The sequence below is a fragment of the Carex rostrata genome, chromosome 28 (assembly GCF_964058835.1).
Source record: "Carex rostrata chromosome 28, lpCarRost1.2, whole genome shotgun sequence".
Lineage (NCBI taxonomy): Eukaryota > Viridiplantae > Streptophyta > Magnoliopsida > Poales > Cyperaceae > Carex > Carex rostrata.
The window spans coordinates 6,630,086-6,751,378 of record NC_135945.1 but is presented as its reverse complement, the minus strand read 5'-3'; the positions used below and the strand labels follow the sequence as shown (position 1 = coordinate 6,751,378).

Here is a 121,293-nt window from a genome sequence, read left to right as displayed (position 1 = left end):
TATCTATACCAAAGTCAAAAGTTCACACTGAAAAGTGCCAATTAGAACAATAAAATCAGCTTAAGATAATGGTACCTAGTTGAGAAGCAGGACCGGATCGACCATATCAACTAACAACATTGGTTATACCTCTTTCAATCCATCCCCCTTTATTGAGTCGGGGGATTTCCTCGGTGCCTGACAATTTCAAAAATTAATTTGAATCAAAATTTGGCATTACTTGAAACCTCCTAAGCCCTAATGAGATCCCACCTCTCAGCATTCCCTTTCTCAAGTGAAGCCTTCCGAGAAGCCTCCAGCTCTCTAACACAATCCCCCAGTATCTTGCATATCCTCCCACAAAACCCCTGGAAATAATATGTTTTCTTAAACACTACAAAGTTTATTTCAAGGTTCTGAAAATCAGAATAGGAAGCAGAATCGGCTTATGGATCATGAAATCAGAATTGGATGAGTTGGTCGGATTTGGCCGAGTCAACTCAAAAACTCGGATTTTTTCACAAAAAAACTTGTTTTGTATTAAAAATATAGGAAAAAAATTTGTAAAAAAATAATTAGTCCAAAAGTGGTTAAGACAAAAAAATTTTACTCATATAATCCACTAATATAATATAATAGAAATTTCAAAATCAAACAGATAGCCTGATGATCATTTTCAAATAGAATATTAATTAGAATATTATGTGCTTAATCGAAAAATAAAATATTACATACTTCATTAAAGACAACTTAAAATACATAATAAATTATATTTCCAAAGCCGGTACAAACCAATGATTCCGAATCCAGTATCAAATAGAAATTTTATTTGTCAAAGTGATAAATCATGATAAAAAGCACATCAAGTCTATTTAACAACTAGTCTGGACATGGTCCACGATGTATGAAGTTACATTCTCCAAACAAAACAATACACCATATTTACATCATGTCTATTATTGTTTCATAATGCCATGAACTCCTTTCTGAGTCGCTCTCTCTTCCTCATCAAATTATTTTGACTGACCATGGAAAAATACAAAATTGATTCGATTGTATCACTGAAACTGTTTTTGCTCTAGATGCAAGAGATCGAGTGAAAATTTCACCCCCCTCAACCTAATTTTATTGAATCAAATTTGGCGATGAATTTTCGAGCTAAAAAATGCTTGGCCGAGTAACTCGGTTAAAATTGGCTCCTTCATGGCCAGCTGGCACTACAAGACAGGTTCAGTACTGGTACAGTAAGAACATGGAGAACAATATTAATTAGAGAAAAAAAAAAAAAAAAATTCAACCAGGGTCTAAGGTTTATTTCAACAGGAGCGAGGAGTATAATACGGGAATGTAAGAAAGAAATAAAATAAAATGACAAGAAGAAGAAGAATTTAATTTGGAGAAAAGTTGAAGCAGTGCCGTACCATAGAGTGCGAGTTGTGCGACTGCGAATACTAGTGGGATAGCTCATGGCTGCGATGGCACGCCTCTCCGACAGAGGGAAGTGCTAGAGCCTTGTTAGAGAGAGAGAGAGAGAGAGAGAGAGAGGTGTGGCCTGTGGCGTACTGCTAGGGTGATCCATGCCAAACTGGGCCTTTTGGGCCTCCATCTCTTTATGTCTATTTTATTTGTTTTTGCGTGTTTAGGATTTAGGGTTTGGTACAGTAGTAGTAATAGTAGTACGGTATAGCCCCACTTCACCGGTCACCTCGAATCCACGTCACCCTATGTTGCAATTAATAAATCTAAACCGCTCTTTAGGCTGTCTGTCATGAATCTCAAAATAGACTGACTACCTTTGTTACAAACTCAACTCACAATAGGTTCGACCCGGCTGGAACTAAATCCAGACTGTTCATTTTCCTACAATAAACTCATATATTTAAGGGGATACAGATTATATATCTCACCTCCTCGCGATTTGTACCTCACAGAAGAAAATAACATGTCGATATATAAGAGGCATATTGATTCATTTTCTGATGAGATTTGTACCAGCAGATCGACTTCATTTTATATTAAGTTCATCTTCTTCTTTTTTTAATTAATTTGTCTTTATATATATTTGTTAGTGGTTTGCAACTCGGGCGGGTACGGGTACCCCAGGTATACCCGTCTTGGGTACGGGTCGGGTACAAGGGTATTCGGGTACGGGTATGGCGGGTATAATTTTCAAAACTCATACCCTATCCGTCCTATACCCTTACCCGTGTACCCTTGACGGGTAAGGCGGGTACCGGTATTTTTTTTTTTTTTTTTTTTTTGTTGGTTTTTTTTTTTTTTTTTTTTTTTGCTGCTTTTTTTTCTGGTTTTTTTGTTTTTGTTTTTTTGTTGGTTTTTTTCTGGTTTTTTTTGTTGGTTTGGGGAGAAAAAAAATCATATTTTTTTAATTTTGAAATGTGATTAACAGTGGTCGGGTATACGGGTACGGGTACTCGGGTAGTCGGGTACGGGTTTAGTCGGGTACAGGTAAACTCGGGTAGGGTATGATCGGGTATTGGTCCAAAATAACGGGTCCGGTCCAGTTTTTTCCCGTACCCGCGTACCCGACCCATACCCGAGCTCGGGCACGGGTACCCCGGGCGGCGGGTACGGACGGGTACGGGTGGGTATACCCGACTGGGGTAAAATCAATCCACTAATATTTGTCAATGAAATATAGTGGAAAAACGTCATCAATCTATTATATAATAAACTAGTATTTGAATAAGGGGCATATTGGTCTTTAACTCATATCACATAATTATAAATTAAATAGATAGTTTTTATTCTTAATTCTTTCTCAGTCTTAATCTTTTAGTAGACCTTAAGGTTCTAATCCTCAACCCCTTAATCCTCCCTGCCGAACAGCCCCGCAGCAAGATTGTGTCTTAATTACCAGGCACATTAAGTCAAGCTCAAGCTGTAATATTACCTTTTCCATGCTTGACTTTTGTCAAAGTAAATTCATGAACTTACAATATACTAATTAAGGGCCCACATGTTGTCATGAGGATTGAAATCTCTCCTATTATTTGACAAGTTAAATTTGTCCATCATAATGTTAAGAGTACTTAGGGCTGTCAAAAAAGCTCGCGGCTCGCTCGTTAACAGCTCGCTCGGTAGTGGACCGAGCTGTTAACGAGCCAGCTCGGCTCAGGTTCAGGTCAAAATAAATGAGTTGAGCCAGGGGTCAGCTCGGACCGGGTCAGCTCGGACCGGGCCAGCTCGGCTCGTTAAGCTATAGTGGATTTAGGATTTAGCCCCGTATAATTTTAAGTCCAGTCTCATTTTCAAAGGCGCAATTATGCAAAATTGATGTATTTTTGGTCTGAGAAGAAAGGATATGGGCTTCAGTTACTTGAAGATGTGCCTGCTGAATGATTTCTTAAATTTTTTGAATGAGCTTTCTTATTTTTATATTTTTGAATTTGTATAATAGCTGCCCAATAAAGCCTAGCGAGCCAGCTCATCAGCTCGGGCTGGCTTGTCACGAGCGAGCCAGGGATTTTGGGCTCGGATGACCTAGGTCCAGCTCGTTCAGTCCAAGCTCAGGCCGAAATAAACGAGCTGAGCTAAGGCCCAGCTCCTTTACACATCTAAGACTACTGTATTTCTACTCTCCTATCATGCATATCATTTTTTTTTTTTTTGAAAGAGAAACATGAGGGTCAAACCCTCAAATTTCATATATAATAATAAACAGTGGTATGATGAAAAAGTCCTTACACAAATTATTTACAAAACACCTCAAAGAAAGGAAAGTAAAAATAAAAGAAGATCAACATGAAAATCAGAATAAAAGAAAATAAAAAAAATTATTGTAACTGCCACAGTATCAATTTACTTCTCAGGAAATCAAAGTCTAACCTCTTGCACTATTTCCCAAGATAATTGAGTTGAACTTTTGCTCACTCCTTGAAATATTCTTCTACATCTTTTCTTTCATATAGAGAACACCATGGCCAATGATGTTCTTCTTATCTTTCTAATATTTTATGTATTACCTAAAAGTGACTTTTAAATTGGAATCAATAACTCAGAATTCAAGCATTTTTATTTTTTTTCATTAACTCGTAAAGAAATATATTAATTTTTCTTACAGCCGCAGAAAAATTCGGCAGAAAAAATATTGATCCGGGTTATTTGTAGTTGTCATTCTAATAAATTAAATTATATAGTATTCCATCTAATTTTAAAGAAATATATAAAATATTTCTATTTAAATAAAAAAATATGAAAAATGTAAAAAAGAAAGTTGAAACCGCAATTTTTTTTTTCCGGTTTGGAATTTCAAAACTACATTTTTTTTTGCGGAAATTCAATCAGAAACCGCAAAAAAAAAAAATTGTTGTTTGAGTAGATTTTCAAATAACTCAAAAAGTTAAATAGTTTTTGAAATTTGATATTTTTTTTTTGGATATTAATAAAAATTTTGGGAGAGCGAACCTCTGTAGTGGAGGTGGGAAATAAATCTACTGTGATTCCACTTTGGAATCACAGGCTCCCTGCAATTTCAGATCTCATCCTTAATATTTTAGAATGCGAATCTCAACAATAATTGTTTCCTCTGCACGGATCTCGAAACAGCTGAACAGTTGAATGTGGAATCGCAGGATCTGTGATTCTTTAGAATCGCAGCAGATTTATTTCCTACGGAGGTGAGTTACTTGATAGGAGGAGGTTTATCCTACGGCCTTTGTAAACACAAAAAAAAAGACAAATGAAGTTAGTAAGATTTGAAGCCCATGGGCCTTGAATGTATGGGGAGAAACTGTATAGTTCCTACAAGCCCATTACGAATTTTTCTCCAATAGGATCTTCCCTGGAGGACGCTTCTGTTCTCTCGTCTCCGGCTCTCCGCCTCCGCTGCCTTGGAACTTGGGGGTTGGGGCAGGAGCGAGGTGGAGATCGTAACCACCACACTCACCTCTGCAAATTTCGCACTCTCCGCTACAACGAATTCTCTCTCTATCAAGTAACTCACAAATCACAATGCGACAAAATAAAAGAGATTGGTGACTAGGATTATCGAGCTAGAGGCATCTCTGGAGGCTTCATTGGAGAAGGGGCTGCATCTCTGAGAGTTGTGCTGCATCTGGGCTCAGGCAGTATAGATTTAAGGTACTTCAAAGTTCCTTTTTCTTTTTTGAAGAACAGACTAAATTTGTTTTCATTTCTGGATATGCAATTGCTGAGCATTGAGAAATGCTGAATGCAACAGAGCAGAGATGAATCTAATCAAGTGTGTTTTAAGGTCTTAATTGGAACAGTTCAGTTCTGCTACTCAACTAAGTTTTGTTGCTCCAATCGGGATTTTTTGTGTAAATTTTCTTTATGATTTCTTACTTTAGGGCACATTCTTTTTTTGAAAAAAGAGCCATTTGTTGCTATGTTAGTAATTTGACATACTTATAGTAAACTTATGCAATTTTTGCAATTAGATAATCTGCAAAATTCAGTGAAAGAAGTTCCCAAAAATGTGATGATAAACCAAAATTGAGCTGTTCAATTAAACTCAACTTAACCCAATTCAACCTCATCACTACCCTCATATGTGCAATTAAGCAAGCTTTGGTGCTTTGCCCAGCTAGGATTTCAGAACCGTTCCATGTCAACTTCAATCTTCAAGTTCTTATTTCATTTTATTTCAGGACAATCAACTGCTTCATTACTCTTTCAAAGAGTTTTAGTCTTTTAGAGGCGTCAAAGTGGTTCTAACCCAGATATAAGGTCAGTTCGTCAGAGCATGCAAGCTCACCTCACAGTGACGATAAAATTGATGAAGAAACAAAGGATGCTCTGATTTTTAAACCAACCAGGTATGTTTTTTTGGCATCAAGAGACGAGTAGATAGAACAAGTAGCTGTTGTGCATTATTTTTTTTTTCTTTTATTTGTACTTCCATCAGTTGCTTGACATATTATCAGCTCCAAAGTGCGAATCATACACTTGTCACTGACAATTTATATCCATTTCGGTGTCAGCATTTGTATCTACAAACATTGTAGAATCACAATATTTTGTTAGGGCTGAATACAAAGGGATCTCTGCCGCAATTCAGTTATTGTCCCGTAATCTCTCTTCCACTTGAAGAATGGCATGCAAATTGGTCATGGGGCATCTCATTATGTTGCTATACCTCTAATCAAGAAACTAGACTCTGTATTAGTCTGCTTTATTGACCAGTAACAGTCACCTTTGCACAGTTGGATGGTGTTGGGATGTGCTTTGCTTGTTTATGCTGCCATTGCATTTTGGGACACTGAGGCAAAACATTTTTCATCATGACAATGAGGGGGGGATTATAGGGGGAAAGCAAATGACTAGTAAACTTTGTGACTTCTTTGATTCTCTGAGTTTAAAGAGAAAAGTTGAACAACTGTATATAGATTCTATATGCTGACTAAAGAGAAGTTTACATCTGAAAATCTCAGTTCACATATATATTACATTAGAACATATTAGCTAACTAGCTACCGGATTACTTCTGCTATCCTCATTTCATGTCGACTATCACCAACTACAAAAGAAAATGCTTGAATCTTCTGTTAATTAACATAGCTGCTTGTGCTCTGTTGACACAACCTGTAAAAATGAACTATATTACAGATTCAGATGATGATATCATGTTGGCATTCATTGTTGAAGTGTTGGTGTCACTTTCAGCAGGTGATATAGCAACAGCATCACCGACTTGGTCTTCCTCTTGGTTCATGGTGGGTAAGGCTTCAATATCAATTTTCTCGTCAGTGCTTGTTTCAGGGCTCATTATGTTAATCTTCATTTGCCTGTTTTTACAGAATGACATGGTTGCATATATTAGTAGACATATTGTGGAAACAACTCCTGTGATGAGAAAAAGCCCCCAGAAGCTGAGAAAGTTCAGGCTGTTTGACTCCACGGTGATGCTGCCACTATTCTGGCAGTTTGCATCTCCTATCCATTTCTTCTCAATGCGCAGTATGTCATCTCCACCCGTTATGTTGAGGATTGCGCTTGAAATGTCGGCAACTAGTGGAGAACCCTTGGTGAAAGCCTGTCCATCAATTGGAGACCGGAAAGGTAAATATGGTATCCATACTTACTATGAGGATTAACAAACAAATTGAACATGGATGGTATTCAACTCTTGACTTTAGTTCTTCCCTATTGGTACTTAAAGATTATGGTGTTGAAGAATACCGACTCTTGGTTTTTATCTATTGAGCCACAATGCGATGCTTATTAAATATCAAGGATTCTTTCTTTGATTTACTACAGGTTGTTGTCATCTTTGGATAACTTTTTTCTTGTGTAAGCATGTTCGTGCAATTAGTTTATAGCATACGAAAATACATAATTAACATTAAACTTACAAATCCAAAGCCTGCTGTCTTGTAAATTGGTCCAACCATGGTATATGACTTGCAATTTTTTGCAAGGAATAACTTGATGTAGGGTATTTCGTGTACTATTGCTGCGACTCCACCATTTGCGCTTCCTTTCTCAAGTGCCTCACTATATTCCTCAAGGTGATAACCTTTCATCTTTGTTCTGTCAAAGCCGAGCTCCTGAAGCAAGCCTTCCACAAAAGAACCTACTCCATATCCAACATAGTCGCCGTTATTTTTGAGATCATAGATGTCGGTTACTGTTGGTTGAAGCTGTTGTACAGTTAACATCGAAGAGAGACTTGCAGTGTAGCTTGAGGTCAATATAAGCAGAACAAAGATGGACACAATAGCAACTATCTTTGATAGGATACTCTCCAGCTTCTCTTCTACATTTATTTGCAAATATGTCAGATTGTGACTAACTTTGTCAACTTGGAACATGATAGCCATTTGTATAAAAAATAAATTTGTTTTCTAAGAAAATGCCAATTTTGATATGTAGACAATTTTCTGATAAGAGAACTTACGATATGCGAACAAGGATAATTGCACTATAGTTCCGACATGCCCTGATATAGATCTCTTGAGGGGGGCCCTGATTTTTGGCTCCAATATCAGTATGGTGATGCCGGCATAGATGAGAAATGCAAAGCTCCCCAGCCATAGATCATAAGTCAATGGCTGTAAGAAAATAAATGTGTTTTTATTTTCAGTTTGCCTGACTCGCACAATCATTGCTACTCCTGAGTCAGTGTATGGCATTGAGAAGTCCGCATAGCGTGTACGGTTGTGCCTTATTGTAATGTCCCCTATAACTACGTCATATTTCTGCATGATGAAGCAATTTCTTTATTCAAAGGTATTTGGTGGTTTCAAGTATTGATCATAGACCTAAAAGTTGGAAAAATTCAAAATAAAAGCCAACTTTTATTATTGCAAGCATTTGTATAACTGAGTCTAAAGTATCGGTTAACAGGACACAGACATACATCATTGCTAGATTAAAAATGATTGGCTAATTGTAATCATCAGTATGTGCTTAAAAAGGTAGTGCCTCAAATAATATCAAGAAGTACAGTAGAATCTTAACAGTATCAAGAACAAATTTAACTTTTCAAATGAATTTACTCTTATACAATGAAGATTAACTAAACTACAAAGATGAGAAGTGTATTAGTTATAAAAACCCAACAACCATATTTAGCTAAATTAGTGGCAGTTGTTGCTAGATTGCTTAATCATATTATTTTTTACAAAAAGTAGACATGTACCCGAAGATGAACTTGATAGACAAATTCATCGTAGGTGATTGAGCTTTTCGCAGACACCCCTCCAAAATGTTCATATTCGAATGGGACTGCATAATGCAATTGCTTTACTGCTGCTTCAAACACATCAACTGAGTATCCGCTTGCTCTTGTTGTATTTGTTTCAGGGTCTATCTCCACCTTCATGAACTCAGGATATGAACCTACTGTTACTCCAACGCGTAATTTTGTACCACTGATTGGAATTTCCCAACCCTTCGGCACAACAATTGTTTCCCCAGGCCAAATGACAGGATTTAGATCTGCTGCTGATGTTGAATTATAGCTCTTGTTATTGCTTTCATCTACTTCCCTTGATAATCCTTGTTCTTCTCTCCAATATCCAACTTCTCTTATCCCCCTTCCAACAATGTTGATTATTTCAAACGAAGAATACTGCAACTGTCCATTTATTAATTTAAAGTTGCCACTCAGACCTTGAAACTTGATGTCGGTGATTGCCTTAAGAAATTGTGGTCCATTGGAAAAGACATGCTGCGATGGAGGAACTGTCAAGTTATCAGTTTTGGTATTTTGAATCCCTACTTCTTCTACCGTCATTGCTAGTGCATAGATGGTATCATACGCCCATAATGCATAGATGCTAGGTTCATTAGACATTTCATGGGGATTGTCTTCATGGAATCTCCTTTTCAATCTGATTGTGAAGTAATTCAACTCGTCAGTCTTGGGTATATATGGCCGTACACCTAGAGCCCCCTTCATTGCACTAGCAACACTTTCATTTAAGGAATAGACCATGTTTGTCACTCCATCTGTCATAATCCATACATACCCTTCACCCATCATCCCTACTTCTTTAGCCATCAAAAATAGGTTAGAGCCCAAGGAAGATGACATGTGTACAACAAAAACCCTAGTTTGCATGGTCTGTAATTTATAGAGTTCTTGCTTGATTTGGTCATATGTTGACAAATTTGATATTAAACTGCGGTAAGGGATACGCACATTGATCTCTTCAAGGGCATTTGCAAGGAAGGGTAGAATGCCCCATCCAAATTCAGTATCTTCATAGATTGTAACTACCTCTCGCCATCCATAGGCTTTGATGAGAGAGGTAATAGTTTTTATTTGAGCCGTATCATTTATGGTTGTCCTAATAAAGTAGGGCAGTTGCATGAAAGCAAGAGTGGGGCTGGTAGCTGAGAATGAAATTACTGGCACCTGACTGGTGTTTCCGATTTCAGAGACAATGGCAGCTTGTGAGGACTTCTGAGGTCCAATGATGACTTCAGTCTTATTGTTTTGTAGCAAGTCTAGTGCTGCAAGAAGGTTGAAGTTTTTAGACCCGAATTTAAGGGGAAGGGGGTTTAAAAAAAATAAAAGAAAAGAGATCTATTGTACGTTTGTTAATTAAGAAAGAGTAAAAAATTTACAGTGGAATTTGGTTCAAGGGAATTACAAACCCGAAGACCATAATTACAATTTCATGTCGGCAATTAATTGTTTGATGACTATATTTTTTAACTATGAATAATTGACATTGAAATAAAAGTTTACTTTGCACAATCAATAAATACATTACTACAGTTTAATAATTTGATCAGTCACCTGCTAATGTAGCCTTGACATTTTCCTGGTTGGAATCTCTGGTATAGAGCACAAGTCTGGTACTATAATTTGAATGTAGTGTGTAGAAATCTTCCACAGCCATTGCAATGCTTGTTCGAGCCATTTTGCCCAGAAGGGTATCCAAATCGAGTATAACACCGACTGGGATATTTCTGTTTGTATTTTGAGCTGTAGCAACGGAACCTATGATAACAAAGAGGAGAAACATAAATGTATCTGGTTTTCCCATTTTTGTGGAGAGTACAACCTTCTCTTTTATGTTCTCTTTTTATAGGCTGCACATATATCATGACTTAATGAGTTTACTTTGACAAATCAAGGAAGGAAAAAATGACAACATGAGTTTAATTGTTAGGGTCAAGGGCATCCCTTTCAACCCTTTGAAGATGGAGCTTCACAAATGAATATGCCCATCTCCCATGTAAGTATTTTCTTGTTCTGCCTTTGCTTTCTATTTAACTCCTTTTTAATTCTTTAAAAAATAGTCAAATGGTGAAGATGTAGCTGTTGAGCCAGCTGGTTTCCTACTACATCAGACCCTAATGATTATTTTATCAAAAGAATTAAAAAGACAAAATAAAAGTTGTAGTAATTAGGAGAAACCCACCAGGGGTGGTAGAGTTGAGCTAGCTAGCTTCCTCTTCTATTTCCTTAAAAATAAATGGGTCATTCTACATAAAGTTAATTTGAGGTGTGGGTGTTATGGTATTAAGTTGTCGTAATATCCATAAATTCAAGGGACTTATATGTAAAATCATGAAGAAAAGAGCTTGAGTGATGGCAGTAGGTATATGTATACATAGGTATCTTATGCAAAATTTTACTCATTTCAGTTCTGACAAGTGCACTCATATATATATATATATATATATATATATATATATATATATATATTTAAATGTTGATAGCTTGCTTCTTTGGTTTTTGATCTTCTTATTTCTTTGTTTAGTTCAATAACCAGTGATCAAAATCACTTCAGACTAGGTTCTGACAAATAGCAGACCTCAAATTGAGTTGCAATCATCTCTAACCAACCCCCTGTATCTGTACCAACACCAAACACAGTCAAAACTTGAAACAATGCATGCTGATACGGTGAAACAGTCAAGATTGACCATCTGTTAGTAAATCAATTATACAAAAAATTCTAAAATGAATTTAGCAAAACTGCTTCAATAACATGTCTCTATATATGTGGTATACACAGGGTGTTCCTTTTCCTATGCAACCAAATTGGGGACATACTTTTCAAGTACTCTTGAATCAAGCTCCCCTTGGAAATAATGCAATTGCAAGGGAGGATGAATGGTGGGGCAATCTACCTTCAACCTGAACTAGACCTTCTAGTGTCGGAAAGTGCATACTTTTGTGAATTACAAGTTCTAACGTATCAGCAAACTAGATGGTAACTTAATATGTTAATTTTTGTTAATTCATAGTGGGTATATTAGGAATGTGTAGGTACACAATACAGTACCTCATTAATCAACAATGTGCATGTGTTGATTATGCTATGTTAAGGCTTGATGCTTATTAAATGCTTTATGATTAATTTCTTAATGTGTTTTCTATTTGTAAGATGTGTTTTTGTTTATCAGTTTCAATGGGAAGTGGGTACTGGTTGGAAAGGGAGGATTGTCCAATGAGGGTTTTCTAGTATAAATCCATCCAGGTTATTATTTCCATTGATATATCCATAGAAGAAAGCACCTACATATTCAAATAATAGCGCCAAAAACTGATTAGGTGGGGCCCACTTTCATTGCCGGCCATGGAAATATTGGGGTGGGTCCCATATAATATGCCTTTAGAAATACTTACGGGCCCTAGGGGTGTCACCCTTGTAAATGAAATAGGTGGGACCTATGTTCCAAGCCCTTGGAAATAATCGGGTGGGTCCCTCATTTGATTGTCATGGAAAAACTAAGGTGGGCCCCACGTATGCTCTCCTAGAAATAACATAGACGGTGACCAAGTTTGAACGTTTTTCCAAGTGTCCTTTTTCCAAGAGCATGCCCATGGAAAAAACTAGAAATGAGTGTTTTCAATGGTGCTCTTGGAAATATTTGTTATTTCTAACGAAGGTATTAGCGACGGGAGTATTTTCAAGCGTGGCACTTGGAAAAAGTTATTTTATGGCTTTTTCCAAGAATAAGTTCATGGAAAAAGTCATATTTCTGCTCTTCCTGTGAATTCTAGTATTGATTATAAGCTGCAATGAAATCTATGGCATTAAATGACTTGGGAATAAGTCGTCAAGTTGCATATATATATATTTTCAAGTGGGCTACGGTGAGTTGTGAAGTAAAGCGACTATTTTACTTCACGCTCATATTTTGTGATTTTAAAGTTCAAAACGTCGATCCGAACCGTTCATCTTGTTCTTCATATTGAAATGTGCTTGGAGACCAAATTTTATATTTTTTGGATGTTTTTTACTATTTATTAAGCAATTTTGAAAGTCACTGATCTGATGGTCCAGAAAATTTTACTGTTTTTTACTGTTCACAGCAAAACAGCAATTTTCAAAAATGCTTAATAAATAGTAAAAAAATTTCAAAAAATTTAAAATTTGGTCTCCAAGCACATTTCAATATGGATTAAACATCTAACGGTTCGGATCGGTCATTTGGACTTTCAAAATAAAAATACGGCGTGAAGTAGAAACACGTTTTACTTCGCAACTCACCGTAGCCCACCTCTATATATTTATATATATATATATATCTTCCCGATAATTGTTAGGTCGAAAATGACTTGAAATGACTCCTAAATCTTGGTCAAACCGTGTGTCATTTGAACCACTCTAGACAATTAATGTAGAATTCAAACTAAAAATGTGACCAAAGAATACTAATTAAAAGTTGCCAATAGAAATTTCTAAATACCAAAACAAGCAGAATCTGAACACAAGACTTACCATCGGTTCATCAAATGATTTAATTTAGTCCACGTATTAAATTTTAAAGAAAATTAGGTTCTAATTTAAAATAATTTAATTTTACTATTTTCCGGATTTTGTGAAGATGGTAAAAAAATAACAAATATAATAATTGTTTGCATATACAAAAAAAAGTAATTTTAAAAAATCTAAAAGTTAGCAAAAAAAATACTAGATATAGTTAAACTTCGTTTTCCATATTTGTGTGCATTTATGATTAAAAAAATTTAGTGTCAAATCTTTTAGTTATAGGAGTTGAGTTATATATGCCGTTTCATGAAGTAAATACCCTCTTGTACTTTATGTCCCTATCTTCATTTCAAAGTTTAAATATTTGATCTGAATTATTCATTGTGATCTTCATATAAAAATATATTTAAAAAAATCAAAATTTACATTGTTTTAGGATATTTTTACTTTTTTTTCAATAGGTTGAAAAACCCTGTGTTTTAGTGGTCCACAAACTTTTATATTAATGGATATTCTACCTATCGAAAAAAATAGTATCTTTTTTAAAAAAAATGTAAAATTTGGCCTCCAAGGAAATTTCCATATGAAGATTACAGTTATTAATTTTTATATGAAAATCACAGTGAGCTGGTCAGATTTATTATTTATACTTTGAGAACAGAGATATATACATGCCTGAAGTAAGAAGACATTAAAATGTGATTTATAGTACTCCACAAACATTGCAAAATTGTCTGTGCTATATTTTTCAAAATCCGACCATTAAAATGTGATTTATACTACGATGCATATGAAAAATAATGGGATTTTGATGCAAATTTTTATTGTCCATCCCATGATATAACATTTACAACGGTTTACATTTAACAGTATATGATGGAATATCAAATCTATACTCAGTAAAAGTGGTTGAGAATCAATCCTCCACAACACTCGTCTACTATGAAAGGAGAGAGCCCAGCGAAAACCTAGAACTAGCCGCCACCCTCCCCTCCCTCCTTCTCCCAAACTCACACTTCTTATTCGTTCGTCATTTTCACTATTTGTAGATCTCATCTCCGATGCATCATGTCCTCCTTTCTCTTTCGCTCGACTCTATTTTTTCGAGTGGAGAAGATTGAGAGAGAGGAGGGAACCAAGCAGAGTCGATCGGAGTCGAGAGCGCGGTATCATCAGAGTTCGGAGCGTAGAGTCCTTATCTTGATCGGAGTGTGACGGTGAGTAGATCTGGTTGTCGGAATGCGATGGCGGTCGGAAGAGCAGATCCAGTCGTGGGACAAGATGAAGATTAAGGTACTAGAGCAATTATGAGTGTATATATGTAAGATTAGAAGAGTAGATCTAAGAATTTAGAGGGTTATTAAGGACTATTAGAGTAATTTAGAGGATTTCGTGAGAATAAATAAATAAATTTAGGAATTAGAGTCGCTTGACTCGTTGTAAATACATTTTTTATTAATCGAATTGTTAGTAGGCATTAAACCCGCTAACCTTCCAAAAAAAAAAAACACTCGTCTACTATATATTATATCAACTGTTGTTTGATTTGCATCAAGATTTGTACATAGATGATTTCAATAGAATGGTACTAAAATTGCATGACATTTGATACACAAACAATTCACAAATCCAATAAATACTATTTATTTATTTTTTTTATAAAATTATCTTGAAATATATTGTTAAAATGATCAAATATCCATTATTAATGAATTCCAACCCATACATTAACAGTGGTAATACAAAATACATGAAAACAATATAGGGATCACTAAAAAATTACCTATATTATTATAGTAAAAGAAAAATATGATACAAAGAGAGAAAATCTGGAAGCCACAAACGAATCTATGGAAGCATTAAAAGACTTGATAAATAGTCAAGTAACTAGGTTGAAAAAGACTTGAAATTAATACTCCAAAATCTTGGCCAAACAATGTGGCATTTGAACGATTCTAAATTCAAATTAAAAGTCTGTCCAGTAAATTACTAATTAAAAGTTCAAAATAATAATTGGTAGATATTTTTGCAACCCATTAGTGCTCCATATTTTTGGTAGTGACATGTCGGGGGTTGGTGGTTGATATTTTATCAATAATTTAAAATGAGTTTGAATAGTATAACATCAGTGTCATTTCAGTCTATATTACACTAACTCTAAAACTTATCAAATCAACTTCGAACGACTAATCCAAATTGTTCAAACCGATTTACATTATGAGTGATGCGTTTACATACAAATTTGTTATATTTTCGAATTATTTTAGTATCAAATCAAGCGGTAAAAATAATGAAAAATTAATGTATTAAAATTAACTTAAAAACTCACACATTTGACCGCTTGACTTAATACTAAATAAATTCAAAAAGTTATAAATTTTGCATGTAAACACACAACTAATGAAGTAGATTGGTTTGAACGGTTTGGATTCACCGTTTGAAGTCGGTTTGATAGGTTTTAGAGTTAGTGTTATATAGATTGAAATGACATTGATGTTATACTCGACAAACTCATTTAAAATTTAGAGAATTTTCTTGGATGGATTTGGTCCGTTCATTGTAAACGTACTGTTCAATCTAAAATTGTGGATTTCTCAAAAGAATTGAAGAAGTGGAAGATATCAAGTCAAAGGGAAAGAATAGTCACTGCATTTCATCTGAACATTTATTTTTTAAACAGCGTTGAAAATTTGGACAGACTTCTTACATATTCTGCAATGAATTTTTTCCATGAAATTGAGAATTTTTAGATATGGAAATGAGGATATTAATTTGTTTATTTTCAAGTAAAAAATTATTATAAACAAATTTATATTAAAGGTGTTTGGCAAGCATTTGAGATTTTTTTTTGGAATGTTGAATTCTTTAATTTCTTTTTTTACAATTATTGGATTGTGTCGATTAGAACTTTTTGGACTGTTTAATTCTGTTGTGTAATTAATTTTAGCCTTGTAATTTATCAATTCTTATATTCTTCCATTTTATGCATGACATATTAAATTCATCACAAACTGTATTTATTTATTTATTTAAAATTTTACTAGCATAGAAATATACGGAGAGAGATGACATTAATAGCTGGAGGCCCAAAAGTCCCTTTTTAGCATAGATCGGCCCACCAATACGCCACCTCTCTCTCAAGCAAGGCAACGTCGCCTCTCTCAGTCGGAGACGCACGCCATCCGCTAGTTGAGATTTATTAACTCAAAGACTCTTTTTTTAATTAATGCAAAGGATATGCACAAATTTTAATGTGATGTGTATGGATTTATATTCAAATTTGAGTCTCATGAGTGTTTTATGCTTTTAACAAAGGATAAATTAAATTTAAAATGAATTTTAATATAAAAAACAATAAAATGAGTATATTTGTGAGTTTTTGAAATTTAGAGGGAAAATACATTAATTTAATTTAAAGTTTAGAACCGGAAATAGGTATTTTTGAATTTTTTTGAGAGATATTGGCGAAATTCCTCTACTAATTAATTAAAGACAAGACCCATGGGGTCTATGGGGACCACATGTCATCTGATTCTATTTATGTCCTCTCCTTCTCACCCAGCGAATTCGGATCACCCTATAGGTACCGGACTCGAGGCAGATTAGAAACGGACAATCAAAGATCGTTGTTTTAACTTCACACGAATCTCAATGCAAAAATAATACTGTCCCCCTGTGCTATCCGCGAATAGGCGCCGTTTGAGTTAATCTGAACCGTGGGTTTTAATTTGCTCGAGTCAGGTACCTGAGAAGGATTCAGATTCCTCCACCGATTCGTCACTGTACTCTCTTTTACTTTTTCTTTCTGATTTCCTTGACTTGTCATCACGGTGCCTGCTCTCTCTAATCACCCCTTTTTCCGTGCACACCCACGCAACCCTGGCGACCTCCACGAAACCCTGCAGTGAGCACCTCTAACTCTGGCAACCACCTCAGCCCCGACAGCAACTAGCGGTGACGCCACTTGACCCTTAGTCTGAGCTGCTGATGGCACTGAATCAGCGGTGCCACAACACGATGCCACAGTGCCGGACTCTGACTTGGGCCACCACCTCTATCTCTATGTCACTGCGCTGGAACGCTCTCACGCCACGCAAACTGCCTGCAATTGGAGCTGAGACTGAGAAGAACTTGTCAAGGTTTATCTCCCTTCCTCTATTCTGTTCTTTCCAATTTTGCATCCACAACCCTCTTCCTTTTCTGGCACCAGATTGTACAGTGTTGCACTGTTAAGCTGATGCTTAATCACCAAAAAGAACAAGAAACCAGTAATTCTTCAAATCAAAACAATTAAGGAAAGTTATTCAAGTATGCTACCATACTACTCTACTTATAACAACAATTGGCAAAGCTTAATTTGCACTTGACAACTATATTGATTATTGAGGGTACAAGCCCAAAGTAGTGTACCTTGAAATACAATAATGATTTGTTTTAGAGATCTGAAAGGCGTTATAGGCTATAAATATCATTGCTACTATTGATGTTTCATAATAATTGAACAATACCCCATTTCTTGGCTGTAGAACCCTAACCAGAGTTGACCACCGCTTTTTTGTGACATTGGTACCAGCCGGTACCATGTCAATTCTGCCTTCTAGTATTAAACTGTTTACAATAAGTAATATTGGTAGTGCATTCCCTTATTTTTGGTAGAAGTTAAGTTCTTTATGCACTTTCATTGTTCTTGAACTGTCATTACACCCCTTTAAGGCTCGTACCAGCACCTCCCTTTGTTTGCTGCTACAGGTTTCCATGCCTGCAGCGCTGATTTGAGAGTTCCATTTCAATAGTATTCTGTACCAGTAAATCTGTCCTAAACTTAAATTGTTTATAAATTTTGATTGACAAATAATTTTTGAGTGATTTCTTCACTAAATTGCAGCATTTGCAATGTACTTTTAAATATGAAATCATGAATTAAATATTTTGATATATTAAACAAACTCTGTTGGATCAAGGTTTTTTATCAAAACTGATTGATAGATTCACAGAACATATAGAATAAAGTACGCAAACCAAAATTTATTGAATAGCATACATACACACATAGGACTTGGATACTGGTATATGAAAAATATTTCGTAACAGAAAAATACGAAGGATCCAGACCTGAAGGGATCTTCGGGAGCAGCAGATTATCAGGAACTCTCTCCTTTCCTTGCTAATGCTATCAGGTGCAGGTTTCTGTGGCCTTGTTATATCTATTCCTAATTCACTTCAACATATTCGAATTAACTATTGCATTGACTTGGCACACTGGGTTTGGTCAATAATTGTGTTGGTTTTATTTGTATTATAATTGAGGTTATTTGCATGTGTCTTAAACTTGCATTTAGATTAACCACATCCTTGTTGCATATCTGATTCTGCATTATTTGAATGGCTTCATCATCATCATATGCATGAATCACAATGAACTATAATCAAATTCTGTTATTCTTCACTGATCTGTCATATTGAAATGGTTTTTTGTGTGTTTGTCTGTTGGTCATTACTTCTCAGGAATTAACAATATTGTGCCCTATTGGGAAAACTTGTGGTCATTCATTGGCAAACTTGCAGATAATTACAAATATTATGTATGTATGAATGACAACAACTTGTTTGGGACTAAAGGCTTGGTTGTTGTTGTTGTATGAATATGAACCAGAACGATTAGAATGGAATAAGCCTAAAAAGACAATAGGTGTAGATTTTTTGTGAACCATCTGTGTAGAAAAAGGGGGACTACCTGTCAGTATTACTTGACTTAATGCACCAATTTCTTGTTGACAGACTTGCGGCCATTTGTTTGCAAACTTGCGGACAACTTTAAATATAATATATATGGTTTTGAGTTCTCAGGTATTGGCAAATAATGGTAGGCTATCGGTCTGTGTGTTACCAAACTTAATAATATGAGTTTAAGCCAATTTGATAAACATTTGAATATTATATTTAAGTATTTACATTTGAATATTATAAAATACCGGAAACTGTTTATTACATACCTGAATAGGATAAATTCTCGATATGAATACAAACTGAAATTACATTACCCATATTTGTACTTGCATTATCTCGTAGCAGTATGCAAATCAATTGGTATTTGTTCTAGGTGGATTTTACAGGTTTGCAGACTGAAACTGAATACTGTACCAAGAGCTTCAGTTTAAGCTCTCACCAGTCTCTCTTGGATGGGCTCTACATACCGAAGTATCGAACTAATGAAATGTTTTTGGAATAAAGAATTTAGCAATACTCCAGTATGATTAGTATATATTTTGTTTGTTTATTACTGATTCCGATGCGGTGAAATTTAATAGTCTTGCATGTCTTAGTGGAGAAATATACGCAGCAGACAGTTTCACCCCAGATTTAGGATGTGACAAATAGTTATTCTTATTATTATTATTACTAACATTTTAAATTTTTATAATCGTAATTTATATTATTTTATTATTATTTGCATTACTAAATTATGAATATCGTTATTATTAACAATATTATTGTTATTATTATTATCATTAATTTTATCGTAATCATCATCATCGTCATCAACATTGAAATCGTCATGATTATTGTTATTGTTGCTGTTATCACTCAAATATGTTGTGTAAACATCACAAAACCATTTAACAAGCAATGAGAGTGGAAGGCGAGGAGGGAGGGAGGGACACCAGTGTTCATTAGTGTATGTTGAATGATATGGAAGCAATTAAATGGGTTTTCAATTCAGATACACTACCACTACATTCACTGATTCAAATACTGTTTTAAGAAGTTTGATTTAGAGGCCCTGCTTGTAGTGCTGATATTTGATTTATTGTCTTTGCTGTACTTCCATGTAAGACTGCCACTATTTATTTTAATAATCCTTTTGTCAGCCCCTGCCTAGTTCTAAAAAAAAGTGAGAGAGAAGAGAGTATAAATTATACATATTATAATCCAAGGAAAGTAACCTGTAATTACCATCCTAATGAATTAGTTTAGTCGTCTGGGAAAATTGATTGCACAGACCTGAGGAGCTTTCCATGCACTTACCCATTTATTAATTAGTGTGGTCCAACATAGATTTTTAATTTAACAAATTTTGCTCCAAATATGTTTATTGGAGAGTCAACGACTTTATGAAGGTTCGAACGAGCAGGACGCGTTTTGGATCAATCAATCTTTCCCATTCATCCCAATAATTTTGAATTGATTTTAATTTAAAATCATCTCCATCCTTCATTTGAATGGGCCAACAACAATGAGATATTTTTCTTTAATGATGAGATGATGACTATCCCAACATAAAAGGAGGAAAATCTGTGCCTTAATTACTAGCTAGGCACATTAAGTCAAGCTCAATCTTCGAATACATTTCCTTGTTTGACTTTGTCATAGTAAACTCATGAAGTTATAATATATGTGCAGCTTATAAATAGAAACGACATACAGAGAAGAGTGTACTATGCATAAAAAATGGACACACCAAATGCACTAATGTTTCTCCTCCACGTTATCTTATTTTCAGTTATTACAGCTCAAAATTCAAACAAACAGATGCCAGTCGGGGTTATACTCGATCTGGACACCCTTGCTGGAAAAGTGGCTCGGACCAGCATTACAATGGCTTTGGAAGATTTCTATACACTACATTCGAATTATAGTACCAGACTTGTGCTCTATACCAAAGAATCCAACAAGGACAATATCAAGGCTGCATTAGCAGGTGACTGATCAACTTATACAACTGTACAGTTATTTTTAATTATTGTGCGTAGTAAACTTATATTTCGATATAAAACATTCATAGTTTAGAAAAATAGTCATCAAACAATTGGTCATTCTGGTTAAAAAAGTCGATGTTCATTCATAGTTTAATAGGCTAAATAATTGTACAAAATAAAAACCTTCTTAAAATCCATTAGCCCATTTCTCGGCATGCTTCTGTTGCCGCAGTCCAATTTTTTCTTTGTACATTGTTTTCCCATTCTAATTCTAATATAACTAGATAAACTGTAATTAAAAAATCAATTTGTTTGCCCACAATATATACAATTATAAATAAAGGTTGATTTATATATTGAAACACCACTTCAGGTCTGACAAAATATAATGCATGTAGAGAAGCAGAGACAATGAAACTAATGGAGGAATCCAATTTATTTCCTGGTGTATCGATTATATGTAACCACAGAAAGAGTTACAGCATATAATTTAAATAATTTACTTTAAAGACACATCTGTTTGAGTTTCAACTGGTTTGTTTTCACTACTAGAATTCTAACTTATTGCATGCCTTGAAAAATAGCTTGTTGCAAGGCGATACCCTTGCAACAAGCCCGAAAACACTTGTTGCATGCGTTTACCCTTGCAACTATGCCCTTGTAACAGCTTCCCTCACAACTGCTAAGTAGTTGCAAGGACTCCCTTGCAATAGACTTGTTGCAAGCCTATACCCTTGCAACAAGGACGCATGCAACTACTTTCAGAGTTGACCCCGTTTTTAGTATTTGCAAGGGGAGGCAGCATGGGTCCCACCTGACTATATGCAAGGCTAACAATCGTGGGTCCTACTAGACTATATGCAAGGCTAACACCCGTGGGTCCCACCTGACTATATGCAAGGCAAGAGAATATGAGTCCCACTTGACTATTAGCATAGGAAGATTATTAGCTTATTGCATGGGTGATTATTGACATGTTTTGAATGCAGTTCATACTATTTGCATGGACATACCAACGTATATAATAACAGAAAATAGCTGGAAATTAGCATGCCCCAATTCTGCAATCCTCTCTCTGTGTACCAATCTGGTACCAACCCAGTAATTTTTTACAATTCCTAGTTTCTCATTCATCAACATTCACATAAAACACATCGAAACATAAATATAAATCAACTAATAATCATTGACCAACATAGTATAGTCATCTTACATTGAACCAAAAATATAAAAAGAAGTAAAACAACATCATTGATTATAAAAGAGTTAGCTTCTAAATATACCCAAAATGTGCCCACCTATCAAGCATTAACAAAATAAACTCACCCCCCCTATGAGTTAACAAAATATACCCACCATATAACCAAAATACTTTACCCTAAATATCGACAACCCTACTAGACATCCCTGGTTCATGTCGAAGTTGGATTTGCCCACCAATTAAACATTGCAGCATCATTACTTGCAATTTTTTGTCTGTCTTGAGAAGTCAGTAGTGCTTGGAATGACACTTCTGGATTTAGTTGTTGGTTATGTAAACCAAATTGTGATGTTATAGCATATTCTTTTATAAAAATTAATTATGTTGTACACAATGTTCTTTGAGCTAGTTTTGGTACATTTAAGGAGTATATATAGAAGGGTCCCTTGTCAGTTCAATTTTGATACCAGTGGCAGTACTAATTTATGCTACATGTGTTGTGTTTAAATGTCTACGAGTAATAATTTAAGTGAAAAGCACATTAACATACAAATACACATAAATATGCACTTGTCTTGAAGACGTAGATTTGGATATAAGGGCTCCACCATTATAATAACTACGAATTTATCCTAGTTTCATAAAATGAAAATGCACTTGCCTTGAAGAACTGCATCATCCAAGACATGAAATTGCACTTGCTTGTGGTCCCACTTTGAAAATAGGTATATTATTCGGATCCTATCATATTCCTACAAAATAGAAAATACTTTTAGCAATTTTTATATAGTATAAAAATAACAACTATTATTTTTTTAGAGATTTTTTTAATGTTACTACCCCTCTTAAAATGAAAGTAGGGAGAATGAGTCTGACTAAAATTGTGATAATCTTCTCACTATTTTTCAAATTTTGATTTTTCTTTTGTCCAAACTAACATAACTAAACACTTCCAACTTTCCCTTTGTTATGTTTTCTCCAACTTTTTGGTAACCTCTGTATCAAAAACAATTTGATACTCAATGAGGACCAATGATGGGCATTTAATTTGCAAAAAGGTAATAGGTTAATAGGCAATACCTATATCCACTTTTTGGAGTCAATTTAATCTTTAATTTCTCCTGTAGGAAGAGCAAAGAAAACGCGAGTTGTATCTCTAACTGCTCTGATATTTGAATCAAGCACTCCATGACCTTTCTGTCAAGCACAAGCACAAGCACAAATTATAAAACAGACAAGAAATTCAGTTTTTTTTTTTAAATGTTTTGGTTCAGTTTTAGTTTATTTAGCAATAGCATGATGTTATCCATTCATTTAATTTCACTAGTAGTTTTGCATCAATCAAGAATAAGCCAATTTCCCATTTACCAGTAATTGCAACAACATGCTCAACTAAGGTTCCCTTGATACATGCATCATGTCAGACAATAACATTATCTATATATTAACATCTTCTGTTTACACACACTTTACCTTTCTCAGTCAACATGCAACCCCACTTTTGTGAGAGTTAGAAGAAAAGAGTTTTATACTTACCACATCAGTTTCAGTTTTTACAAGTACTATTTTGTGGACAAACATGAAATTTGAACAAAAAAGAGTTTTATACTGACCACATCAGTTTCAGTTTTTACAAGTACTATTTTGTGGACAAACATGAAATTCGAACAAAACAAAGATGATAATTTACCTCTATAAACAAGGCAACTGGGTAGAAGAGAAAAACATCAGTGTCATTTTCCTTCTCTTGATGCAACCCCTCCATCAAAAAGTTCTTCTCTATTTTAGATAGGAAAAAGAAAGAGATTTTTTATCTCTAATTAACTGGTGTTGGCAATGCAAGTTGTGACAGCAATGTGCTCAAAAGTACCATTTCTCAGTAATGCAATCATGAGAGCTAGTCAATGTGGTATGTTTTGCTTCTGAAATGATGTTCTTGTCAAATGTATTATCTGGAACTAAACATTTCTAATTAATGGTATGCTTTGCAGATTCATTTAATTTTCTGGTCAACAATGGAAAACCTTGTATGCTCTCTCTCTCTCTCTCTCTTCAATTTAAAACCTCAATGCTATCTTGACAAAATAAAGCTCAAAATTACTTCAAAAACCAGAAGGTGATGAAATAGATGTCTGATGTTCAATAATTTCTCCTCGCACATGACTATAACCACATCAGTTTCAGTTTTTCATGCCGGTAAGGTAACATTAGAAACCAATCTGTGGCGACTGGGTAGAAGAGAAAAACATATAAACAAGGCGGAGAGAGGGAGGGAGATTACCGCCATTCCAACACCATCTCTGCACCAAATTCTTATGCCTCACATGGCCGATAGCTACGTCTCTCGGTGCTGGAACCCTAGCTTTGAAGCTCTTCGAGCGCTGGATTTCATTTTGAAAAAGAAGGCGAGCGGAGTGGCTGGCCGGAGAAGAGGGGATGTAGCTGAGAGGAAGTGGGGTGTGGTGTAGGGAGCGGCTGATTGGGGCCTGACAAGAAATGGCTGGGCGTGGGATCTAAGGGTTTAGCGTATGAGAGGGGAACGAAAATTTTGTGACGAAATATGAGAGGGAAATTAACAAATAGGAGGGAAGGTGAAAAAATTGGGGGAAAGATGAAACTCTGGATATGAAAAACCTAAGTTTGGCGGCTGCTCAGAGAGAACGAAGGAAATGAAAAGTTAGAGGTCAATAAAAAATTCATATACTCTTAGGTAACATAATATGTGTGTTTAGATTGGACCATGTGATCATCTTTATGCACTAATACCAAAGGATCCTATGCATTATCTACCGCCGGATCTGAATAGAAATATTATGTTACCTCAGAGTTTTGAGACTCTTTACTCACAACTATCAAAATGAATAAATCAAGACCATTCTTTACTTATCGGACGGCATAGAAGTTTGATATATATACTAACCACCCAATGTATGTACAGCAGTACGTATAAAAAAAAGTCAAAATTTTTATTTTTATTTTTTTTATATTTCATATGGTCAAATAATAATTATACATGACATTTTTATAAACTTTCATCATTATATGTCCCTTCAAATTAAGAAAGTATTTTTCGGACCGTTCATTTTCATGTGAAAAATTAACGGTCGATCTGCAATAAAATCATTCCAAATCTGTTTTAAAATGATCAAGGAAGAACATTGAACGTGACCAATATAAAAGTTTGGAAATTTTATTACCTATGAGTTTTGATCCAACACAAAATGTTTATGGCCATACGATGCTTCGATTTTCGATCAACTAGATGGATGGGTAAATAAATACATAATTTGATCAAACTTGAGTACAAGACAATAAATATAGTGCTCTTTAATTTAAACGGTTCCGATCAACTAAAAGACAACATATTTTCGTGCGTCTTCATTAACTCATGAAGCAAGAGTTTATGTTTCATATTTATACATAGAAGATGTGAGTCATATATGCAACATGTATGTAATACTATATAATGTAATGTGTCAAAACTATTTAATGAAGCAATAAACATGTCATAACATTAATTATTACATAAATTTCATTAATATAAATTCCGTCACAAAAATATTTTCTAAAATTAAAGTGGAATCTCAATGTTAATTGACTATATTTCACTAAATATTTTGACAAGTATTGACACATGTCAGAGGGACAAACAATGATGAAATTCTATAAAGTTAATAATTATAAGTATGGTTTAGTAATAAAAACCATTAAAAATTTGAATTTTTTTCATATTATTTGTAAAATTGTAAATAGTTACATAATACAAGCTATAGTTGTAATTTCATTATTCTTTTCCCAAAATACAAGTTAAATTTATTCCACTTGTACTATAAATTTTATTTGAATTTTTTCAGATTATTTGTAAAATTGTAAATAGTTCTAGAATACAAGTTATAATTGTATTTTCATTATTTTTTTTCCCAAAATACAAGTTAAATTTATTCCACTTGTACTATAAATTTTTTTTGAGATAAGATTTTGTAATACAATTTTGTTTTTTTGAGATAAAACTTTGTATTATAAAATATCCACAAATTTTACACCTTCATACATTACATATAATTATTATTCACATAACTTTGTTTAATTTATGATTAACTATTGTAGTTTTTCAGAAAATTTTCAAATATCCATACTTTACTACAAATTTTATTTAACATAAAACTTTGTCCTACAAATTAATTTTATAATTGAAGATAAAACTTAGAATACACATCTTATTTTGGACTTCCCTCCTAGTTTTTCAAGTCACGCACTCAAGATGTTTGATGATATGCTTGAGCTAACATATCCTCACTCCTCCCTCCAAAATTTTGGCAACATATCTCCTCATTTTGGATTCCCTCCTAATTTTGGTCACTTCCCTCCACCTCTTTTAGCTACCGCCACACCATTTTGGACTCCCACCTATTTTTTTGAGAACAACGGTGCATCTACTTGATCTCACATTTTCATTCAATTAGAAGGGCTTGCCATTGATCAACCTTAGAGGTGAGGCCGCACTTGATCTCAGCTTATTGGAGAAGTCTGCCTCTCTCTCTATCCATGGTGTGCTCTCTCTCTCTCTCTATCTCTCTCTCTCGCTGTCTCACAATTTGTGTCTTACACTTCCACTATGCCACGAGGTGTTTGATGAAATGCCCCATTGAATCACGTGCATTCGTAAGTTTGAGTAAATTTTGTTGCATTGATGCATGCATTTAAAGTGTTTGACAAAATGCCTGAACCAAAAATAAATTGAAGAAATTGAAGTTGAATTACTATGTGTGTTCATGGTATTACTGTCGAATTCTGACATTTGGAGTGTGATTTATTATGTGTGTCATCAGTGTCATGCGCGTAAAAAATGATAAAATTTGATGCAAGTTTTGCTGTGCATCACAAGTTGAAAAGTTCAAAGAATCACATTTAATGGACTTTGGTTGAATACAAAATGGCATTCATATTTCATGAAATTTGATACAACTAATTTATAAGGGTAAAGTATGTCTGTTAACAAAAGCTTTTTTTATTTAATTTGAAAAATATTTCCAAGAGTGTCAAGTTAACTCATTGTGGACGGATCCCTACCCTTAATTAAATGATTTGAATAATAATCCTAGACTTGACTTCAGCTTTTACACACCATGCATTTTTTTTTAATTTGTATTACTGGCATGACATAAAGCCAGTCAGGTTATGGTTTCTGTCTTTCATTTTGGGTTCTTATTGCGTAAATTTACTGTAAATCTTCTAATTCAATTGTAGTAAGCTTAAGGTTATGTTAGGCTGAAACTTCAGCTTTAGTGTCTTAAGAATTTCTAGTTTTAAAATTAATTTAAGGTTATGTGATATCTCAGAGGATAAAGTATGGTGTGGTGAGGATGCATGATTTGGCAATGGATGTGTTGAGTTGGAATCGGTTCTACTTGAGCAGTCGCTTGCAAAAACCTGTATGTTTGTACCTGAGGTCTGCTTTTAAGTTTTTTCTTTTATAAAATTTACAATGTTGTTTTGCCCAATGAACCAGTAATTATTTAATAAATACAGTTATACTTGATTGGCTCTCTACTATATGTGCTGACGAATGGACACTGTTGATTTTGACTATTAGTTGGTTCTTTCTTGGGATCGTAGAGCCTTTTACCTCAATTAAGCATGCAACAAGGAGAATAATATTAATACTAATATAAATTACAAAGAATACTTCCTACTGATGTATATTGCCCTATCCTACTGCATGATATACTATGCCTCAGTGAAAAAAACAACCTCATTAAATTGGCAAACCTCCCATTAATACCCCTCTCAGCCTATAAGGCACAAATAGGAGGTCCACCAACCTCAGTTTAAGTAAGAAATCAGCCATCATCTATGTACTCTATTTCCAAAGCCCTTAATACCAACATAGACCAAAACTCATACCAAAACCAGAGAGGCTACATATTACACACGGAGTTATAGCATGTGTTATGTAGTTACTAGTCAACTAGCCCCAATATGATTATCCTAACTCATCTTCCATTGTCCTTAAACAAAATCATTTTTGCAAATGAAAACCAAACATGTCGAAAAAAGGATAAAACAAATGGAAGGTACAAGTATCCTAATGCTTTGTTTTAACTGTATGCTAGGTGAGATGCCCAAAAGATAGGAATTTTATTTTATTTTATCCTAATGCTCAGTAAAGTCTGTCAAACAGATAGGAATTTTATTTTAATTATATTTTGTTTAACATTTTGCACAATTTTATTCAGCTATCCTAATACTAGTGAAAAAGAGGTCCACATGAACATGACTTGCAATGGAAAAAAAAAGTGCAGCTAACTTCAAGATGGTCACTACCCTTGTTTCATTAGAGGGAACTCTTTACCAGATGCCTAAAGAGGTACATATTATTTTCAGGAGCTTTTGGTTCTTGGAACTACTTTACATCACTGGGCTATTTTGTAATTAATGCAAAAATCATTGTAAGTTAGTAAATATTATTTCTGAAGGTGAATTAGATGTTCTATTCTTGTCCTGTGATACGGTCCAATATATAAGCTTGAAATTGTGCTATCTTCTTTGCATCTCCTGTTAAGTGAAGTATTAGCTTGATTTGTATATTGATGACAAGGTCTGATTTGTATATTGATGGCAAGGTCCAATTGTGGACTGATTCAATCAGAGTTAAATTGTTGTGTTTTCTTTGAGCTAGATTATGATGGACTCAACAAGGTTTTTCCAAGACGAAATGCCGGATCATTCACTTGAGGTTTCAATTGATCAAGAATTTGATTGGAATGGTATGGCCCCTCAAATAGATGAGTTTGAGCTAGTAGACGATACGATATCGCAAGGTTAGGAAGAGTTGGAGGACAACCCAATCGAGGGAGGTGACAAAGAGTTGGACATGGACCAAAGTGAGGAAGAGGAGGACAATCCAATAATCGTAAGTGACAATGAGTTTGGCATGGACCAATTAGGTGAGGATGAATTTGGTTTCTAGACCTCGATGTTTTCCATCAAGAGTTTTAATATTAGTGAATCAATATTTGTATGCGTGTTCTGTCAATTACTTTTGTATTGTTTGTACAATTTTTTTTGTTTCTCAATTGTTTTGGAATGTTTGTTCTAACTTTCAAAATTTAAGTTATCAAAATATTGAATTCTTATAAACTGTTGTTATTCATGTTGTTGTGATTTATACTAAATATATTCATTGAAAAAGGAGATATAAAATAAACAAAAATAAATTTGTCTCCAGGAATTAAACAGTTGCAAGGGTAGTCCCATGATATTTCATGACAACAGCCAGTCCAGCCTTTTGCATGCACATGGGGTTAGATAGTTGCATGGACCTTCAATAAAATATAATATAACTAGGGGGTTAACTAGTTGCAAGGGCATGGGGTTAAGTAGTTGCATTGACCTCTAATAAAATATAGTATCTTCCATGTGGTTAAGTAATTGCAAGGCAATGATTTGGGGCTGTTGCACGGACCTCCAATAAATTATAATATCTTACCCTCGAAATGTAGTTGCAAGGGTAGATATAAAACAGTTGCATGGTTGCATATCATACATTTGCATGCGATACATGTTGCAAGGGACTACCCTTGCAACAAGTTCCAGTCCTGGTCAAACGTCATTTCTATTGCAAGGACCATCTCTACCTTGCAACAAACAGGTGCTCCCCTTGCTATAAGTTACGATTCTAGTAGTGTTCCTTGGTCAGATCAGTTTGGACCTGCAGTACACCTTACCTCAATAACCAAGTTTAAACCTGCAATAAAGTATACACAAGAGAAGTAAATATATTTAGCATATTGTGTTTTTTCTTGCCCGAAACACTGGGCTTGCCGGTAGATGACGAGGGCTTCAAAGCTAAAGGCTTGAATACCTAATTTGTTGTCATATGCTTTTATCAACAAACCTAAAGTAGATCTCTTTTTTTTTATTTTCAACTCCCTATAAAATCTGGATGTAAAATTCTTCAATCTTGTTGCAGCACTGGACTTGGTACAGAACAATAAGACTGAAGTTATCATTGGACCTCAGACGTCCTCACAAGCTGTTATTGTCTCTGAAATTGGTAACACAAGTCATGTGCCGGTAATTTCATTCTCAGCAACCAGCCCCACCCTTTCCTCCTTACATTTTCCCTACTTTATAAGGACAACAATAAATGATGCGGCTCAGGTAAAAACCATTACCTCTCTCATTGAAGCCTATGGATGGCGAGAGGTAGTTCCAATCTACGAAGATACTGATTTTGGACGGGGCATTCTCCCCTTCCTTGCTGATGGCCTTCGAGAGATCAATGTGCGAATCCCTTACCGTAGCTTATTGTCGAAATTGTCAACTGATGACCAAATAAGGCAAGAACTCTACAAGTTGCAGACAATGCAAACAATGGTTTTTGTTGTACACATGTCATCTTCCTTGGGCTCTAACCTATTTTTGAAGGCCAAAGAAGTAGGGATGATGGGTGAAGGATATGTATGGATTATAACAGATGGAGTGACAAACATGGTTGATTCCTTAAATGAAAGTGTTACCCGTGCAATGAAGGGGGCTCTAGGTGTACGGCTATATGTACCCAAGACTGACGAGTTATTCAACTTCACAACCAGATGGAAAAGGAGATTCCATGAAGGCAATCCCCAAGAAATGTCTAATGACCCTAGCATCTATGCAATATGGGCTTATGATACCATCTATGCACTAGCAATGGCAGTAGAAAAAGTAGGGGTTCAAAATACCGAAATTGATAACTCTACAGCTCTGCCGCTGCTGCATGTTTTTTCTAATGGACCACAACTTCTCGAGGCGATCACCAATATCAAGTTTTGAGGATTGAGTGGCAACTTTGAATTAGTAAACGGACAGTTGCGGTATTCTTCGTTTGAAATAATTAACATTGTTGGAAGGGGGATAAGAGAAGTTGGATATTGGACAAAAGAACAAGGATTATCAAGGGATGTAGATAAAACCAAGAAGAAGAGTTACTATTCAACATCACCAGGAGATCTAAATCCTGTCATCTGGCCAGGGGAAACAATTGTTGTGCCCAAGGGTTGGAAAATCCCAATGAGTGGGACAAAATTACGTGTTGGAGTAATAATGAGTCTGAATCCCGAGTTCGTGAAGGTGGAGATAGACCCCGAAACAAATGCAACAAGAGCAAGCGGGTACTCAATTGATGTGTTTGAAGCAGCTGTAAAGAAATTGCCTTATGCAGTCCCTTTCGAGTATCAATATTTTGGAGGAAAGTCTAACAAAATCTCACACACCTACAATGAATTTGTCTATCAAGTATATCTTGGGGTAAGATTCTACTGTATTTCTAGTCTACTATCATGCATATCATTTGAGGCACCACCACACCACCTTTTAATTACCTACTGTTAATTACAATTGGCCAACGATTGTTAATCAAGCAATGATGTATATATATGTGCCTTATGATCCATTATTTTTGTAGGACTCATTTATATACTTATAGAAATAAAAATTAAGACTTCATTTTAAAATTTTCCTAGTTCTTTTCATCTATGGTCAACACTTGAAAACACAAAATATATTTTGAATAAAGAAATTGCTTCCTCTTGCAGATATATGACATAATTATAGGGGACATTACAATAAGGTACAACCGTACACGCTATGTTGACTTCACGATGCCATACACCGACTCAGGAGTAGCTATGATTGTGCGACTCAAGCAAGCTGAAAATAAAAACACATTTATTTTCTTACAGCCATTATCTTTTGATCTATGGCTAGGGAGCTTTGCATTTCTCATCTACGCTGGTATCACCATATTGATATTGGAGCCAAAAATCAGGGCCCCTCTCAAGAGATCTATATCAAGGCATGTTGGAACAATAGTGCAATTATCCCTGTTTGCATATCATAAGTTTATTTATCAGAAAATTGTCTCACAGTACCTATAGAGAGGCATTTTGTTATCATTTTTTTTGTATACAATCAGCTATCCATTTCCAAATCAACTAGTTAGTCACAAGCTAACATATTTGCAAATAAATGTAGAAGAAAAGCTAGAGAGCGCCCTATCAAAGATAGTTGCTGTTGTGTCCATCTTTGTTCTGCTTATATTGACCACGAGCTACACTGCTAGTCTCTCGTCGATGCTAACGGTACAACAGCTTCAACCCACAGTAACTGACATCTACGATCTCAAAAAAAAACAGTGACTATGTTGGATATGAAACTGGTTCTTTTGTGGAGGGCTTGCTTCTGGAACTCGGCTTTGACAGAAGAAAGATGAAAGGTTATTACCGTGAAGATTTTTCTAAGGCACTTGAGAAAGGAAGTGCAAATGGTGGAGTCGCAGCAATAGTCCACGAAATACCCTACATCAAGCTGTTCCTTGCCAATAATTGCAAGTCATATACCATGGTTGGACCAATTTACAAGACCGCAGGATTTGGATTTGTAAGTTAATTAATGAAAATTCTTTTTACTTTGTGAAGATGAAAAGTGGGCCTCAGTAGCCAGAATCAAGAATTTGTTGAAGAAGGGCGACTACACCAGATCCAATCAGAATAGCCGGCTACAACAGGCAAGAAGATTATTAGGCAAATAATCTGATATGGTGTGCAACAAGCCATACCATTTGCTAAATATAACCAAGGGACAACTGCCTCATTCTATTTGATATTATTCCATGTAATAGATAGATATATTTGGAAAGAAAAGAGCTGTAAATCTTCTCCTAGAAACTCTATATATGTACTAGCTTCTACTCTGTTTTTGAGCATCCAAAAATTGTGTAAGAACAATAGAATTAAGAGAGAAAATAATAGAATGAGATGAGAGGAAGTAGGCCGATTGATTTGCCGAACCTCTATAAATTTGTGTGTTTGTGTTATTTCTCATTACTTTAAATTCATAAGATGGTATCAGAGCTCTTGTAGTTGATCCTGGAGACATAGCTCTACACCGGAAAGAATACCAGAACAGAGTATTGGAGTTACTCAGTTCTCCCATTCCTACAGCTCTACACCGACCTTCACCATGGCAGAACCACCAGAAAAACCCAAAACCGAAGTACCATTAACCTCAGATTTCATCACATAACTTACCACAAAAATTGCCCAAGCACTCATCCAGAACCAAAACCAACAGATAATCCCAACCCCTCATATTGATCAGACCATTCAACCTGTCGCAGTCAAGTTTGACGGGAAAAATTATGGCATCTGGTCCAACCTGGCTGAAGGGTGCCTCTCTATGAAGGAGAAGTTTGGGTATGTAAATGGAGACCGAGATGAACCGGCATCTTCAGATGCCGGGTATCCAAGGTGGAAGGCTGAAAACGCCCAGGTAAAGAACTGGCTTCTCAATTCCATGGAACCTAGTCTTATAGGTAACTATGTCCATCATACATCGGCCAAAGATATTTGGAATGCCCTAAGGGTTACCTATTTTGATGGGGGTGATTTGTCTCATTTCTATTCCCTAAAGAAAAGGGAATACCAAATCAAACAGGGAGGGGGGTCGGTAGAACATTTCTATAGTTTGTTGCAAGGATTATGGAGAGAAATTGATTCAAGGAGACCAAATTCCATGGTGTGTTTAGTAGATATTGAAAAACGTAACAAAGAATTGCAGGAAGATAGGTTGGTCATATTATTAGGTGGCCTTGATGAAAGGTTAGATGGTGTACGGGCAGAAATTATTCGCACAAATCCTCCACTAACAGTTGATGAAGCATATGGAAGAGTGCGTAGAGAAGAAGAAAGGCAAGGTGTGATGCTAGGGGACCGAAATGGGCCTTCATATAATCCTATGGCGATGGTAGCTCAAGATGGCAATTTCTCCTTTAATCAGGTATCTCAGAACCGGCCTTCATACTTTTATACGGGTCAACCAGGTGTGTTAAATTCCGTCCAGCATGGTGAGTCTAACCCCGGGGTAAGCATGGGTCACCAGATCTTCACAAACAGGGGAAGTACGGAGGAGACTCAAAACGGTAAACCAACTGACTATCCTCCAGGTACGGGTTTGTTTACATGGAAGAACAAAGCAGGTCCAAATAAGAAAAACATGTACTGCACGAACTGTGGAAAAAAGAATCACACTAAAGAAGGATGTTATAAGTTAATTGGGTTCCCTGACTGGTATCCCGAGTTCAAGAAGAAAAAAGCGGCAGAAGCTGCTGCAGCAACTGAGAAAGGAAAGGCAACTTTGGTGGTTACTGGTAAGACAGAAAAAACAACCGAAGGCGAAGGTAATGTTTATTTATCTCAAGGTAACTATCATACAAGGAAAAATGAGTCATGGATAATTGATTCTGGAGCCACCGACCACATGACCTTTTGTAAGAACGATATTTTCAAGTGCTCTAAATCCAAAACAATAGAAATCTTAAATGCCAATGGTGTGTCATCTCCGGTAACAGGAACTGGAGATGTACATATAACCCCTACCTTAACATTACAAAATACCTGACTAGTGCCATCATTATCTACTAAACTCATTTCAGTAGGGCAACTTGCAGAAGATTTAAATTGCGTAGTAATGATGTATCCAAACTGTTGTATTTTCCAGGATATCCTCACGAAGGAAGTCATTGGGCGTGGTATTAAGCAAGGTCGTCTGTATCACCTTGAAGACTTGAGAATTGGAGAAACAAACCTAGCAAAGGAAAGTTCTAAAGCAGAAACCAAAATTTGGACCTGGCATCGGCGGTTAGGGCATCCCTCCTTTAGTTATCTGAATAAACTTTTACCCTCTTTATTTGATAATTTAAAGACTTCAGATTTTCAATGTGAAACATGTGTCAAGGCTAAGAGCCATCGTGTGTCTTATAAACCGAGCTTGAATAAATGTAGTAAACCATTTGATTTAATTCATTCTGATGTGTGGGGTCCGGCCCCGATTACTTCAATTGCTGGGTTTAGATGGTTTGTTTTGTTTATTGATGATTGCACCAGAATGACTTGGATTTATCTTTTGAAAGGAAAAAATGAAGTAACAGAGGTTTTTCAATCTTTTTTTACTATGATTCAAACTCAGTTTGATAAAAATATTAAATATTTCCGTAGTGACAATGGGGGAGAGTTTATCAATAGAGCCTTGAGGGATTTTTTCAATACAAAAGGAATTATTCATGAAACTTCTTGTGTGGGTACTCCTCAACAAAATGGGGTAGCTGAACGAAAAAATAGGCACATCCTAGAAACTGCACGGTCCTTTCTATTTGAAAATCACGTACCTAAATTTTTTTGGGACACAGCAGTAGTGGCTGCCGTGTATGTTATTAATAGATTACCCACAAAAGTGAACGATTATCAAACTCCTCTCAGAACCCTTGCAATCAATTGCCCAATTCCCTCAGTTTTGAGTTTACCCCCAAAGATATTTGGTTGCGTTGCATATGTCCATGTTCCGAAAACACAACGTTCCAAAATTGATCCTTGTGCAGTTAAGTGTGTCTATTTGGGCGTAGGGTTCCATCAGAAAGGATATAAATGCTATGATCCCAGTACAAGGAAATGGTTTGTCACCATGGATGTAACATTTGTTGAAAATGAGTCATTTTTAAAAAATACCAATTATTCATCCCAGGGGGAGAATTTAAATGAGGCTGAAAATTGGTATGAAAATATTTTCCAGATTTTCTGAATATTAATCCAAGCCCGAATCAAAACCTTCCTTCTTCTGAAACCGTGCTGAATCAAAACCTTCCTTCTTCTGAAACCGTGTCACAGCCGAACCTTGACCCTGGTGAAAACCTTCTTGAGCCGAACCTTGAGATAACAGACTCAGCTCGGGTTGAGACTCATAGCCCAACTCGGGTAACCGAGCCTACTACCCCTGGCCCATTTCGGGTCTATTCCAGAAGAAACAAATCAGCCCAAGAAGAAATGAGGTCCAAGCAAGCCCTTATTTTTGGAGATGATCAAGTTGAAGAGATCTGGGTTGAACCAGAGAGTGGAGCAGTGATACAGACACCTCAAGTACCACCAGTGACTTCTGAGGATGATCCTACGGTAAGTATTCCTAATTCAAATTACATCTTACCGCCCAGAAAAAATAGGGGAATGCCACCAAAAAGGTATGTTCCGGAAAATGGAACCAGTAAAGAAATCAGATATCCCATAGCCAACTATACAACCACGAATGACTTACCAAAACAACTCAAGGAATTTAATGACAAAATGTTGTCCATAGCTGTACCAAAGAGTGTAGAAGAAGCAATGAAAGATCCGAAATGGGTACAGGCAATGGAAGAAGAGCTGAGTGCATTGTATAAAAATGAAACCTGGACATTGGTAAAATTACCAGACGGAAAAAGACCTGTGGGATGCAAGTGGGTGTTTACAATCAAATTCAATGCTCAGGGCAATGTTGAACGGTACAAGGCGAGACTAGTGGCTAAAGGATTTACTCAGACATATGGCATTGATTTTCAAGAAACATTTTCTCCTGTTGCTAAACTAACTACCATTCTAGTTTTGTTATCTCTTGCAGCAAATTTGGACTGGCCACTACATTAGTTTGATGTAAAGAATGCGTTTTTACACGGAGATTTAGAAGAAGAGATTTACATGGAACTTCCTCCCGGGTGTAATAACTCGGGTTCAGATGATGTAGTGTGTAAATTGAAGAAAGCATTATATGGGCTCAAACAGTCTCCGCGTGCGTGGTTTGGTCGTTTCTGTCTAGCCATGAAGAGTTATGGGTTTAATCAAAGCGATTCGGATCATACTTTATTCTTTAAAAAGAAACAAGGAAAACTAACCCTTTTGATTATATACGTTGATGATATGATTATCACAGGAGATGATCTAGATGAGATCAGGAGGTTAGAAGAAAGGCTGGCTGGAGAATTTGAGATGAAAAATTTGGGGGGCCTGAAATTTTTCCTCGGCATAGAGGTAGCTAGATCAAAACAGGGTATTATTTTATCTCAAAGGAAATACATTTTAGACTTACTAGCAGAAGTTGGAATGCTAGAATGCAAACCAGTAGAAACTCCGGTAGCTGTAAATGAAAAGCTGGGAGAATTTGAAGGCCAGGTACCTACAAACAAAGAGAGGTACCAGAGATTGGTAGGTAAATTAATTTATCTATCGCATACCAGACCAGACATTGCCTATGCAGTAAGCCTGGTGAGCCAATTTATGCATAATCCCAGTGAAGATCACATGGATGCTGTGATGAGGATAATTAAATATTTGAAAGGTTCTCCAGGGAGAGGGATTCAATTCAGGAAAAATGGAAGGTCTGATATAATGGGATACACCGATGCAGACTGGGCCGGGAGCATTGTAGACCGCAAGTCAATCTCCGGGTATTTCACCTTTGTAGGGGGGAACCTGGTTACATGGAGAAGCAAGAAGCAAGGAAGTGTTGCACTATCTAGCGCAAAGGCTGAGTTAGTAGCCATGGTAAAGGGAATAAGTGAACTACTGTGGCATAAGAAACTCATGGAAGAAATCGGTTTTGGACTAGATGAAGAAATGGTCCTATTATGCGACAACAAATCAGCAATGGACATGTGTCATAATCCGATACAACATGACAGAACGAAGCACATCGCAATTAATAGACACTACATAAAGGATCACATTGAAAAGGGGAACATTCGGCTTCTTCACGTGGGCACAAAAGATCAGCTCGCCGATATCCTGACTAAAGCTGTCCCTGGACCTGCACTCAATTGCGCACTAGACAAGTTAGGCATGACTGACATATACATGCCTCACTTGAGGGGGGGTGTTGAAGAAGGGCGACTACACCAGATCCAATCAGAATAGCCGGCTACAACAGGCAAGAAGATTATTAGGCAAATAATCTGATATGGTGTGCAACAAGCCAGACCATTTGCTAAATATAACCAAGTAATAGATAGATATATTTGGAAAGAAAAGAGCTGTAAATCTTCTCCTAGAAACTCTATATATGTACTAGCTTCTACTCTGTTTTTGAGCATCCAAAAATTGTGTAAGAACAATAGAATTAAGAGAGAAAATAATAGAATGAGATGAGAGGAAGTAGGCCGATTGATTTGCCGAACCTCTATAAATTTGTGTGTTTGTGTTATTTCTCATTACTTTAAATTCATAAGAGAATTGTACTCTAAAAGCTCAATCCTTATCTGTCATTAGTAGAAACTTAAAAAAAAGGGGCATTTTATTATTTTTTTGGTTTGCTATTTTTTATTATATGTATATCAGATTAATACTCCCAATATCTTGTTCTTGGACAGGCATTCTTAAAGGGTTCTCCATTAGTTCCAGACATATCACGAGCAATCCTAAACATAACTGATGGAGAAGAAATGATCCACATTGAGAAGAAATGGATAGGTAGCCAGAACTGTCAAAACAATGGCGGCATCAGCACTGAATCAAACAGACTAAAATTTGTCAGCTTCTGGGGGCTTTTTGCTTTCATCCGAGTTATTTCCACCCTCTCCCTATTGCTGTTTAGAATTAATTCACTCTACAAGATATGGCAGACTGACTTTGAATCAAGCTATATCAACAGGACAGTTTCCACAAACCAAGAGGAAAATCAGCCCACCAACCCACCATCAGTATCTGAAGGTGCTATCAACTGACAATTAATCATTCCATTATATTTTATAATTATTTCCAACAGCATTCCACCATAAATTACTTTTACAACTACCCATTTTTTAATTTTCTATTTCCATCAGTAATCTCGACTTTTCCTTTATATTTACTGACTTAGTTTCCATGGTTTATGTTAGGTGGTCATGTCGAACTGGTGAGGAGTTCTGTCCAGAAGAACGTTGTTGCTACAAAAAAATTGAACCGCAATTACTCTTGGTAGTAAGCCTCTTGATTTCACTTGCTTGTTCTTCGACTTTGAAGTGCTATTTTTTTTTTATGTATAATATTCTTTTGTTAGGAATCATTTATGCATGTTGAAGTACTTGAATCATCTTTCATGTAAAATTTGAACTATGTAGTTCAAATAGTTAGATTTTTTTTGTTCCATAAAATAATTTGGTCCATTAATTTATTGTAGAATTATGATGTACCATTTTTGCAGTTAATAACTTGACATAAATGTACTTGTTAACACCTAATTATACGTATAGTGACAAATGAATTATTTGGGTTCGGTTCAGCGGGGTTGATTTGGTAATGATTTGGTCTCACAAGGTAGCAACAAAAAATTGCATTTTATTTGCAAATAATTCATAAATTTTGTTTTATTCGCAAACAATTTGCCATTTGGTTCGGAAACCAAAAAAAAAACCTTTTATTCGTGAATTATTCGTGAATTAAACATGAATATTGTTACTATGGTTCACACAGAAAAGTTCCAACTAGAGCAATAAATTTAGCTAAAGTAAATAATGGTACTGAGAAGCAGGACTGGACCATACCAATTAGCACCATGGGTTACACCTCTTTCAATCCGTCCCCCCTTTGTTGAGTCGGATCCGTATCCTCCCAGGTACCTGACTCAACACAATTGAAACGGACGGCTTAGATTTACACTCAGTTGATCCTTGCTCAGGATGACAAAGTGGGGCAGTATTATTTGTGCTCTGACTCAACACAATTGAAACGGACGGCCTAGAGTTACTCTCAGTCGATCCTTGCTCAGGATGACAAAGGGGGCAGTATTATTTGTGCTTTGAGATTCGTGCCAGGTTAAAAGGGACAATTTTCAATCATCCGATACAATAAATCAATCCCATTCAATCATGTGATTTGTTGTGTGTGTTTGTCTATTTGCAATTTTTTATTGTTCTAAAGGCACTCAGGTAAAAGTAATTGAAACTAAATACTTGCTGAAAGGCACTCAGGTAAAAGTAATTGAAACTAAATACTTGCTGTGGCATACTTTCATTTATTTGGGTAACTCTCTCACCTCACCTCACCTCTTTGTCTTCATTTTCAAATTAAATCAATCCCGTAGGGACGCCATAGCCCCCTACCGCCTTTCCATTTTTCAAATTCCCACATGATATTTCATATTTTCAATATTGTATATCAATTTTTGAGTTTTAAATATCATTTAAATAAATATTTAACATTTTACACTGGAACTGAATTCCTCTCGACACATGCAATTCACACAACACAAAACCGTAACCATATATAACATAGTGTGGTCCAACGTAGATTTTTAATTTAAAACAATTTTGCTACAATTATATGTTTAATGGATAGTCAACGACTTCAAATTGTACTTTTATAATTTTATATTGCAACCATCACCATTCTTCAATTAATCATGGGTCAACAAGTTAACAACAATAAGAGGATGTAGGTTCAACAAATGGGATCAATTGACTCTATTTTTTTAATTTTTTTTATTTATATATGATTTTTCATATAATTTATAGTAAAATATCACAAATATGTAAAATTGATTCTCATTCTTACTATGAAAATTACATATAATTGATCCCCATAATTTGAAAGTCTGGCTCCATCTCTAATAACAATACGATATTTTTCTTAAATGATGAGATGATGACTAACCCAACATAAATCAGTAAGATTTGTGCCTTACCAGTTCCCTCATGAACTTATAATGTATGTTTAGTCTATAAATAGAGACAACATACTTAAATCTGCTGTTGTTTTTTTAAAAATAATAGCAATTTGTTATTCCGATCTCGATGTCAAATTTTTCAATACACAAATCTCAAATAAAAAAGTAATTTTTAATTTCATACAAAAATCTCAACCTACGAAAACTAAAAATTGAGATGAGAATTTATTTCCATTTTTTCTTTGTACATTGTTTCCCTATTTACAAAATTCAATCGATTTCCATTCATTTTTATATGTGTGTGTGTATAATTTCTAATTCTAACTCTCATAAACAGTCATATCTACAAGTGTTGTGTGTGTTGTATTTCAGCGTATCGTGTTTAAACGTGTCTAAAACACATATTATGCCTTATCAATACATTGGAATTTTGAGTTGTAGCTTGCGAACAATATTAGATATAAATAACACGTTTATGTTTACGGGACAATTTAGTAAGACATGTTTTGACATGGAGTGATTAATTAGAGTCCACATCATCTGATTTTAAAGAGAGTCAATCCAGTTACAACCTATAATTCAAGAAACTTTTTAATAATATTGTGAATTTAGTCCGTACAGATCATCGAATATTCCAAATACATTCACTGAAAAGATTATCTTTTGAGTTAATGCAGAGGATACGAATTCGAATGACTCAGCATGGAAAGTCTTGCCCATCATTCCTAAAGTTCCACGTGCCAGTTTCTTATTGGGTGTTTTTGAAAAGAATCCAGAGTCCAAGGAGCACGCCTTTCCTCTTTATTGTTCTCCATTTAACTCTGTATTGGATAAAGTCAAAGACCAGCAGTTGACCGAGTAGTTAATTAGAGACTAAGTGTCATTAGCTGTAACAGAAAGCTGTTAGGAAAGTTAGTTAGCGATATCAGAATGTTAGCAGCTGTTCTAGATCGATGTATCTACTGTCTGTATAAAGACATGTATTTGTAAAGAATTGATGGATGATAATACAACATTCATTTAGCAATCTCTCTCTCTTCTCTATACTTATCACTCTGTGATAATGAAAAGCTCATACTGAAAAAAGTGGAGAGGTACTCAACCAAAATTGTTCCCAATTTGAGATTTTTTTTTTTGAGGAAACCCCATTTGAGAATTTTATTTTGTTTAATAACCGTGTCATACAATGTGGAAGTGTGCCGTGCCTAACTAATGTCTACATGCCGATTTCTAAAAAATTAGAACACAGAACATGGTACGGACATGTTTTGACATGGCATCGTTTAACAAAACTTTTGTTAGGTGTTGTATTTGTCTTTTTTTTTTTTTTTTGTATATATCAGCACGTGTTTCTAACACGTTGTGTTTTTTCAATACACTAAACAAACATTATTGTCTTTAAAAAAATATATTTACAACTAAAATTTTGTCATCTGTGGTATATGGGAGAGAATAATATTGCCGATTTTTTTTAAAAATACTCAAAAAAAAATTATTTTATTAAAAATAACCATGTTTTGACTGGACTTTTAAAAATACCCAGGTCGCAGATTTTTTCTGCGCTCCGGAATTTTTATTCCGAGCCGCGGAAAAAATTTGCTCCCCGAATTTTTTATTTTTTTTTAGAATTTTTTATTCCGAGCGCAGATTTTTTCTGCGGCCCGGATTTTTTTTTTTTTTTTGGAGAAAGAAAATATACATGGTTTGATTTTTTTTTATAAACTCATTTTTTTTAATAATATATGTGTATGTATATATAAGGGCTAGGCTACTATGACATTGGTGTTATTTGAAATTAAATAACACCAACTTTTAAACCCTTAGATCTGCCTTGAGATTCGTACAAAATAAAGTGCTTGAACAGTAAAAGCGGATATTACGAATCTCAAGGCAGATCTAAGGGTTTAAAAGTTGGTGTTATTTAATTTCAAATAACACCAATGTCATAGTAGCCTAGCCCTTATATATAATATAATATATGTATATGTATATGTATATGTATATGTATATGTATATGTATATGTATATATGTGTATATACTATATGTATAACTCATTTTTTTATAATATATGTATATGTATGTATATGTATATAATATTTATGTATATGTGTATACATATACATATACATATACATATACATATACATATACATATACATATACATATACATATACATATACATATACATATACATATACATATACATATACATATACATATACATATACATATACATATACATATACATATACATATACATATACATATACATATACATATACATATACATATACATATATATATTATATTATATATACATACACATATATTATTAAAAAAATGAGTTTATAAAAAAAAATCAAACCATGGATATTTTCTTTCTCCAAACTCTAAAAAAAAAAAAAAAATATATATATATATACATATACATATACATATACATAAACATAAATATTATATACATATACATATACATACATATACATATACATATACATATACATATACATATACATAAATATTATATACATATATATGTATATTTATATATACATATACATATATATATGTATATTTATAGAGGTGGGCTACGGTGAGTTGCGAAGTAAAACGTGTTTCTACTTCACGCCGTATTTTTATTTTGAAAGTCCAAACGACCGATCCGAATCATTAGATGTTTAATCCATATTGAAATGTGCTTGGAGACCAAATTTTACATTTTTTGGAATTTTTTTACTATTTATTAAGCATTTTTTAAAATTGCTGTTTTGCTGTGAACAGTAAAATTTTCTGGACCATCAGATCAGCGACTTTCAAAATTGCTTAATAAATAGTAAAAAAATTTCAAAAAATGTAAAATTTGGTCTCCAAGCACATTTCAATATGGAGAACAAGATCAACGGTTCGGATCAACGTTTTGAACTTAAAAATCACAAAATATGAGCGTGAAGTAAAATAGTCGCTTTACTTCGCAACTCACCATAGCCCACCTCATATTTATATATACATATACATAAATATTATATACATATACATATACATATATGAGGAGGGTTCAAATGCCTCCATTTTTTGTGCCTCCATCATGCCTCCATTTTTTAAAACTTTAATAACTCAAGATTTAAAACTTAAAAGTCAAAATAAAACCGTTAGATGTGATCTATGTTATTTTCTCTATGTGCTCATAAAAAATTATCACATTTCAATTTTATTTTTATGTGAATCAATAAGTTCAAAAATCAACGTCTAGAAATCATCCAAATTAGTGCATTTTTTACAAGCTCTTGATGACAATCAAAATAAAATTGAAATGTCATAATTTTTTACATGTGCATAGATAAAATGATGTAGATCATATCCAACGGTTTTATTTTGATTTTTAAGTTTTAAATTTTGAATTATTAAAGTTTTAAAAAATGGAGGCATGATGGAGGCACAAAAAATGGAGGCATTTGAACCCTCCTCTACATATATATACATATACATATATTATACATATATTATAAAAAAATGAGTTATACATATATTATATACACATATATACATATACATATATTTTTTTCCTCCAAACTCTAAAAAAAAAAAAAAAATAATCCGGGCCGCAGAAAAAATCTGTGATCGGAATAAAAAAATTCGGGGCGCAAATTTTTTCCGCGGCCCGGAATAAAAATTCCGGAGTGCAGAAAAAATATGCGGCCTGAGTATTTTTAAAATTCCACTCAAAACCTGGTTATTTTTAATAAAATAAATTTTTTTTTTGAGTATTTTTAAAAAAATCGGATAATATTGTCACGGTGACTTCGCTACATAATATTTCAAGATCGACAAAACTAGATCCGTATCCTCCTAGGTACCTTAGACGATTTACTTTACAGTTTGATATTAAATCTCAGCCACTTTGGAATTTGAGCTGGCGCAGGGAACAATATTATTGGACTTTGATATTCGTGCTTAGTTAAAAAAAAAGGGTCTGGATCTAATAGTTGTAAAATTTTTCTTGTGCAGTAACAGAGAGGATGTAAATTGGACAAAACTTTCGTACTCGTGGGCCTTGAGATATTTTGTGGCAAAATCAGCCTGCATTGACAACAGGCCTACAATAGATGCGTACTCATGGACCGTTAGTTATCCTTATCTGTTGTGGGTGCAGGTGAATATGTAAACACCGAATTTTTCTTTTTACTACGATTGGTTCTCCAAAAGGATCTAGAGCCCATGGGCCTTCCATGTCTGGGTAGAAACTGTATAGTTCCTACAAGCCCATTACCATTTTTTCTCCAATAGGATCTTCCCAATTCACGCTTCTCCTCGCTCCTCTGGCTCTCCAATAGAAATGAATTTGTTTTCATTTCTGGATATGCAATTGCTGGGCTTTGAGAAATGCTGAATTCAACAGAAGTTTATTAAGGTCTCAATTAGAACAGTTCAGTTCTGCTACTCTTTATAGTAAACTTGTGCAATTATTGCAATTTTGTGTTCTGCAAAATTCGGTTATAGAAGTTCCCAAAATTGTGGTGATAAACCAAAATTGAGCTGTTCAATTAAACTCAACTCAATCCAATTCAGCCTCATCACTACCCTCATATGTGCAATTAAGCAATCTTTATCCAGCTAGGGTTTCAGAACCGTTCTATGTCATCCTCAATCTTCAAGTTCGTATTTCATTTTATTTTAGGACAATCAACTGCTTTATTACTCTTTAGAAGAGTTTTAGAGGTTACAAAGTGGTTCTAATCCAGATATAAGGTCAGTTCGTCAGAGCATGCAAGCCCACCTCACAGTGACGATAAAATTGATGAAGAAACAAAGGATGCTCTGATTTGTCAACCAACCAGGTATGTTTTTTTGGCATCAAGAGACGAGTAAATACGAGAGAAGCTGTTGTGCATTATTGATTTATTTTCTTTTATTTGTAGTTTTGCACTTCCATCAGTCGTTTGACATATTATCAGGTCTTAAGTGCAAATCATGCACTTTTCACTGACAATTTATATCCATTTGCATTTCAGCATTTGTATCTTCAACCATTGTTGAATAACAATCATTTGTTAGGGTTCAATACAAAGGGATCTCTGCCTTGATTTCAGTTATTGTCACGTAATCTCTCTTCCACCTTGAAGAATGGTAAATTGGTCATGGCTCAATACAAACTATGTGACTTCTTTGATTCTCTGAGTTTATAGAGATTTAAAATTAGATCAATGGATATAGTTTTAATAGACTGGCTAATGAGAATTATACATATGAAAAATTCAGATCTCATATTTATTACATTAGAAAATACTAGCTAACTAGCTACTGGATTACTCGTATCGTCGTTTCATATCGACTATCATATCACCAACTACAGAGGAAAATGCCCAAAGATTCTATTAATTAACATAGCTGCTTATGATCTTTTGACACAACCCACTAAAATAACGTATATTAAAAATTCAGATCATAATATCATGTTGGCATTTGTTGGTGAAGTATGAGGGTTACTTTCAGGAGGTGATATGACTACAACATCACCGACTTGTTCTTCCTGTTGGTTTATAGTAGGTAAGGCTTCAATATCACTCTCATCAGTGCTCATTTCAAGACTCATTACGTTGATGTTCTTTTTCCGTTTTATAAAGAATGACCTGGTTGCAAATATTAGTAGACAGATGGTGGGAACAACTCCTGTAATGAGAAAAAGCCCCCAGAAGCTGGGAAATTTCAGTATGTTTGACTCCTCAGTAAGGTTGGCACTGCTCAGGCAGTTCGAATCTCCTATCCATTTCTTCTCTATTCGGATTATGTCATCCCCATCAGTTATGTTGAGGATTGCTCCTGAAATATCGGCAACTAGTGGAGAACCCTTGGGGAAAGCCTGTCCATCAATTAAAGATCGCGAGGGTAAATTTGGTATTCATACTTACTATTGAGGATTAACAAACAAATTGAAAAAGAAAAGAATACTCCTTTGTATAAGTTATTCCCTAGTGGTATTTAACGATTATGGTGTTGAAAAAATACGGACTCTTGGTTATTAATCTGCTGAGACACAATGCCATACTTATAAAATGTCAAGGACTCTTTCTTTAGAGGTGGTGGTCATTTTTTGATAGTTTTTTTTTTGCTGTGTAAGCATGTAATATACATGATAAACATTAACTTACAAATCCAAACCCTGATGTCTTGTAAATCGGTCCAACCATAGTATATGACTTGCAATTTTTGGCAAGGAACAACTTGATGTAGGGTTTTTCATCGATGATTGCAGTGACTCCTCCATGTGCACTTCCTTTGTCGAGTGCCTCAGCATATTCCTCACTGTAGTAACCTTTCAATTTTGTTCTGTCAAAGCCCTGCTGCAGAAGCATTTCGCCCATAAAAGAACCTTTATTATATCCGACATAATCACCATTCTTTTTGAGATCATAAATGTCGGTTACTGTTGGTTGAAGCTGTTTTACGGTTAACATTGATGAGAGACTAGCAGTGTAACTCGATGTCAATATAAGTAGGAAAAAGATGGACACAATAGCAACTATCTTTGATAGGATGCTCTCTAGCTTCTCTTCTACATTTATTTGCAAATATGTTAGCTTGTCTAACTTGTTAATTTTGGGATAGCCAATTGTGTACAAAAAATTTCTTTATAAGAGAGACACTCTAGGTATTGTGAGACAATTTTCTGATAAAGAACTTACGATATGCGAACAAGGATAATTGCACTATAGTTCCAATATGCTTTGATATAGATCTCTTGAGGGGGGCCCTGATTTTTGGCTCCAATATCAATATGGTGATGCCAGTGTAGATGAGATATGCAAAGCTCCCCAACCATAGACCACAAGATAATGGCTGCAAGAAAATAAATTTGTTTTTATTTTCAGCTTGCTTGATTGGCACAATCATTGCTACTCCTGAGTCGGTGTATGGCATCGAGAAGTCAGCATAGCGTGTACGGTTGTGCCTTATTGTAATGTCCCCTATAACTATGTCATATTTCTGCAAGACAAAGCAATTTCTTTATTCATATTTGGGGTTTTCAAGTATTGATCATATATCAAAAGAAGTGGGAAAAGTTAAAAATAAAGGATATTTTTTATTATTGCAAACATATAACTAAGTCCTACTAATGTAATGGATCACACACACACAATTGCTTGATTAAATTGGTTGGCTAATTGTGGTTACAGGTTTGAAATTCCAATATGAGGTTCCATGTTGATATTTAAAGATGGAAAATTATCCTGCAATCTTTATCTAATGAAAAAAGAATGTGGATGGCTTAGTACAAGTTTTTTATCTCAAAGATGATGACTTGACTTCTAATCTCTCGAAAAAATTGCATGGCTAATTATAATTATCAGCAGGTACTGAAATGATATGCATGATAGGAGACTTAAATTACATTTAGAGTAGAATCTTAACAGTTTCAAGAACAAATTTTCCTATAAAATATTCAACACAACTGATGTCATATATAATGGAATTTGGAAGCTGGACCTCTCATCTTTCTCCCAAAAAAGAAAATAAAATTAAATATACGTAAACATTTCAAAGGAATAGAAACTGAACTGCATATATAGAAGCAAAATAAATTAGTTATACAAACCTCAACCATGCATATTTTATGTAATTAATAACAGTTGTTGCTAGTTGTTTCTAGACTACTACTCATATTGTTTGTGACAAAAAATGATTTAGCTATATATTTCACAAGGAGATATCAGATACGTACCCCAAGATAAACTTGATAGACCAAATCGTTGTAGGTGAGTGAGTCCCCAAGCATCCCTCCGAAATGTTCATATTCGAACGGGACTGCATAAGGCAATCGCTTCACAGCTGCTTCAAATACATCAACTGAGTACCCACTTGCTTTTGTTGCATTTCTATGAGGGTCTATCTCCACATTCATGTACTCAAGACGTGTACTTACTGTTACTCCAACACGTAATTTTCTTCCACTAACTGGGATTTCCCAACCCTTGGGCACAACAATTGTTTCCCCTGGCCAAATGACAGGATTTAAATCTCCCGGTGATGTTGAATAATATCTCTTGTTCTTGCTTTCATCTACATGCCTTGATAATCCTTGTTCTTCACTCCAATATCCAATTTCTCTTATCCCCCTTCCAACAATGTTAATTATTTCAAACGAAGAATACCGCAACTGTCCATTTATTAATTCAAAGTTGCCACTCAATCCTTGAAACTTGATATTGGTGATTGCCTCAAGAAGTAGAGGCCCATTGGGAAAGATAGGCACCACCGAAGGAGCTGTAGAGTTATCAATTTTGGTGTTTCGAACCCCTACTTTTTCTACAGCCATTGCTAGTGCAAAGATGGTATCATAAGCCCATAATGCATAGATGCTAGGGTCATTAGACGTTCCTTGGGGATTGTTTGCTTGGAATCTCCTTCTCCATCTGGTTGTGAAGTTATTCAACTCGTCAGTCTTGGGCACATATAGCCGTACACCTAGAGCTCCCTTCATTGCACTAGTGACACTTCCATTTAGGGAGTCAACCATGTTTGTCACTCCATCTGTCATAATCCATACATACCCTTCACCCATCATCCCTATTTCTTTAGCCTTCAAAAATAGGTTAGAGCCAAAGGAAGATGACATGTGCACAACAAAAACCCTTGTTTGCATGGTCTGTAACTTGTAGAGTTTTTGCTTGATTTGGTCATCAGTTGACAATTTTGATATTAAGCAACGGTAAGGGATTCGCACATTGATCTCTTCAAGGGAATCTGCAAGGAAGGGGAGAATGCCCCGTCCAAAATCAGTATCTTCATATATTGGAACAACCTCTCGCCATCCATAGGCTTTGATGAGAGAGGTAATTGGTTTTACCTGAACGGCATCATTTATGGCTGTCCTTATAAAGTAGGGCAAATTGATGGAGGTAAGAGTGGGACTGGTTGCTGAGAATGAAATTACTGGCGCCTGACTTGTGTTACCGACTTCGGAGACCATTACAGCTTGTGAGGACTTCTGAGGTCCAATGATGACTTCAGTCTTATTGTTTTGTATTAAGTCTTGTGCTACAAAAATATTGAAGCTTTTTAGATGCTAATCATATATAGAGTTTAAAATTAATAAAAGAAACTTCTGAGGTCCAATGATGACTTCAGTCTTATTGTTTTGTATCAAGTCTTGTGCTACAAAAATATTGAAGCTTTTTAGATGCTAATCTTATATAGAGTTTAAAATTAATAAAAGAAAGAGATATACTGTAGGTTTGTTCATAAAAAAATATAATTATATCTTCCCCACCTATTATTCTCCCATTTCTTCTTCCAACTATAACTATCAATTCTAACTACCTTTATTTTTTTTTCTTTTTCTCTCTCCTCTTCCACCTCATCAATTCCAACTATAACTATCAATACTCCCTGCTTCAATTCATCAGTACATTTTAATAAACAGGGCCGGGTTGAAGTATGAGCAGACTTTCTTTTAACTAACTAAATTGCAAAATAGTTTGCTAGACCCGGGTCAAATATATGACCTGAAATGGAGTATTTCAGGCGAGAAAGTAAACAGTATGCTAAACTCAATTGCAGGTCCAAACTTAGGTCATTGAGGTAGGTTGTACGTACTTGTTACTGCTCTTAGCAGTTATTTCTGGGGTTTCATATATTAGTCCATACCCCTCAAAATATACTGGTTTCATTTTTATAAGTTTATTAGTTACCTGCTAATGCAGCCTTCACATTTTCCTTGTTGGAATCTCTGGTATAGAGCACAAGTCTGGTACTATAATTCGAATGTAGTGTGTAGAAATCTTCCGAAGCTACTGTAATGCTGGTTTGTGCCATTTTTCCAACAAGGGTGTCCAAATCGAGTATAACTCCGATTGGTATCTGTTTGTTTGAATTTTGAGCTGTAACAACTGAAAATAAGATAACATGGAGGAGAAACATTAGGGCATTTTCTGTATCCATTTTTTGCGAAGTACACTCTTCTCTCTGTATGTGGCCTTTATTTATAGGCTGCACACATATTATCACTTCATGAGTTTACTTTGACATATGCAAAAAAAAAAAGAAAAAAAAAAGAGAGTTTACTTTGACAAAGTCAAGCATGGAAAAGGTAAATCTCAGCTTGAGCTTGACTTAATGTGCCTAGTAAGGCACAGATGTTGACTTAATGTGATGTTGGGATAATATCAAGCATCACCTTATTATTACAGGAAAAATATCGTGTTGTTGACCCATTCAATTGAAAAATGGTGATGATTGTTGACTATCCAATAAACATACTTGGAGCAACAAATTTTAAATTAAAAATCTATGTTTGACCCACTAATTAAGCAACAAATTGATATTGATAAATGTCAAATGGGGGCTAGACCCTTATACTGATAAATGTCAAATGAGAACCTGGCAACAGCTGCCATGTATAATTGGTTGGACATTGATCCGCCTATCATTAAATCTTTGGTCCAGATCCGTAAATTGTGGATCTCCCAAAAAGGGCGATTCTCTGGGCGAAAATGGCGAGGAACAGGTCGATAGCGACAGGGGGTGGTTGGCGCACTGTGATCTCACGAAGACGACGTCGCCTCCCTGTGCTCCGCGGCTTAGAATATTCTCAATCCTCTCAGCGCTACAGAGGCCGTACTGGAGGTATGGGTCGCCAGTCTCTCCAACAGCGTTTGGGAAAGACTAGGAAGGGGAATCTCTACAAAAATCAGCACCACTTGGAGAAAGCTCCAGCTTTGACGGCACAGGGAGGAATAATCCTCCTTTTCACCATACCTCCACCTCACCAGCCTGCCTTGACAAGATGGAAGCAGTTCAACCCCCACAAACAACCCTCTATAAAACCACCACTGCGATACCACAAGAGAATCATCTTCAACTCAATTTCAGAACTACTCCCAACCCCCAACCTCTCTCTGACACCGCTAAAGAACTCCCTGACACTGCCACTTGTTGAGATGGCGCAAGAAGGCCACTCAACCACAGCGCCGGCATCCTATGCCGATGTGCTTGCCGCACCACCGCCGTTACCACCACACCTAAATCAGCGAGTTCACCAGCCCACCTGGCACTTCTACCTTGACAAGAATCCCTTTGCCCAAATTTCGCAGCCAAAACCGCGCCAACCTACACAGCCTAATATGGCCCAGCATGACAAGCGAGACCCCTTGCCGTTGCCCCCAAACCCCAATAGCCCAGCATGGAGGGGCCGGTGTTACAATTGCCTTCAGGTTGGACATGATCAGAATGGATGTGAGTGCCCCGTGAGAGTATGTGCTAGATGTTGGACTAAAGGGCATGAGGCTCGATTCTGTCCAGCACAACTACAACCGGCCGTGACCTTCGTCGACCCGCTCAAACCTCGGGGTCATCTTGGAGAGAGCTCCATGCCCGAGGGCAGGCCGGACCTGACGTCAGTTTTCCTACCTGAAACCCGGCAAATGCAGCAAGATAGGCTGCAGCTTAGTCGGGCTGTGGTGGTGGATGCAAGACTCGTACCGGACCATAATCTCAATTTGGTTCAAGCAGCTCTCATGACGGGTTGCAAAACTCACATCCCCTTTCCGGTAACTCACATGGGTGGTCCTCAGTACTTACTGCTCCTACCACCAGGGGCCGACCGCCACCGCTTTCTTCTGAGTCATAGCAAGCAGATCAAGGAACTGGGATACATCACGTATCCTTGGAGTCCAGCAATTAATGCCTACCCGATGGAGCTTAAGTATAAAATCTGGATTGAGTTAAGGAAACTCTCGCCTCATGCTTGGAATGTGGATCACCTTATTCCGGCAGTGAGCTCTTTCGGTATTGTGCTAGACCACACGCCTATGAGTGGTGTTAAATCTCTTGAGAAAATGATGGTGGTCATGGCAGTAGCTGATCTAAAGAAAGTACCAAAGGGAATTATGCTGTGGGTGAGGGGGATGTCCAGAATTCTAGAGGTGATAGTTCATGGTTGGATCGAAGAACCGTTACCTATTATAGCACCTGTCGACCCTACACCTGACCAAGCTTTCTTTGATGAGATTCAGGAGCAAAGGCTTCTTCCACCAACAATCCAGGCCACTGTTGACACTGCAACAGTTACGGTGGCATTCGAAACAATGTACTCACTGTGGGAAAGGCTCAAACCAGGAAAGGAGAGGGATGAAATAGAAAAGGCCATCGGTGCAAGCCCCTTTTTTAGGCGCAGGACAGCAGTGTCACGTGCAGCAACACCCACGGATGGAGGGGAAAATTCCCAAAATGAAGCACCAAAGGATGCACCAAAGGAGACTTGTGAGCCTAACTCAAATGATTGGATACTTGTGCAAAATGAGAGTGACCATCAAACTGAAGATCTGTCATCTCCAACTGCTTCAAACATACCTCCACACAAGGTAATGGATACTAACTCACCCTCTGTTCTCGATGGGGGGACGGGACCAGCAGTGGACATCCACCAAAAATTGCTTGATTTTATCGAAAAAGGGAAGAAGGTTAGAGAACCTCAAGAAAATCAAGTAATGACTGGGGATACAAGCAAAACTAAGGAGGCCATCAGCCACACGGGAGGGATTTCAGCAGACAAAAATGGTCAAGGAAAATTATCATGGGCCGATATTTGTGACGAAGAGGACCGAGCCGAAGTAGCCCAGTATCAAGCAGTCCCAATTAGCCCCTTCAAGGAAGACTATGTTAGGAGTCACATACCAAATAATCCCAAGCCCGAGAACCCTTGTCAACGACCTTGGATCTTTGCAGGCCCAAACCCAAAACCGCACGGCCCGGTACCTATCGAAAATCTGATCACCAACCCGCCCATCCCACTCTACCTACCACCACCTGAACAAGCGGACCTGCAGCCCGCCAACCCAAACCCCGCTACTGTCTCTGACCCAAACCGCACCCAACCTGTCATAAACCTAGGTGAAGCCGCTGAACAGGTAGTGCTACCCAAAGGAAAGAAGAGAAAAGGAAAGGCGCCCGCACAATCTCAGGCGAAGGGGACCAAGCCGGTGGATGGCAAGCTGCGCCAGAGCGCGCGCCTCTCGGGTAGGAGGCCGCAAACTAAATTCTTTCCAAGGGCCACTAAGCCGAAGCCAGCCATAGGATCAGCTGCTAAAAGAAATCTAAGTGCACGCCTGGAGACAGCCGACATCACTGCAGCACTTGAAGCCGAACAGCTAACTCAGGTACCTTTGACTCAACAAAAATCTGACAGGGTTGATGCTTTCTGTGGCATTGGGATGCCTATACTGGTAGATGACTCCGTTGGTACAGAACCAGCCATAGAAGACCTTGTTGCCTGTAGCCAGAAACCACCTCAAGAGATGGCTGTGTCAGAAAATCAAAATGTGGTGCTTCCTCAGGAATCACAAGGCGACAATGCAAATGAGTTGTATGAGGAGTCCCTGTTGCCATCCATTGAGTCAGAACCTGAAGAACTCTCCGAGGGGGAGTTCTCTGATGCTTAAGGAAAGCATCCACTAGGTTGTTGCAATAGTTTTTTCTTTTTTTTCAGTTTTTTAGAACTGAGTTTTTGGTGAAGAAATCACTGTCATTGTTACTGTTGCAACTTTTTGTGCAAGATATCAATGTCAACTCAAGTTAATGAAGTTACTTTTAATTTTCCTTTATCTGTGTTGAATTGGAATGTGCGTGGTATGGGAGATTCCAAAAAATGTGCTGTCATCAAAGATTTAATTTGTGATGCTAAATGTGACATATTGTGCTTTCAAGAAACAAAATGCGAACAAATAAACATGTTTAAATTAAGAGAAGTATGCCCCTCGAGGTACAAGCAGCATGTAACCTTGGATGCTATTGGCACTAGAGGGGGGATACTAATTTCATGGACAAATAAATTAACCCTTGTGCATACTATTATTAGAGAGTTTAGTGTGACTGTAGTGTTGTGTAAAGGGCCTTTCTTTTTTATGCTAACCTCAGTGTACGGACCACAGGAAGACATCCACAAAATTAGATTCTTGGAGGAAATCAAACTTTTGTCTTCTAATTCTCAATGGCCGTGGCTTGTTTTGGGAGATTTTAATTTAATTAGAGACATTCATGAAACAACTGGTGGCTTGAGAAATATTGCACTAATAAATGATTTCAATGTATGTATTGATGAGGTGGGGTTAACAGAGGTGCCACTCTTGGGAAGGTCCTACACATGGACCAGTAGGAGACCCGTACCGACCATGTCTCGTCTTGACAGAGTATTCATATCTTCGCACTGGTCCGTTTTGGGAACGCAATATTCGCTCGAGGATATGCCGGCCACGGTATCGGACCATGTTCCATTGAGGCTAAAGCTAAAGCCACATACAGCACCGCCGAGGAAGTGCTTCCGGTTTGAAAATTTTTGGTTAAATTACGAGGAGGTTAATGAAATCGTCCAGAATGCATGGCAATCCGTGCAGCCCGTTTCAAACTCCGCAAAAACAGTACAAAAAAAAATTCGAGCTACTCAGAGGGCCTTGAGGTTATGGGCAGCGGCTAAGTTTGCTAACAGTCAAACATACTTGACAAGGTCTAAGTGGACCTTACAACAGCTGGATAAGGTGGAAGAATCCCGTTTATTGAATGAGGTGGAATTTCGCTTGAGAATAAGGATAAGGGAACAAATTTTCAAATTAGCAAACGATCGGGAGGTCAGGTGGAAGCAAAGAGCGGGATGCCGATGGCTAAAGTTGGGAGATAACAACACTCGATATTTCCATGCGGTGGCAAATGAGAGAAAGAATATAAACTCAATCCACACACTGCGAGACGAAAGAGGTAACACCGTCAGCTTTGATGACACCCCACGGGTACTATTCGCTCACTACAGAGATATCCTTGGTCTCCGTAAGAACCACCGGTACGCTTTCGATCTCACTGGTAGGGTCGGCCCGGCGGACACAGAGGGGTTAGCAATCTTAGACCAACCTATAACTGAGGACGAAATTAAGCAAGTAGTGATGCACATGCCAAAACATAAAGCTAGTGGTCCGGACGGGTTGCCAGCAGAGTTCTACCAGGCCTTCTGGCCCATAATAAAAGAAGATGTCACCCGCCTAGTGCTTGATGCTACCCGAGGAAGAAACAATATTGCGTGTCTAAATCAGTCGGCTATCACACTAGTGCCAAAAATGGAGGGAGCCACCGGGGTGGATGAGTTCCGACCAATCAGCGTCATGAACACGTCAATCAAGATTATCACAAAAATTTTGGCTAATAGGATGCAACCGCACTTACAAAAATTGGTCAGTCAGGAGCAGACAGCATTTATCAAAGGGAGATCCATTATGGAATCATTTGCAGTTGCATGAGAATTACTGGTTTTTTGTTCGAGAAATAAAATTCCAGCAATACTCTATAAGGTAGATTTCAAGAAGGCATTTGACACTGTTGACTGGTGTTTCTTGACAAACTTACTGGTGGAGAGGGGATTCCCACCGGGGTGGCTATCTACGGTATTGACAGTTCTGCGAACGTCTAGCTCCGCGGTAAGAGTTAATGGATCCATGACACAATATTTCAGTCATCGGAGGGGTTTGAGGCAGGGTGATCCGTTGTCACCGATGCTTTTTATATTGGTCGCTGATGTGCTACAGAGATTTATAGCTGCTACGACGGCAATTATGCAGCCGGAGGTCGCGATCCCTCCTCAGGCAATCCAATTTGCAGATGATACAATCATTTTCACCGAGGCTCACCCCCAGAATCTGAAGATATTGTCCACCATCCTAACGAGGTTCCAAGATTTAACAGGGTTAACAGTCAACCGACAGAAGAGTGGTTATGTGCCTATCTCCATCCACCCAGGTAGCCTTCCGACGGTGACACGAATCCTGGGTTGCGGGCCATCGGAATTGCCGCTCAAATATTTGGGACTGCCACTGACGAAAAAGAAGCCGGCAAAGCATCTATACCAGCCAATTATTGACGCGGTGCGGAAGAGGCTGGCAGGATGGAAGGAAAAACTGCTATCCTTCGGAGGGAGACTAACTTTAATTAAGTCTGTCATTTCAGCTATCCCTCTGCATTACATGCAGGCTGCTCGAATCCCAAAGGGAGTGGTGCAGCAGCTTGACAGGTTTCGAAGGAACTTTCTATGGAAGGGGACGGAGGAATGTAAGACTATTAACTGTCTTGTTAATTGGGAAAGGGTGTGCGCACTAAGATCAAATGGAGGGATGGGAATCATTAATCTTGCGGCGCAAAACGAGGCACTTCTCCTGAAGTGGTTATGGAAACTCGAGAGTGAACCTCAGGGACACTGGGCTATGACGATTAATCGTTTATATGGCATCCAATCGGTGGCTCACCTTGCAGCAGTGCAAATTGATTCATTTTTCATACGCAGTTTACAGGACCTCATACCGTTGTTTGTCATCTCGGCAGTAAGGGCAAATGACGGTTCACTGTCTTGGCGTTGGACCGAGAATGGCACCTTCACCACTGCCTCCGCCTATCACATCATGCAAGACAGAGGCCTCGTATGCCCTTTCTACAAGCAACTCTGGAAGATAAAGGCCCCGTACAAGGTTAGAGTCTTCTTGTGGGTAGCAATCCAAAACAAAATATTAACTCAGCAGGTTCTCGTTGGAAGGGGATGCCATGTCGCATATGGATGCAAACTGTGTGGGAATGCCAATCAGGAGACAAGAGATCACATATTTTTACTGTGCCCATATGCCGAGGCATTCTGGCAGCGCCTGTGCGGTGTAGCAGCCATTCTCGGTACCGCTGGACATATCTCCACGGTGGTTGATTTCTGGATAGCAAATAGGCGCCCAGGGGATAAAGAAGCATGCGTTTCGTGGGATGCGACGTGGGCGGCAGGTGTGTGGGCATTGTGGAGGGAGAGAAACAGACGGACATTTCAGGGTGACGAGAAGAGCGCCATTCGTCTGGCGGCAGAGACCCAGCAACAAGTACAACAGTGGCTGCTGGTCATTTGACCGAATGACGGGATTCAACCACGCCTCACTGTTTTCCATTTTCCTTAGTGTTTTGTTTACTTTGTAAACGTTATAAATTTCATTTGCTGAGTCCGGTGGTGTAAATATTTATGTACAACTCTTTTTATTTCTTTAATGAAATAGTCGGTAAGCGCTCGCTAACTGACCTTCAAAAAAAAATTGGTTGGACATTTATTTGTACACACCAACAAACTGTATTGAGAACTGCAAGGAAGGCGTGATTGCGCTTGAGGTTTGTGCAAAATTAAAGCATAAGTAATTATGTCTCAAAATACCTCATCCAATTCTGATACAAATCATGACATGCTCTCATTTAGAACCATAGTTGTGCAAAATGTTTTTTTCCCAGCATTAACTGTTGACAATCTCTAAGCTTGGAAGTCTTTCGACTCTCCATTTTTTTTATACAATAACGGATAGAATTCTCCACACAAGAAGTTGACCTCAGTATGATCCGGTCCATCTAAAGGCTTGAAGTTGAAAAATACAACTTAATTAAAGGCTTGACATATTTACTAAACTACTTGGCCAAGACTTTTTTTTTCATGTTGTGAAGCAAGTTGGGCATTGCAAATCCTCATGGTTCAACTTGAGGGAGAGTATTGAAGACGTAAGATCCTATTCGAGTTATCATTAGACTAGCTGGATAGGTGTTTTGATTTGAGAAGCTGGAAGCTACTATTTAGCTACTATTTGTACAGATTTAGAACCATAAACCGGAATACTGTAATATATATATATGTAGTGAGACCAATTACGAAGTATTAATAAGAAAAAAACTATTCTTTCTGTACCAAATTTCTCATCTATATTATACATAAGAAAATACAGCTAGTCGTGAGATGTGTATACCATATACCAAATGGCGTATCAACAAATTAAATTTATAATAGATAACAATCAACAGTTGGGCTACTTTAGGCTTGCTTACACGGAAAAAACCTGCATGGGCTTTTTGCAGCCTGGGTCTTATTTCTATGTCATTCTAACTTTTCAATCAGAGTTGAAAACAAATCATTGAAATCAATATGTTTCACTAGTAAACCTAGAGCCCTATGATAATTAGTTCGGAATTGGGGTTTTTGCTTGAGAAACATTTTGTTTTTCCATATTTGGTTGTTGGCCCATTGCTTATTGAGCTTTGCTTTTTAGTGGGCCTTGACGAGTTGCAATGTAGTGACTGGTGAAGTTAATTGAAGTTCTTGTGTCCAAGGTGTTCGATGAAATGTCCAAATGAGATCTTCAAATATCACGGAACTATAAGATATGTCATCATGTTTATGACATGATTTTAAAACCTTTTTAAATAAACACCTTTGTAGCACTAGAAATGAACCAGAAATCTACTTTGGAATTTTAAAACCTACAACTTTAATCCAAAAACTACTGTTCCAAATATAATTATCAAATTATTTACCACTGTTTATCTGTGTAAAAGAATTGAAAAATTGGAGGGCACCGTTAGTGCCATATGACAGGCATCATCATCTTTTGAAAGGATTATGATACACAACTAAAGAACATAAGTACATAACCAAGGATTTATTCATTTGATCCCTCCCTGGTATGGTCAAGCATCTCTCCAAAGGAAGGCATCTCGATCTGGCTATTTGAAATTTCCCTTTCTGGTGTCCCTTCATCGTTTAAATTAGGTGATGTCATTGTTTGACTGTTGGCCTGATCTTCTTCTCTTAACTCATCCTTCTGGGGAGGATTTTGCACAGCTTCAGTGCTTGTCGAAATATTGTGTCGCTGGAAGATAGAAAAAAATGCATGGATGATTAGAGCTAAAATGGACGAGACTCCCGTAATGAGAAATAGACCCATGAAGCTATTAAATGTGAGGCTGGTTGAACTTGAGGTGTCTCCTTTGTCAGTGAAGGTACTACTTCCGTATAATTCTTCATCAAATTTTGTCATGGTATTGCTCTCCATGACTTCCAGGATTTTTTTTGACACATCCGGCACTAGTGGTGATCCTTTTGGAAATGCCTAAGCAAACAGTGACAAAAAAAAGGGGGAAATATGCTATGATTAAAAATTAGAAAACATTAAAAAATTCAATAAAAGCATGATCACCATCGTACTACTTTTTCTTTATCAATGTATGAATTTTGTGCAAGCTGGTATGGTACATCCATACATGTTTGTCAGTTAGTGGAGATTGCTAACAACCATATCCACTTACCAGCTTAAAATGTACCAATATATAACATTAACCTCCTAAAACAGTTCGAACACTGAATTGTGGTTAATAAAATAGGAGCATGACTTCTATTCTTACTCTAAAAAAGAAAAAAGAAAAAAGAAAACAGTTCGAAACACTGAATCAAAACAGGGCCAAGGGTAAAGGCAGCTTTGTGTCACCACTAGTTAGCTGGCATTTCATTGAGATTTGAATGTATTATTCGAACAAATTTGGACAATCCCAAATAATATGGTACCCCTGCTATCCCTGGAAGGATTGCATCAGTAGTCAACCCATATGTGTGTGGGGGTCATAAGGTAATAACTAATAAGAGAGAGAGAGAGAACGTACAAATCCAAATCCGTCACTCTTGTAAGTTGGCCCAACCATGGAATAATTGTTAGGATAATTCTTGAGGAACAACTTTAGGTATGGTATCTCATCAACAACAACTGCCACTGTTCCATTGGATAGTGCCTCATTATACTCAGATGGCGATGATAAAGAAATCATCCTTTCTTCTTTGAACCCCAGCCGCTTCAGAAGAGCCGGCATGAATGATTCTTCCAAGTACCCTACATTTTGCCCTGCTTTGACAACCTGTTCTATGCTCGTCACTGTCACCTGGAGTTGTTCAACTGTCAGCTTGGAGCTAAGGCTTGCAGTATAGCTCTGCTGTAGGATGAGCACAACAAACACCCATGTTATCACCACAATCCTTGACAAATTGCTGACCATTCTCTCTCTGTGCGTGAAAACTAGTGTGGAAAAGGCAAAGTACAATATAGATCCCATTTGGTTCGTACGATTTCCTCTGAACTCCTTATTTACTCGGTGCTCAATCAACCAGACTGTGATGCCGGTAAGGAAGACGAAGGCACCAGTTGTGAGCCATAATGTGGGAGTCCAGGGTGCCAAGAAGGTCCATGGGGATTTCTTGTTCACATCCTTTATCAGGGCGAGCATGCGTACTCCTGACTCTGTGTAAGGAAGTGTGAAATCCGCATACATGGAGCGGTTGGCCAAAATGGTGATATCACCAACAACAGCATCGTATTTCTGTAAATTTTGAAATCACAAGTCACCTATCAGATGGGTACTGATATAACTATTGGATATTTTCATGAGTTATTACTAAACCAATTAGGCTATGAGCACATTCGTACTTAAGTCCTATTAAGAATAAGTATTAATACACTTTTGTTTGTTTTCCTCGCTCTTGGACATGGCCGTAGTTATTGTTTTATAATCAAGGTGATGTCCATTTGGAGAAGTTGTACAATTGGAAATGATATAGGCTAATTTCTACTTGTTTTTCTTGGTTCTTATTAGATTGTCTATGGAAATAAGAAATAGTTGCTGTCCATTCTTAACAAAGTGGTAGCTGCATTTTTTTCTCCCATTACAACAAAAAGCTAATTTAGAAACTTTAGTTATGCTGTTGGAGATACTATTGATATATAGTCCCATTACTTATAACTGAAAATTGTGCTTCCTACGATGAAGGATTATATATATTAATGACAGTAATTAATTTAACTTGCGATAACTATTTTAAGAATTCTATCTAAGCCTATCAAGAACTTAAAAAAAGACTGAACTCATTACAAACTATTGAAATAAAATGAAGGAAAAATACAAGGAAACAAACCTTAAGATAAACCTGGTACACAATCTCATCATAAGTGCCATTGAACTCTTGAAATGTATAAGAGACATTGTAAGGAAGTAGATTAATCGCTGCTTCAAACACCTTTATGCAATAGCCAGAGAAATTGTGCGAGGCTGTAGTGTTCGGCTTCACAAACTCTGCAAATCCAGGTTTTTTGGGTACTCCAATAAGGAGTCTTTTATTGGTCGTCGGCCATTGCCATCCCTCCGGTTTATCATGGTTATTTACTGGCCATTTAATGGAAATATTGCCCCCAGTCCAGTTGCCAACTGGATAGTTATATGCACCGACAACATTGGTTATCTCAAAGGTGCCGGACTGTAATTGGCTGTTAACCAGATTAAAATCACCGCTTGTCCCGCTAAAATTGGTAGATTCTAAAGAAGCTTTCAGAGTCAGCCCCATCGCAGAAACCCCAATTTTCGAAAAATCAGTCGAGTTATACAGTTCATTAGATGCTGTAAAGGATAAATTCGCATGTGTTACATTCTCAACTGATCTTGCCAGCAGCCACACTGTGTCATATGCCCATAAACCAAAAACTGTGGGCCCTCTGTTCACCTGGTATTTATTTTTCAATCTCATGGAAATATTCTGAAGCCTCATTGAGTTTGGTATGAATGGCCGGATACCGAGCACACCTTGCATAACATTGCTCGCATTTGGCCCGGCAAGGTCCACAATATCTGTTAACCCGTATGTTGTAATCCAAACAAAATCATCACTAATGGTCATGTTCTGCTCTTTAGCACTTGAGAAAAACTTAAGAGCTAATTGGTAGGACATGTGAACAACAAATACTCTGGTTCTGTTGGCCTTCAGGTAATCGAGGGCTGCATTTATTTCACTGTCACTTGCCCCGGAAGGGATTTTGCATCGGTATGGGATGTATGCATCTATTCCCTGTAAAGTGTCAACTAGGTATGGAACAAAAATGTTGCCAGCATCGGTATCCTCAAAAACAGGCACCACCTCCCTCCAGTTGAAGTGTTGGGCAATAGAGGCGATGACGGTGGCTTGGGATGAGTCATTCCAAGAGGTACGAATGAAATAAGGAGTTTGGCTGGAAGAAATAGAAGGGCTATTTGCTGAGAATGAAATGATCGGTACATTTGATTTGTTCCCGAGCTCGATGAGAAACTTTGCTTGAGATGATGTTTGTGGCCCGATGATTGCTTCAACTTGTTCATTTTTTAGAAGATCAACAGCTGCAATTTTGGCAAACAATAAACTTCCATAACATGTTGAAGAATGCAGAGTGCAATTAACGTGGGTTCTTTGAAATCCGATCCGGTTATTGCCGGTTATAACCGGCAATAATAACCGGTTATTGCCGGTTATAATAACCGGCAATAATACGTGTTATTTGAATCTCTTTATAAAAGAATAAATTCTTTAATATGTTACTCCCCATACTTCATATAAGGTCTCGTACCGGATTTGGATTAAATGAATTCAGATAGTTTCGAATTCGGATTTGGATAATTTTATCATAAGATGAATAGGATCCGGATACGAATAAATTTATTCATTTGAAAACGGATCAGATATCCGGTTATATCCAAAATTAATTGGGCAAGTAAAATCTAATAGCATATCACGTGGGTAAATACGATCCAGTGGCATCACGTGGGTTCTTTGAAATCCGATCCGGTTATTGCCTGTAATAACTGGAAGAGGGGGCTGTCCGATGACCATCGGGTCACTTTTGTGTTCGATGGGTTCTCTCACCGTCAAATCTGCTTTAGAATTCGTGTGTTCGAATTTTAAAGCAGACGTGAAATTGCAGACGCGAATCCTAAAGCAGATCCGACAGTGAAGAAAACCCATCGAACACAAAAGTTGGTTGGATGGGCGTCGGACGCCCCCCTCTCCCGTAATAACCGGCTTCTTGTTTAGCATCACGTGTTATTTGAATCTCTTTATAAAAGAATGAATTCTTTAATATGTTACCCCCCATACTTCATATAAGGTCTCGTACCGGACACGTATCTTAAGACCAGATTGTTTATGGAAATAATTGAATTTTAGTAGCTCTCGTGAATCGAACCCATGCCTCGCGCGTTAGTAGAGAGCCAAAATACATAACCACTGCATTTACAATTCTTTGTGTTATAGGTTAGTAATTATTGTATTCAATCTATGCTTGAGTTTAACCTTTAGTTATACAAATTTAATTTAAGTTATGATTATGATTAATTCAAATATTATAATTAAAATAATAAAAAATAATATATATAATAGACGTATCGTATCTTAAATTTTTGAAAATTACCGTATCGCCATATCGATATCGTATCCGATACTATACCCGTACCCGTATCGTATCCGATACAATACCCGTACTCATATCCATGCAACATAGGTGAGAATGTGAGAATTGTGTTGGGGGCACCCATGGTGCATAGAGTGGGAAAAATGGCACGGCGGAGCCGGCTTCATCACGGAACAGCATGTCACATGCCGTGATCATTCGCGTGCCGTAACCATCCCTTGACATTTTCATCACGGCACAACACGCGAAAGATCTGGTCACGACATGTCACGGCACAGCACTATTCCGTGTCGTGACTCGCATGTCGCGTGCCGTGTGACCACCCCTTGATATTTTGGTCACGTGAAATTAGGACCGTTAGGTCTTAATCAAATAGTGAATCTTGAATAAACTAACTTAAATTATGAAAAAATAGTTAAACGTGAGAGAAGTGACCAATTACGTTTGGACACGGCACACGAGTTACGCCGTGACTATTCGCATGTCGTGACCACCCCTTAACATTTTGGTCACTGTACGACACGGCACGGCACGAGACCAAAGTCACGGCGTATTAGTCATGGCACGGCATGTTTTTTCCACTCTAATGGTACATAGAGAAAATTGAATAGTACTTTTTCTAATTTTATTTTCTTAATTTTGTTAATTAGTATATGTATTTTAAAATGCTCAACAATTATTTATTTTATATCTGTATTCGAATTCGTATCCGTGGACTATCTATTTCGTATCCGTTTAAGGCAGATTTGGTTTTGAATTTTGATATCCATTTACTATCCATATCTGTATTCGTATCCGCTCCGTTTTCACCCTATGTGCTTGTGTTGTTTTTATCTTCTTCTTTTTTCCTTTTTCTCCATCTTACTCAAAAATTGTTGTTCCAGGTTTCGATTGACATACTTGTAAACTCTTTTTTAATTGGTTAAGTTCAATTAAGCAGGCTTTCAGAAAAATGAAACAAACCATGCATCATTGATCGGTACATAATATTCTTGCAAAAAAAAAAAAAATAATACAGAGAGCGAGAACGCCAAAGATATATAAAAATTACAAGTTTGAATATTCAACAAAAATAACGTGCACAAATGGGAACCCATTTAAATTGCCTAACAATATGAGAGAGATATATACTGATGAATTAACAAAAAAATAACAAATATGCTATGATTTCTTTGTATATTAATTTGTATATTAATTTGCTAGGCACCTGAGGCCTTCGATCCCCTTTCCTTCATAGAAATAAACAAAAAATGAAAAAGAAGAAGGAAACAAACCAGCAACTGCAGCAGCAAAGACATCACCGCTCTTCAAGTCCCTCAACACAAAGGAAATTCTCGTCGTGTAATCGGGATTCAACGCATAGAAATCCTCCAAGGCCAGCTGCATGCAGCTCCAGCTGATACCACCATTCCATGAATAAGTATCCAATATAACACCCACTTTTACATCTCTGACATTGTTCCTTTCACTAGTACTACTGTTCTGATGAGCTCCAAGAACAAGAACAGGTGGTGAATAAATCAAAAAGTAAAAGAGAACAATGATGAGATGTTGTAGATGGTGACCATCTCCTTGAGGGGCCATTAATCGATCTATCCGAACTTTTGGGGATATCTCTTTCCTTTTTATGCTTTCCAATGAAACCACCAAGCCTGCCTTATTATACATTCCATTCATCTCCATTTTGGTGAATAGTAGGTCAGTTGATTGTTGACTTGACTATCAAATGCTTGAAAATTAAGTTTGAATGATCAACTTAGTTATTTAGGATAAAATAATTAAATAGATTCTTCATATTCTTCAATTGATTTGACATTGTTTTTTTATTTTTAGAAGAGCCTGTAGACGATCTGGGTAATTAATTAATTTTAGAAAACTGAACCATTTTTATAAAATCCTATCCATATTCCATCCTCCTCATCCCTTGAGCTATATATATATATATATATATATATATATATATATATTCGCTTGATCATTTGGTAAAAAGATAATTTCACAATATTGAAATAAAATTCAAGAGTAAAGCCACATTATTTTAGTTGCTTAATACTTATTATATCAGAAATTTTGTACCTTTTTTGTTTAACAACATGAGCGCAGTTCTGCTTTCAAAAATAAAAACATTTAAACAATTGAAATATTTTATGTGTAAATTTCAAATATATATATGCGTGAAATTTAACTTTCTTCTCTAAAACTTTGGCTAATTAATATATACATTTCATGAATAAAATTCCAAATTTTATCAGTATAGCTAACTTGTCACATACATTTTTTTTTCCCCAGTAGCTGGTAAGTGGTAACAAACTCTCTTGCAGTACTCTCCATTTCAAATACAATGGAGAGAATTCTCCAGCCAAGATATTGACATCAGTCATCAGTATCAGACCCGGTCAAGTCAATATAGATATTCTTTTAGTGTCGTACTCTCCATTTATTAAAGAAGTGAGAAGCGTTTATTTTATGGACTACTTACATCAACTTCGGCATGATCGAAGCAGTGTACCGAATCCATATCCTCTGAGGTAACACAATATTTCTCCTTGGATTACAGCCGTCCGATCAAAATCCGGACCAATTCAATCCGTGATAGAATGTACAAAGCCACTTTAACAGTCGTGCAGATTTTGATTGGACAGTCCAGATCCAAACATAATAAAAATATTATGTTACCTTAGCTAATAAGAAATTCACAGTGTACCTATTTATATATTCTCATGACCAATTAATTAATCCAAATTACAACATCACTATCTATATATTCTCATGACCAATTAATTAATCCAAATTACAACATCACTATCTATATATTCTCATGACCAATTAATTAATCCAAATTACAACATCACTATCTATATATTCTTTTACACACGTTTGTGGGGTTCGAGGCAATTTCCTGTTGCGTCATGTAATTTAGATAGAGACACAAACAAGGATCATGTGGAACCTCTGAAAGATTCTAATAAATAGAGACATAAACAAGAAAAATCGTTAAATAAATAGATATTTAATTATAATATAGATAGAGATTTTAATAATGAAAGATTCTAGTCCCATAGGATCATGTGGAACCTCTGAAAGACACGTAATCGAAGACTATTGAATGGAGAACGAAGACCATAAAATAATTAAGCTAATTTTAAATAACGCAAAGGAACACCAACAGTGAATAAATTAGAATCTTGGTAACTTGTGTTCAAAACAGAGACGCAGAAAATTGAGTGTCAGTATTTTCTATATATGGTTCATTTGGTTACAGCTACTTTTGCCAGAAATTGTGCCTGTTATCCACAGATTTTTAATTACTTTTTTGATAACTGTGTTGTGTCATTTTTAAATTGGTTAACCTGACAAAACTACTCCATATTATATTGGGTTAGTACCATAGTAGGAAATATCGGCCGATACCGATCCGTATCGGCCCATACGTATCGGTATCGGCCGACCCCGATCCAATCCTGAGCCCCTCACCATAGCCCATCTCTCTCTCTCTCTATACATACATATATATAGAGTTAGGTTGGGGTGCTATGGATAGCATAGTGGCCTCTATGCTACGGCTCAATATTCGAGTTTTCAAAATTCAAATGGTCGATCCGAACCGTTCATCTTATTCTCCATATTAATATTTGCTTGGAGACCAAATTTTACAATTTTCTGAATTTTTTTACTATTTATTAAGTATTTTACAAAATTGTTAATCCAACGGTGGCTGCACAAAACAGTAAAACCGTTGGATTAGCGATTTTCAAAGTGGCTTAATAAATAGTAAAAAAATTCAGAAAATTATAAAATTTGGTCTCCAAGCAGATATTAATATGGAGAATAAAATGAACGGTTCGGATCGACCGTTTGGATTTTGAAAACTCGAATATTGAGCCGTAGCATAGAGGCCACTATGCTATCCATAGCACCCCAGCCTAACTCCATATATATATATATATATATATATAGGCTGTGGCTAATTTGCTGCCGGCAGCATTTCTGCCGGTGGTGCTGCCACTGTTTTTTCTATTTTTTGATGTTCAAACGACAAATCTAAACCGTTAGATGTTTAATCTATATTATAATCTACTTGGAAACCAAATTTTACATTTTTTGAAATTTTTTTAATATATATTAAGCTGGTTTGAAAACCGCTGATTTCAATGCTGCAGAAATTTACTGAAATCAGCGGTTTTCAAACCAGCTTAATATATAGTAAAAAAATTCAAAAAAATGTAAAATTTGGTCTCCAAGTAGATTATAATTTAGATTAAACATCTAACGGTTTGGATTTGTTGTTTGGACATCACACGGCTAAATATAGCCCTGGCAGCACCTCTGCTGAAATGCTGCCAGCAGCAATTTAGACAGACCCTATATATATATATATATATATATATAATTTTATTTTAAAAATTACCTTATACGAAAACAAGTAAGATAACGGAAAAAATATTATTACTCTTATCCATAACCGATAAGTTAATGAAAAAAAAAATCTTATCTTTTACTGTATTTATATACGATACGAATCAGATAAACAAATAAAAGAAAAGATGGGCTACGGTGAGTTGCGAAGTAAAGCGACTATTTTACTTCACGCTCATATTTTGCTATTTTAAAGTTCAAAACGTCGATCCGAACCATTCATCTTGTTCTCCATATTGAAATGTCCTTGGAGACCAAATTTTACATTTTTTTGAATTTTTTTACTATTTATTAAGCACTTTTGAAAGTCGCTGATCTGATGGTTCAGAAAATTTTACTGTTTTTTACTGTTCACAGCAAAACAGCAATTTTCAAAAATGCTTAATAAATAGCAAAAAAATTCTAAAAAAATATAAAATTTGATCTTCAAGCACATTTCAATATGGATTAAACATTTAACAGTTCGGATCGGTCGTTTGAACTTTCAAAATAAAAATATAGCATGAAGTAAAAAAACATTTTACTTCGCAACTCACCGTAGCCCATCTAATAAAAGAATGTCATGAACACCCCTTCGAAACTCGTGCTTATTCACTCTACACCTACTACCAATGACAATGACAAATGGGCGAGCGACACGCCCGCAACCGTTCATTACATAATAAAAATAGGAATATTATAGGCTTTTAAAATAAAACTAGCCGACAGCCTCGCTATGCTTCGGCAATAATGATTGAGATAACATAGAAAAAACATAATAAGTTGTTTATATAATGTGAGAGAAACAAAATTGTATCTGAACGCAAAGAAAAATAATAAAAACATTGATATCAATGTGGACCGAACGGCTTTAATTAGACATCTTACCGATTTAAGTCTGATGCCTATTGAACTGCCCACCTTCAAGTAGTTTTCAAGGAACAGTAAAATCATATTTAATTGTTCTTCAGATGTCATCGAGGAAAAATGTTCTACAAATAAATGAAACTATATTTTTATGAGAAAAGTTTATATTACTGTGTGAAGTATCAACTAAATGAATATTTTCTATTGACTATTTTTTATGAGAAAGAAATCTTCTACTTCTACAAATAAATGAAACTATATTTATATTACTGTGAAGTATCAACTAAATAAATATTTTCTATTGACTATTTTTTATGAGAAAGAACTAATTTTATTGGTTTTCACAATCAAAATAGCCAAGTATCAAGATATAAATAAAAATAGAAAAGAAGTACCAGGTCCAAATAAATTACAAAACCAGGAATATCTACGAAAATCGGAGCCAACTAATTATCTAGTCTAAGAACTATTAATGGATTTGATATATAATAATTCATAAATCAAATAATAAGAAAAATCTTTATATTTGAACTATACATAACTGATCAATATGAAAAGTTTTGCATTTTTTTTTCTTTCAAAACTATCGTACGTACCACTTGCAAGACGCTTCGAACTGACAAGGCTCAATCGAACTATTTGGCTTGACGTATCCAGTAACGAAAAGTATACCAAATGTGAGTAACACTATTGGTAATCTAACTATTTATTATTATTTTTGCTATTTTTTTAGATTTTTGTAAATGACTCCTTTATATATATGCAAATAATTATTATATTTGTTATTTTTTAAACATCTTTATAAAATCCGAAAAATGTAAAATAAATTGGAAAATATTAGAATTTAATTTCCTATAAAATTTAATATGTAAATTAAATTAAATCATTTGAACCGAAGGTAATGTCTGCTAGTTTTAGTACGTACTTGTTCAGATTAATTGTTCACTAATTAAGTTGCTTGTTTTAATATTTCTATTTTTTTGCCAGCAATTATTGGTTAGTAATTATGTGGTCACATTTTTAGTTTGAATTCTCCGTTTCTAGAATCGTTGAAATGACACACGGTTCAATTTCGACCAAAGCTATATAATTCAGAGTAACAACCTAATTGTAGTCGATTTTCACTATGTATGTATCAAGGAATTGTTTGTAACAGCGGGTATCGTATGTTTACAACAGGATCACTTTTGTCTCTATCTTTTTAGAAATTAGCAGAGGCTCTTTTCTTGGCCCCCAGCAATAATGGAAGCATCACATGACATGTGTCTGTTTTTGGGACCATTTTCAATCCTTCTCTTGATACGTACTAGCTGTGAATATTATATTACACGCCTAGTTGTAACATAAATCTACCTTTCCTTGCTTTACTTTGTCAAAGTAAACTCATGAAATTATAATATATGTGCAGTCTATATATAGATAACATACAGATACTATACTGTACTATGCATAAAAATGGAGACACCAAATGCACTAAAGTTTCTCCTCTACGTCATCTTATTTTCAGTTGTTACAGCTCAAAATTCAAACAAACAGATACCAATCGGAGTTATACTCGATTTGAACACCCTTGTCGGAAAAGTGGCACAAACCAGCATTACAATGGCTTTGGAAGATTTCTACACACTACATTCGAACTATAGTACCAGACTTGTGCTATATACCAGAGATTCCAACAATGACAATGTGAAGGCTACATTAGCAGGTGACTATATGAAACCCCAGAAATAACTACTAACTACTAAGAGGAAATAATTTAATTAATTTGTTTTAAAGACACATTTGGTGGGCTTCAAACTTTCATTACTGGTTGTTTGTTTCATTGGGCAAGATCAGTTTGGATCTGCAGTAAGAACATACCTCAGTAACCATGTTTGGACCTGCAATTGAGTAAACACAGAAAAGCAAAATATATTTAGCATAGTGTTGGTTTTCTTGCCTGAAATACTCCAATTCTGGTACAGCAAATTATGGGGCATTTAAGTTGGTAAAGAGTAAGTCTGTTCATACTTCCACCCCTGTTTATTAAAATGTCCTGATTGTAAACAAAAAATTATCGTATTGTCTTCACACTTGAACAAAATCCCACTGTAAATCTACTCTTTCTTTATCAACAAACCTACAGTAGATCTCTTTCCTTTATTTTAAAATCCCTATAAAATTAGTATCTAAAAAGCTTCTCACAAGCAATCCTCACAATAAGACTGAAGTCATCATTGGACCTCAGCAATCCTATAAAATTAGTATCTAAAATTAGTATCTTCTTGCAGCACTAGACTTGCTACAAAACAATAAGACTGAAGTCATCATTGGACCACAGCAGTCCTCACAAGCTGCCATTGTCTCTGAAATTGGTAATGAAAGTTATTGAAAGTGAAAATTTCTGTATATTCCAATTAACCATTCTGTACAAATATATAGATAAAAGGAAATCTAGAATAGGAAATAACAGCTATTACCTAATTACAGCTATTATTACTATTATTTCTTTCCTTTAACACTCCTCCTCAAGTTGGAGCATATACATCTAACATACCCAACTTGTTACATATACTATCAATGTGTGCTTTCCGAAGTGGCTTGGTTAGAATATCTACGAGCTGAAGATCTGTTCGAACATGACTTAGTTGGATGTATGGAGGGTGCGAAGTTGTGCCTCTGACAAGATCTCGAACAAGGTGACAATCTACCTCGATGTGTTTGGTCCGCTCATGAAAGACCTGATTCTTGGCAATGTGCATTGCTACTTGGTTGTCACAATATAATGTCATCAAACCATCGTGGTGAACACCTAGTTTGTTGAGCAAACGCTTCGTCCACACTAGCTCACAGGAAGTGTTTGTCATTGCACGATATTCTGACTCCGCACTTGATCGAGCCACAACAGTCTGTTTCTTACTCTTCCAGGAAATTAGGTTCCCACCAAAGAAGACACAGAATCCAGTAGTGGACCTTCGACTAGTAGGACAGACTGCCCAATCAGCATCGGTGAAACCTGTTATCCTGTCATGTCCCTGGTCAGAATATACAATCCCTTTCCCTGGAGAACCCTTGAGATACCTGAGGATTCGAACAGCAGCATCCCAATGTGTGGTGCGAGGGTCCGACATGAATTGACTCACAACACGCACTGGATAAGAAATGTCAGGCCGAGTAACTGTCAAGTAATTCAGTTTACCAACCAGTCTTCGATATTTCTCAGGATCATGTAATAGCTCTCCATCTTCTGGCATAAGCTTGGTCTCAGGAACCATCGGCAAATCAACAGGTTTGCATCCAAGCAACCCGCTTTCTGAGAGCATATCTAGTACATATTTCCTTTGACATATGAGAAGCTTGCCACGAGATCATAATACCTCAATGCCGAGAAAGTACTTGAGTTTGCCAAGTTCGGTAATATGAAATTGCTCGCTCAAGAACTTCTTCAAAGTGGAGATCCCGTCATCATCATCACCAGTAATGATGAGATCATCTACATTGAGGAATAAACCCAGGTGGTTGAGTCATATATACCTCCTCCTCAAGGATGCCATTGAGAAAGGCATTCTTGACATCGAGTTGGTATAATGGCCAGTAACGAGTTTCTGCCAGAGCCATACAGATACGAACAGATGCCATCTTGGCAACAAGAGAGAATGTCTCATCATAGTCAATGCCATATGACTGAGAGTAACCTTTGGCAACCAACCGAGCTTTAAGTCGGTGAAGGGACCCATCAGGATGAACTTTAACTATGAAGACCCACTTGCAACCAACAGCTTGTTTACTAGGAGGGAGAGAACAGAGATCCCAAGTTTTATTTTTCCACAGAGCTGACATTTCCTCTTGCAGAGCACTAAACCACCCTGGATGTTGCAAAGCTTCTGTCACATTCTTAGGAACAGAGTAACTGTCAAGACGTGTAGTAAAGGCATGGTGATCGGTGGATAAGGCTGCATAGGTACAAAAGCGATCTATGGGATATCTGGTACATGTGCGTGATCCTTTGCGAAGAGCAATGGGAAGATCATGATTAGAGATATCAAGTGGAGGGCTAAAGGCAGGAATTGATGGAGGGTTAGGAGCTTGTGTAGGGGATGGTGCAGATTCAGTGGTTGGGTCAGATTTGGTGGTTGGATCAGGCTCAGATTCGGTGGTTGGATCAAGCTCAGATTCGGTGGTTGGGTCAGGATAGGTAATGTTACAGGAGAGGCACAAGTCTCATGATCCTGCGTAGTCTGGATAGAGTTAGTATCAACATGGTGTTTCTTACCCCTTCGAGTATATACCTGAGTAATAGCAGGGGCAGGAGGTGTTGATGATCCACCAATCTCAGGAGTTGAAGAAGAACTGATCAGAATATCAGGATATTTCATAATAGACAGGACTGGTGTTGGAGAGGGAGAAGTACCAGACTCAGAATCTAAGTAGTATGGTACATACTCCACAAAAGTAACATAAGATGATATAAAATACTGCCTAAGATTAGGATTATAACATCGATAACCTTTTTGAGTCCCAAAATAGCCTACAAAGATGCATCGTAGGGATTTAGGATCAAGTTTTGTACGGCCTGGTCGGGTATCATACACATAACAGACGTAACCAAAAATCTTAGGTGGAACAAAAAATAAAGGTGCAGACGGGTATAAGATATTATATGGTATTGCACCATCAAGTACAAAAGATGGCATGCGGTTTATCAGGTAACACGCAGTTAGAACTGCATCTGCCCATAAGTGATGAGGAACATGTCCATGAATCATCATTGTACGAGCCACCTCAAGAATGTGTCTGTTCTTTCGTTCGGCTACTCCATTTTGTTGAGGTGTATAAGCACATGATGATTCATGGATGATACCATTATCAGTTGTATATTGCACAAATTCATTTGTAAAATATTCTTTTGCATTGTCACTACGAAGAGTTTTAATAGTAGTATTGAACTGAGTTTGCACAAAAGAACAAAAAGCTGAAAATTTTGCAAAAATTTCTTGTCTAGATTTAATAATAAAAATCCAAGTTGCATGTTCGCGTGAAAGCGCAACGCAAGTTTCGGTACGCTTGGGAGCGTACCTTTTAAAACCGCGGTTACACCTTCCGATTAGGGTTGCAAGTGCACAACCCTATCGAGGAGTATAATCGGGTATCGATCCACAGGGACGGTTCCTTTATCTAGATATTTACTTATCTCGACTAAAGACTAGAAGTGAGAAAAAGGGAGTTTTGGTACTTAATTTTCCTAAAGAATCAACTCAAGCAATCAAACAATGCAATAGAATAGTAAATGTGCAAGGAAAGGTATAAACTGTGTTTTGATTTGGGATAAAAGATGTTTCAAGGGTTTCAGACTTCATCTCTGATTTGCCTCTAGTGGTACGGGTCTTACCAAGTTGGTACGGCTAGGCCGCACCAACCTGGTCCGACCAAGCCGTGTGGGGCTTGGTACGGGTAGGCCGCACCACTCTTGTAAGACCTGTACTGATGTACCAGAACAAAGCTTACAAGTTCGAGTTGATGCATTTCTTGCTGGTACCTCGTATAAAACTCTTGAGAAAGGTTCAATTGACCATACCTAAGGTTCCTAAACCTCAACTCTCGTTTGTTGGTTCAAGATCTAGGTTTTGGAGTCAATTCTTCACCTTCTAGGGTTTCTAAACCTCAACTCTCGTGTTTTGGTCCAGATCCTCTAGTTGATTGATTGGAGATCTAAGGTATCCTCTAATCTGCCAATTAGAGGAGAATTCAACCTTTTGGCTTCAATTCGAACAAGTCTACCTAAAGGGATTGGTTTGGTTGAGAGAAAGCAATGGTCACATGACCTTGTTAGGGTTGATCTACCACTATAGGCACACCATATGCAATCACAGAGAGACAAAGCAATCAAGACAAGCAAATTCACAATCAATTCAATCAAAAGAGTTCATACAAGATCCAAATCAAGAAAAGCAACACAAATCAAGAAAATCCATCTACAAACCCTAGAAACAATGATCTACTACTCACAAGTCATGGATCTGTCCAGAAATACAAGTAAAGAGATAAAGAGAGGCATGATAGAACTAGATCGAAGATCGGGAGTTGAGAAGAGGTTGATCCGTCGATTCTCGCCTCTTCCTCTTCCTTCTTCTTCTCTCCTTGCTCCTTTGCTCTCTTTCTCTGAGCTCTCAATCTGGAATGGAATGGAATCCTCGAAAATGGAGAGATCCCTCGCTTTAAATAGCCTCTGCCAAGATTTGAATTCTGTCAGGCGGCATCTATGTACGGCCCGTACCAAGGTGGTACGGCCAGGCCGTACAAGATGGGAAAGAGGCTGGATCGGCTAAGTCTGGTAAGGGCCGTACCAAGTCTGGTAAGGGCCGTACCAAGTCTGGTAAGGGCCGTACCAAGTCTGGTAAGGGCCGTACCAAATCTGGTAAGGGCCGTACCAAATCTGGTAAGGGCCGTACCAAGCCTGGTAAGGGTAGGCCGTACCAAGTCTGGTAAGGGCCGTACCAAGCCTGGTAAGGGTCGTACCAGGGAGTCCAAAAATGTCGTTTCTTCGTGTATTTTGCTCCAATCCTGCAGAAAACAAACAAACTCTCAGCAGTACCAAATTCTAAGGATATATCAATGAAATGCACATGATTTTGACAATTTAGAACGTGAATTTGGTACGAAATCAAGTCAAATATAGGCTAAATATGCGAGGTATCATTGCACGAGAGAAATCATCCACAAAAGTAACAAAATATCGAGAATCTGATATAGATTTAACTGGACAAGGACCCCATACATCAGAATGTACTAAAGCAAAAATATTGTCAGACCGACTAATGACTCTAGGTAGGTGGGAAGCACGAACATGCTTTCCCTGGATACAGGACTCACAAACTAATTCTGAAATAGACTGAAATTCAGGTCGTATCTTCTTCAACACCTGGAGAGATGGATGCCCCAACTGATAATGAACCACCTTAGCACTCTTATACACAAGTATGCCACTCGCTGAGGTGAACCCTCTATGCAATACAAACCTTTGTCCTTATATGCAGTACCAATCAACCTGTTCGTCCCCAGTTCCTGAAAGGTGCATTTAGTTGGAGTGAAGGTAACTGAGAAATATAGTTGTTTTGTTATTTTGCTCACAGACATCAGGTTTTCAGGAAAAGAAGGGACATATAAGACAGATGATAAGGGCATGTTTTGTGAAATTTGGGTGGATCCAATTCCTTCTATATTACAAGTAGAGCCATTGGCTATTTGGACAGGTGGTTGTGAGGTAGTAGCAAGTCTTGACAGTACACTTTTGTTACCAGTCATATGGTCAGTAGCACCTGAATCAACAATCCATGATGATCTTGATGCTATAAAACAATTGGAAGTCATACTTGAGTGGGCTATAGTAGCCCTCGAAATCTGTGGCTGAGAGGTCATATCGGTAAGAGTGAAGCCCATCTGCTCAAGTCGCTTAACGAGTGTAGCGACTTCATCTGAATTAGAGTGTTCATTAGGTGATTGATCAATAGTCGCCACCTGAGCACGAGGAGGGCGTGGAGAATCCTTAGGGCGCTTCGGGCAATCCCACTTCATGTGACCCCACTCTTTGCAATAATGACACTGCACATTCTTGCCACCACTAGAATTGGAAGTGCCCCCAAATCCTTTTCCTCATTTCACAAATGACTGACCTGTGCCCTTACCTTTATAAGAATTGGCCACCAGTGCTGAGTTTTCAATAATGGGTGATGAAACACTCCCATCAGATGGAAACATCTCCCTCAGAAGATGATACGTGACAGACAGTGATGGTATAGTTGTCTGACCAAGAAGGATCGGTCGTGCTGAGGAGTATCTGGATGACATACTGTTAGTTTATAATAATCTAGAAGTCAATAATACGATAATTTATCATAAAGCTTTGTTCATGAATTGAATGTTTATTTATATATCATTTTGTTGTCTTGAGTATTATTGAATTTATGGATCATTTAGAGTTCATGACTGAAATTGTGAAACTCCATAATATAGATGATATATACTCTTAAAAAGTCACTGACCAAGGTAATTAGCAGGAACACTAATTACCGCGATAAGGTTAGTATGTGGATTAAAAGATGGTTAAGTTTTACAAACCACCTGACACGAGATGTCATTTTAATCACATAGATACATGTTCTAGGAACATGGTATTTGACAGACCCCGAATGAAACATTAAATAGAATTGTGTTCGTGTCATTAATGTTTTCATTCAGTGTCAGGTTCTACAGTATGAGGTATTTATCGTTTCCACTGAGAAATATGTATGTGTGATTGTTATCTAACGTTGTCCGTAAAAAGCAGTCATAACGGTAGCTTTTCCATATGTATAGCTTAGCTGAGGAAGTGATAGTTTACCAAGAATACTATTTGTCCCTCGTATTTTATACGAGCTATAGCATCACTGGGCCCCTTGATAGAGTAAGATTATCTGCTAGCAGTATAATTACAAGAGTAATTATATTTGATAATCTGCTCAAGATCAAGAAAAGATTCAGTTAGCAAGGATGACACACATCTACCTTGAAACTAATCTGATAGCTATGAGACAGAAGAATAGACACAAGTAAATTGTTTACTGGATCGTGATATTGTACAGTACAGCATCATCTGTGTAATTGGATGGTCATGATGTGTTGCCAGATGCCGCTCATGATTATAGAAGTTAAAACAGTTTTAACTCTATTTACCAACATAACACAGATCCTATTGGGTCACACCATATAGGAGTTAATCGGAGAATCTTATTGTGATTGATTATAAATTGGTTATGATCAATAGTAAGATGGTTATAATTAATTATACGTGTTATAATTAAATTATAAATGTTATGTAAAAATAACAAGCAAAAACATTGGTTAATTTATAAACGTGTGTGACACGTTGTATAAAAGTTAACCGGTTAATTTATAAATGTGCCAGACACGTTGTATAAATTACCGAAACAACAACCGCAAGAAAAATATATATAATTGTTCAGAATAATTATACGAACATTGTTTGTGTTCGTGCCGAGGGCATTCGAGTCTTTTCAGATTCGTCCTTATCCGCATGACATGTCATCGATCCTATCCAGATGACACGTCATCGATACCGAAACAAACAACCGCAAGAAATATAATTGTTCATAATAATTATACAAATATTATTTGTATTCGGGCCGAGGGCATTCGGGTCTTTTCAGATTCGTGCTTATCCGCATGACATGTCATTGATCCTATCCAGATGACACGTCATCGATCTTATCCACATGACACCTCACCCCCTAGGTGGCATGCCTTGTCATAGGGGTATTTTGGTCTTTTCACACCATTTTAGAGGCTATAAATAGAGGGGTGCATGAGAGGATTAAAATACTAATTCACTTGTATCGTTTCGTGCAGAATCGAATCGGTATTTTCTCTCTTTCTCGGTTTCTCTCCCAAATAGTGTTTCGATTGAGAAAAGAAAGTTATACGTAGTTGACGTATAATCTTGCGGGTTGTTGTGGAGTATATTTACGGGATCGATGAATAGTGTTTTACCGAATTTCGCGGTATGTCAGTTTTGCATGTTGATGAAACTGAGCAACCGAAAATTCGTGTTTATGGGTTTTCGTCTTTTTCTCGTGAATAGTATTTTTGCAGAATTCCGCAGTTTACGGTATTTCTGGCAGAAGAAATAAACCGCTCTCCGGTTAGTCCTGGTGGATAACCGATAGAGGCATCAGACGTCTGATGCTCCGCTCCGAGTCGATTCCTTCCCTGGTGAGGATCTACTCGCTCGGTCTGCATTCCAACTGTGATATGGAAACAAGGTATAAATATGTTATATTAATCTATTTAATTTGTAAGTAGATTAAAGTTTTAGAAATCAATCATGAAGTAGAGCCTAAACGGGTTTCGGTTAGCACCGCAAAACCCCAACACATACCCCCAATGAATGTGAGAGTATTCAGTCGATCCTATTGTGTGGCTGTGTCTGTACCAAAGGGAAACAATTCCCTCATCTCATCAGATAACTTCTTGAATTTGGTGAAGTACTCAGTAAGAGTTACATCACCTTGTTCACACCTTGCATATGCCTGAGAAACTGCATATGCATGCGCCATGCTTGTCTTTTTTGAATATGTAGCTTTGAGATGATCCCACATTTTCTTAGTAGTTTTGAAGGTGTGAACAGTGGACAAAATATCAGGCTCCATCGCATTCCACAAGATCATGCAAATAGAGCTATCATCAGCTTTTCTATCTTCAGTATTTTGCAATTCTTCTGTTAGATATTTTCCCTTTTGAAGGGAATCTAACCCAGTCTCAACAAATGTGGACCATTGTTCCCAATTAGAACTAGAGAGATTAAGAGGAATTTTCAGTTGTTGTGTAGATATTCGTTGTGTAATCGTGGATACGGTATAAGTAGCAGAGCGAGTGGCATATTCCTTTTCGGGATCAATTTCCATCAGAGCTACAATACAGAACAGAACATCGACTGCTACAGTGCGGAACAATACGCTGCTACAGTGCGGCGCTACAGGGCAGAACAGCGGCGGCTAAGGGTTTTGGTCCAGGCTCTGATACCATGAAAGTTATTGAAAGTGGAAATTTTTGTATATTCCAATTAACCATTCTGTACAAATATATAAATAAAAGGAAATCTAGAATAGGAAATAACAACTATTACCTAATTACAGCTATTACCTAATTACAGCTATTATTACTATTAGTTCTTTCCTTTAACAGGTAACACCAGTCAGGTGCCAGTAATTTCATTCTCAGCTACCAGCCCCACTCTTGCTTTCATGCAATTGCCCTACTTTATTAGGACAACCATAAATGATGCGGCACAAATAAAAACTATTACCTCTCTCATCAAAGCCTATGGATGGCGAAAGGTAGTTACAATCCATGAAGATACTGATTTTGGATGGGGCATTCTCCCCTTCCTTGCTAATGCCCTTGAAGAGATCAATGTGCACAGCCCTTATTGCAGTTTAATATCAAAATTGTCAACAGATGACCAAATCAAGCAAGAACTCTACAAATTACAGACCATGCAAACTAGGGTTTTTGTTGTACACATGTCATCTTCCTTGGGCTCTAAACTATTTTTGATGGCTAAAGAAGTAGGGATGATTGGTGAAGGGTATGTATGGATTATGACTGATGGAGTGACAAACATGGTCTATTCCTTAAATGAAAGTGTTACCAGTGCAATGAAGGGGGCTCTAGGTGTACGGCCATATATACCCAAGACTAACAAGTTGAATTACTTCACAATCAGATGGAAAAGAAGATTCCATGAAGACAATCCCCAAGAAATGTCTAATAAACCTAGCATCTATGCATTATGGGCTTACGATACCATCTATGCAGTAGCAATGGCAGCAGAAAAAGCAGGGGTTCAAAATATCAAAATCAACAACCCTACAGCTCCTCCGCCACTCCATGCCTCTTTGAATGGACCACGACTTCTCGAAGAGATCAGAAATATCAAGTTTCAAGGATTGAGTGGCAACTTTGAGCTAATAAACAGACAGTTGCAGTATTCTTCATTCGAAATAATTAACATTGTTGGAGGAAGGGTAAGAGAAGTTGGGTACTGGCGAGAAGAACAAGGATTATCAAGGGTATTAGATGAAAGCAATAGAACTATTCAACATCAAAAGAAGATTTAAATCCTGTCATTTGGCCAGGGGAAACAATTGTTTTTCCCAAGGGTTGGGAAATCCCAGTTAGTGGGACAAAATTACGGGTTGGAGTAACAATGAGTTCATATCCTGAGTTCATTAAGGTGGAGATAGATCCTGAGACAAATGCAACAAGAGCAAGTGGATACTCAGTTGATGTGTTTGAAGCAGCTGTAAAGCGATTGCCTTATGCACTCCCATTCGAGTATGAACATTTTGGAGTGACTGCGAATAGTTCAGTCAACTACAACGAATTTGTCTATCAAGTTTTTCTTGGGGTATCTCCTTATGATATAGCTTAATAATTTTTTTCAAAAATAATATGATCCTAATCAAGCAACAATTGCTATTACTTAAGTTAAATATGGTTGATGTTTTCTATAACTAATGTATTTCACATCTATGAAGTTAAAGTTTTTCTTCCTTGGATAAGATCAGTAAATCCATTCGAAAACTTAAATTTGTTCATCCAACTGTTAAGACTACTGTATTTCAACTCTCGTGTCATGAATATTTGAGGTATTACATTTTAAGTACCTACTGATAATTACATGTTGCCAATCATCTTTCACCAAACAACGACATGTATATATATCTGTGCTCCATCATCCATTATTTTTGTATTTACTTGCTATAATAGTTAGCCTTTATTTTTTAACTTTTCCCCACTTGTTTTGATCTATTATGATCAATACTTGAAAACACCAAATATCTTTTGACTAAAGATATTGTTGTCTTGCAGAAATATGACATAGTTATAGGGGACATTATAATAAGGTACAACCGTTCTCTCTATGCTGATTTCTCAATGCCATACACCGACTCAGGAGTAGGCATGATTGTGCGAGTCAAGCAAGCTGAAAATAAAAACACATTTATTTTCTTACAGCCATTATCTTTTGATCTATGGCTGGGGAGCTTTTTATTTCTCATCTACACTGGCATCACCATATGGATATTGGAGCCAAAAATGAGGGGCCCCATGAAGAGATCTATATCAAGGCATGTTGGAACTATAGTGCAATTATCCTTGTTTGCATATCGTAAGTTCTTTTATCAGAAAATTTCTCACAATACATAGAGTGGCTTTTTGTTATAAAAATATATATTTATACTCAATCAGAGCTATCCTAAAATTATCAAGTTAGTCACAAGCTAACATATTTGCAAATAAATGTAGAAGAGAAGCTAGAGAGCATCCTATCAAAGATAGTTGCTATTGTGTCCATCTTTGTTCTGCTTATATTGACCTCGAGCTACACTGCTAGTCTCTCGTCGATGTTAACAGTACAACAGCTTCAACCAACAGTAACTGACATCCATGATCTTATAAAGAATGGTGACTATGTTGGATATCAAAGAGGCTCTTTTGTGGAGGGCTTGCTTCAGCAGGTCGGCTTTGACAAAACAAAGATGAAAGTTTACTCCCGTGAAGAATTTGCTGAGGCACTTGACAAAGGAAGTGAAAATGGAGGGGTCACTGCAATCGTCAATACAATACCCTTCATCAAGTTGTTCCTTGCCAAAAATTGCAAGTCATATACAATGGTTGGACCCATTTACAAGACAGCAGGGTCTGGATTTGTAAGTTTAACATTTATTATGTTTATTCATATGGTAGAAACTAATTGGAAGGACATGGTTACACATACAAAAAGTTCATCCCAAAATCAACAACCACCTGTAGTCAATTAATAAGCATGTCTGTGTCTCAGCAGATAAAAACCAAGAGCCGGTATTATTTAACACCATAATCTTATGTACCACTAAGAGCATTCTTTTCATGTTCACTTTGTTCATTAATCTTCAAATTAAGGACACCATATTTACCTTCCTGCACTCCAATTGATGGACAGGCTTTTCCCAAGGGCTCTCCACTAGTCGCCGACATTTCGAGAGCAATCCTCAACATAACAGATGGGGATGAAATAATCCGAATTGAGAAGAAATGGATAGGAGACTCAAACTGCCCAAGCAGCATCACCATGGAGTCAAACAGCCTAAACTTTCTCAGCTTCAGGGGCCTTTTCCTCATCACCGGAGTTGTTTCAACAATCTGTCTACTAATATATGCAACCATGTCATTCTGTAAAAATCAGCTAAAGAAGATTAACATAATGAGCCTCAAAATGAGCACTGATGAGACAATTGATAATGAAGCCTTGCCTTCTATGAACCAAAAGGAAGACCAAGTCAGTGATGCTGTTGGTATATCACCGGATGAAAGTAACAGTGACGGTTCACCAACAAATGCCAACATGATATCATGATCAAAACTTTCAATATAGCTTTTTTTTTTTACGGGTTGTGGCAACAGATCTTAAGCAGCTATGTAAATTAACAAAAGCTTTGGCCAGTTAGATAGTACATATTAATGTGATCGATATGTATCCCAAATTTTTCAGATGAATAGTTCTCATTAGCCAGCCTATAAAAACTATATCCAGTGATTTAACTTTGATTCTCTTTAAACTCAAAGAATCAAAGATGTTGCATAGTTTACTACATTTGCTTTCCTCCTATAATATCCCCTCATTGTCATGATGAATAACATTTAGCCGCAGTGTCCCAGGATACAATGGCAGGATAAACATGCTGAGCACATCCCAACACCATCCAACTGTGTGCAAACTGCAAAGGTGACTGTTACTGGTCAATAAAGCAGACTTTTATGGGGTATAGTTTCTTGATTAGAGCTATAACAACATAATAAGATGCCCTATGACCAATTTGCTTTGCCATTCTTCAAGTGGAAGAGAGAATACACGACAACAACTGAAATGAAGGAAGAGATCCCTTTGTATTGAGCCCTAACAAAAGATTGTTATTCTACAATTGTTGAAGATACAAATGCTGACACACAAATGGATATAAATTGTTAGTGAAAAGTGTATGATTTGCACTTAAGACCTGATATGTTAAACAACTCAAGGAAGTACAAATAAGAAAAAAAATCAATAATGCACAACAGCTACTTGTCCTATTTACATGATTTGAACTTAAGACCTGATAGTCTCTCGATGCCAAAAAACCATACCTGTTTTGTTGAGAAATCAAAGCATCCTTTGTTTCTTCATCAATTTTATTGTCACTGTGAGGTGAGGTTGTGTGCTCTGACAAACTGACCTTGAATCTGGGTTAGAACCACTTTTCGTAGGCTCTAAAACTCTTCTAGAGAGTATAAAGCAGTTTGTTGTCCTGAAATAAGAACATGAAGATTGAGGTTGACATAGAACGGTTCTGAAACCCTAGCTGGGCAAAGCACCAAAGCTTGCTTAATTGCACATGTGAGGGTATTGGGTTCACTAAGTTCATTTAAACAGCTCAATTTTTGTTTATCGCCACAATTTTGGGAACATTTATCACCAATTTTACAGAACACCAATTGTAATCATTTCATAAGTTTATAAATAAGAAACCTGTTTAGATCCATCTCCACTTCTGTTGCATTCAGCATTTCTCAATGCCCAGCAATTGCATATCTAGAAATAAAATCAAATTCAATCCTTTCTTCTAATCTAAATACCAGTCAAAAAAGGAACTTCAAAGTACCTTAGATCTATACTGCCTGAACCCTGAAGCAGCACACCACTTAGCAGCTCCTTCTCTAACGAAGCCTTCAATTCCATAACCCGAATCCCCAATCTCTTGCATTTCTTTTGTCAAACACAAAACCTAGCAAAAAATGTAGTTACTGGGGTTTAGGATTCATTGCTAGTACTGAGGTGAACTTCTTGTGTGGAGAATTCTATCCATTATTGTATAAAAAATGGAGAGAGTGGAGAGACTTCCAATTCAAGCTTAGAGATTGTCAACACTCAACAGTTAATGATGGGCACAATGCATTTGACCAGTAATTAGCTACTGATATGGAAATTGGAAGTTTTATTCAGGAAACTTAAATTTAAATTTCAATAATTTATACCACTATTTGTTTAGCCATGACCTTGGGAGGGAGGGGAGTTGCTTGAATCTTGATAGAGAGAGAAGGTATTGGGTTTTGTCCATACGGTTTGGACACAACTTATCCATAGCCGGCCTAAACAGTGAGATATCTGGATAAAGATTTCAAATATATTAAATTTAAATGATTCCATAAATCTAAACCATCCGTGCGTATATTGGCACGAATCGGACGGTTTTGATCGGGTTTTGGATAGGACTTTGTTTTGAAGCGTCCGCCCGGGATGATCCTTTGGAAGAGAAATTCGTAATGGGCTTGTAGGAAGTATAGACAACCTGCCCATACATGTAAGGCCTACGGGCTATCAGGCCCGTTAAGCTTCTAAAAGACTTCGCCTCTTTTCTCAACAAATTAATTTTTTTAACTATCTTTTCAAAATCCAGAAGTCTGACTACCAGACTAATGTTAGGATGTCACTGTTCAAACTATCAAAATCACTGCTAATTATGACTTTAATTTCAAAATCAACTATCAATACTGATCCGTCTCTATCAATATTAGTTTGAACTTTAATTACTAATTAATTCTTTAATTGGTTACATTTTGACCTAGCTATTATTGGAAGATATGCATATGCAACTTCACTATTTATTTCTCAAGTCATCTAATGCTTCCTTAGGTCTCACTGTGGTTTACAATTACAGTGTAATTTCGCACCTATTATTTTGGAGTGCTGATATTACCACCAAAAAAATTTATTATCGACAAAACAATTGTACTTTTTATGACAATATTACATTCATTATAAGAAACAACATTTAGTCTACTGTGTGAAAGATAATGAGTTCGAAATTCTGATGAGAAATCATTTGTTGTAATAACAATAGTATTAAATAGTTTGGTGACTTGCCCTCCAACTTTTATTCAACAAATATTACATTCATTATAAACTAAAACATTTCTTAGAAAAAGTTTCTCAATTTCCTTAAAAGCAAATTGTATAGAATTTTTTTTTATGTTTCTCAATTTCCTTTTAGTAGAAGTATTTTTTTTTTTTTACTATTGTAAGTAAATTGTATAGAATATTTGAATTTTTAAATATGGTAGAAGCAAATTGTATAGAAATTTCTGATATTTCTCAATTGTATATAAACTAAAACATATATGGAAAAAGAATTTTTACTATTTTTAGTATTTTGTTTGCTATATTTTAGATTTTTGAAAAATGAATTTTATTTTATATACAAACAAATATTATATTTATTATTTATAACAATCTTCAAAATCTGGAAAATATTAAAATTTGATTTCCTATAAAAATTTAATATCTAGATTAAATTAAATCATTTGGACCGATGGTAGAGTCTGCTTGATTTTAATATCTTACTATAAATTTTCATATCTAGTTAGTATATGTTTAGATTCAATGCACTAAGTCTGTGTTTTTTTTTTTTTTTTATTAGTATTTCTTTGGATACACTACTTTTAGTTTGAATTCTACGTGGTCTAGAGTCTAGACCTATATATTCAAATGCCACACGGTTTGGTCAAGAAAGTTAGTACACATTTTGAAGTAAGTTGTAATATCTAGAATACATAAACGACTACTAAAGGTAGTCTTACTAAAAAAAAAAGACTACTAAAGGTAGTCGGTCCATGTAAATAATTTTTCTTACAATATGTCTTTTAGTGGGTTTACCACTAAACATCAAAAAATATATATATATGTACAGAGCAGGTTGACTTATCAATTTATAATTAATACTTAGCAGTTAAGTACTTGTCTTTCCTGATTTTAAAACTTCGCAGATTTTTAATTTCTTTGTAGCCTTTCACCTAATTAATATCTCACTTGATTCTTATTTTAAACATAAAAAACCGAATACTATGTTTTAATTTTTCAGAATAAAAGCTTTCACTAGAGGAAAAATTGGAATCAGGATCGGCCTATCTGGATCGGTTATATGAGAAAACCGACCCTAATAAGTATTTGGATCGGTTTTTTAAGAAAAACCGATACTAATAACTATTCAGATCGGTTTTTAGTAACAACCGATCCTAATTATTAACTATTAGAATCGGTTTTTTGTGGGAACTGATCCTGATACTTTCAGGATCGGTTTTTCTAGATAACCGATCCTAATAGTTAATAATTAGGATCGGTTGTTACTAAAAACTGGATCGGTTCTCACAAAAAACCGATCCTAATAGTTCAATTATTAGGATCAGTTGTTTAGAATAACTGATCCTGATACTATCAGGATCAGTTCTTAGAACAAACCGATCCTAATAGTTGAACTATTAGGATCAGTTGTTTACAATAACTGATCCTGATACTATTAGGATCGGTTATTTAACACAACTGATCCTAATACTTTTTTTTTCAAAGTTGGTTCTGCAAAGCAAAAAAAAAAAATAGTATTAGGATCGGTTTTTTATAAAAAACCGATCCTGATACTTTTTTTTTTCAAAATTGGTTCTGCAAAAAAAAAAAAAAAATTAGTATCAGGATCGGTTTTTTATAAAAAACCGATCCTGATACTAATTTTTTTTTTTTTTTTTTTTTGCAGAACCAACTTTGAAAAAAAAATAGTATTAGAATCAGTTGTTTCAAATAACCAATCCTAATACTATTTTTTTTTTTTTTGCAGAACCAATTTTGTGTGGTGCGCTGTATGTAGTCTATATTCTTTTTTTTTGCAAAACCAATCAGTTGTTACATTAATTTTTTTTGATGAAAATTAATGTAATTTATATTATTAAAATTTATGTGATAATATAATTAATTATTTGACATTGATATTTCATTTTGAAGTCATTTTGACTATTGAATTTTTTTATACAATCATGCATGATGCATCAATGACTTGTGCCATATAATAATATACATAGGACTTGAACCCTTGTTGTGTGGGGTTGTGAAGGAACGGATACGAACATCAGCATTTGGTCAATTGAAACCGTTAAAATGAAAGAATGTCATATTAATTTCACCATTATAAAATTTGATACAATTCAGGATTCATTTACTAGATCATCAAAGCAAAACAATATAGCAACATCGCACGGCCGTAAATAGTTTACATTGGATCAAGACTTACAGTTGTCGGGCCTTCGGCACTTTTACGTTATTAATGTTCTATGTTATATCTTGATCATTTTAAAAATTATTACATGTCATTTAATTACAGACCCACCGTTGGATGATCATGCAGAAATGAACGGTCTGCATTCCATTTAACAATTTGATGCCATTAATAATAATAAAATTGTACAAAATTGATCATGGTAGAGTTGATTTGGCCATACAAACACAAATAAATAATTTTTATATTTTTCACATTTTTCTTAATATTTATCCGTGTACATGCATTACCAAACAGAAAAGAAAATAAATGGTAGCCGTTTGATGGTTGATAGACCATCAATATGAGTGGGGTTTACCTCAGTGATTTTTCTCATATATAGTATCAGGATCGGTTTTTTATAAAAAACCGATCTTGATACTAATTTTTTTTTGGCAGAACCAACTTTGAAAAAAAAATAGTATCAGGATCGGTTTTTTATAAAAAACCGATCCTGATACTATTTTTTTTTCAAAGTTGGTTCTGCAAAAAAAAAAAAAAAAACTATTAGGATCGGTTTTTTATAAAAAACCGACCCTGATACTTTTTTTTTTTTTTTTTTTTTTGCAGAACCAACTTTGAAAAAAAAAATAGTATCAGGATCGGTTTTTTATAAACAACCGATCCTGATACTATTATTTTCAAAGTTGGTAAAAAAAAATAGTATCAGGGTCGGTTTTTTATAAACAACCGATCCTAATGATAACTCTCTATATAACCTGCTTAGGGTTCTTCTTATTTTCATTTCCCGCCTCTCATTTTCAACTTAGAGTCTCTGTCTCTATGTCTCCCTATCTCCCTCTCAAATCCTCAGTACTCTTTGTCTCTCTCTCTCTGTCTCCGTCTCTCCCTCTCCTCTGTGTCTCTCTCTCTCTTTCTCTCCGTCTCTTCCTCTCAAAGCCGAGCCTCTCGCACCTCCGGCTCAATTGTGTCAGTTTTTAATTTTTTTTTATTGTTTCAAAAATTAATTAATGGTGTTTGTATATTGTTTTACAGTCTTGAGGACATCTCTCTCAAGTTACTTAATCATCCGGCCGATCAACTATCATGGTATTAGCTTTATCTAATTTTCTCATTATTATACTTTTAAAACACATTTTTTTGTATTTTTTATTGGAAAATGTTTTTCCATCTAATTGTTACCTTTGTTTTTGTTTTTAGGGTCTTTTTTAATCTCAAGTGATGTGATTGCAAAAGAGGTAATTATTGATTTTTTTTTATTGTTGTGCTTTACATTAATTGCATAAATGTGTATATTGCATAAATGTGTGTTAATTGAAGAAATAGTCCAATTAGTCACTTGTATGTTTGTTAATTAATTTTTTTTTGGATTTCAATTTCTTGTTATAATATGTAATGCTTCACAAAACTTTGTATGAACATGAATTTTTTGTAATAGTTTAAGATGTGTATATGATATTTGATTATTACTTCTTATTGTGCAAAAAAAAAAAAATTAGGGTGCTGGCTAGCAAAATATCTATGGAAGCTAGTCAAATAAATAAAAATATTTTTTTAGCTTCACTAAAACATCAGGATCGGTTATTTTAAACAACCGATCCAGATTACTACTATTAGGTAGGGGTGATTAATGAGCGAGCATGAGCGAGTTAGGGTATGCTCATGCTCGCTCATTAAGTAAATGAGCGAGTTTAAATGAGCGGATAAATGAGCGAGTTTAAATGAGCGGATAAATGAGCGAGTTGTAAATGAGCGAGCTTTTAATGAGCGAGTTATGAGCAGCTCACGAGTTATGACTTATGACTCATAACAAAATTATATAGTGTGCCCAACATAACAAAATTTGTTAAAAGTGATCATAACAAAATCCAACAAATTATCATAATTCATTTAAATAAAATATAATAAAAATCCAACAAAAATATAATCATATTAAAAAATCAACAGTATCATCAACACTTCAACAATAATACTTTCACAGCCATCGTCCAACAAACAACAATAAAATATTACAAAAATCAACAGTATCATCCAACAAAGTGTAATACTTTCACAGTAGCATCAACAGACAACAATCAACATATTACAAAAATAAAATAACTATGCTCACTATCTATCAATCTTAATGAGGCAAGATTGATATTACACAGAATTATACAGGAACTAATGTGGCAATTTCTTAATGAGCGAGTTATGAGCGAGTTGGGTCATGCTCATGCTCGCTCATTAAGTAAATGAGCGAGTTGTTAATGAGCGAGTTTAAATGAGCGGATAAATGAGCGAGTTTAGGCGAGCTTTTAATGAGCGAGTTATGAGCGGCTCACGAGTTATGAGCGATTTACTCACCCCTACTATTAGGATCGGTTGTTTACAATAACCGATCCTAATTCTAAAAAAAAAAAAAAAAAACTTTTAGGATCGGTTATTTTTATAACCGATCCTAAAAGTTTTTTTTTTTTTTTTAGAGAATTATATCAAGATCGGTTTTACAAGAAAAACCGATCCAGATACTTAACTATCAAGATCGGTTTTTATGTAGAATCGATTCTGATAGTCTCATCTGGATCGGTTTTAATGAAATCCGATACTAATTGTGTTTTTTTAATTGGTATTAAAAGACGGGGGGAAAAATATTAGGATCGGTTCTCCGATATAACCAATCTAGATAAGTACTTATTAAGATCGGTTGGGTACAAAATACAAAACTGATCCTGATAGTATCAGTATCGCTTTCATCAAGATCGGTTATATTCCGATACTAATAGGCTTATATAACCGATCCTGATTCCTTATTTTCCACTAGTGTTTAAACTCTTTACCTACAAAATACAAATATTTGTAAATTTAAATATAAACAATTAGCACATAAGTATAAATAAATAAGAGTTAGGCTATTGGACTTTATGAAGAAAATAACATATTTTACTTCACATCTATATTTTGTGATTTTAAAGTTCAAACAGCGATCCAAACCTTTTAAAATAATTGTTTTTTATGATCCAGAATTTAGAAAAACAGCAATTTAGTCAATCATAAGTTCTTAGATAACATATCATAATAGAACTAAAGGCCCTCGCCAAAAAATAAATAAACCTCTGAATTTGAAAAATATAGAGTGAAGTAATAACAAAAATATTGTAGTTGGATGGCTTGAACTCTAACATTTACTAAAAAAAATGTTACATTCATTATAAACTAAAACATTTCTTAGAAAAAGTTTCTTAATTTCCTTAAAAGCAAATTAATTGTATAGAATTTTTTTTTATGTTTCTCCATTTCCTTTTAGTAGAACTATTTTTTTTTTACTATTGTAAGTAAATTGTATAGAATATTTGAATTTTTAAATCTGTTAGAAGCAAATTGTATAGAAATTTCTGATATTTCTCAATTGTATAGAAACTTAAACATATATGGAGAAAGAAATTTTACTATTTTTAGTATTTTGTTTGCTATATTTTAGATTTTTTTTAAAAATGACTTTTATTTTATATACAAACAACTATTATATTTATTATTTATAACAATCTTCAAAATCTGGAAAATATAAAAATAAATTACAGAATATTAAAATTTGATTTCCTATAAAAATTTAATATCTAGTTTAAATTAAATCATTTGAACCAATGGTAAAGTCTGCTTGATTTTAATATCTTACTCAATTTTCATATCTAGTTAGTATATGTTTAAATTCAATGCACTAAGTCTGTGTTTTTTTTATTTTATTGTATTTGTCTGGTTACACTACTTTTAGTTTGAATATAATTCTACATGGTCTAGAGTCTAGACCTATATATTCGAATGCCACAAGGTTTGGTAAAGAATTAGATTCGTTGAAATGCCACACGGTTTGTAAAAAAATATGTACTGAGCATGTTGACTTATCAATTTACAATTAATACTTAGCAATTAAGTACTTGTCTTTTCTGATTTTAAAACTTCGCAGATTTTTAATTTCTTTGTAGCCTTTCACCTAACTAATATCTCACTTGATTTTTACTTTAAATTAAAAAAAAAAAAATACTGTTATGAATATAATAGTAGATGGTTCATTCATTTTGTAACTCTCATATTAACCCTTAATTTATTTTCCCACTACTCTATGCATATTGATGCCCACTACTATTGGAATTCATTTTTCAATTTATTATTTGTATGATTTTTATTTACAATTTGTAGCCTATAAATAGAGACTTTGTAATCTTGTATCGTACATACATGAGAAATATATGAATAAAGAGATTGCCATATTTTATACCTTCTCTATTTTGTTTATTCTTGTATATACTTGTTTATCTTTATTTTATAACAAATACTATATTTTTTTTTCAGAATAAAAGCTGTAAACTCTTTAGATACAAAATACAAACACTAGTAGATTTAAATATAAACATTTAGCATATAAGTATAAATAAATAAGGTTGGGTTATTGTATTTCATGAAATGACATATTTTATTTCACTTTCATATTTTGTGATTTAAAGTTCAAACAGTTGATTCAAATCCTTCAAAATAATCTTCATATGAAATTGTGTTTTTACATTTTTTTGAAAAAAAAAAATACTATTTTTTTAAAATTTTTTAAAATGGTTGTTTTTTATGATCCAGAATTTTATAGAAAACAACAATTTTAGTCAACCAAAGTTCTTAGAAAACAACAATTTTAGTCAACTAAAAATAAGTTGCAAGAATATTTTCATTTAAAAAGTTAATAATTTGTTTTGGACATTTTAGTCAACCATTCCCATATTTTTTTTCACAACTTCCACGAACTTCATTCAGCTTGAAATTTAATTTATTGATGTCCACTTCACGATGATGTCGCTGCGCAAATATTTCAAACATTGATGCTGAAACAAAAAATATAAAAAGAAGACCATTGTCAGGAATATATAGTTTCTTGTGGTGGGAGGAAGTCCTCTCAGAATTACGAGCAGAATCTTTTATTCTTTTTTTAGAAAAGCTGAAAAGCAGGAACATGCATGTGCTTTTCTTTTTCTTTTCATTTTTATTATCTAACCGTTTATATATATATATTTTTTATGCGAATCTTGACGAAGATCAAAAGCCGGAGTAGGCCATTTAGATATGATGAATACGGGAGAGAGGGGTGTCCGATGGGCATCGGACCAAATCCTGTTCGATGGGCTTTTGGAACCGTCGGATCTGCTTTAGGATTCGTGTATACGGATTTTAAAGCAGACGTGAAATTGTGGGCACGAATCCTAAAGCAGATCTGACGGTTCTAACAGCCCATCGAACAGGATTTGGTCCGATGCCCATCGGAAACCCCCCTCTCCCGATGAATACCGCTTTAACATATGTGTGTGCTCGTTTCAACATTCGTACAGATCAAGCACGCATACTTCCAGGAACGTAACTATGTTATGAAAAATGGTGGCTAGGCCTCCTATCAACACAAAATTTTGCATTTTGACCTTTAAAATTTTAATTTTTACAAAAAATATTATTATTTGGCTCACTCATAAAATAAAATTACATAACACTTATTTATCTAGTGTTCTCTATCTTAATTTTCTGATTCTAATTCAGCTCGATTTTAAGGGTAAATGGATTCAACCATAACGGTTGGTTACAGGCTGACTTTGATGCAGGGCACTTGGGGCTACTGCTCCAGGCCCCAAGATCCAAGGTGTCCCAAAAAGAAAAATTAATTTGTATATATATAAAAAAATAATTTATATATATTAAAAATAAATAAAATATTAGAGATCAAATTTTGTATATTTAAAGAGTCCAACTTTCTATAAATATTTAAAGAGTCCAACTTTCTATAAATAAGTATTATCTATTGGCATATTTAAAGAGTCCAACTTTATATAAATAGGTATTATCTATTGGCATATTAATATATAAAAATGAGACCCGCTAATACGCTTTCATAAGTACTTCAACACCATATGTTTATGAGGAGGGATCAAGTTACAACATTTTTTGAGTTACAACAAATTACAACAAGCATTATTTACATTTTCAAAGTCCAAATCGTCGATCCAAGCCGTTAGATGTGATCTCTACAATAAAATGTGCTTGGAGACCAAATTTTACATTTGTTTGGAATTTTTTTACTATTTATTAAGATGGGTACAAAATTCAATGGTATGAATTTGACTAGTTTTTGTACCCACCTTAATAAATAATAAAAAAATTCCAAAAAATGTAAAATTTGGTCTCCAAGCACATTTTATTGTAGATATCACATCTAACGGTTTGGATCAACAATTTGGACTTTGAAAATGTAAATAATACTTGTTGTAGCTTGTTGTAACTCAAAAAATGTTGTAACTTGATCCCTCCTCTATGTTTATAAGTTGTTTTTGCATTTAAAAAGTCCAAATAATCGATTCAAACCGTTTAACATAATATCCATATTAAACCGTGCTTGGAGTTCAAATTTTAGATTTTTTTTGAATTTTTTTTTCCTTTTTTTTATGGATTTTCTACCTATCTTAAAAAAGTTTAACACAAAAAAAAATGTAAAAATAACTTATAAAGAAATGATGTTGAAGTACTTTTGAAGTAATGAGGAACACACTGATACTTCAAAGATGTATTATTTGTTTTGTTTTTTATTACAGACCGTAGGCAAACTCACACATTCCTCTCCTGTTTTAAGCAATAATTGAACCAATGTTCTCTGTAGGAGAACTTGATGTCATGATCATCTGCTCTATGCAGTGGTGACAAAGATGTATTATATATCGTTGTAATAGAAGCTAGTCATTGATGTAACTTATTTTTAATAGACATTTAGTAGTGAATCTTTTATTATATAACAAAAGGATATTAATTAGTCCAAATTCATTAATTTCTTCTCAATCAATTAATTAAGTTATACAAGTTTCATATAGTAATATTGCATCTAACTGGCATACCATTGCAGTTTGCAATATTGATAGAAATAGTAATTTTGCACCTATATTCTGCACTTGTTATATTCATTTTAAAATATCTATACTTAACATTTAAATTATATATATCCAAATTCGTAAATATTTTAATCTAGTATACAAAGTCTTTATAATAGTGTTTTTTTGTGAATGATAATAAGTAAATTTTAAGTTACTAGTAACGTAAGTTATAAACGTATATATATCATCAAGCAAAAACTTTTCAAAAAAAAGTATAAATACATTTTGAGTGCAAGGGGTGCAGATAAAATTTGTCATTATCACTCATCATATTAATATTCACTTTTTTTTTGCTTGACTTTGGCAAAGTCATATTAAGGTATATATACATATACTCTCTAAAAACACTATAAAAGAAGCAGCATTGGAGGAACATACTGTACTCTAGCTATAAGCCTGATGCTAAAAATGGAGAGACCAATCAAGCTAATGGTTTTCTTCTATGTTACCTTGTTTTCAGTTGTTACAGCCCAACCTTGGAGCAACCTCACAATATCAGCTCAATTTCATGTAGGAGTTATACTAGATTCTTCAACCCTTGTAGGCAAAATTGGCCAAACAAGCATTGCAATGGCTGTAGAAGATTTCTACATGATGCATGAGAATTACACAACCAGGCTTATGATACATGGGAGAGATGCGAACAGTGACGACCTTCAAGCTTCATCAGCAGGTGTTAAAACATTTATTGATACTTTTTAGTTCTCTACTATTATTGTAGAAATAAATAAACCGGTTTTTTTAAGTGAATTTGTTTTTAATTAAACTGGTTCATGTCAGGGGTGCAAACGGATCGGATAGTGGTAAACCATATCCGTATCCGCTTTTATTTTTCAGATACGGATACGGATTAGATATCGGATATCTGTAGATATATACATATATATTTCCATAATATATATTAAATTATATGGTATATATCTATTATTCAGATATGGATAATTAAAATTCAAATTTTCGGATATGGATCTGGATACGATCGGATATTATCCGATCCGTTTGCACCCCTAGTTCATGTTGTGGATGAGTATTTAGTTGTTTATTTTTGTTTTCGATGAGTACTATTTGATGAAACAGTATATAGTAGGATGTAATTTACTTTTGTACATCTCAGTAGCCTCTACTGAGTATCCAAAAGAAAGAAGACAAAAAGTATATTTACACTTTTAAGGATGCTCCTCTGTTTTCAAACCATTCCAATTTACAAATCTCAATTTTCCAATTTATTTTCTAAATGTTTTCAAACCATTGTGTTTTGGCCCAAGGGACTATGTATCCTTTATATTGTAGTTATTAGAGAGAAAAAACGTGCCGTGACGTGATGTGACTAAAATATCAAGGGGTTGTCACGGCAGACGAATGGTCACGCCGTGTCCAAACATACCGTGACCAAACGTGTTTCGCGTGACTCGGATGACTATTTAATCATAATTTAAGTTAGTTAATTCAAGAGTCACCATTTAATCAATATCTGATGATCCTAATTACACGTGACTCGCGTGACTACGTGTCGTGCCATGCCATGACTAGATTTTTTACATGACGTGCTGTGTCAAAGTTTCAAAGAATGGTCACAGCACGCGAATGGTCACGGCACGGAACATGCGAGCCATGGCACAGGATATGCGAGTCACGGCACGTAACTGACACACGTGCCGTGCCGTTCCGTGACGAAACCGGCTCCGCTGTGCCATTTTTTCCACTCTAGTAGTTATCTTAAGACGTAACCATAAGAATCAAGGAAATTTAGTTTACTGTCTCTCTTTGTCATTTGCTGTCTTCCTTCTCTTCTAGCCGACAAAACCCTAATACTAAACATTTTGTTGAATTAATTTCCCTCAAATTAAGGAGCGCACAAGTGACAGTCTTAGGTGGCAGTGGGCCCCTCTCCAAATTGTAAGGAATTTATTAGAGAGCACCTAACATGTCTATGGAGTATGACTGGACCAGACAAAATTAATAAAAAAAATGTAGAACATAATGAAAAATGAACAAAAATATGAAAAAAAAAATATGGATCATATGTAAAATTTAATGAAAAAAGGCAAAATAACCTGTGTAACTAATAATAAAACACTAAACTACTATGGTAATAATAGATAGTGACTCTAGTGGTCCACTGGTCCCTTATAGAAGCCTTTGCGGTATTCTTATATACAAATTTAAAATTAATATGCATAAGTATTTAATTATTTTGTAAGGTAAAAAGTCTCCTACAACGACCAAAGGCTGTAATCTCCACTTGGTCTGAGACTCATTCAAGGTTATCTATATAAAGAGTAAGGCTACGGTGCTATGGGTTGCATAGAAGGCGACGGTGCTACGACTCAATATTCGAGTTTTTAAAATCCTAACGGTCGATCCGAACCATTAATCTTGTTCTCCATATTAATATGTATTTGGAAACCAAATTTTACATTTTTTAGAAATTGTTTACTATTTTTTTTAGATAGATAGAAAATCACTTGATTTAAAAAATTCTGCACCATTCAGATATTTGATTTTCTACCTGTCTAAAAAAATAGTAAAAAATTTTCAAAAAATGTAAAATTTGGTCTCCAAACACATATTAATATGGAGAACAAAATGAACAATTCGGATTGACCGTTAGGATTTTGAAAACTCGAATATTAAGTCATAACATTGTAGCCCTCTATGCAACCCATAGCACCGTAGCCTTACTCCTATATAAATATATCCTTGGGTTTTGGTTGGCATCGAGGCATTGACCTTTGAATCTTTATTAATTGTACATACATATCAAGTGCGCAACATAGGGATGTAAACCGATCGGATATTATCAGATTTTGTCTAGATCTGAATCTAGAAAATTACTTACATTATCTGATCTGTACATATTCATATCTGTATCCGAAAAATTATAACAAATAAGGATACAGTTTGACCACTATTTAATCTGTATCCGACCATTTACACCCGTAGTATAGAAAATGAAAATCTACATGTAAATTTGCTCTAAGTCGACAAGCTAACATGTACTCCATGTAGCTAACTTAAGAGTAATTATAGTGGAATCACAGTGGATACAACACTAGGAGATGAATTCTTTCTAAAGGCAAAGTAGTTTAGGTTGTTTTTCCCTTTCAGTAACTTTTACATTCCTGTTTTTTTCCGTTAGGCCCACTGGAGGCTGTTTTCTATTAGTAGGATTTAAACTGTAATTCTGAACAATTTCAATTCAATCAAAGATGCCTAAGGGCTTCTTTTAAAAAATAATAATAATAAAAAAACTTAAAGAGTAATTAATATTGCACATGTAGTGAATGCCAAGGAATGAGCCATTAGATCCATTTATTACATAGCACAGCTAACATTTTAAAGCAAAATTAAAAATAAAGCAAAAGTTACTTGGAGCAATCGGTGTCTCATACAGATTGTACCCGCCCACTTCACCCACGCACACACTTCCCAGAGTTCAAGGAATTGATGAAGGGTGACGAGTTCTTGACCTGCTCGTTCTATTTCTTTTTGTTAGGGATTTCATCAGCTAGGTTTCAACAGTAAAGAACAAGAGAATAGAGCCACAAAAAACACAAGTTGCAATAAATTAAAATTTATTTAATTTCTCTCTTAGCAAGGGTTCAAAATTACATACTACATATAACAATAAAAATAAATAAGACATAATAATAATTTTCTTTTACTTCGTAAATTTTACTCTCTATCTTTAGCTTGAAAAAATATCACATCAATTCACTTATGTGGCATTTGTTAGTTCATTCATACCAGTTATCCACACTTTGTTCATCCTCAAACCTATCCTAATTGATCCAAGTTAGGCTCCTAATTAGAGGTTTTCATCTACATGCAGCACTAGACTTGCTACAGAACATGAAGACTCAAGCCATCATAGGACCGGAGAGATCCTCTCAAGCTGTCATGATATCCAAAATCGGTAACAAAACACAGGTGCCAGTTATTTCATTCTCAGCAACAAGCCCCACCCTCTCCTCCATGCATTTGCCATATTTTATAAGAACAACAATAAATGATGCTGCTGAAGTGCATGCCATTACTGCGCTCATCAAATCCTATGGATGGCGAGAGGTAGTTCCAATCTATGAAGATACTGATTTCGGAAGGGGTATAATACCTTTCCTTGCCGATGCACTCCAAGAGATTGATGTCCGAATTCCATATCGCAGCATAATAAACGAATTATCAACTGATGGCCAAATCCAAGAAGAGCTCTACAAGTTACAGACTATGCAAACAAGGGTGTTTGTCACACACATGACGCCTTCCAAGGGCGCTACACTATTTTTAAAGGCCAGAGAACTAGGGATGATGGAGCAAGGATATGTATGGATCATGACGAATGGATTGGTGAATGTCATTGAATGTTTCAATCGAAATGTAGTCACTGCAATGAGTGGAGCTCTTGGGGTACGACCTTATGTACCCAAGACAGTGAAGTTGGAGAACTTTGCAACTAGGTGGAGAAAGAGATTCCAAGAAGACAACCCCAAGGATGAACCCTGCGAAGTTACTATGTCTGCCATTTGGGCCTACGACACAGTTAACGCACTGGCAATGGCAGTAGAAAAGGTTGGGGTTCAAAGTACGAAACTTGAAGAGAACTTTACGAGTTGTGTGCACTTGCCTGTCTTCTCTAATGGACCACAACTTCTCAAGGCAATTTCCAACACCAAGTTTCAAGGCTTGAATGGCAATTTTGAATTGAGAGATGGGCAGTTGCAGTACTCTACATTTGAAATAATAAGTGTGGTTGGAACAGGGATAAGGGGTATTGGGTATTGGAGAGAAAAACAAGGACTATCAAGAAGTGTAGATGCAAACTATAATAAGACTTACTCAACTTCATCACTAGATTTGAACCCCGTCATTTGGCCAGGGGAATCAATGAGAGTGCCGAAGGGTTGGGAGATCCCGGTCAGCGGGAGAAAACTGCGTGTAGGAGTGAGAATGAATCCGACACCTGAATTCATGAACGTGGAGATAGATCCTGTGACAAATGCCATAATAGCAAGTGGGTATGCTATCGATGTGTTTGAGGAAGCAATAAAGAGATTGCCTTATGCAGTCCCATTTGAGTACAAACTTTATGGAGGGACTAACCAGATCAGCTCACAGATGTTGACTTGTGACGAATTCGTGTATCAAGTTTATCTTGGGGTAAGTATCTCTTTATGGAACATGTATAGTTCCATTCCCTTCTCTTTATATGTATATATATAAAAGAAGAATGATGCTATGGTAATATGCATATTACGGATTGATCCATGTATGGCTCTATATTTTGATTTTCATATACTAATTTTTTAGACAGGTAGAAAATCAAATATCTGTATGGTGCAGAACTTTTTACATCAACTAATTTTCTACATATCTAAAAAAGTAGTAAAAAATTTCCAAAAAAATGTAAAATTTGGTCTCCAAATACATATTAATATGGAGAACAAGATGAACGGTTTAGATCGACCGTTAGGATTTTGAAAACTCGAATATTGAGCTATAGCACCGTAGCCCTCTATGCAACCCATAGCACCGTAGCCTTACCCATATATATACTTGTATTTCTTCTTTTTACTTTCTGAACTCCCATAATTGATCAATCAATCCCATGAATACATAAACAATCTTCTGATTAAAGATTATATTGCTTGCAGAACTATGATGTGGTGATAGGGGACGTTACAATAAGATACAACCGTATACGCTATGTTGATTTTTCAGTATCATACACCGAGTCAGGAGTAGGAATGATTGTGCCGATTAAGGAAACCGTGAATAGAAACACATTAATTTTCTTGAAGCCATTAACTGCAGACCTATGGCTAGTGAGCATTGTGTTTATAATCTACACAGGCATTGCCATATTGATTTTGGAGCCAAAGATGAGAGCTTCACTCAGGGGTCCATTATCTATGCATCTCCATACCATAGTGCATCTATCCTTGTTTGCATATCGCAAGTAAAAAATCTTTTCACAAAAGAATGATCTCTGGATACCTTAAGGTTTTTCTTTTAATCCAAGAATGTCTTTTAAATATTATTAGCTATTACAGTTTACAGATCTATCACTCTTTATTTACAAACTAATAATTTAGCTAATAAATTGCAGAAGAGAAACTAGAGAGCATCCTATCGAAGATAGTTGTTATCGTATGGTTCTGTGTTCTCCTTGTATTAACATCGAGTTACACAGCTAGTCTAGCCTCAATGCTTACAGTCCAACAGATTCAACCAAAAATAACTGACATCCATGATCTGATAAACAAGGGTGACTATATTGGATATAAGAAGGGTTCATTTATGGAGGGTTTGCTTCAACAGATCGGTTTCGACGAATCAAAGATGAGAGGTTACTACTTCCCCGAGGAATTTATTGAGGCACTCAACAAAGGAAGTGCGAACGGTGGAGTGTCTGCAATAGTTCATTCAATACCTTACATCAAGTTGTTCCTTGCCAAGTATTGTGATTCTTACACAATGGTTGCACCTATTTATAAGACTGCAGGATATGGATTTGTAAGTATACCATTTCTTATGTAAATTTATATGCTACAAACTAATTATAATGGCATACTTACACAAGCAATAACTTGTAAACAATGAAACTCTTTATACTTGATAAACATGACAATTTTCTCAGCAAACAATGTAAGATTCTTCACAATCTTTAATTAAATATGGAAGAACTCACAACTAAGAAAAGAAAAGAGCAGAAGAGAGAAAGGAAGCATTTTACATTTTAAATTGTTAATTCTAAGATCAAGTACGGATACCAGTTTCATCTTACTAATTTCTAGTTCTACATAGGCGTTCGCCAAGGGTTCTCCACTAGTCCCAGACATATCCCATGCAATTCTAAACATTACTGATGGAGACGACATAATACGAATTGAGAAGAAATGGATTGGAGACAAGAACTGTCAGAACACAGCTGGCAGCATCATCGTTGACTCCAACAGCCTAAGCTTTTACAGCTTCTGGGGACTTTTTCTCATCACAGGAGTTGTCACTACCATCTCCCTACTAACATTTGCAATCATGTCATTTTGCAAGAAACAGCGAAAGATGATCAGCATTACAAGCCTTGAAAGGAGCCCTGACGAGACAAATGACAATGGAACCTTGCCTACTATAAGCCAAGAGGAATACCAACATTTTTGGCCCATCATCAGATGAGCACAACACTGATCCTTTGCCATAGATGCCATAGATTGATCGCCAATAAGAAAATATCATGATTCATGGGATTCATGTCAAGAGATCATAAGAAGTATACATTACAATTAATCAGTTGAAGTTGTGGGCTTTTTATTTTAGTTAATAATTATAGGTAGGTAATGAGCATAGTGGACGTAATCAGGTAAGACGAGGTAGCTGGTAAGTTTGTAATTTCAAAAGTAAGCTGCTCAACTATATCCAGTTTTTATAAGATTATCTTGAGTGGTATTAACTTTCAAGTCTATTTAAACTTGATAACTCGGAGAATTGTGACAATTTTTTAGGATCAAAGAAATAACCAGAGATTGCTAACATTTCTTTTTCTTTTTCATTTACAGACTTCAAAATTAATTGCACCAAAACCCTTGTTCATTTAATTAATCCATAACTAAACCAATAAAAAATTAGCCACATTTTGTCTCAGTGCAATGAGGGTATGTTACCAAAACAAAGGAGTTGGATAATTTCACAAGCAGATGGAAAACTAGATTTCAAGAAGATTGTCCCTATGAAATGCCTTATGAACCTAGCATCTGTGCTTTACGGGCTGAAATGCCATCCACACACTAGCCATGGAAGTCTAAAAACTTCAAAAATGCAAAATCCTCCAAGATATCTGATTCCTCGGATGTTTCCAATGGACCCCAGCTTCTCGAGGCATTCTCCAAAATCTCATTTCAAGGCTTGAGTGGCAACTTTGTTTTAATAAAAATGGACAATTGCAATACTCAGCCTTCGAAATAATAAATTTGGCAGGTCATGAGGTCAAGGAACTTTATGGGTTTGGGTTAAAGTAGGACGCCAAATCAACTTGAGCACGTTATAAAGCCACGGAAGTGGGTAAGTATTTACCTTAGGATAACACCACCTTAATTGTTACAATTCAAATATTAGGAAAATAAGTAAATAAGTATAATTAAGTTATTACGATGAATCCATAATCCTATAATTCATCGCATAGCATTTTTATTATCAACTACATTCACATAATATAACTTGTATTTTAGGATTCAACCCTCATTTGCATAATTCAACCAACATTTGCATAATTCATCCTGCATTCTTTAGGATTCAGCAAGCATTTCTTGAATACACCCAAAATGTTTGGTCTATATTAATGACAGGTTAACCAATACTTCCAATACCTCTCTATCGTTCGACAACCCGTAGTACTATGAGGTACGGTTGTGTGCTAGCGACCAAACTGTGTTTAGAACTAAAGCTTATTTTGTTAAGCTACCAATCGTACATCAATACCAGTAAAGGCATGACTGTTATTGTTGTGCTATTTCGACAATCTTCCCAACCAACAAGTGAGGCTAGTAGAAACAAAGGCTACACATGAGTTTCCATTAGTCGTGAGATGCTCTTCCCTTGGGCTGCTTCACTACGCCTCTAGTGATTAATTATATCTTAGATCTAATTTAAATTACTCATGGATATTGGTCCGAATAGTGATTAAATTTAGAAATTTAGAACCCTAGAACCTACCCGATTTCCGAACATTATTAGCACTTAAAACCTGAAAATATGTCAAACAACTGATAGCAGTGCAAATAAAAGAATATAATCAATAATACACAACAACCACTTTTCCTATTTAATCATCTCATGATGCCAAGAAACCATACCTGTTTGTTGAGAAATCAAAGCAGTTTTTTCATCAATATTATCATTACCACTATTCATCATATTTTTCACTGTGAGGTGAGCTTGCGTGCTTTGACGAACTGACCTTATCTCTGGGTTAGAACCACGTTTTGTAGGCTCTAAAACTCTTCTAAAGAGCAATGTAGCACTTCATTGTCCTGAAATATAAAATGAAGGGGGAATTTCATATATGCCCCTCAAAAACTTCAATATTACATATTTCTCCCTCAAAATTTTGTAATATCATATTTACCCTTCAAAATATTAGAAACTCACATATTTACCCAAAAACAATAAAATAATAAAATTTAACACTTAAAATTTAATAAACAATATTTATTAATCAAACATGACTATTATACTTATACCCCTCCCTTCTTTCTCCCCATTCTCTCTGTGCTTCCCTGTGCCATTCTCTCTGTGCATGAAATGTGAGGATTAAAATCCATCAAATCATATCCAATGCAAGTAGTCATGTTTGGAGAGAATTGTTTTCAATAGGCACAAAAGGAACCCGCGATTTAGATGTGGGTCTTGCTTCGAGGAAATTGGTCTCAATTTTCCAAAAGAAAAACATAATTTTAATGAAAATCGTTTGATTGGGTTCTCTAAAAGTTGAAATTATGGGAGCTCGAATAAATTTTCACGGGAAATGGTCTATTATAAGGACGTCAATCCAGTTTCTCTCTCTACAAGCCATGACTTTGAGGAGAGAGAATATCGCTACGGGTCAGTAAATGAAACATCGGAAGATGCTGGAGAGAAAAACATGGTTGAAGACTTGGAAAAAATGAAACTGAGAGTTGCATTGAAGATATCAAAAAGACAGTTGAGATTTACCAGTTGGCGGATGCACCACATGAAAATTTTGATGTTACTCCAGTTAATGAAGAAATTGAGATGAAGGCTGAAATGGATAGGTCCATTGAACCTATTGAGATTGAAGTCAAGGATGATTTTGAGATGTCGACTGCACATGGAGAGGAGAACTTGATTAATACATCTCTAAATGAAAGCATAGGAAACATGGAAGAAATAGAGATGCCCCTTGAAGATGCCCATTCTCTCTGCTGATAGCAGAGAATTGGAGAGGGCATAGGGAGGCACAAAAAAAGGGGGGAGAAAGAAGAAAGGATATAATAGTCATGTTTGATTAATAAATATTGCTTATTATATTTTAAATGTTAAATTTTATTATTTAATTGTTTTTGAGTAAATATGTGAGTTTTTAATATATTGAAGGGTAAATATGATATTACAAAATTTTGAGGGGGAGATACATAATATTAAAAATTTTGAGGGGGATACATGAAATTCCCCCTAAAATGAAATAAGAAATTAAAATTGAGGTCGACATAGAACAGTTCTGAAACCCTAGCTGGCACAAGCACCAAAGCATTGCTTAATTGCACATTTGAGGATGATGAAGATGCTAAATTGGGTCAAGCTGAGTCAAATTGAACAGCTAAATTTCGGTTTTTCATCACAACTTTGGGAACTTCTATAACCAAATTCAGCATAGCACCAAATTGCAACAATTCCCAAACTGATCTCTTTTGAAATAAGAATGTGCCGTAGAATAAAAAAAGATTTTTCATAAAGAAAATTTACCAGAGAATTCCAATTACAGCAACAAAACATAGTTGAGTCTGAGTAGCAGAACTGAGCTGTTCCAATTGAGACCTTAAAATACACCTGTTTGGATCCATCTCCACTATGTAGCATTCAGCATTTCTCAATGCCTAGCAATTCCAGTATACAGAAATTAAATCAAATTCTATCTGTTCTTCACTTATTCTAATCTAATACCAGTAAGAAAACAATTTCAAAATACCTTACATCTATACTGACTGAGCGCTGATGCAGCACACCTCTCAGCAGCCCCATCTCCAATGAAGCCTCAAGAGAGGCCTCCAACTCGAATTTAAGTTGTGGAGGGGAGTTACTTGGTAGAGAGAGAATTCGCTGTAGCGGAGAGGGAAAGCTGCAGAGCAGCAGAGGCGAGTGTGGGAGGTGCGGAGCCTGTGCATTCCACCTCGGGCCGGATTGACCCAGATTCTGATCGAACGGATGTGATCACTTTGCTCGAGCTCCAGGTTCCATCGTATGGAGGAGAAGCGTCCACCCGTGAAGTAAGTAGTAACATCCTTTCGTAAAGGGCTTGTAGTTGTAGTATAGAACTATAGACAACCTGCCCATACATGCAAGGCCTATGGGCTTTAAGGCCCGTTAATCTTCTAAAAGACTTTCTCTTTCCTCAACAAATTAAGGGACTAATTCCCCGTACACGGTACACCCACTTGACTTCCAATGACGATGACTAATGGGCGATTTTTGTCATCCTTGAGATATTCTGTGGCGAAATCAGCGAGTCAAATTAGTACCTCTATTGAATTTGTGCGCTCTTCTACTCTCCAACATCCGTTGCACTGCAGGCAACAATGTTAGGGCTGCAGATTTTTGTGCGGGCCAGCCAATATGAAATTTATGAAGGTTAAGATTTCGTGCAAATATTACAAAGAATATAGGATTGACATAATATTTCATATTTAGAGTTTAGATCCGGATCGTAGTCTGGATCAATTCGGCCTGAGGTGAGATGTATATGATTATTTTAATTTTAGTGCTAAAGCACCGGATCTAAACTATAAAAAATTTGTTCATGAAGTCATGTGAATTCTGTAGGATCTGAACCGTGCCAATTATATAGAATATGGGCCCCAAATTTTTTTATTTATCACCTAAAATTTCTATAATTCACATTTTAAAGAAGTTGTCATGTGTGCGCAAACTCATTAACTGTGCCCCCCCCCCCCCCCCCCCCCCTTTAAATAGTTCCACATAATTTTGAATCACTGGAATTGGAACTTGCACAAGAAAAATTTACCGAAAATACGGAAATGTGTCAATCTATCCAGAAAATAGTTTGGAGAGCAGGTATCAATGCTGTATGATTTATAGGCCCTGCTTGTTTATCGTGTTGATATTTGTAATTTATTTATCTTGCTGGCACTTCATGCATGTTGAATTTTGTCCAAAGGGCTTTGGACAGAATCTTATTCAAAGCCGAACCTTATCGTTTAATTTGCTTTAAGATTCATACCAATATATTTAAAACTTAATAATTTTAAATAGCTCTGTAAATCTAAACCATCCGTATAAATTTTAACACAAATCGGACAGTTTACAATTGACTTTGGATGAGATTTTGTCCAAAGCCCTTTGGACAAAAACTCCACCCGTTCATGTAATATTGCCAATTAATTATTTTAATAAACCTCTAATCAGCCCCAGCCAATTAGTTCTCAAAATATGCCAGAGAAATTAAGAAGAGTATAAATTATATAGTTTACAATTATAACCTGCAATTACCACACTAATTAATGGATTAATTTAGTTATCAACTTATTAGTGATCACTAATCGCTAGCTGCACTAATCTGAGGAGCATTCCATCCACTTACCAAATTGTGATTTTTAACTTGACAAATTGTTTCTTAACTAGCGAGGTCCAACATTGATTTTTAACTTAACAAATTGTGGTTCAAATATGTTTATTCGGTAATCATCCACTTCAAATTTTAGTTTGATGATGCAATATATATATCATCACCATTCTTCGATGGAATAGCTCAACATCAATGACAATCCGAAACGTCAAGAAGTGAATTTCTAGGCAATTATGTCAAGTAAACTCATGGTGTCATTTTTTCCTTGATTTGTCAAAGTAAACTGGATCATGAAGTCATGTGCAGCCTATAAAGAGAGAACATGATAAAGAGAAGTGTACTGTGCATAAAAATGGGGAAACCAAACAAACTTATGTTTCTCCTCTTTGTTATCATAGGTTCAGTTGTAACAGGTAAAAATTCGAACAGAAACATCTCAGTAGGAGTTATACTCGATTTGGACACCCTTGAGGGCAAAATGGCTAGAACAAGCATTGAGATGGCTGTGCAAGATTTCTACACTGTACATTCGAATTATAGTACCAGACTTCACTAGTACAAAAAACCCCTTCACTGACTGTTAAAATACCCCTACACCGACTGTTATAGCAGCGTCAGTAAAACCAGCGCCAGTGAAGATTACCTTTTACTGACTCTCTAAAAACAGTCAGTGTTGGGTTCAACACTGACTGTTTTAAAGCGTCAGTGTTGAGCACCAACACCGACTCTTTTCAAAAACAGTCAGTGTTGAACACCAACACCGACTCTTTTCAAAAAGAGTCAGTGTTGAGCACCAACACCGACTCTTTTCAAAAAGAGTCAGTGTTGAGCACCAACACCGACTCTTTTCAAAAAGAATCAGTGTTGTGCATCAACACCGACTGTTTTTCTGTGTTGGCATGATTCTGTTTTGCTAGCCATATATTACCATTCAACATTTATTGACATTAAAAAATTAATATGCCACAATCACAAACAAAAGACACCAAACAAGTTAATTGCCATTAAAAATTATCAAATTACATGTTATCCAAATTACATGCCATATATCCACAAAACACACAAAAGACACCAAATTATCCGAGTTAATTGCCATCAAATATCTATTTACTTGACTTAAATAAAAAATGCTTCTCTTTCTTGCAACCTATAACTAATACAAAGGATAGTACCACCCGAGAAGAGATGACATTCAATTGACGAGGCCTATTCAACGTAATCAACCTCACATTGCCACTTCACCCAAGACAACCTACGGATAGCAATTAGTGAAAATTAGAATTTGTGCCATTAAATTTAATATCACAATGATGAAGCTATCACTGAACTTAGTACCATTCAGAAGCTATCTTTTTCTCAAAGGGTTGTTTGATACTCACTAGATACCTACTTGTACTAATAATTAATAACAGTGGTACCAGAGGCTTACTTGTACTAATATTTTGATAAAGACGCAAAAAAACATTCAATTCAGAACCTGTAAAGTCAGAAGAGTCACGGAGTAAGCATACTGCATGAGAACAGCTTTGTTGATGAAAACCACGGCCATTGATGCAATACCATAGGACAAGGCTGCAAATAAGCTGTAGCAAGGCAAAAGAATTGAAGAGGTGAAAAACTACAATTTTTAAAAGAATGAAACTTTAGAGCTCATGCTTTAGCAACCTGATTTGGTGGATGATACAATGGGTATCACGACTTAATTAATAAATAATAGATGAAAGAATAAAAATAAAATTGTATAACCTGTACATTTGACACCCAATCAGTCCAAACACTGTGCTGCTGGTAGCCTGGTACTGTCTGCAAATCAGGCCTAAAAACACATCAAGACCCAAAAAAAAACCAATTCCTATTACAAACAAAAACTAGACATTATAATGGATATTTAGAAACAAACCTCATGTCATTTGGATTTTTCTGAAATTTATTGCAACATTTCAAAGTTCTAACTCTAAAAGGTAAAATATACTGGTAAATAACCTTGCTGTCCCAGAATATGCCCTTTATAAAATTACAAATTAAAAATAGATTTAGGTCTTCTAATTTTTTGAAACTTTTCGAGGATATAGATTGTGCTTTCCTGAAACTTTTGGTACTGAGAACACCCAAATCAGAATTGTAGTCTGCCCTGTACAAATTTTACAAAAAAGGTCGTCAGCAAATAAAAACTGGTACTGGGCTGAAACTCTCCTCTTATAGAAGTTATTAGAAACCATGGCTAAAAAATACAGAAAAACATGAAATAAATCAAGGGTATAGGTTGCATCCTACTGAGAATTTTGGTATAAAGAACAATAAATTTGGACTTATGGGCTGTCCTGTGCAAAAATCACAAGACAAGCAGGTTAAAAGACCAAAAATACCCTTCAGTTGTGTATTTCAGCAAAATGGAAGGAATAAGCACTGTAAAGGTCATGAGATAAATTGTATAAATCTTCATAAGAACAATATACACTAATGTGTAAGTCTCGAACTAACAAGGATTTACTTTAAGGCTATTTGTACTCAACTAAAATCTAGTTGCAAGATTGGCTCAATTGAAGAGTTTAAAATTGACTTGCCTCTCTATCGCAGCCATGTATGAAATCTCTGTACTTTGTTGTAAGCAATCGAACAGCCCTCTTCGCCTCTTCTATATTATCGACCACTAACACCTCATATACCTGCCGAAGCCTCTCACTTGAATTTTGAAGTGATTGTACGCAGGGGAAGGCGGAGAGGAGAGGCAGGGGAAAGCCGGGAGGCGGGGGTCTAGGGTTTCTATCGGGAGGAAGGGTCTAGGTCAGGTAAGGGGTCTAGGCGGGAGGAGTGTGAACTGGTGGTCGGGAGCGAATGCATGATTGCGGGTGGTTTGTGCAAGGTGGAGGCGGAGAGCAAGGAGAGCAAGGAGCTGAGGCAGGAGAGAGATAACAAGGCGGAGAAATTTAGAAGGAGATACATGCTTCGCGATTTTTAGATCGGAAAATGCTGATCGAAATTTTGAGTTATAAGCCCGGGAAATGAAATTCACACCGGCTAAATAATCAAAAATCACCGACGGTTTCGAGAAAGGGTCAGTGTTAGCTACATCACTAACTCTTTTTCTAAAAAGAGTAAGTGCTGAGACCAACCCTGACTCTTTTTCAAAAGAGTCAGTGTTGAAGCTAACACTGACCCTTTTTCAAAAAAGTCAGTGTTGGTGTCAACACTGACTGTTTTTTGAAAAACAGTCAGTGTTGGTGTCAACACCGACTGTTTTTTGAAAAACAGTCAGTGTTGGTGTTCAACACCGACTGTTTTTTAAAAACCGTCGGTGATTTTTTTTGATAGAGGGTTAAAAAATTTGCAAGGAAGAGAAATAAAAAAGTTTGCAAAATAATTTGTATATATAGAATTATATTATATAGATTGAATTTTATTTAAGAGATATCTTTTGCAAAAGTTTATGAGATAAAAAATATTAAACATAACCAAAATAAAATTTTCGAAGTTCAATCATGTCTAAGCTTCAATCCAACGTGAAGTGTTTATAGTGCTTCGATGTTTCAATATTTCATCCTCTTGGTCTATCAGAACCGTTCAAATTAAAGAGCATTACATTTATTTTATCGTCGAAAAGTTGGATCAAATATTATTTCTATTTACCTATCCATCTAGTTGCTGGAATATTGAAGCATCGAATGGCTATAAACACTTCACGTTGGATCGAACCTTAGACATAAGTTTCTAATTAACATATTTTTATTTTTATTTTCTTCAACATAAATTAAATTATCATATTATTTATTTATGTACATACTTTCTTAACAACTAATCAAAGTTTAAAAATATATTATAAATTTTGGAAGACTTAATTGTATTATAAAATATCCACAAATTACTTAATTGGATTCCCTTCTAAAATTTGTCAACGGACACAAAATCCCAGTTGAAATCACATTTCATATAACCTGTGATTTTCTTTAGGATTCTCCATCTTCTTGCATTTTCTTGTAATTATTAAATTCGTATTTCTAAAAACTTGAAATATTTGAAGTGTTAACTTGATTTTATTAACTTGATTTTATTTGACATATAAGATGTAAAAAGAGTAGAAAATATTTATTATACATTAACATATAATTTTCTTAGATACAATTAAATTTAAATAAATTAATTTTGAATGTCTAAATTAATTCTATATAAAGGAAAAAAAAATTAAAATAAAAAAAGATAAGAAAAAAAACCAATTTTTAGTTTTTGAGATTTTTTTATATATCTTATCGGATTAGAATTTTGTTCATTCTGAAATATAAAACAATTTTTGAATGGTAATTCTTTTAGCATGCTCTCTGTTTTGCTTGTGTTTGACATAATTTCAACTGTTGGCTTCCCTTTGAGGTGAATCCAATTTTTTCTGCAATAAATATATACACAACATTAGAATAATTTTATGCAAAATTTGAAGTTAGAATTAAATTGAATTTAGAACAACCCACCTTAATTTATGCAAAATTCATATATGCAACATGCATGTAATGCTATCTAATTTGATGTTCATTTACACATCCATCCAAGCGACAGAATATAACGAGATCGTAAGGCTATAAACATTACACATTGGATCGAAGCTTACAATTGTTGGAACTACAATTATTTTTTTTGTTTTTAAGGTTCCTGGTACTAACATGATCATTTTAAAATAAATTAGGAATTATTTGATTGCAGATCACCCGTTGATTATTCATAAGAAAATGAACGGTCCACAGTTATTAGCTCAATTTGTTTGAACAAATATTGATGAAATTATATGAAATTGATAATTACAAATATTATTTGGTCACAAGTTATGTATAAAAGTAGGAAATATTTTTTTTGGAATTTATTCATATTATTTGCTGTACAAAAATCATAAATTTCATCATCTGCTGATATTGCTACCCAACACTGACGCTTTACCAACAGTCAGTGTTGGTACGCAACATTGACTGTCTTGATAAACAGTCAGTGTTGAGTACCAACACTGACTATTTTTAAAAAGTCAGTATTGCTACTCAACACTGACGCTTTACAAAGAGTCAGTGTTGGTACTCAACACGGACTGTTTTTCAAAAGAGTCAGTGTTGAGTACCAACACTGACTGTTTTTAAAGAGTCAGTGTTGCTACTCAACACTGACGCTTTACAAAGAGTCAGTGTTGAGTACCAACACTGACTCTTTTGAAAAAGAGTCAGTGTTGGTACTCAACACTGACTGTTTTTCAAAAGAGTCAGTATTGAGTACCAACACTGACTGTTTTTAAAGAGTCAGTGTTGCTACTCAACACTGACGCTTTACAAAGAGTCAGTGTTGAGTACAAACACTGACTCTTTTGAAAAAGAGTCAGTGTTGGTGCTCAACACTGACTGTTTTTCAAAAGAGTCAGTGTTGAGTACCAATACTGACTGTTTTTAGAGCGTCAGAGTTGGTAATCAACACTGACGCTTGAAAAACAGTCAGTGTTGGTGTTCAACACTGACTCTTTTTTGAAAAACAGTCAGTGTTGATAACCAACACTGACTGTTTATAAAGCGTAAGTGTTGAATAACAACGCTGACTGTTATTTAATAAAAGGGTCAGTATAGTGTGAGCAACACTGATGCTTTGCTTAAAAGAGTCGGTGATTAAGGGTCGGTGAAGGGGTTTTTTGTACTAGTGCTTGTGCTCTATACTAGAGATTCCAACCAGGACAATGTCAAGGCTACATTAGCAGGTGAATGATCAAATTATTAAACTGTAGTAATGTATTTATTGATTGTGCAAAGTACTCAACTTGAACCAAATCCCACTGTAAATTTTTTACACTTTGTAGTAATGTCAAGGCTACATTAGCAGGTGAATGATCTCTTTTCTTTTATTTTTTTTAAACCCCCTTCCTCTTAAATTCGGGTCTAAAAACTTCAATCTTCTTGCAGCACTAAACTTGGTACAAAACAACAAGACTGAAGTCATCATTGGACCTTAGAAGTCCTCACAAGCTGTCATTGTCTCTGAAATCAGTAACACCAGTCAGGTGCCCATAATTTCATTCTCAGCTACCGACCCCACTCTTGCCTCCATCAATTTTCCCTACTTTATAAGGACAGCCATAAACGATGCCGCTCAGGTAAAACCCATTACCTCTCTCATCAAAGCCTATGGATGGCAAGAGGTAGTTCCAATATATGAAGATACTGATTTTGGACAGGGCATTCTCCCCTTCCTTGCCGATGCCCTTGAAGAGATCAAATTACAGACCATGCAAACAAGGGTTTTTAACTTTTTATTATACACATGTCATCTTCCTTTGGATCTAACCTATTTTTGAAGGGTAAAGAAGTAGGGATGATGGGTGAAGGGTATGTATGGATTATGACAGATGGAGCGACAAACATGGTAGACTCCTTAAATGAAAGTGTCACCAGTGCAATGAAGGGGGCTCTAGGTGTACGGCTATATGTACCCAAGACTGAGGAGTTGAAAAACTTCACCACCAGGTGGAAAACGAGATTCCATGAACACAATCCCCAAGAAATGTCTAATGAACCTAGCATCTATGCATTATGGGCTTATGATACCATCTATGCACTAGCAATCGCCGTAGAAGAAGTACGGGTACAAAACACCAAAATTGATAACTCTACAGCTCCTCAGATGCTGCCTGTCTTTCCCAATGGACCGCTACTTCTTGAGGCAATCACCAATGTCAAGTTTCGAGGATTGAGTGGCAACTTTGAATTAACAAATGGACAGTTGCAGTATTCTTCATTTGAAATAATTAACATTGTTGGAAGGGGGATAAGAGAAGTTGGGTATTGGAGAGAAGAACAAGGTTTATCAAAGGAAGTAGATGAAAAAAACAAGAAGAGTTATTATTCAACATCACCAGGAGATTTAAATCCTATTATTTGGCCAGGGGAAACAATTGTTGTGCCGAAGGGTTGGGAAATCCCTGTCGGTGGGACAGTGTTACGTGTTGGAGTAAAATGGGTTTCACAATACGAGTTCATGAAGGTGGAGATAGACCCTGAGACAAATACAACAAGAGCAAGCGGGTACTCAGTTGATGTGTTTGAAGCAGCAGTAAAGCGATTGCCTTATGCAGTTGCATTTGAATATGAACATTTCGGTGGAACGTCTCGGAAAAGCTCCCTCACCTACACTGATTTGGTCTATCAAGTTTATCTTGGGGTATGTATCTCCTTGTGAAATAGATAAATCTTGTTTTTCATAAACAACACGAATATAAATATAGCAACCAGTGCTATTAGTTTACTTAAATATATATGGTTGAGGTTTGGGTAATTAATTTAGTATGCATCTGATCTGTAGCTCAGTTTTCTAACATTGGAAATTAAACAAGCGAAATATGTATATTAATTATTTCAGGCACTACTTTTTCGATACTGTTAAGATGAATTCTATGTTTTCTTTTATTCTTCAATCATGCATATTATTTGAGGCACTTCTCTTTAAGCACTAGCTGATTGAAATGGCTAATTTTTTAAGCACCAATTGAGTCCTAGCTAGGACTCATTATATGCTTGCCATGATAAAAATTAGATTTTATTTTCAAATGTTCCCACTTATTTTGATCTATCGTCAACAGTTGCAGAAAACAAAATATCATTTGACTGAAAAAATTGCTTCAAACTTGCAGAAATTTGACATAGCTATAGGGGACATCACAATAAGGTACAACCGTACACGCTATGCTGACTTCTCAATGCCGTACACCGAATCAGGAGTAGCCATGATTGTGCCACTCAAGCAAGCTGAAAATAAAAACACATTTGTTTTCTTACAGCCATTATCTTTTGATCTATGGCTGGGCAGCTTTGCATTTCTAATCTACACTGGTATCACCATATTGATAATGGAGCCAAAAATCAGGGCCCCCCCTCAAGAAATCTATATCAAGGCATGTTGGAAGTATAATGCAATTATCCTTGTTTGCATATCGTAAGTAATTTCATCAAAAAATTGTCTCACAATTCCTAGAGGAATTTTGTTCCAAAACAAAAAAAATTTATACAAACGACTGTTCATTCATTTCCAAATTAAATTAGTCACAAGCTGACATATTGCAAATAAATGCAGAAGAGAAGTTAGAGAGCACCCTATCAAAGATAGTTGCTATTGTGTCCATCTATGTTCTGCTTATATTGACCTCGAGCTACACTGCTAGCCTCTCATCAATGTTAACGGTACAACAGCTTCGACCAACAGTAACCGACATCTATGATCTCAAAAAGAATGGTTACTATGTTGGATATAATAGACGTTCCTTTGTGAAGGGCTTGCTTCAGGAGCTCGGCTTTGACAAATCAAAGATGAGAGGTTACTACCCCGAGGAATATACTGAGGCACTTGACAAAGGAAGTGCAAATGGAGGAGTTGCTGCAATCGTCGATGAAGTACCCTACATCAAGTTGTTCATTGCCAAAAGTTGCAAATCATATACTATGGTTGGACCGATTTACAAGACAGCCGGGTTTGTATTTGTAAGTTTAACGTTAATTATTCATTTTCATATGCAAGCTAGACATCAAGCTAGACACAAGCAAAATGTTCACCACAAATCACAAAACCTGTAGACACCATAATATTTAAGTACCACTAGGGAAGAACTAAAACAATGGAGCATTATTTTCATGTTCAATTTGTTTGTCAATCCCCATAGTATGGATCAGTGTTGTAAATAATGGTATGTGGTTGTCAGACAGACAAGGTATAGCTAAGCGACTAATCGGGAATAATCGGCCAATTAGTAAGGAAAATTCGTGATGGTTTGGTCACCGCCAACGACTAATCGGCCGAAGTCAGACGTTTTTTACAACACTGGTACGGATACCAAATTGACATTCTGGATCTGCAATTTTTTTTAAAAAAAAAAAAAAAAAAAAGAGGCTGGAAAAGTCCATTCCATTGAAGGAAAAGTTAATTACAAGTAAAAGAGTTTTAAGCATTCAGGATAGCACCCGATATGGTAGCTCAAGGCATGCAAGTAAATCAACAAAACAATCCAAAAGGCAACACATAAGCCAACAGACAGAATTAGCTAATGTCCAAAAGTATGCTAAAGTTGATTACAAGTAAAAGAGTTAATTACAAGTAAAAGAGTTTTAAGCATTCTGGATCTGCAATTGATGGACAGGCTTTCCCCAAGGGTTCTCCACTAGTCGCTGACATTTCCCGAGCAATCCTCAACATAACGGATGGGGACGACATAATCCAAATTGAGAAGAAATGGATAGGAAACTCAAACTGCTCAAGCAGTGGCAGCAGCAGCATGGAGTCAAACAGCCTGAACTTTGTAAGCTTCTGGGGGCTTTTTCTAATGACGGGAGTTGTTTCCACAATCTGTCTACTAATATATGCAACCATGTCATTCTGTAAATATCGGCAAAAGGATACTAACATAATGAGCCTTGAAACAAGCACTGATGAGGCAATTGATACTGAAGCCTTGCCTTCTATTAACCAAGAGGAAGACCAAATCAGTGATGCTGTTGGCATATCACCCACTGAATGTGACCCCGACACTTCACCAACAAATGCCAACATGATACCATGATATGAATTTACAATATAATTTATTTTTATGGGTTGTGTAAATATATATAATTTACTTGTTTCTCTTCTTTTTATTAATTTCTTATTGTTTGCTTGAAGTCTTAAACTGATCCATATGTATTGTGCTTGGGTTAATATCATGGAAGGCTAAGCATTTATTCTAGGAATTGTGGATGTAGCATTTATTTTTGACTACATGTACATCAAAAATAGATCCACTAATTTAGATTGAGACCTAAAAGAGATGTCAAATTAAAAGTACTTTATACAAGGTCGTGTATCCATGAATGACTCTAGGCAATTTAGATGATGGACCGCAAGAAGAAATTTAAATGCCCGAAAAACATAAATAAACTTAGGTATTCGGAGCAACAAAACTATTCAGAGAATCCTCAGTTTCTTCATAAATTTTATCATTATTCCTATTCGTCATATTCGTCACTGTGAGGTGAGCTTGTGTGCTCTGACGAACTTACCTTATCTCTGGGTTAGAACCACTTTTTCTAGGCTCTAAAACTCTTCTAAAGAGCAATGCAGCAGTTAATTGTCCTGAAATATAAAATGAAATAAGAACTTATAATTGAGATCGACATAGAACAGTTCCGAAACCCTATCTGACCCAAGCACCAAAGCATTAATTGCTTAATTGCACATTTTAGGATGATGAGGATGCTAAATTGGGTTAAGCTGAGTCAAATTGAATAGTTCAATTTTGGTCTATCATCACAATTTTGTGAACTTCTAAACCCGAATTCAGCATAACACCATAATTGCAACAATTCCATAAGTTTACTATAAATATACCAATCCCTAATATAGCAACAAACTGCTCTTTTTTCAAATAAAAGTGTACCGTAGAGGACAAAATATTTTTCATAAAGAAAATTTACCCGAGAATCCCAACTACGTACAGCAACAAAAACTTATTAGTTGAGTTTGAGTAGCAGAACTGACCTGTTCCAATTGAGACCTTAAAATACACCTGTTTGGATCCATCTCCACTCTGTAGCATTCAGCATTTCTCAATGCCTAGAAATTGCATATACAGAAATTAAATCAAATTGAATATGTTCTTCTAATCTAATACCAGTAAGAAAACAACTTCAAAAAACCTTACATCTATACTGATTGAGCCCTGAAGCAGAACACCTCTCAGAAGCCCCATCTTCTGTCAAAAACAAAACCTGGCAAAAAATTGTAGTTACTGTTAACCGGGTTTGAGATTTATTACTTGCTGTAATTCTCTCCCGTAATTTCTTTTTTTTTCTTGTCGTATTTAAGTAGGGGAGGGAGGGGAGTTGCTTCATAGAGAGAAAAGGTACTGGGTTTTGTCCAAACGGCTTTGTACAAAACTTATCCATAGCCGGGTCTAAACAGTGAGATCTGGATAAAGATTCGTGTGAAAGATTTCAAATATAATAAATTAAAATGCTTCCATAAATCTAAACCGTCCGTGCGTATTTTGGCACGAATCGGACGGTTTGGATCCGCTTTTGGATAGGACTTTGTTTTGAAGAGTCCATCGAAAAAAGGAGAAGCGTCCGTGGCCGTTTGGGGTGCTTTTCAAGAGACGTGGCCATAGACCATAGGCCTTACACAAGCGAAGTCTTTTCCCGTTGACTTTTGTATGGGCATGTTGGGTTACACAAACGTGGCCGTTTTTTTCCAATAATAAATCCAATCCAATCCAACCCGGATCCCCTTCCCTTGTACTTGTACGCTGCGTGCTTATCCAGTTCGTTATAATTTTTCAGATAATTTCTTTGTGTTTATTTGACAAATAAAATAGTGATGATTTAAGTGTTTTAAATATCCATACCCGGAGTTTGATGGGTTAACTTAGTCCTAAAGTTTAAATTGTGTATATATACATATATATACAAAAACTAGAATCGATATATTTTGATATTTTTTTTTACATTTAATTAATTTTACTGAGACCAATATGTAAAAGTATATTAATTATGAGCTTAATTATCTTACATATTTTGCACCCTACAATGATTTACAACTGTTCAACTAAAAATTACGGATTTCAATTGCTAGAAAAAAGTATGAAAAAACTCTAAAATTGAACCAGCCTTTAAAACCGAACTCAGACCGTGCCAACCCGTAGATCAGACCAACCCATGGACCGGTCCAACCCATGAAATGTGGAGATTTGGACTGAACCGAACCGACTGATCCATTTGCAAAACACAACTATCTGTGTAAAAAATTAAGCTTACTGCCTTTTTCGAGCAAAGGAAATCAGCTTGTAATTTGTATTTTTGGTTTTCTGTAGTCTTCTTAAAAGGCAGCTGAAAGCCTGAAACCAACGACTAAATAATTATAAAATGAAAGTAAACAAATAAAGAAAGAGATCTGTAATTGATTCGGATCGAGTAGTTAGCCGTGTCGTTGATCTTATCTCCTTCTCCGGTGATGACGTCACCACTTCCCATTAGACTTTCAATGCCTTCTCTCTCTCTCTCTCTCACTAGACTATTTCCCCCTCTCTACCCCCCACTAACTCTTTATACCAAAGATTCATTTCTGTACGCGACGCCTCGACTTCGTGTCCTTTTTAACCCTTCTTCCCTTTTTTTTCCTTTTTTATTTATTCTCCTTCGTCCGGCCGCCTCTCCCTTTCACTTCATTGTATTTTGTTTTATTTTTCCTTTTTTTTCTCCTCTCCTCTCCTCTCACTTCTTCTCCTTCTCCACCCTTCGAAATTAACGTTGCATGCCCTGTTTTATCCCTAATTTTTTATGAGCGCGATTCATTATCAATCAGAAAATGGTAGACAAGAGAGAATATCTGAGCGCTCTTGAAGAAGAGAGAAAAAAGATTGAGATTTTTCAACGAGAGCTTCCTCTTTCCCTTCAGATTGTCAATGAAAGTACGCTTCCTTCTCTTCTCCAGCTACCATGGCTTTTACTCCAATTGAAGACAATATTATATATAGCATTTCTTTTTGTTGAATCTGAATTTAAGCATTAGAGACCTGATCAACGAACCCATGCTCTCTTTTTTTCTTGAATAGAAAAAGAAGGAAAAAGTTCAACCCTTTTACAATGATCTGGGTTTTGGGTTGCTTAACCAACTTAATTATTTAATTAATTTCTCTTCCTTTTCCATTGTTTTCTTTTCTTTATTATATGTAGCAATTGAGACTTTGAGAAAGCAAATAGAGGACCAACAACAGCAAGCAATTGTGGAGGAGTCTATTCCAATAAATCTGAACCTCTCTTATTCTGAGAATGATGATGGGATTGAACAAGATAAATCTAACAACAACAAAAAGCATTGGTCCTCTTCTCTTCGGCTGTGGAGTCAAGAATCTAAACAAGACAACAGTACAACGGTAAAGATAATATTTAGCCTGTTAATAATTTTATAGCAACAGTAACTGCTACAAACAAATTTTTTAAATGCATAATTTTCTATTTATACTTCAAGTTTTCAACTAAAAAATTAATCTAAATTCATGATATTTAACAACTGAAACATTTTTTTTTTCTTTTGTTAGAACTCAGGAACTGAACATATATATTTTTTTCATCTAGACCTAATTTGTTCTCCCATTGAAAACTCAAGATACGTTTACCATTAAAATTACTTAATTTGCAAACAATGGGAAATAAATAAAAATTAATCTAGTGCTAGATGAATGACACTTTTGGTGCTGATTTTGTATAATAATACACCGAGTTCACCATTATTTCATTGTTTTTTTTTAACTTCGTTGTCCAATATATATTTTTTTTCTTTTCTTAATTTAAGGATAATAGGCCAAAAGAAGCTGCCTTCGTGGATGTTAGATGTCTTAATGAAGAAGCATTTAGCAATGTTGAAGAAGATTGTCAAAAGAAAATTGAGTCGAAGGAGCAAGACAAAGAAAAAGAGAAACAAAAATGCGAGGCTCAAAAAAAGTCGAGGCGTAGCTGGTCACTGGAACTCCACCGCCGGTTTGTTCATGCACTTGAACAACTCGGTGGTGCCGATGGTTAGTTCCCAGCCACATATAGTAATTTTCTAATGTTCTAAACCAAACAATAATAAATAAGGAAGCAAAAATTTTCAATTTTTCTTTTTTGCGAGTTTTTTATATACCAAATGTTTCTAATATAGGCACGAGCCACTTCCGAGGCTAGAAATTACAGAGAAACATTCCTTTTTAAACAATTGTCTATATGACACCATGAATCTACAAAAAAATAGTTGTTATGTCTACTTAACATAGCTCTCAACTCAAGTTAGTAATTTTAGAATAAGAGTGCAAGTCCCTCCAACTGCCTTCAATTCTTTGCCAAAATTTTGAAAATGTTTTTAAGCTTAATTTGAACTGATGGTTGCAGTGGCGACACCAAAACATATCAGGGAGTTGATGAAAGTGGATGGTCTTACCAATGATGAGGTCAAGAGCCATTTGCAGGTAAGATTAGTTACATGCATTTATATCATTTGAAACACACTGCACTGTTTTTTCATGTAATGCATTAGATTACTTGGAATAAACCCACCTTTAATTTGACCGATACAATCCTGTCACCTTGAGTGTTATCACACACACACACACACACACCCCCTGAATTTTATACCAATAGAGGCTTTTATCAATAATAGATTATTCGATAAGATAATTGACATCTTTTTTGTTCAATAGCGGTGCTAAAAATACTTATCTAGAACTATATATATAATTATTCAACATTTGCATGATGGGTATTGATATCTCGACTTGCAAGTCATGCAGGTGCGCATGTGCGTCTTTGTGTGTATACAGAGGCACTTGTAGTTGGTTTTCGTTAACATTCCTATCTACTTAGACGGCATTTATTTTGTGAACATTTCTCAAGTTAAAAAGAAAATTTAGTAATAACTAGTTATTTAATTAAACTTAAAGAGACCATGCTGTGTTTTACCCATAAATTGTTTATTGTTTATGGTCACTAGCTGAATAAATAGATGGGTACTTTGGGCTTCACTTGCTTTGTAGGAGTTTTACTTG

At 35.7% G+C, this 121,293-nt stretch overlaps 8 protein-coding genes, 1 long non-coding RNA gene and 2 pseudogenes across 15 annotated transcripts; 6 read left to right on the top strand and 5 right to left on the bottom strand.

Annotated features, from left to right (window-relative positions):
• The first annotated feature begins 4,799 nt into the window (after positions 1-4,799).
• LOC144545787 (glutamate receptor 2.8-like) lies at positions 4,800-80,501 on the top strand. 4 transcript variants are annotated; one of them, XR_013508583.1, is made up of 4 exons: positions 4,800-5,079; positions 5,610-5,777; positions 6,568-6,678; positions 46,144-47,338. XR_013508583.1 is itself a non-coding variant. In XM_078294356.1 (4 exons), the coding sequence occupies exons 2-4, from the start codon at positions 70,453-70,455 to the stop codon at positions 80,499-80,501; spliced, it is 1,122 nt and encodes a 373-aa protein (XP_078150482.1). In that variant the 5' UTR covers positions 45,012-45,357; positions 70,358-70,452. The 4 variants fall into 4 exon arrangements, 1 of the variants encoding a protein (XP_078150482.1); XM_078294356.1 differs by lacking the exons at positions 4,800-5,079; positions 5,610-5,777; positions 6,568-6,678; positions 46,144-47,338 and adding exons at positions 45,012-45,357; positions 70,358-70,555; positions 71,121-71,204; positions 79,567-80,501; XR_013508582.1 differs by lacking the exons at positions 4,800-5,079; positions 5,610-5,777; positions 6,568-6,678 and adding exons at positions 45,503-45,619; positions 46,001-46,066 and having other exon boundaries at positions 46,170-47,338.
• On the bottom strand, positions 5,819-50,473 carry LOC144545780 (glutamate receptor 2.7-like). 2 transcript variants are annotated; one of them, XR_013508580.1, is made up of 6 exons: positions 50,209-50,473; positions 48,240-49,555; positions 47,203-47,503; positions 46,669-47,072; positions 45,636-46,379; positions 5,819-6,044 (listed from the first exon to the last, which is right to left on the bottom strand). XR_013508580.1 is itself a non-coding variant. In XM_078294344.1 (5 exons), exons 1-5 carry the CDS (start codon positions 50,456-50,458, stop codon positions 45,963-45,965), a joined length of 2,688 nt encoding a protein of 895 aa, XP_078150470.1. In that variant the 5' UTR covers positions 50,459-50,473; the 3' UTR covers positions 45,440-45,962. The 2 variants fall into 2 exon arrangements, 1 of the variants encoding a protein (XP_078150470.1); XM_078294344.1 differs by lacking the exon at positions 5,819-6,044 and having other exon boundaries at positions 45,440-46,379.
• LOC144545793 (glutamate receptor 2.8-like) lies at positions 6,326-10,502 on the bottom strand. Its single transcript, XM_078294362.1, has 6 exons — positions 10,211-10,502; positions 9,156-9,921; positions 8,603-8,882; positions 7,961-8,159; positions 7,314-7,717; positions 6,326-6,994 (listed from the first exon to the last, which is right to left on the bottom strand). Exons 1-6 carry the CDS (start codon positions 10,458-10,460, stop codon positions 6,557-6,559), a joined length of 2,337 nt encoding a protein of 778 aa, XP_078150488.1. The 5' UTR covers positions 10,461-10,502; the 3' UTR covers positions 6,326-6,556.
• Positions 16,945-39,077, top strand: LOC144545792 (glutamate receptor 2.7-like; annotated as a pseudogene). The gene is made up of 9 exons (XR_013508584.1): positions 16,945-17,281; positions 18,234-18,319; positions 20,644-20,841; positions 30,013-30,755; positions 30,894-31,331; positions 31,619-31,817; positions 32,058-32,462; positions 38,248-38,587; positions 38,755-39,077. The product of XR_013508584.1 is annotated as a glutamate receptor 2.7-like (transcript).
• Positions 32,932-34,885, top strand: LOC144545908 (uncharacterized). The gene is made up of 2 exons (XM_078294472.1): positions 32,932-34,260; positions 34,581-34,885. The coding sequence occupies exons 1-2, from the start codon at positions 33,261-33,263 to the stop codon at positions 34,616-34,618; spliced, it is 1,038 nt and encodes a 345-aa protein (XP_078150598.1). The 5' UTR covers positions 32,932-33,260; the 3' UTR covers positions 34,619-34,885.
• On the bottom strand, positions 58,761-65,228 carry LOC144545904 (glutamate receptor 2.7-like). The gene is made up of 4 exons (XM_078294471.1): positions 64,863-65,228; positions 61,293-62,521; positions 59,993-60,700; positions 58,761-59,445 (listed from the first exon to the last, which is right to left on the bottom strand). Exons 1-4 carry the CDS (start codon positions 65,170-65,172, stop codon positions 58,996-58,998), a joined length of 2,697 nt encoding a protein of 898 aa, XP_078150597.1. The 5' UTR covers positions 65,173-65,228; the 3' UTR covers positions 58,761-58,995.
• LOC144545786 (glutamate receptor 2.8-like) lies at positions 80,440-82,960 on the top strand. Its single transcript, XM_078294355.1, has 4 exons — positions 80,440-80,791; positions 81,256-81,556; positions 81,694-82,097; positions 82,370-82,960. The coding sequence occupies exons 1-4, from the start codon at positions 80,591-80,593 to the stop codon at positions 82,781-82,783; spliced, it is 1,320 nt and encodes a 439-aa protein (XP_078150481.1). The 5' UTR covers positions 80,440-80,590; the 3' UTR covers positions 82,784-82,960.
• An 11,822-nt stretch (positions 82,961-94,782) lies between these two features.
• Positions 94,783-101,961, top strand: LOC144545782 (glutamate receptor 2.7-like). The gene is made up of 5 exons (XM_078294347.1): positions 94,783-95,105; positions 98,265-99,589; positions 100,084-100,384; positions 100,539-100,945; positions 101,237-101,961. The coding sequence occupies exons 1-5, from the start codon at positions 94,832-94,834 to the stop codon at positions 101,603-101,605; spliced, it is 2,676 nt and encodes an 891-aa protein (XP_078150473.1). The 5' UTR covers positions 94,783-94,831; the 3' UTR covers positions 101,606-101,961.
• Positions 101,962-102,648: 687 nt separating this feature from the next.
• On the bottom strand, positions 102,649-105,279 carry LOC144545791 (uncharacterized). Its single transcript, XM_078294360.1, has 4 exons — positions 105,137-105,279; positions 104,909-105,039; positions 104,138-104,267; positions 102,649-103,455 (listed from the first exon to the last, which is right to left on the bottom strand). Exons 1-4 carry the CDS (start codon positions 105,182-105,184, stop codon positions 103,417-103,419), a joined length of 348 nt encoding a protein of 115 aa, XP_078150486.1. The 5' UTR covers positions 105,185-105,279; the 3' UTR covers positions 102,649-103,416.
• A 2,447-nt stretch (positions 105,280-107,726) lies between these two features.
• Positions 107,727-108,500, bottom strand: LOC144546005 (uncharacterized). The gene is made up of 2 exons (XR_013508660.1): positions 108,223-108,500; positions 107,727-107,997 (listed from the first exon to the last, which is right to left on the bottom strand). It is a non-coding gene; the product is annotated as an uncharacterized LOC144546005 (long non-coding RNA).
• Positions 108,501-111,051: 2,551 nt separating this feature from the next.
• LOC144545703 (glutamate receptor 2.8-like) lies at positions 111,052-116,486 on the top strand (annotated as a pseudogene). Its single transcript, XR_013508572.1, has 7 exons — positions 111,052-111,107; positions 112,421-112,458; positions 112,661-113,362; positions 113,636-113,915; positions 114,385-114,583; positions 114,825-115,228; positions 115,882-116,486. The product of XR_013508572.1 is annotated as a glutamate receptor 2.8-like (transcript).
• Positions 116,487-121,293: the final 4,807 nt, after the last annotated feature.

Coding starts and splice junctions, on each gene's coding strand:
- LOC144545780 (XM_078294344.1), bottom strand. CDS start 50,458: ATGGATACAGAAAATGCCCTAATGTTTCTCCTCCATGTTATCTTATTT. Junction 49,556..50,208: donor TGTGAAGGCTGCATTAGCAG/GTAACTAATAAA, acceptor ATATTTTTGTAG/CACAAGACTTAATACAAAAC. Junction 46,380..46,668: donor AGACATCAGGGTTTGGATTT/GTAAGTTAATGT, acceptor ATTGATGGACAG/GCTTTCCCCAAGGGTTCTCC.
- LOC144545904 (XM_078294471.1), bottom strand. CDS start 65,172: ATGGCCCCTCAAGGAGATGGTCACCATCTACAACATCTCATCATTGTT. Junction 62,522..64,862: donor CTTTGCTGCTGCAGTTGCTG/GTTTGTTTCCTT, acceptor CCAAAATTGCAG/CTGTTGATCTTCTAAAAAAT. Junction 60,701..61,292: donor TGTACCAGGTTTATCTTAAG/GTTTGTTTCCTT, acceptor CAAAATTTACAG/AAATACGATGCTGTTGTTGG.
- LOC144545786 (XM_078294355.1), top strand. CDS start 80,591: ATGAGTTCATATCCTGAGTTCATTAAGGTGGAGATAGATCCTGAGACA. Junction 80,792..81,255: donor TCTATCAAGTTTTTCTTGGG/GTATCTCCTTAT, acceptor GTTGTCTTGCAG/AAATATGACATAGTTATAGG. Junction 82,098..82,369: donor AGACAGCAGGGTCTGGATTT/GTAAGTTTAACA, acceptor ATTGATGGACAG/GCTTTTCCCAAGGGCTCTCC.
- LOC144545787 (XM_078294356.1), top strand. CDS start 70,453: ATGGCTTTGGAAGATTTCTACACACTACATTCGAACTATAGTACCAGA. Junction 70,556..71,120: donor TGTGAAGGCTACATTAGCAG/GTGACTATATGA, acceptor ATCTTCTTGCAG/CACTAGACTTGCTACAAAAC. Junction 71,205..79,566: donor TGCCATTGTCTCTGAAATTG/GTAATGAAAGTT, acceptor TTCCTTTAACAG/GTAACACCAGTCAGGTGCCA.
- LOC144545782 (XM_078294347.1), top strand. CDS start 94,832: ATGCTAAAAATGGAGAGACCAATCAAGCTAATGGTTTTCTTCTATGTT. Junction 99,590..100,083: donor TGTATCAAGTTTATCTTGGG/GTAAGTATCTCT, acceptor TATTGCTTGCAG/AACTATGATGTGGTGATAGG. Junction 100,385..100,538: donor TCTATCCTTGTTTGCATATC/GCAAGTAAAAAA, acceptor AATAAATTGCAG/AAGAGAAACTAGAGAGCATC.
- LOC144545791 (XM_078294360.1), bottom strand. CDS start 105,184: ATGGGGCTGCTGAGAGGTGTGCTGCATCAGCGCTCAGTCAGTATAGAT. Junction 104,268..104,908: donor GCTGTAATTGGAATTCTCTG/GTAAATTTTCTT, acceptor CTCCATGTGCAG/TCGACATCTCAAAATCATCC. Junction 103,456..104,137: donor TGTGGTGCATCCGCCAACTG/GTAAATCTCAAC, acceptor TTTATATTTCAG/GACAATGAAGTGCTACATTG.
- LOC144545908 (XM_078294472.1), top strand. CDS start 33,261: ATGAAGGAGAAGTTTGGGTATGTAAATGGAGACCGAGATGAACCGGCA. Junction 34,261..34,580: donor AAAAACAACCGAAGGCGAAG/GTAATGTTTATT, acceptor TGTATTTTCCAG/GATATCCTCACGAAGGAAGT.
- LOC144545793 (XM_078294362.1), bottom strand. CDS start 10,460: ATGGGAAAACCAGATACATTTATGTTTCTCCTCTTTGTTATCATAGGT. Junction 9,922..10,210: donor TGTCAAGGCTACATTAGCAG/GTGACTGATCAA, acceptor ACCTTCTTGCAG/CACTAGACTTGCTACAAAAC. Junction 6,995..7,313: donor AGACAGCAGGCTTTGGATTT/GTAAGTTTAATG, acceptor ATTGATGGACAG/GCTTTCACCAAGGGTTCTCC.